At 46.4% G+C, this 144,179-nt stretch overlaps 1 protein-coding gene across 1 annotated transcript; it reads right to left on the reverse strand.

Moving 5' to 3' along the window:
• Window positions 1-1,942: 1,942 nt before the first annotated feature.
• Window positions 1,943-120,806, reverse strand: zbtb20 (zinc finger and BTB domain containing 20). The gene is made up of 5 exons (XM_018091373.2): window positions 120,693-120,806; window positions 31,172-31,270; window positions 27,353-27,534; window positions 17,683-19,269; window positions 1,943-12,033 (listed from the first exon to the last, which is right to left on the reverse strand). The coding sequence occupies exons 4-5, from the start codon at window positions 19,247-19,249 to the stop codon at window positions 11,345-11,347; spliced, it is 2,256 nt and encodes a 751-aa protein (XP_017946862.1). The 5' UTR covers window positions 19,250-19,269; window positions 27,353-27,534; window positions 31,172-31,270; window positions 120,693-120,806; the 3' UTR covers window positions 1,943-11,344.
• Between the last annotated feature and the right edge of the window lie 23,373 nt (window positions 120,807-144,179).

Raw genomic sequence — 144,179 nt, forward strand, 5'->3', positions numbered from 1 at the left:
AATTAACATTTTTTAAAATTTCTTTTTAGAATTATTACCAATATTTGAAAACAAAAAAAAAAATCTTGAATTCAGGTTTTATCTAACATTTTTTTTTATAACTGAATAAAAAACCCAAATAAACAAAACAATTACAAACTTACCCGGGTCACCAAAAATTATTTTTTTTAAAGATAAAATATCAAAAGTTATTTTTAAAAATGAAATTCCAATTTAAACTTTTTTTTCTTTCTAATTAACATTTTTTAAATTTCTTTTTTAGAATTATTACCAAGATTTAAAAAAAATCTTGAATTCAGGTTTTATCTAACATTTTTTTTTATAACTGAATAAAAAACCCAAATAAACAAAACAATTACAAACTTACCCGGGTCACCAAAAATTATTTTTTTTTAAAGATAAAATATCAAAAGTTATTTTTAAAAATGAAATTCCAATTTAAACTTTTTTTCTTTCTAATTAACATTTTTTAAATTTCTTTTTAGAATTATTACCAAGATTTAAAAAAAATCTTGAATTCAGGTTTTATCTAACATTTTTTTTTATAACTGAATAAAAAACCCAAATAAACAAAACAATTACAAACTTACCCGGGTCACCAAAAATTATTTTTTTTTAAAGATAAAATATCAAAAGTTATTTTTAAAAATGAAATTCCAATTTAAACTTCTTTTTCTTTCTAATTAACATTTTTTTAAATTTCTTTTTAGAATTATTACCAATATTTGAAAACAAAAAAAAAAAATATTGAATTCAGGTTTTATCTAACATTTTTTATATAACTGAATAAAAAACCCAAATAAGCAAAACAATTACAAACTTACCCGGGTCACCAAAAATTATTATTTTTTTAAAGATAAAATATAAAAAGTTATTTTTAAAAAATGAAATTCCAATTTAAACTTTTTTTTCTTTCTAATTAACATTTAAATGTTTTTATTCCTTTCTTGAATTCAGGTTTTCTTTTTTTTTTTTAATAAAAAACCCAAATAAAAAAACAATTACAAACTTACCCGGGTCACCAAAAATTTATTTTTTTAAACATAAAATATCAAAAGTTATTTTTAAAAAATGAAATTTCAATTTAAAAACTTTTTTTCTTTCTAATTACCATTTAAAAAATATATATTTTTTAGAATTATTACCAATATTTGAAGACAAAAAAAAATCCCAATTCAATTTTTATTAATTTCAGGTTTTATCGGACAGCTTTTTTAAAAAATTGAATAAAAAACCCAAATAAACAAAAAACAATTTGAACGTTTTTATTTTTAACAACAACGTAAATTTTTGATACTGATATTTTTCAAATGTATTTATGGAAAATGCAGAATTTAAGTTTGGCTTCCATCGACCTCTTCAATTAAATGTGAAATGATTTAGAAAATATTTTCATTTCCTGGGGGGGAGGAGCAAGATTGAGAACAATTTGGAAGATTCTTATGAATTCAGTATAAATGGAGCTAAAGGGAGAATAAGGGGACACCATCACTTCAATAGTAAATCTAAGAATGGGAAACTGTTTAACCTTTGAGCCCAGTGTTTCTGACATTTTATATAAATAATATTCTTCTTTAAAAAAAAACCCCAAAAACAACGTGAAAACACAACGATCCCTTTTCTACTTCCTTCGCAACACAAAATTAACAGCAGTGGATACAAATATTATCGTAACGAATACAAAAACTCTTCTGCCATCTTGAACACTCATCGACAAATCAGCTTTAGTATCTCGGAAGTGCAGCATATCCATAAGGGCAAACATAGATTGTTTCTTTTTTTTTTTTTTTTGATTTTCATTTTATTCTCATTTTTTACATTTTTTTTTTAATTAATGCCTTCACCAAAGAAAAAAAAACAAAACAAAACAAAAACAGTCTCATACCCATAAAATGCATTCAAAAATAGAAAATTTTACACAACAAAAATATGTTTCCTTCCATTTTTTTTTCTTAAAGATTCTTCACAAACAGAAAAGGTAGAAAAAAATCTGACATTTCTGATCAACATAATTAAAACCAAGGGCACAATTTTTTTTCTCCCTAAATACCCCCCCTCTCTCTGTAAATGAACCCTTTGATGCATGGCAAGCTGGCAAAGAATTGTTGCATAAATCAGGGGATGCCAAGCTCACACCCCGACAGATGTTGGACACTAAAGGTGAAGTATTGGGGGGTTACATTGGGGGGTAACATTATGGAAGCTGCTGAGCCGGGTCAAAGACAACACAATTCCAACAAAAACAAATATATTTTTGCCAATAGGGTCAGATTTAAGGCTGGGAAGAGATTTCGGCCCAAGTGGAGATATTTTTGTTCTGCAGCTCGTACGGAACCGCAACGGGGCAGAATCTGTTGGGAACAGTAGACCATTTACCGAAAGTAGATCCGTCTCGTTACTTATAGATCTTTCATTTTGTGGACGTAATTGCAGCGCTAATTCTGTGCATTGCTCTACGTTAAGGCCCCGATCAATATTGTACTTTGCACGAAGGACTAAGCTAATAGGCTCTCGTAAGAACATGAATACGATGTTGAATTCATTACAACCAAATCTACATTGTTTTCAATTTGCATATCGGTTAAAACCACATTTTAGCTCCTATGAATGTAAACTTTTTGACCCTGCGTATTCACAAAAAGAAAAAACAAAAACGCTGGTTGAGATTTGGTCCACGAAATTTTACCAAAATTCTTTTAATGTCTTAAACGAACCCTGGATTTTGTGCGGTAATAGGCCACTACTGCGCAGGTACAATATAGCCGGCTGCTACCCTAGTGGCACAAAGGGGTAACTACATATCGGAGGCGGACCTTTCATAGCCAAGACCTGTTTCCCTTTTATATTTTTACCATTGGTTGAAACATATGGGGACTTTCAAAGACTGTCTCCTCCCAGCAAAGGGCAACTATTGGCTCCTCGACCCTCGTGAAATTGCATTTTTTTTTTCATAATAAATAACGTGAACATTAGTGATGAGCAAATTTTTTCGGCAGGTATGGATTTGCAGCGAATTTCCGCATTCCACCATTGGTGAATTGTTTTGCGAAACTTCTGTGAAAATTCACAGCGGAAAAATTTGTCGCACAGATTTTTTTTGTCGCACCAAATTGGGCGCGGTCACATAGAAAGGGCGTGGCCGCGTCAAACCGGGCAAGGTCACGGCTAATCGGGTGCAGTCGCGGCAAAAAAGGCGCAGTTGCGGCAAAAACGGGTGTGGTCGCGACAAAACAATATATGTGGGCAACAAAAAAAAATCACGCGACAAATTTGTTTCGCGAATTTTTCACCGTTTCATGAATTTTCTTGCTGTTTTGTGAATTTTCTTGCGAAGCAAAATGGGACAGATTCGCTCATCACTAGTGAACATCGTTTACCTTCCCGCCATAAACTATTCCCAATGGAGATTACATGGCAATACACATTGCACAGCAGGATATAAATCTGTTGCAGATACAAACTACACGTTTTCTTGCTCCAAAAACAAATACAAAAATGTAACTGAAAAGCGTAATTAATATCGAGTAGTACTGAAACCCCCCCCCTAAGAAATGGCGGTTTAACCAAATATTCAGATAGATTCGCTCTTTTTTATTCTTTCTTTTTGGTCTACAGAAGAATTAAGAAATACACATGAATTTAACATTGAATAATAATAGAAAAAAGTTGGATACTGCGTGTAATGGATAAATATGAAGTTGGTGTTAGTTAGGGGCACAGATAGAAATCTGTAGACAGGTAGGGAAGGGCTGACTGCCAGCAGCACCGCTATAGCGCACAAAGGGCGTCGAGTCGACATTCAGTAGAGCGGCGGTGGTGGACACGTTGACAACTCGTCTTCTATATTCATTGTTATTTTTACATTTAAGTGCTCGGAACATGAAAAATCATCGGGGGTAATATTTTTAGATTTTTATTTTGAATCAAAACTGGTTTATTGCCACTAATAAACTTTCTGAAGTCCAAGAATCGAGTGTATAAAACCTCCCAGATTCTTTCCTTCCCACCAGTGGTCCAGCACCAGACAGCAATTGCAGAAAACATTACCAAGTTGGCCAAGCCACGCCCCCGCCCAACCCACAAACAAACCTAAATACAAAACAACGATTTCCCCGTTTTTACACGGGAAACAAAAAAAGTGCAATGCTTCATGGTTAGTACACGAACGAACTTCTCACAGCAGATGCCAACAACATTGAACTCACCCCCATTACGGGTCTGTAGAGTTATAAGGCTTCCCCATCTACCAACGTTGGGAAGAGGAAGATTGTAAACCAAAGCAAGCAGTGGACTGGAGCAAAACGGGTTCCGTTAGTGTGATTATCCGATCTTTTTATTCTGATACTGGCCAGTCCATAATGGACACAACGGTGCAAGTTGACGTAGGTTGGACATGACCTACATACAAGGTGAAGGGAGGACCTTGCGCATTGAATACACATGAAAGCTCTCGACTATAGACATGGCCTCCATGTCCCCCCAAGTCTAGAGCCTCCTGTAGCGTCCTTTCTTTAATTTGGCTGCTCCAGTTGATAGAACTTGTTTAAAGTCTAGTGCAAAATATCTAATCACAGCATTGCAGGCGTGACGTCCCATCTTTTTTACCTTGGCAATTGCAACTTTTGCCAAGTTTTGGTGGGACCTTGCAGCAAGCAGGCGTCAGCTTATGTGTTGTCAAGAGAAGCAGAAGACTCAAAACTCTATTGAGCGATTATTACTAATTCAAATATATACACAGATGTAGAAGCCACATAAAATAAGAAATAATTTACAACTAAAACCCTAAGCCTAGCAACGTATTAGTCTAGTTCTTCTTCAGTCTGAACTGGACGTCTACACGGACGGCCGTACGTTCCTACGGCTTCCTACAAACTCATCTTTATGAATGATTTATGGTGCCACGGCCGCGCCATTTCTCAAATGGAATCTACAACGGCCTCTGACACAATTTGTATATGTACTTGGAAGCCAAAGTTCTGACATCTTAAGAGCCCAAATTAAGCAATAATTAAGCAACTATTCAAGCAGTTTCCTCCTTGTAGTCTAATGTGGAGACATGTTACGGTATCCCCTATGGACAGAAGACATTGACCATGGATAACACTTTAATAATCTGATTTGGTCTGGGAAAACCCCCCAAAATCAACGCCAATTCTACATCACTGGCTCTAGATTTCATGTTTTTGTGATGGATATGCCAAAGCCTTTCAAGATGGGTTCCCAACAACCTCATGAGAAATGTTTCCAAAGAATTTCTTAGGGCAGATATTTGGAAGGTTGGGTATCTAGGGGGGGGGGCGTCTAGTACAAAATAACTTGAAATAACACAAATCATCAGAGTCGGAGCCATAGGTAAGTGCTCATCACTAGTCTCCACATGATAGGAAGCACCATCGTACAACTGCAAATTCCCAACTGGAAATCCCAAACGTGCAGAAGAAAGGCCGATATGGTTCTGAACGTTAGTCCCTTAGTTCTATTGCTTCTCTAAGGCTAAGATGGCGGAACACACATGAACGTTCCTCTCACTCAACAACCTTTTTTGGCCTTCTACAAAGGTACAGATCTATAGGCTTCAGCATGGAAGGAGTCCCGTCTTTACATGGACATATATAGTATAAGCTTAGTAAAGATGGGATAATATGAAGGAAGGCAACAATTTAATAATGGGATGATGGGAAGGAAGGCAATTGGTTAACGATGGGAAGGAAGGCAACAATTTAATGATGGGATGATGGGAAGGAAGGCAATTGGTTAACGATGGGAAGGAAGGCAATTGGTTGATGATGGGAAGGAAGGCAATTGGTTAACGATGGGAAGGAAGGCAACAATTTAATGATGGGATGATGGGAAGGAAGGAAACTGGTTAACGATGGGAAGGAAGGCAACAATTTAATGATGGGATGATGGGAAGGAAGGAAACTGGTTAACGATGGGAAGGAAGGCAACAATTTAATGATGGGATGATGGGAAGGAAGGCAATTGGTTAACGATGGGATGGAAGGCAATTGGTTAAAGATGGGAAGGAAGGCAACAATTTAATGATAGGATGATGGGAAGGAAGGCAATTGGCTAACGATGGAAAGGAAGGCAATTGGTTAACGATGGGAAGGAAGGCAAAAATTTAATGATAGGATGATGGGAAGGAAGGCAATTGGCTAACGATGGGAAGGAAGGCAATTGGTTAACGATGGGAAGGAAGGCAATTGGTTAACGATGGGAAGGAAGGCAACAATTTAATGATAGGTTGATGGGAAGGAAGGCAATTGGTTAACGATGGGAAGGAAGGCAACAATTTAATGATAGGATGATGGGAAGGAAGGCAATTGGTTAACGATGGGGAGGAAGGCAATTGGCTAATGATGGGAAGGAAGGCAATTATAAGAAGATAGATGGCTAGGAAGGCAGTCATTTGTGGTTCACCTAGGAAGATTTTTCTGCAAATGGGTTAATAAGATCCCAGATATTCTGTTATTTCCAACCCCCCCCCCTTCCCTCCAATCTCCGACTTGTTGTGCTCTTTCCTGGTTTCCGCTGTCTCTCGGCCTGTGCAATCACGTGTCAGTAGTGCAGTGCAGTGCAGTCAAATGTAGTGCAATATTGAACTCAACAAGAAACAACTAAAGCCTCAGAGCAAACACACAAACGCCAGGGAGCACTCGCGGAAGGAGACGGGACGACTGGGAGGAACGTGGCGCATCCCCTGCGGAACTCAATGGGAGATTCCGAGCAGCATTTCCGCCCAAACCCTACAAACAGTTGCGTCGCCTTTGCCTTGGGATGTTGAATTTTTATGCTCCATTTCATTTTAGAGCTTAAGTGCTTTTTACAGGTAAATTACCCAAATTTGTATTTCATTCCAGGCATTGACCAACACAACTTCATTAGACTGCAGGGGGATTTGGCAATCAGTATAAGCAATGAATGTGGGACCTCTCATCTGACAAACCACAGAACTCTCTATAGGCCAAGGGGCCGGCCAATAAGATGGGTCTGATTAAAGCATCAGCATCACTCTGTGTAGTAGTGCAAACTCAAGTCTCCTCCCATTGGCAGGAAAAAACCCACAATGCATCACCAAGGGCATTCAGGGAAACCATAATACCCCGCCAAGATTTATTCCTCCTTTGTAGACACGGGGCTGCCATTGCATTGTTGCAATCCAATATGGAAACAAACGGGATGGAGATAATTAAGGTTTCCCTATCAGAAAGTTGGGTCACACTCAACAGAACCAGAACCCTAATCTGGATCTCGACTACTAAAAGTGCCTTGCTGTGTAGAGGTTCAACACCGTCCCCCCAGGAGCAGCCGTATGTCACAATGCTTTGTATGCACCCAAGTTGGCACTCAAGGGCCCCACTGGCACCTCAGCACCTGTGGTTTAATGGGGTCAATGGTCCCTATGGGCCTGTGGTCTCACTCAGGAGCCACTCTAACATCTATGCACCTGATTGGTTACTGTCAGAACCTGCACTGGGGCAACTGGATAGTCGCAATTACTAGATGATGGTTGAACCCCAAAGACAAAGCCAAGGGACTGGCACTAGTATAACGTCACCTTAGAACTATTTTGTGTTCTATGTGGGCAATTTTATTCTAAGAACATTTGTATTTGGCCTTTGTTGTGATTTTTGAGTTAACAATTTGTCTTTCAGCCTATTAGACAGCTATCAGGTTACTATGGAAGGAGGGGAGCCTGGGGTGGCCTAGCTTTGCTTAGTGTAATACAGAGTGAATCCCATCATGTGAGCTAGAAATGCCCCGCTAACATTCATACAAGGGACTCCAGGCTGACTATTTGCCCCAAGCTTACACGGGGCACAAGAATAATTATGGCATGGGAGTTGCATGTAACTGGACTCACTAGTATTCTTGGGTGGCTATCAATCTCTGACCTGGCCACATGCAGTTCTAGATCTCCCCATGGGGTACTGGGTGTAAATGTGGGGCATGGAAGAAGTAACACAATTTAATTGGTTATGGACCTCCACAAACTGGTAACATTGGAATATAACCATTAACAGTTTCTCAAGCCAACCTTTGGGGCCAACAGAATCCAAGCTCCAACCAATATCTAATACAATAATGAGAGAACGGCTCTAGAACCTGCTCTGATGCTTCCCAATTACTTCGGCCTTTCACAATACTCTACTGTTTTTATCTGACGACAACCATGTCTCCTCCCCTCTTATAGTGTTATAATACCCGTGCAAGAACCCAAACGGAAGTGAAGGGAGGCCAGGGCCCAAGAGAACTTGCCAACTGAAAACGGATATTAATGGAAACCTCAAGTAACTCCACACATACCATCAGGAGGAACAAACCCATAACATGCACAGAGTGATCCCATAAAAGTGCACGGAACCGGAAAGCTTCTGTTCATACACTGGATTGCTTTTGGATTAGCTTTAATCTACCCCCATCTCTTCCCAATGAACACCTGGGGGGTACAGATTACCAGTTCCCCCAAAATCTCTCCCAAACTGAGGTCTGCAGGGTCGGACACCTCTCAATACATAACGAGCACAAAACCAGCCCAATGGAGCAGTTACCCCACATGCAACTTGGTTTTGAGTTTGTACGTCATGAACACCCAGGGCAACAAACAGAAGTCCAGTTTGGCTGTAGGGCAGGGCGCCCTACAGGGGCAATTGCCTTACAAGACGCACAGAACATATCCATCAGTGTGATAACTCTCATTAATACCCATGTATCCAAGCTGATCTTGAACAGAGCGTTCTGATTCTGTGGGATTATTTACTCAAGCAGCAGAAGAGCTCCCCCCATTATATATAGAATAAGAATATGCTGGTTCCCATTTACCACCAATCATTCATGGGGCAAGATTTTGACCCCTATAGTAGTACAAAGGGCAACAAAAATACAAATGCAGCAGTATGAGTGGCAAAGTGCAGCGTCAATGCAAGCGCCCAGCCAAGTCGCCCTCGGGAACACAAGCCGAGAAGCTCCTCGGGGGCAAGGAATTCAGAAGCAGGCGTAGAACCGGCAGGGTGGAGTACGGAACCGAGCAAGCAGAGCTCTGAATCCGACTCCAAACCATTTATATCCATATAATCCATCTACCCCTTCATGGCCACATTCAGCGTTGGTTTCATATAATCTGCCCCAACTTTCATAAACATTATTGGAACCCGACGTCACTGATAACTGATGCCCCCCCGTCACAAAGAGACGTCCTAACCAAAACGTACAATTAATTTGCCTTAATCCTAAATCCTCAATTTAATGATCTTTGTAGCAAGGGGTAACGAGTAAATGACTCCTACAGACGAGACATAAAAAGTGCTGGATACTGAGACTTGTCTCCTTTATACCTAGATCTAGAACATCTAGAACAATAAGATGGGACTTGATGAGAACAACTGCCTCTTTTTGCCAAACTAGGAACGTCTATGGCTGCCAGAACAGAATTTTTCCTGAAGATTTCAACTTTCACCCCTGTAATACACCTTTAAATAAACATCTCCCCATTGGTCAGGAGAAAGCCCTTATGACAGGGTATCTCCATAAACACATTCGGACACTCTTCTTTTGCCACCAGGCTGGGTTGGAAAGTAAAAAGACTTCCCCCTAATGGACAAGAATTGCCAAATCCCAATTCTGGTGGCCAAGGGCTTCCAAGACAAGTTGTAAATAATGAAAAAAAACAGAATTGTGTTTCATTCAAGGCCAAGCTCACAAGCTGGACTCCATCTGGAGTAAATGTGACAGACTGGCTCCTCCGTCCCATGTCTCCATAGTTATGGCTGATCCCTACATACCCAGGTGACTAGAGGAGGATCCTATTTGGGAAGCCCTGTAAAGATATAGAACCCCAAGTTCTTCTCAGTGTACGACCTTGGTGGACACACAACGACAACAAAATGCTCTTTTTTTTATACAAATTGAGTGCCCTGTGGCCCCTCTCTGAAATACACGCGACGCCGTAATGACGAGTTCATCAACACGCCACATTCTTAAAGCTGATTTCCTCGGAGTTTGAAGATTGGACAGAATGTTGAATTTCGTTGCACACGTATGAACGTGTGCAGGGCGGGCCCTTATATACACATATAACAATGCACCCCCTAATGGCAGTAAAGTCTCCTCTAAACTCTCCAAGGTTGTGTTTTTTTGGTAAATTTGGGATATTGGAAAACTCAGCATTACGGTGCGTCTGCGATTTCAGAAGGTTCACAGTTGTACAAACCGTCGGCTTTGGCCGCCATTTCCCACTCACCCTTTGGAAGCCTCCCAATATAATGACGTTGAAGACCTAAAGTGAAGTTTCTCCAGTTCAGCCCTATAGAAGAAGGTACCAAACTATAAAAGGTTAGGTTGGATCTACCCACGTGTGATCGTCTCTGACATATTGGTTGCGTGTAGACAGTATTTATGGTTAGCGTGTCCTTGTCCCACCACCAAGCGGGAGTCACCGACATGAATACAATATGAGTTGCTCGAACATGTTTTCTTCATTTTGCCCTTTAGTGTCTTTATGTCGCTCTTGGTTCCTTTACAGCAAGTGACAGACGGCTGCAGATGGTTTCCAAGGGAACAGGAGAGGAGGGTTATGGGTAACTGGGCACAATGGACCACAGCAAGAAAAAGAAAAATGGCGGGCAGGTTCTCCGACGCCCATTCCAGTCATAACTGCGGTTGCCGGTGTGTGTGCGCTCATCCCATCCTCTCGGAATTGCCCCCTCGTCTCCAAAACCACCCCCCTCGTAATAAAAAAAAAAGCTCAAAAAAAAAAAAAAAATACACATAATGCCGCAAAAATAGGGAAAAAAAGGTGGCGCAGTTTGTATTTTCCTGTGATCCGGGTGCTATGGAGTCTCGGTGCGTGACACAAAGGGTGACAAGCGCGGGGAGAAATGAACCAGAAAGAGAACACTGTCGGGTTAAGAGACAGTCGGCCTTGTTTAATATCCGTTATATTATTGGTTGTATTGTAGTGCTCTACACAAGTGGAAAACGGGTCTTTTTTTTTTTTTTGTGGATTTTGTTATTTTTTTTTTGTTGTTTTTTTTTTAAAGAAGGGTTGTATTTAGAGGCCAGTAGCTTGAATTCCAACCAGTAGAATTCGGGTAAATCTACCAAGCCTTAAGGCCACCATCTGAGGGAGACTGGATCGTCATATATATACGCAGGTTATATACCTTGATATATAGAGATATATATATTAACCCCACTCTCCGGAAATGTAATGTACCAGCAGGCAATACAGTTCTTCATGTAGTAGAAAATGCCAAAAAAAAATAAAAATAAAATAAAAACAAAAAACCTTAAATTTCTAGTGCCATAGCTTTTTTTGTTTGTTCGTAAGAATGGACGATATTTATCCATCAGAAACGTGCATTCTCATGTGGTCGTTAAACTGCTCGATTTGGTCAAACTTAGTTGGACAGACTGAGCAAACGTACGTTGTGCCCTCGGCACCGGTCGCGACACCGCCATTGGGAGGCCGCGGGGCTAGAACGGGGCCGGGGGTCGGGGAAGGCGTGGGGGGGTGAACCAGGTTTGGGGTTGGTGCTAAGGCAGAGACCAAGACTGGAGCTTGTACCAAGGCGGAAGCCGGTGCTAAGACTGGAGCCGCAGGCAAGACTTGAGCGTTGGCCAAGACAGGGGTTGGAGCCATGTTGGGGGTCGGTGGCAATCCCTGGCCGGGAGTGGTACCAGAGATTGGAGCCGAGCCCAGAGGCTGAGCTGAACCTGGGGCTGGAACTGAGCCTGGGGGTGCAGCGGTGATTGGGAGGCTGGCAGTGCCGTTGGTAGCGCTGTGGAGGGCCACGTGCCTTTCTAGCAGGGTTTTGTGGGAGAACTTCTTCTTGCAGATGTAACACTCGTAGGACTTCTCCCCCCGGTGAAGGCGCATGTGGACGTTGAGGGAGCTCTTCTGCGTGAAGCGCTTGTTGCAGATGCTGCACTGGTAGGCCCTCACACCGGTGTGCGTTACCATGTGTTTGATTAAGTAATCCTTCAAGGAGAAGGAGCGCCAACAGATGCTGCACTGGTGCGGCTTCTCCCCTGTTGGGTGTTGAGAAGAAGAGAAGGAACACGTTAGAACCGGGCAAACGTAATAAGGAACATAATAAGGAACATCGTAGCATAAGTTGCACCTTGAGAAAACTGTTAGGCTGGGGGAGTCCCAGTCTCTTATAGATGTCCCTCGTCTAACAAACCAACTCCGGCACAAGTCAGTGATGGAGAAGACACAACTGGCCAATAGTAGGGCTGAGGGAGCCCCAGTCTGCTAGTGATATCCCTCGTCTAACAAACCAACTCCGGCACAAGTCAGTGATGAAGAAGGCACAACTGGCAACCAGTAGGGCTGAGTTGTTTGCAACAGGAAAAAATGTTGAATTGAGGGAAAGAAGTCTATCAGAGGTGTCTTGGAAAAACGTTCTATGTGTATTCTACTGTTGCTTAGACAAGTCCAGTTTCCCTGCCCATGGAACAAGCCAACAGCCTTTGCTCCTTTCAGAATCTAATACCCCGACTGGGGGTAACCAACAGTTAAGCCATGGTTCTTAGGGGAGACTCAATCTAATAAACATAGGGAAGCATTTTGGGCCCCCAGCCATAGGAACCTCTGAGTTAGACCCAGGGTCGGACTGGGGGGTGTGAAGTCCACGGGGGGGGGGGGGGCTCCTTGGGGCCCCTGACCCTCAGAATAAGTAAACAGAAAACTGGTAGGGATGGTATCCACGTTCCCAGCCCTTTCCCCCACGGGGACTTCTAAATGAAAGAGCTTTAGGTTTATTCTGATTAATAAATTAATATTCCGCAACCTCAATTGTTTCCCGGCTGCAAGCAACTCAATCCTGCTGTTTGGTACTTGGGTAGGGTAGTCTGGGAGCTCAATAATGTATACACAGTATCCTCTAGGTCTTGTAACCCATAGCAACCAATCAATCGCTTGGTTTCAAACAGTATATGTTATACACTCATTGATTGCTAAGGATTACTGGTCCTGAAGCAACTGCTATTTTAAGAAGCAGAAGCAGGAGGCTTTAGTTTCCCTTTAAAAACCACAATATAAATCACAGTGACGGTACCAGAGCCCTATGTGTGAGTTACAGGCAGTGAATATTCACATTAATGTACAGAAATCTGTGATATTCACCGCGGCGGCTGTTTCCCTCTCTGCATCGGCCAATAGAATGCTGGCAAGCGTCCCTCTCCCTATATTATAGCGGCCTTGGCACGGCGTCCCACCATCCGGCTCCATGTAGAGCCCACCTGTTCCCTACATCTCCCACCCAAGCCCCCCATGCTGGGGAGGGTACAGGGAGTAGTGCAACTAATCACTCACATTCTATAGATTGGGGCTCCATGTAGCCTACTGGCCCCCCTGTTCCCTACATCTCCCACCCAAGCCCCCCATGCTGGGGAGGGTACAGGGAGTAGTGCAACTAATCACTCACATTCTATAGATTGGGGCTCCATGTAGCCTACTGGCCCCCCTGTTCCCTACATCTCCCACCCAAGCCCCCCATGCTGGGGAGGGTACAGGGAGTAGTGCAACTAATCACTCACATTCTATAGATTGGGGCTCTATGTAGCCTACTGGCCCCCCTGTTCCCTACATCTCCCACCCAAGCCCCCCATGCTGGGGAGGGTACAACTAATCACTCACATTCTATAGATTGGGGCTCCATGTAGCCTACTGGCCCCCCTGTTCCCTACATCTCCCACCCAAGCCCCCCATGCTGGGGAGGGTACAGGGAGTAGTACAACTAATCACTCACATTCTATAGATTGGGGCTCCATGAAAAATAGGAAACTCTGATGGTTGTAGGGGAAATGTGATGCTGAATGGGGTCAGACTGGGGGGGGGGTCAGACTGGGGGGTCTCTAGTTAAGGTGCCCACATAGGGCAAAACACCAGGTGACCCTCGGACTGTTGGGATTGAATTCTGATTTCTTCACAACATGAAGGTGAACCAAGCTCCATTGACCGTACAAGTTGACCCCTGACCATCCAGCTTTGGGGAAGGAACATTGTTCTACCCGGCCAGATTCCATCCCATAGTTACTGCCCCTAAACTCTTCTGGTATCAGTACAGAATCTCTAAGTAAAACCTTTACACCAGGGTGAGGTTGGTTCCTAGGGGACCTCTCAGCAATGGTTGGGCGCCCAGTCTGAGGGCCATATTTAACTGGAGGAACATTAAAGGGGGAACCAAACCCAAAATATCTCTGAACATCTTCTCTAAACTTCTCCTTCTCTGATTATATCAAACTCCCGTGAATTACTGCCCCAAGAATCCATTCCTCAACCCACAGACTATTCAGTCCTCAAAGTCCCCACACCCCAAGAACCCATTCCTCAACCCACAGACTATTCAGTCCTCAAAGTCCCCACACCCCAAGAACTCATTCCTCAACCCACGGACTATTCAGTCCTCAAAGTCCCCACACCCCAAGAACCCATTCCTCAACCCACAGACTATTCAGTCCTCAAAGCCCCCACACCCCAAGAACCCATTCCTCAACCCACGGACTATTCAGTCCTCAAAGTCCCCACACCCCAAGAACCCATTCCCTCAACCCACAGACTATTCAGTCCTCAAAGTCCCCACACCCCAAGAACCCATTCCTCAACCCACAGACTATTCAGTCCTCAAAGTCCCCACACCCCAAGAACCCATTCCTCAACCCACAGACTATTCAGTCCTCAAAGTCCCCACACCCCAACAACCCATTCCTCAACCCACGGACTATTCAGTCCTCAATGTCCCCACACCCCAAGAACCCATTCCCTCAACCCACAGACTATTCAGTCCTCAAAGTCCCCACACCCCAAGAACCCATTCCTCAACCCACAGACTATTCAGTCCTCAAAGTCCCCACACCCCAAGAACCCATTCCTCAACCCAGAGACTATTCAGTCCTCAAAGTCCCCACACCCCAAGAACCCATTCCTCAACCCACAGACTATTCAGTCCTCAAAGTCCCCACACCCCAACAACCCATTCCTCAACCCACGGACTATTCAGTCCTCAATGTCCCCACACCCCAAGAACCCATTCCTCAACCCACGGACTATTCAGTCCTCAATGTCCCCATACCCCAAGAACCCATTCCTCAACCCACGGACTATTCAGTCCTCAATGTCCCCACACCCCAAGAACCCATTCCTCAACCCACAGACTATTCAGTCCTCAAAGTCCCCACACCCCAAGAACCCATTCCTCAACCCACAGACTATTCAGTCCTCAAAGTCCCCATACCCCAAGAACCCATTCCTCAACCCACGGACTATTCAGTCCTCAATGTCCCCACACCCCAAGAACCCATTCCTCAACCCACGGACTATTCAGTCCTCAAAGTCCCCACACCCCAAGAACCCATTCCTCAACCCACGGACTATTCAGTCCTCAAAGTCCCCATACCCCAAGAACCCATTCCCTCAACCCACAGACTATTCAGTCCTCAAAGTCCCCACACCCCAAGAACCCATTCCTCAACCCACGGACTATTCAGTCCTCAATGTCCCCACACCCCAAGAACCCATTCCCTCAACCCGTGGCCTATTAAGTCCTCCATGTCCCCACACCCCAAGAACCCATTCCCTCAACCCGTGGCCTATTAAGTCCTCAATGTCCCCACACCCCAAGAACCCATTCCCTCAACCCATGGCCTATTAAGTCCTCAAAGTCCCCACACCCCAAGAACCCATTCCCTCAACCCACAGACTATTAAGTCCTCAAAGTCCCCACACCCCAAGAACCCATTCCCTCAACCCGTGGCCTATTAAGTCCTCAATGTCCCCACACCCCAAGAACCCATTCCCTCAACCCATGGCCTATTAAGTCCTCAAAGTCCCCACACCCCAAGAACCCATTCCTCAACCCACAGACTATTCAGTCCTCAATGTCCCCACACCCCAAGAACCCATTCCTCAACCCACAGACTATTCAGTCCTCAATGTCCCCACACCCCAAGAACCCATTCCTCAACCCACAGACTATTCAGTCCTCAAAGTCCCCATACCCCAAGAACCCATTCCTCAACCCACAGACTATTCAGTCCTCAAAGTCCCCATACCCCAAGAACCCATTCCTCAACCCACAGACTATTCAGTCCTCAAAGTCCCCACACCCCAAGAACCCATTCCTCAACCCACGGACTATTCAGTCCTCAATGTCCCCACACCCCAAGAACCCATTCCTCAACCCACAGACTATTCAGTCCTCAATGTCCCCATACCCCAAGAACCCATTCCCTCAACCCACAGACTATTCAGTCCTCAATGTCCCCATACCCCAAGAACCCATTCCCTCAACCCACAGACTATTCAGTCCTCAATGTCCCCACACCCCAAGAACCCATTCCCTCAACCCACAGACTATTCAGTCCTCAATGTCCCCATACCCCAAGAACCCATTCCTCAACCCACAGACTATTCAGTCCTCAATGTCCCCATACCCCAAGAACCCATTCCCTCAACCCACAGACTATTCAGTCCTCAATGTCCCCACACCCCAAGAACCCATTCCCTCAACCCACAGACTATTCAGTCCTCAATGTCCCCATACCCCAAGAACCCATTCCCTCAACCCACAGACTATTCAGTCCTCAATGTCCCCACACCCCAAGAACCCATTCCTCAACCCACAGACTATTCAGTCCTCAAAGTCCCCATACCCCAAGAACCCATTCCTCAACCCACAGACTATTCAGTCCTCAAAGTCCCCATACCCCAAGAACCCATTCCTCAACCCACAGACTATTCAGTCCTCAAAGTCCCCATACCCCAAGAACCCATTCCTCAACCCACAGACTATTCAGTCCTCAAAGTCCCCATACCCCAAGAACCCATTCCTCAACCCACAGACTATTCAGTCCTCAAAGTCCCCATACCCCAAGAACCCATTCCTCAACCCACAGACTATTCAGTCCTCAAAGTCCCCATACCCCAAGAACCCATTCCTCAACCCACGGACTATTCAGTCCTCAATGTCCCCACACCCCAAGAACCCATTCCTCAACCCACAGACTATTCAGTCCTCAATGTCCCCATACCCCAAGAACCCATTCCCTCAACCCACAGACTATTCAGTCCTTAAAGTCCCCACACCCCAAGAACCCATTCCCTCAACCCACAGACTATTAAGTCCTCAATGTCCCCACACCCCAAGAACCCATTCCCTCAACCCGTGGCCTATTAAGTCCCCACACCCCAAACCTCTCAAACTAAAGTGCCCCAATTCTGACAAGTTAATGATCATTTCTGGTAATAACCCTATGTACTTACTGTGTTTCAGTTGTTTTCTTCTCACACTACTTAAAACCTGGGGGTCTTTTAGCAACACTGTGCAAACTTGCCCATGGGCAGTAACCTATGGCAACCAATCAAATCGTTGCATTGACTGTTCTACCTGCAGCTGGCTGAAAAAAGCCAATCACTGATTGGTTGCTATAGATTACTGCCCATGGGCAAATCTGCCAATCACTTATTGGTTGCTGTGGGTTACACCCTAAGGGCAAATTTGCCCAGTTTTGATAAACGAGCCCCAATGAGTTATTAACGCCTTCAAACATCCCCAAACCTACCACCCAATCCCCTTCTCCCAAACCATGAGCACAACATTGATAGAAACGCTCGTCCCCTCTGAGTGGCCTACTGAGGCTCTACTTACATCCGAGTGCACTCCAATGCTCACTCACCTGTATGTACAAACATGTGCTTCACGTAATTCTGTTTGGCGGTAAAAGTTTTGTTACACAGGGTGCACTCGTAAGGCTTTTTTTCTCCTTGTGCACTTGATGTGCTGTGACTGGTTTGGGAAGTGTTCTGATACTGGCCAGCGAATGGAGAGATGCCAGACTGGGGGACCGTCACAAACTGGGTTTGCTGACCAGGTATAGACTGGGGCAGACTGAAAAGGAAAGGCTTGGGGCCACTCCCGGCTGCTTGGGTGGTAAAAAGGGTAGGAAGGTAGGTGTTGCCAGCGGTGCCAATGACCTGGGTATTACTAGTCAGGGTGAGCGGCATCCTCAGGTTGCTGGTGAGAGTTTCTGTCTGACGTAAGTAGAGTTGGGTATTTGGCATTGTCTGCGCTATGGACTGGGTAACCGAAGTCTGTACGACCCCCTTGTCGGTGCTATTGCTAACTCGGAGCACTGTGCTGTCCGTATCAAGGTTCCTCTCGGGGGAGGAAGAGCTGGTTTCTAAGTGCGGTTGGTCCTGGTTTTCACTGCCCTCGGTGGGCAGGTTGTTGGACTCTGCTTGGGAAGGCTCCTGCGGACCCTCTCGGCTGAGGATGGGCATGTACTGCTGCTCTCCGGAGTCGGGCTCTGTGCCGATGGATGAGCTGACTCCGGAGTCAAAGCTTTCGCCTTTGGGTTCACTTTCAGTGCCTTCTGCTTGATCGGTGTCTTCAGTGCACTCTTCCGACTCGTTCCTTTCCAGCGCCTGCGAGCTCTGCTGCCCGTAGTAGTCATAGTCGTCCTCCACCTCCTGCTTAATGTGAATGTTGCCCATTAGTGTTTGGATACGGACCGGGCGTGGCTGCTTCCGGCAGTGGGTGGTCTCGGGAGTGGCGGAGAGGTACCGCTCCATTCTCTGGGATCGTTGGTGTATGCGGGTGATCCAGCTGGGTTCCTCCATGTGGTGTTGCCGAGGCAGCCCTAAGGCAGTCTTGTGGTGGCTAACCAGGGCTCCACTGTAGAAGGACCGCTCCCCGCTGCCGTTGTGCATGGAACACGTATACAGAGCGGAGTAGATCCGGTCAACGCTGTGCTGACGATGGCTCTGAAGGTAGTTTGATTCGGTGTCGCTACTCTGCCCAGAGGTGCCCGACTCGGGGGTCCCCCTGGGCGTCTCTTGAGCAGAGTCCGGTAAAAGGGGGTACACTCCTCCGACATTTTGCGAGACGATTCGCGTGCACTCGTCGATGACCGTCTTTATCTGCAGAATACTAGCGGCCGTCAGGATCTGCAGCGCCTCCGACTGGGAAACCCTCAGCACCCCGCTGTACATGAAGTCGATCAGCTTCTGCACCGCGTGAACCGACACCACCGAGGGAATCTCGATGTCGCTGTATCCCAGCAGCAGCTTGTCCTGGAAAAATGGGCTGCCAGCGGCCAGCACGCAGCGGTGGGCCCGCAACATGCTTCCGTGGATTCGCACCGTCACGTCACAGAAGTGGCCACGGTTGCGCTGCTCGTTGAGGGTCTCGAGCACGGAATTGCTGAAGTTGTGGAGGTTGATGCTGTGAATGCGCTCTGTCATCCCCTTGCAACTGATGTCACCTGCGAGACAGAACAACAAGAGAGAAGTGTTAGAGACCTGGAGTTGGAGAGATATCCCCCCCGCCTCACCCCCAGCAGCCGATCAGCAGAACAATGGGAAGGGAGCAAGATAGCAGCTCCCAGTAGGTATCAGAATAGCACTCAATAGTAAGAAATCCAAGTCCGGCTTGGGACTCCTCCAGTTACATGGGAGTAGGAGAAACAATAGGTTAGCTGAAAGCAGTTCTAATGTGTAGCACTGGCTGAAAGCTCAGACTCAGGCACACTTTACTGCTGCGCTGCAAGTTGGAGTGATATCCCCCCCCCTCACCCCCAGCAGCCGATCAGCAGAACAATGGGAAGGGAGCAAGATAGCAGCTCCCAGTAGGTATCAGAATAGCACTCAATAGTAAGAAATCCAAGTCCGGCTTGGGACTCCTCCAGTTACATGGGAGTAGGAGAAACAATAGGTTAGCTGAAAGCAGTTCTAATGTGTAGCACTGGCTGAAAGCTCAGACTCAGGCACACTTTACTGCTGCGCTGCAAGTTGGAGTGATATCCCCCCCCCTCACCCCCAGCAGCCGATCAGCAGAACAATGGGAAGGGAGCAAGATAGCAGCTCCCAGTAGGTATCAGAATAGCACTCAATAGTAAGAAATCCAAGTCCGGCTTGGGACTCCTCCAGTTACATGGGAGTAGGAGAAACAATAGGTTAGCTGAAAGCAGTTCTAATGTGTAGCGCTGGCTGAAAGCTCAGACTCAGGCACAAGGCACTGAGATGGCGCCTACACACCAATATTACAGCTACAAATACATTTGTTGGTTGAAGAATAAAAGGTTAAATGGCAGAGGGAATTATTTGCTGTGTAACAGGGTCATTTAGAGATAAACAGCCCCCCATAAATATCAGGGCAGGGTCCCTTTAAGGTTGTTGCTACAGAAACAGTACCGGCCCATTGCTGCTCTCGCTGGTTTTGACTTTTGTATATTTTTTGTATTGGGAATAACAGAGCCGGGAAGAAGCAGACAAAGCTCTTTTACTGTTTTAAGACCCAGCAGAAAGGGAGAGAAAAATACAGCTTTCAGCAGCAATTTCACTTGAACTGGAAAACATTAAATAAACACAATGAATGTGAATCGGAGGCTTCTTAGAATTTCAGTTTCTCTCCTTCTGCAAAATTGTAATTTTTGGGTTTACAGCCCTATAGGAATAGTGTAAAGTGGCAATTCTTTAAATTTACCCTGTTTAGAAAAACAAACAGATGTGAAAATAATGAACAACAATAATATAAATGTACAAGTACGGGACCTGCTATCCAGAATGCTCGGCACCTGGGGTTTTCCGGATAAGGGATCTTTTTGTAAGTCTGCTAAAATTCATTTAAATATTGAATAAACCCAATAGGGCTGTTCTGCCCCAATAAGGGGTAATTATATCTTAGTTGGGATCAAGTACAGGTACTGTTTTATTATTACAGAGAAAAGGGAATCATTTAACCATGAAATAAACCCAATAGGGCTGTTCTGCCCCAATAAGGGGTAATTATATCTTAGTTGGGATCAAGTACAGGTACTGTTTTATTATTACAGAGAAAAGGGAATCATTTAACCATGAAATAAACCCAATAGGGCTGTTCTGCCCCCAATAAGGGGTAATTATATCTTAGTTGGGATCAAGTACAGGTACTGTTTTATTATTACAGAGAAAAGGGAATCATTTAACCATGAAATAAACCCAATAGGGCTGTTCTGCCCCCAATAAGGGGTAATTATATCTTAGTTGGGATCAAGTACAGGTACTGTTTTATTATTACAGAGAAAAGGGAATCATTTAACCATTAAATAACCCCAATAGGGCTGTTCTGCCCCAATAAGGGGTAATTATATCTTAGTTGGGATCAAGTACAGGTACTGTTTTATTATTACAGAGAAAAGGGAATCATTTAACCATTAAATAACCCCAATAGGGCTGTTCTGCCCCAATAAGGGGTAATTATATCTTAGTTGGGATCAAGTACAGGTACTGTTTTATTATTACAGAGAAAAGGGAATCATTTAACCATGAAATAAACCCAATAGGGCTGTTCTGCCCCAATAAGGGGTAATTATATCTTAGTTGGGATCAAGTACAGGTACTGTTTTATTATTACAGAGAAAAGGGAATCATTTAACCATTAAATAACCCCAATAGGGCTGTTCTGCCCCAATAAGGGGTAATTATATCTTAGTTGGGATCAAGTACAGGTACTGTTTTATTATTACACAGAAAAGGGAATCATTTTTAAAAATTTGAATTATTTGCTTATAATGGAGTCTATGGGAGATGGCCTTTCCATAATTCGTAACTTTCGGGTTTGTGGATAAGGGATCCCACACCTGTATATACATATATTATGATTATATATTACCATTATTAAAATATAATTATTGATTGATATATTATCAATTATATATAATAACAACAACAACAACAATAATAATAATAATAATATATAAATGCATTGTGATGCTATATTTATATATATATATATATTTAACTTTCACTACCGGTCCGCTTCTGGTTGCGGAGGACAGTGACTGAATTGGAGATTGGGTACATTCTCTTTCACTATCTCTGCTTCAGTTACGATCTTTTTTGTTTCTTCTTGTCAGCATCTACACTATCTTTTCCTATTTACCTTTGGCACTATGGCTCTTTATTTATTTCGTTTTTACTTTTGTTGACATTGTATTTTTGTAGACCCTATGCGGGGTGGGCAATGGCCAACAACTGAGTGACGTCATTAGTGTAATTTTGGTGCCACATTGTGTTTATCACGCAACTTTTCGCGTTTTTTCGCGCAAATCGTATTGGTAACGAAAAAGTCGCGATAATTTCCGAAAAGTTGTAAAGGCGCCGAAAAAATCGCAAAAAATACGAAAAAGTCGCAAAATGTTCGTTTTCCAATCGGAATTTTTCCAATTCGGATTCGAATTCGTGGGTTAGTAAATCAGCCCCTAAGTCCTGTGAGTGCGGCATTCTCTTTTTGCTTTATATATATATATATATATAGTAATACTATATAATGCATATTCATAATAATAATATAAATAGTAATAAAAGAAAATATATATATTATTATTTCTTGTATTATTATTGCTTTTATTATTATTATTATTGTTATGCTTATTATTATTATTATGACCAGGGAAGAGAAGAGTGGATTCCCATTTGCCCCACTAGGGGGCAGCACACTATCACTAGATCCCCAGTCACATTCAGTAACACACCCTACTAGAGATTCTCATGGACTCTTTGGTTATCAAAGTAAATAGTGAGGCTTTAAAACAAAATATTAATAAACAGAAAATAAAGAAAAAGAATAAAAACAAGGAGTTGCGTGAATAAGCGCAGTTTCTCTGGGAAGGCTCGGGCTGTCAGTCTGTCATTAGGTATGTAGATGTGGCGCATATTAATTCTGATTTGCATAATTATGAGGCATGACATTAGCACCCCATTAGCACCCAATCTACACCAGGGGAGCAGTGGGAGATAAGTGTTAATAGTTAACAGGATGAGGCTTAATGTGCACTGATCCCCCCCCCCATATGAAACAATGGGCCCATCCCGCATACTGGCACAGTGCTGATTGGCTGAAGGCCCCCCTGGGCTCTGAGCTGCAAGCTGGGCCCCATGTATAACAGATAAACTGAGAGCTGGATAATGGGGTGAAATGGAAGGTTTGAGAAACAGATGCTCTATAGTCAGGCAGAACCAGCTCTAATGGGGCAAAATAGGGATCTATGGGCCCCCATGATCCATATAAATCAGGGTTTGGGGTTCTTCAGCGGATCCACTCTGTACAACAAATGGGTGTGTGCATTGAACATATTACATACAAAAATAGAACTGATAAGCGATAGAAGAGGTAAAGAGGGCCTTGCACAAAAGAGCTTACAATCTAAACTGAGAGAAGGGTATGGGACGCAATGTGTGTAGTTCAGTCCATAGAGTGGGTTCTAATAGGAACCCTGTAGGAACTTCGGCCTGGTCAGACGACTGCCAGATCCATTCCCAGGTACTGACTGTGCCGCTGGCTGCTCTCCTCCCCATGTCCCCATGCCAAGTACAAAGGGTTCTGCCATTGGGTAGAGAAGCAGCACAAAGCGGATCGATGGAGCATTGGCCAATAGAAACAAAAATACTGTCTCCATTACACTGCTTTACACTGTCTCCCCTCAAGCACAGAGATTATGTGACCCCCCCAACTGGTTATGGGAAAGAGAACAGCCCAAGGGAGGGGAAATCTCTCCCAGGGGGGATCCATTAATTCAGGGGGGGGTTTCATAATGACCCACATGTCACCCCAATCGGATCTATCTTTAAACCCCCCACCTCCTTGTATAACTGTCTGACTCTTTCAATTAATTTCGCATCCCCTTTTTACCCCCATGAAGTCACAGTAAGGATTCTGCGGCGCAGCAATAAGGCAAAATCCCAACAAAAAATATGTAAACATAATGGAAAGAATGAAAATGCCATTTCCAGATGACTAATGAGCGTTTCCCATCACGTTTGGGCTAACGAGGGGCCGGGGATTCTCCGTTCATAAACGCCAGGTGGGGGCCGAGCTCGCGAGGAACAAAACAGCTTTAAAATAAATAGAAAACATCCAAACTGCAATGATTCTGCTTGAGCATAAACCAGATTCCCTCGGAGACCTCATCAACATAACGATAATCTCGTTAACTCTCCGAGCGCCACAAAGCCGCCACGGGGCCCGGGGCACCGACTTTCTCCTGGCTGTCAGGGGATGCTGGGAGTTTTCAATAATGAAGTTTCAAGTAAAGGGGACATTAACCTGAAATATATTTCATATTTCAGTCTGTCATCCTGTTACTAGGGCAGTGATCCTGGCAACTATATAACGGTTATAATTCCACACTGGTCACCTTTGAGTTAACTGTTAGTATGATGTAGAGAGTAATAGTCTGAGACAATTTGCAATTGGTCTTCATTTTTTATTGTTTGTAGTTTTATAGTTATTTCATTTTCAGTTCAGCAGCTCTCCAGTCTGGAGTTTCATCAGCTATTTGGTTGCTAGGGTCCAAGTTGCCTTAGTAACCAGGGAGCGGTTTGAATGAGTGACAGGTATATGAATAGGGGAGGGGCTGAATAAAAAGATAAGGAATAAAAAGTAACAATAACAATAAAACTGGAGCCTCACAGAGCAATAGGGTTTGGCTGCCGGGGTCAGTGACCCCCATTTGAAAGCTGCAAAGAATCAGAAGAAGAAGGGAAATAATTCAACACTATAACAAACAAATAATGAAGACCAATTGGAAAGTTGCTTAGAATTGGCCATTCTATAACATACTAACAGTTAAGTTACAGGTTTATCTTGTTTCCTCCTACCGAGGGATCAATAAATCTCAGTGGGGGGATCCGACAGGCAAGTTCTACTGATTATTGACCCCCAATCAATGGAACCCATTTGGCTGAGTGTAAGGAAACGGCTCAGAGCTCTGTGCGTATATTGGCCGCGCTCTGCCCTGGGCGTTTGTGCCCCGACCCATTGCTCAGGGGCTATAAACATAACTGGGTCGGCACATTTAATCCCATTGCCCCATACTGGGCAGGATGAGACCTGGGGGCCGTTCTACACAAGTGTAAGTTCCCCTTTAAGTTAACTTCTAGTATGTTATAGAATGGTCAGGTCTTAGCAACTTTCCAATTGGTCTTTATTATTTATTCCTTATAGTTTTTGAATTATTTCCCTTCTTCTTCTGACTCTTTCCAGCTTTCAAATGGGGGTCACTGACCCCGGCAGCCAAACCCTATTGCTCTGTGAGGCTCCAGTTTTATTGTTATTGTTACTTTTTATTCCTTATCTTTCTATTCAGCCCCTCCCCTATTCATATTCCAGCCTCTCATTCAACCCACTCCCTGGTTGCTAAGGTAACTTGGACCCTAGCAACCAGTCACCTGCTAAAACTCATTAAAAAAAACAAATACTGAAATAATTAAAAAAAACTTACAAACAATAAAAAATGAAGACCAATTGCAAATTGTCTCAAAATATTACTCCCTTCATCCTACTAAAAGTTAACTTTCCCTTTAGCAGTTGTTCTGCATGTTCACTGTATGGCCAGGAGTATGTGGGTGATAGTGATGTGCGCTCCCAGCCCGAACCCTAACTGATCCAGCTAGTCCCCCATATTTATAGGCTCACGCCCACCGATGATGTTGCAAAAGGGGCGGGCAAGGGCGTGCGTGTCTTTTTTAAAAATAAATCAGCCATACCTGTTATAAATGCATTTAAAAATCTGAGCTGTCAATCATATATTGCCTGCCCCGCCTCTATGCCGCAGGCATAGAGGCGGGGCAGGCAATATGTGATTGATAGCTCAGATTTTTAATTACAAATACTTTTACTTTCCATTTAGCACTTCCTAAATATCACCCAGATGGCAAATGCATAAGATTTTGGGGGGATACAAAGCTTTGCCTTAATAACAGTGTTTACAAAATGGCACCGGCCTGCTGGCTGTGACTGTATATTCCAGGGCTAAAGGGAAAAAAATGAAATTATTTATATTGTGTAAGTAAAGTTTATTTTGCTCTACTAACCTGATAGCAAAGGATTTGGAATTATTGCTTATGGTGACAGTTCCCCTTTAATCATTTTGCCCCATAGTGCGCTTGAGATGTAAACATGTAAGAGAAATAATTGGCCACTAGGTGTAAGTGTATTAAATCCCAATTAGTATTTTATATAAATATCCATGGGCGCCATTGTAAGGTGCAAAACCTAAGTCTTTACATTCAAACGGGCCTGCCCGTCTACAGGAAGCAGGAAGTGACCCCGAAAAGTTCAGAGATAATGGCTGCCCCCACAGAAGGCACTAAATGCCCATGGTTTGGGGTGTAGGTGTATTAAATCCCAATTAGTATTTTATATAAATATCCATGGGCGCCATTGTAAGGTGCAAAACCTCAGCCTTTACGTTCAAACAGGCCTGCCCGTCTACAGGAAGCAGGAAGTGACCCCGAGAAGGTCAGAGATAATGGCTGCCCCCACACTAAATGCCCGTGGTTTGGGGTGTAGGTGTATTAAATCCCAATTATTATTTTATATAAATATCCATGGGTGCCATTGTAAGGTGCAAAACCTCAGCCTTTACGTTCAAACAGGCCTGCCCGTCTACAGGAAGCAGGAAGTGACCCCGAGAAGGTCAGAGATAATGGCTGCCCCCACACTAAATGCCCGTGGTTTGGGGTGTAGGCGTATTAAATCCCAATTATTATTTTATGTAAATATCCATGGGCGCCATTGTAAGGTGCAAACCCTGAGCCTTTACATTCATAAGGGCCGTAGACGGGCAGTCTACAAGAAGCAGGAAGTGACCCCGAGAAAGTCAGAGTTAATGGCTGCCCCCACAGACGGCACTAAATGCCCGCGGTTTGGGGTGTAGGTGTATTAAATCCCAATTGGTATTTTATATAAATATCCACGGGCGCCATTGTAAGGTGCAAACCCTGAGCCTCTACATTTAAACGGGCCTGCCCGTCTACAGGAAGCAGGAAGTGAACTCGAGAAGGTCAGAGATAATGGCTGCCCCCACACTAAATGCCCGTGGTTTGGGGTGTAGGTGTATTAAATCCCAATTAGTATTTTTAATTTCGGGGACCAGTATAAATATCCAAGGGCGCCATTGTAAGGTGCAAAACCTGAGTCTTTATATTTGAAAGGGCCTTCCCCTCTACAGGAAGCAGGAAGTGAACCTGAGAAAGTCAGAGATAATGGCTGCCCCCACACTAAATGCCCGTGGTTTGGGGTGTAGGTGTATTAAATCCCAATTAGTATTTTTAATTTCGGGGACCAGTATAAATATCCAAGGGCGCCATTGTAAGGTGCAAAACCTGAGTCTTTATATTTGAAAGGGCCTTCCCCTCTACAGGAAGCAGGAAGTGAACCTGAGAAAGTCAGAGATAATGGCTGCCCCCACACTAAATGCCCACGGTTTGGGGCAATTAGCCGGCTCAGCCTTTACAGTTCAACAACAACAAAGTGGGGGCTCAGTATCAAAGTTTTTTGGGCTTTTGCTGTGTGAATGTACTCACTATCAGGCGACGCGTGCTGATTGGTTGCTTGATGTCTGTATGAGTTGGATAAGGCTGGGCAGCGGAATAGAACAGCTAGAAAGTTCTGGCAGGGACGGCCTGGCTTGGCACTGCCTCCTCTCCACTGACTAATCTCATTCTCCACAGACGCCTTCTGCTTTTCAGCTGTCCTGCGTTTCTTCCTGCGAACAGACAAAGGAACCTTTGAGGGGAGCTGACTGCTTGTTTGGGAAAGGGAATTTTTAGAATATGTTAAAGATAACTTCCATTTCTTCTATCCCCCCCCCCCCCCCCCCCCCGAGAAATGGACCATCGCACACAGAACTGTCTATTTTATCCATCAGCCTCCGAGGGGAGAGAGGGACAAACACAGAATAAATCCAACCTGTGCGTCGGAGCGGCTCATTGTGCCGAAGGGCAGGGGGGGGGGGGCAAGTCTATAAAAAGCTCTGCCTATTGTTTCAATAATAATTCCGTAAAGGAATAATTAGTGTTATTAGCGGGGCCTTCGTTATTCAGCCGGGGGGGGCTGAGAAAGTTGGGGAAACCAAATATGGGGAAATTCGGCCAAATTAGAGAGAAAGATTCTCTTCAATTATCAAGACAAATTTAGATTTTATTTTTCAAAGCAAATACAGGTATGGGATCCCTTATCCAGAAAGCTCCGAATTATGAAAAGCCTGTCTCCCATAGACTCCATTTTAATCAAATAATTCAGCTTATTAAAATTGATATCCATTTTCTCTGTAATAATAAAACAGTACCTGTACTTGATCCCAACTAAGATATAATTACCCCTTATTGGGGCAGAACAGCCCTATTGGGTTTATTTCATGGTTAAATGATTCCCTTTTCTCTGTAATAATAAAACAGTACCTGTACTTGATCCCAACTAAGATATAATTACCCCTTATTGGGGCAGAACAGTCCTATTGGGTTTATTTAATGGTTAAATGATTCCCTTTTCTCTGTAATAATAAAACAGTACCTGTACTTGATCCCAACTAAGATATAATTACCCCTTATTGGGGCAGAACAGCCCTATTGGGTTTATTTAATGGTTAAATGATTCCCTTTTCTCTGTAATAATAAAACAGTACCTGTACTTGATCCCAACTAAGATATAATTACCCCTTATTGGGGCAGAACAGCCCTATTGGGTTTATTTCATGGTTAAATGATTCCCTTTTCTCTGTAATAATAAAACAGTACCTGTACTTGATCCCAACTAAGATATAATTACCCCTTATTGGGGGCAGAACAGTCCTATCCGGAATACCCTTGCACCCAAGCATTCTGGATAATGGATCCTATACCTGTATCTGAAAATATTTTGGAAATTTGGACATTTTTCTAAAATCAATTTCTAGCTGTATTTGCTGTACAACAAAGGTGATGATTTGTATCAGGATAAAAAAAAAATGTCAGGAGAAAGGAATGGTTTGTGAGCCCCGCCTACCAGGGCTGAGGCCCCTCCCACTTCCATTCACTCATCGATAAGCATACGGGTAGAGTAGTAGATACTGAGGGGCCCATTTATTACAATTCAATTATGGTGAAAAAACTCAAAAATCCCACAGGAATGAACAGAGTTTTTATGTATCAGGCTCTAAACTCACAAAAATAATAAATAAATAAAGACAAAAAGTTACATAATTCAAAAACGGCAAATGATAAAAAATGAAGACCAATTGCAAATTCTATCACAACTGCACTCTCTGCATCATACTAACACTTATTGTAAAGCTGACCTGCCTGAGGGTGCAGTTCTACTGAGTCCCAATCTGGCTAATAATGGGGTCAGGCCCACCGGCGCCGGTACTACCCGGTACCACGGGTTTTCTTGTTTATACTCAGTCACTGGGAACACCAGTTTGGGGGTCACTGGGCTGGTTTAATTGCCTATTTGAGCATCGGGGACCCCCTGTACCCTGCTAAAGTCTCACTTAAATAATAAATTCCTCATGCCCACCTGAAATAAATGCATTAAAGGGGAAGTATACCCATCCAAATAACTAAACGTGCAATTGCTCAATTCTCTCATTTTGATTAATTGACATTGGTATAATTATTATTATATTTTCAATAATAATTAGTCAGAAGACCGCCCTCTGCTGTTAGGTTGCCATCCCGCCGGCGAATAGAAACATAACTTACTGACGCAGGGGGCACCTCCCGACGCTTATCTGCTCAATTACATTCCGGCTCCCATCGTTGTATCATACAATACAGGTGCTGCCGCTCCTTTAAGAATTCCCCCCCCCCGGGGGTATAAATAGAATAAAATAATGATAATGTATAATGGAACCAGGACACAGATAAAGGAGGAGGAACCCATTTAGATCCAGTTGGGAGAGGCGACTACGTAGAGATAAGGTTGTACTAAAAAAAAATCTAATTAGTCCCAAACATTCTCATTGTTCTGAATCTAATTGGTGTTTATTGTGCGGCAGCTCCGGGGGGGGGGGGGGGGGGTGTCCTCTTTATTCAAGGACTTTTAGGAGAGAAAAGTGTCTGCGTGACTGCGCCGGCCCCGGGGGGGTTGTAGTTCCTCTGTGCCTGGCAGACGCCATGTTACTGACATACAGGGGCTCATTTACTAAAACTCCATCATTTTTTTCTAATTGTTTGCGCGAAAGTCCTGACTTTATCGAATTGTCGCTGCGACAGTTTGAAAAAGTCAAGTTTTTGTACAAAACCCAGTGAAATCGATAAAGTTTTCAGATGAAAGAAAGAATTTGAAGGAAAGGGGCGGGGCCTCTGCCATTGGCTTCTACACAGACTCGGCAGGTTCAATCCGGGGAATTGGGGAATAGAGTAAATCTGGGGAAAGTCGCAGCATTTTTTCTTGGCGACTTTTTAATATTCTCCTGATGTGACTGCGCCCGATGCATTAATATTAACCCTATCCCATTCCCATCAGCCCCTGCCCCAGTGAGCTTACAATCTAAGGTCCCTATCACATTCCCATCAGTCCCTGCCCCAGTGAGCTTACAATCTAAGGTCCCTATCCCATTCCCATCAGCCCCTGCCCCAGTGAGCTTACAATCTAAGGTCCCTATCACATTCCCATCAGTCCCTGCCCCAGTGAGCTTACAATCTAAGGTCCCTATCACATTCCCATCAGCCCCTGCCCCAGTGAGCTTACAATCTAAGGTCCCTATCCCATTCCCATCAGTCCCTGCCCCAGTGAGCTTACAATCTAAGGTCCCTATCCCATTCCCATCAGCCCCTGCCCCAGTGAGCTTACAATCTAAGGTCCCTATCACATTCCCATCAGCCCCTGCCCCAGTGAGCTTACAATCTAAGGTCCCTATCCCATTCCCATCAGTCCCTGCCCCAGTGAGCTTACAATCTAAGGCCCCTATCACATTCCCATCAGCCCCTGCCCCAGTGAGCTTACAATCTAAGGTCCCTATCCCATTCCCATCAGCCCCTGCCCCAGTGAGCTTACAATCTAAGGTCCCTATCAGATTCCCATCAGCCCCTGCCCCAGTGAGCTTACAATCTAAGGTCCCTATCCCATTCCCATCAGTCCCTGCCCCAGTGAGCTTACAATCTAAGGTCCCTATCCCATTCCCATCAGTCCCTGCCCCAGTGAGCTTACAATCTAAGGTCCCTATCCCATTCCCATCAGTCCCTGCCCCAGTGAGCTTACAATCTAAGGTCCCTATCACATTCCCATCAGTCCCTGCCCCAGTGAGCTTACAATCTAAGGTCCCTATCACATTCCCATCAAGCTTCAGAACTGCACAGACCCAGTACCCCCCCCCCCCCCACCGCCCCAGTAGCTACATCCCATTGGACCCAGACACTTACAGTAGTTCAGTGGCGTCACTCCTCGGGCAGGTCACTCCAAGTGTCAGGGTTAGTGCAGACAATCATTTGGGAAGGGAGAGAACAGAAGCAGCATCGAAGCTGGGGAGAAAGGGAGAAATATCCTTTAGTTACACAGGGTTCTGATTGGTCCGTTTGTACCATAGAGAGTCCAATGGTACCGCATTCAGCATCACTGTCTCACTTAATCTGAACCAGAAAATAATGGGATATTTTATATCAACTGCCCATTAAATAAACCCAATAGGGCTGTTCTGCCCCAATAAGGGGTAATTATATCTTAGTTGGGATCAAGTACAGGTACTGTTTTATTATTACAGAGAAAAGGGAATCATTTAACCATTAAATAAACCCAATAGGGCTGTTCTGCCCCCAATAAGGGGTAATTATATCTTAGTTGGGATCAAGTACAGGTACTGTTTTATTATTACAGAGAAAAGGGAATCATTTAACCATTAAATAAACCCAATAGGACTGTTCTGCCCCAATAAGGGGTAATTATATCTTAGTTGGGATCAAGTACAGGTACTGTTTTATTATTACAGAGAAAAGGGAATCATTTAACCATTAAATAAACCCAATAGGACTGTTCTGCCCCAATAAGGGGTAATTATATCTTAGTTGGGATCAAGTACAGGTACTGTTTTATTATTACAGAGAAAAGGGAATCATTTAACCATTAAATAAACCCAATAGGGCTGTTCTGCCCCAATAAGGGGTAATTATATCTTAGTTGGGATCAAGTACAGGTACTGTTTTATTATTACAGAGAAAAGGGAATCATTTTTCATTATTTGTAGTACTTTTTAGTTATTTCAGCAGTTATTGTTCAGCAGCTCTCCATTTTAGGGTTTCAGCAGCTATCTGGTTGCTAGGGTACAAATTACCTTAGCAACCAGGCAATGTTTTGAATGAGAGACTGGTATATGAATAGGGGGGGGGGGCTGAATAGAAAGATAAGGAATAAAAAGTAACAATAACAAACCACTCCTGTTGGAGAAATGATTTCGGCTACATTATTTTAGGAGTCGGAATCAGAGAACAGAAAGGGATAAACGACTGCAGAAACATATAAATGTAAATCTATAAATGTTATTTTAAACCCAGGGAACATGTGGAATAAATACACACTGGGACGTTGCTTAGAATGATATTCTCTTGCATTAGGCAAAAAATAATGTATTATGTGGGGTCCCCCCCCCAAGGGGCTATGGGAAGAATGAAACCTGGTTTATATTAATCAGAAGGGAAGGGTTAGTGGGACCTGACTGGGACAGAGGCCTCTTTATAAGGAGCAGCCGGGAGAGAGCGACTGCAGCTAGAGTTGGGCGCCCAAAGGTACAGGGAGTCCGGCTCGGCCTGTTACTCGCCAATGCCTTATACAAGAGAGTGCGCCCAATGTCCCAGCCTGTCTCATACACGAGAGAGACCGCGGCCAATGTCACAGCCCGTCTCACACACGAGAGAGACTGCGGCCAATGTCACAGCCTGTCTCACACAAGACAGAGACCGCGGCCAATGTCACAGCCCGTCTCACACAAGAGAGAGACTGCGGCCAATGTCACAGCCTGTCTCATACAAGAGAGAGACTGCGGCCAATGTCACAGCCTGTCTCACACAAGAGAGAGACCGCGGCCAATGTCACAGCCTGTCTCACACAAGAGAGAGACCGCGGCCAATGTCACAGCCTGTCTCACACAAGAGAGAGACCGCGGCCAATGTCACAGCCCGTCTCACACAAGAGAGAGACCGCGGCCAATGTCACAGCCCGTCTCACACAAGAGAGAGACCGCGGCCAATGTCCCAGCCTGTCTCACACAAGAGAGAGACCGCGGCCAATGTCACAGCCTGTCTCACACAAGAGAGAGACCGCGGCCAATGTCCCAGCCTGTCTCACACACGAGAGAGACCGCGGCCAATGTCACAGCCCGTCTCACACAAGAGAGAGACTGCGGCCAATGTCACAGCCCGTCTCACACAAGAGAGAGACCGCGGCCAATGTCCCAGCCTGTCTCACACACGAGAGAGACCGCGGCCAATGTCACAGCCCGTCTCACACAAGAGAGAGACTGCGGCCAATGTCACAGCCCGTCTCACACACGAGAGAGACCGCGGCCAATGTCACAGCCCGTCTCACACAAGAGAGAGACTGCGGCCAATGTCGCAGCCCGTCTCACACAAGAGAGAGACCGCGGCCAATGTCACAGCCTGTCTCACACAAGAGAGAGACCGCGGCCAATGTCACAGCCCGTCTCATACAAGAGAGAGACCGCGGCCAATGTCACAGCCTGTCTTATACAAGAGAGAGACCGCGGCCAATGTCACAGCCTGTCTCATACAAGAGAGAGACCGCGGCCAATGTCACAGCCTGTCTCATACAAGAGAGAGACCGCGGCCAATGTCACAGCCTGTCTCATACAAGAGAGAGACCGCGGCCAATGTCACAGCCTGTCTCATACAAGAGAGAGACCGCGGCCAATGTCACAGCCCGTCTCACACAAGAGAGAGACCGCGGCCAATGTCACAGCCCGTCTCACACAAGAGAGAGACCGCGGCCAATGTCACAGCCCGTCTCACACAAGAGAGAGACCGCGGCCAATGTCACAGCCCGACTCACACAAGAGAGAGACCGCGGCCAATGTCACAGCCTGTCTCATACAAGAGAGAGACCGCGGCCAATGTCACAGCCCGTCTCACACAAGAGAGAGACCCCGGCCAATGTCACAGCCCGTCTCATACAGAGAGAGACCGCGGCCAATGTCACAGCCCGTCTCACACAAGAGAGAGACCCCGGCCAATGTCACAGCCCGTCTCACACAAGAGAGAGACCGCGGCCAATGTCACAGCCTGTCTCATACAAGAGAGAGACCGCGGCCAATGTCACAGCCCGTCTCACACAAGAGAGAGACCCCGGCCAATGTCACAGCCCGTCTCATACAAGAGAGAGACCCCGGCCAATGTCACAGCCCGTCTCATACAAGAGAGAGACCGCGGCCAATGTCACAGCCCGTCTCACACAAGAGAGAGACCCCGGCCAATGTCACAGCCCGTCTCATACAAGAGAGAGACCGCGGCCAATGTCACAGCCTGTCTCATACAAGAGAGAGACCGCGGCCAATGTCACAGCCCGTCTCACACAAGAGAGAGACCGCGGCCAATGTCACAGCCCGTCTCACACAAGAGAGAGACCCCGGCCAATGTCACAGCCCGTCTCATACAAGAGAGAGACCCCGGCCAATGTCACAGCCCGTCTCACACAAGAGAGAGACCGCGGCCAATGTCACAGCCTGTCTCATACAAGAGAGAGACCGCGGCCAATGTCACAGCCCGTCTCACACAAGAGAGAGACCGCGGCCAATGTCACAGCCCGTCTCACACAAGAGAGAGACCCCGGCCAATGTCACAGCCCGTCTCATACAAGAGAGAGACCGCGGCCAATGTCACAGCCTGTCTCATACAAGACAGAGACCGCGGCCAATGTCACAGCCCGTCTCACACAAGAGAGAGACTGCGGCCAATGTCACAGCCTGTCTCATACAAGAGAGAGACCGCGGCCAATGTCACAGCCTGTCTCATACAAGAGAGAGACCGCGGCCAATGTCACAGCCTGTCTCATACAAGAGAGAGACCGCGGCCAATGTCACAGCCTGTCTCATAAAAGAGAGAGACCGCGGCCAATGTCACAGCCCGTCTCATACAAGAGAGAGACCGCGGCCAATGTCACAGCCTGTCTCATACAAGAGAGAGACCGCGGCCAATGTCACAGCCCGTCTCACACAAGAGAGAGACCGCGGCCAATGTCACAGCCTGTCTCATACAAGAGAGAGACCGCGGCCAATGTCACAGCCTGTCTCATACAAGAGAGAGACCGCGGCCAATGTCACAGCCTGTCTCATACAAGAGAGAGACCGCGGCCAATGTCACAGCCTGTCTCATACAAGAGAGAGACCGCGGCCAATGTCACAGCCCGTCTCACACAAGAGAGAGACTGCGGCCAATGTCACAGCCCGTCTCATACAAGAGAGAGACCGCGGCCAATGTCACAGCCCGTCTCACACAAGAGAGAGACCGCGGCCAATGTCACAGCCCGTCTCACACAAGAGAGAGACCGCGGCCAATGTCACAGCCCGTCTCACACAAGAGAGAGACCGCGGCCAATGTCACAGCCTGTCTCACACAAGAGAGAGACCGCGGCCAATGTCACAGCCCGTCTCACACAAGAGAGAGACCGCGGCCAATGTCACAGCCTGTCTCACACAAGAGAGGGATCTATGGCAGAGGAATTAGCCTAAACTTCTATGCCAAGAATCCCTAATAACTGCCCCCCCCCCCCAGCTGATAAGGGCAGTACTGGTGTCTGTCTGTCTCAGGCTGATTTCTGTCTGCCCCCCGCGGGGTTACTGTTACCGTAGGGAGAATGAATCCCACTCTGTTCCCAATACAGAGATTCAATTGTCCTACTGCCCCCTCTGCAACTGAGGGGTTAATGATAGCCGGGCTGGGCAGGTAGGGGGGCAGGTAGGGGGGCATTCGGCTCTTAGGCTCAGATTTACTCTCACAGATATTCATAATCCCCAAGATACTAAACTATTATGTAAACTAGGGATGAACTGCAACTCACTAACTGGGGAACCCCCCTGCCCCCCCTATACTCCTGCACCCCCAAACTTGTGGGGATAATGATCTGTATCTCACACATATATTGATATTGTACATCAGTCAGGGACCCCACTGGCCCCCCTATACTCCTGCACCCCCAAACCTTGGGGATAATGATCTGTATCTCACACATATATTGATATTGTACATCAGTCAGGGACCCCACTGGCCCCCCCTATACTCCTGCACCCCCAAACCTTGGGGATAATGATCTGTATCTCACACATATATTGTACATCAGTCAGGGACCCCACTGGCCCCCTATACTCCTGCACCCCCAAACCTTGGGGATAATGATCTGTATCTCACACATATATTGTACATCAGTCAGGGACCCCACTGGCCCCCCTATACTCCTGCACCCCCAAACCTTGGGGATAATGATCTGTATCTCACACATATATTGTACATCAGTCAGGGACCCCACTGGCCCCCCTATACTCCTGCACCCCCAAACCTTGGGGATAATGATCTGTATCTCACACATATATTGTACATCAGTCAGGGACCCCACTGGCCCCCTATACTCCTGCACCCCCAAACCTTGGGGATAATGATCTGTATCTCACACATATATTGTACATCAGTCAGGGACCCCACTGGCCCCCCTATACTCCTGCACCCCCAAACCTTGGGGATAATGATCTGTATCTCACACATATATTGGTACTGGCCGCACTATACCCCGGGTGCTGCCTGATTGGGTAACCCCGGCGCTATGATGGCGGGAGCTGTAGTTAGATTGGAGCCGGTAAGGAAGGCGCTGGACAAGCCAAACAAGGGCCGTTCCGCCGGAGACGCAGCGCTAGGCAACAGCCCCAAATATGTGTTTGTTATAAAGAAAATAAACTGAATTTTGATCTCCGAAATCCATTAAAACAGACTTGTATCCAGACTTTCTTGGCAGGAAACGGCCTTAATGTTCTAATTACATTATTGTACCAACTGTCCCTAATTTATAGGCACTGTCCCTGTTTGTTCGGAACAAATTATTTTTTTCCATTTGTGAAACTCATAAAACAATTATATGACTAGACACAAGGTGGAACAAGAAGGGAGCGCGGGGAATGAGACGGAACATTGCGGCTGTCAGACCCACTTTGCAGCCTTGCGGTTGGGCGAGGGGGTCACGCAGATCCGGCACATTGGGCCCCAGTCGGGGGCAGGGGGAAGGTGGGGCTCCTGGCAGTCTGGGGCCCCCATTCCAGGCGCAGGAGAGGGTCATGTACATCTAGGGTGCCCCAACATTCAGCACCTCAAGTGCTTTCTATGAAACCAAGGGGAATGTATCATGCTGGTCGCCATATTGACCATATGCCCCGCCCTAAAGCTGGTCCTAAAATGGCCGCGTATTAGAGCCTGATCATAACTGGTGCCATACGCAGAGAGATCCGCTTGTGGGGTGAGGCCCCCAAATCAATGAATCTTTGCCCGATTTAACATTTAGGGGCACATTTACTAATGCACGAACGTCCGAAAAGCGTCCGAATGCGGTTTTTTCGTAATGATCGGTATTTTGCGACTTTCTCGAGCGCTCAATACGAAAATCGCGACAATTCGCGAAAGTCGTACTGGCTATGAAAAAGTCGCGACAATTCACGAAAGTCGTACTGGCTATGAAAAAGTCGCGACAATTCGCGAAAGTCATAATGGCTATGAAAAAGTCGCGACAATTTGCGAAAGTCGTAACGGCTACAAAAAAGTCGCAAAAAATACGGAAAAGTCGCAAAATGTTCGTTTTCCAATCCGAATTTTTCCCATTAGTAAATCAGCCCCTTAGTGTGACCCCCAACTCAACCGGATCCTGGGCAGTTCTCTCAGGGAAGTGGCCGCATCAGAAAATCCAAAGATTGCCAATAGATATCTTGCCAACCCCCAACCAGATAGCAGTAAGGCAGGCCAATAAGGCGCTGGATTGGCCTAGAGTGGGCCAGTGGCAGCCAATGAAATCAAGGGTCTCAAGGGGGGCTCAAGTGGGTCCATTTGGGCTCTATGCTTGTCCCTATTGCCCCCTATGGGAGCTCAGAGCTTCTTTTTAATTAGACACCCCAATTATACTAATCTCGGGGGGTCATGTTTATACACTTACACAGAAGGCACACGCGTGTAACATGTATAAGAACCCAATGAAACCCGATGAATGAAACGGTGTAAAAAGCAGCTCAGTTTGTAACACCGAAGCCCAGGGCCAATGAAATGCCACCGACATCTCCCCTTAGCCCCTCCCCCTCCCCGGATTAACGAGGCTCTTCAGGTGTTTATTTACTGAACATCCAGCCACGTATGGGCACTTCAATTAACCGCTCACTGGGAAAGGCGGCACTTACGGCTGAATCAATAAAGCAAAGAGGGTGATTATATAAACACACATTATAATATATACAAATCCAATCAGGACTCTACGGGTGCCCGGCAGGGACAAGCCCCCGCCCCATACCTTCCTATACCGTGCAGCTTTATATTCTTTATGAACCTCTTTGTCCTACAAATGAATATATATATAATATACAGTTTGATCATTTCCCTATGGGACCAAACTATAAATTAGATCCTTATAAACGGTGCTTAGTGATGTCGTCGGTTATAATCGGAGCTTAGTGATGTCATTTCTGTCACATGACTCACTGAAACTTGTATATTATATTAAATAATGATGTAAAATATGAGGATATTAGAAGTCACCTCGGAGTTCCATGACTTGTATATATCTAAATGCTCTTTTAGGGCCTGAATACTCCAGTTGTAGGTTCTGTGTGGGATTCCCATGGGTTTGCATGGGATTATGGGTAAAGACTTGGGCCATCCCAGAACTGAATGTACAATAGAACATGGCTCTGTATGTGGATATTTCCGTGGGGTTTGCATGGGATTATGGGTAAAGACTTGGGCCGTCCCAGAACTGAATGTACAATAGAACATGGCTCTGTATGTGGATATTTCCGTGGGGTTTGCATGGGATTATGGGTAAAGACTTGGGCCATCCCAGAACTGAATGTACAATAGAACATGGCTGCGCCTCTGTGTGTGGATATTTCCGTGGGGTTTGTTGTGGTCACGATATAAAAGAAAATGTATTTCAGAAAACGTAATTCTTTACAGATTTTTGGCTTTTTAAAAAAAAAAAAATAGTAATATTTCAGCTCGGAGATATTTTCCTTCCTGTGAACTGAAGGCCGTTGAGTAAGAAAGAAACCAATGGGATGGACTTGCCCCGGCGCTACAGCTGGAATAATACCAGCGGCGACTGACCCCCCCCCGCCATCTGGAGAAATGAAATACAAAGATCCCGACTCACGACTGGGACTGGGGCTTTTATTGTGTCTGCTCATTTGCAAATGGAAAGTAATAAATATATATAATATACATTCCCCTATAGGACCAAACTGTAAACGGGGATTAGTGATGTCATCAGTTATAATCAGAGCTTAGTGATGTCATTTCTGTCACACGACTCACTGAAACTTGTATATTATAATAAATACAGTGCCCCCTGTTGTAAAATATGAGGATATTAGAATATTAAGATATTAGGCCAAAGGCCGTGTACCTGTATATGGTCATGAAACTCCTCGGGGGCTTATAATATCCCTATATGTTACAATAGGGGGCACTTTATTCACTATATATTATAAGGAACTCCTCGGGGGCTTATAATATCCCTATATGTTACAATAGGGGGCACTTTATTCACTATATATTATAAGGAACTCCTCGGGGGCTTATAATATCCCTATATGTTACAATAGGGGGCACTTTATTCACTATATATTATAAGGAACTCCTCGGAGACTTATAATATCCCTATATGTTACAATAGGGGGTACTTTATTCACTATATATTATAAGGAACCCCTCGGGGACTTATAATATCCCTATATGTTACAATAGGGGGCACTTTATTCACTATATATTATAAGGAACTCCTCGGGGGCTTATAATATCCCTATATGTTACAATAGGGGGTACTTTATTCACTATATATTATAAGGAACTGCTCGGGGACTTATAATATCCCTATATGTTACAATAGGGGGTACTTTATTCACTATATATTATAAGGAACCCCTCGGGGGCTTATAATATCCCTATATGTTACAATAGGGGGCACTTTATTCACTATATATTATAAGGAACTCCTCGGGGGCTTATAATATCCCTATATGTTACAATAGGGGGTACTTTATTCACTATATATTATAAGGAACTCCTCGGGGGCTTATAATATCCCTATATGTTACAATAGGGGGCGCTTTATTCACTATATATTATAAGGAACTCCTCGGGGGCTTATAATATCCCTATATGTTACAATAGGGGGCACTTTATTCACTATATATTATAAGGACCCCCTCGGGGGCTTATAATATCCCTATATGTTACAATAGGGGGCACTTTATTCACTATATATTATAAGGACCCCCTCGGGGGCTTATAATATCCCTATATGTTACAATAGGGGGCACTTTATTCACTATATATTATAAGGAATAAGTTATACCCTTATTGTTTTCTATTTCACACACTTTCAAGGGGGAAGTAAATCCTATCATCGTTTCCCAAGATGCAAGTGAGGAGAATGAGCACCAATGTTAATAAAATGGCCGCTGGACCACTTCCTGTTTGGGAAAAATAAACGTCCGCTGAAATTTCACAATTTTTTTGAGAAATGTCAATATAATCTCGAAAATTTGTAAAACTTTCACAAAAACTCTCAACATTTTCGAGAAAAAAGTCAAACATTTCGCAGGAAAAGACGCTCGGCAGCCGCATTTCATAATTTTTCATCGTTTCGCAAATTTCCCGGTGAAGCCAAACAGGACAGATTCGCTCATCGCTACTCAGGAGTTTATGTGAATTTCTAAAAACAAAAAAAATCTAATTTTTATTAAATCTGCCCCTAAATGACCGGAAGGCCCCCAGACAAGTGGAACGCTGTGGGGTTACATTAGGTGCGTTGTAAGTAGGGATCCCCCGAATCCCCGATTCGGTTTGGGATTCGGGGCGATTTCAGCCTTTTTTTGATGGATTCGGGGCGATTTCAGCCTTTTTTTGATGGATTCGGGGCGATTTCAGCCTTTTTTTGATGGATTCGGTTTGGGATTCGGCAGAATCCGTCGGGGTGGGTTTGGGGGTCCAGCAGAGCCCAAAAAAGTGGGTTTGTTGCATCCCTAGTTATAGGCCCCAATACAGTTGCGCTGCCGGGCAGATTTTGTACGAAAGGGTAAAACAAGGGGCTGCAGTGGGGCAAATGGATTGGGGGTCAGTTGAGGGGCAATTAGCGTTCAGTTAAAGCCCCGGCACCCATTACTGCCCTGCTGGGAGCTAATATCTATCGGCTTTATTCTGGGTGACTGTACAGCGTTTGAGCCCCCGGTTAATGGCGGGAGTAGCCAGCGCTCTCGCTGAGACCCATCTGTTCTCTCGGTGGGACTGAAGGGGAAGCGCTGGTTCCAATCAGGCCCAATGCCCCGCGGTGCGGTCCCGTTCCCAGTCGTTGACCTTTGGCGGTCTCGGCGCTGCAGACAGAGCGTGTTCTCCCCAGTGAGAGCTCGGCCATTGATTTCCCCTCTCACATCTCTGCGTGCGCTCTCGCAGACTGCTCCCATCGATTAGCATCTCATCAGCAGACGAAGCCTTTGTTGCTCCCTGATCGATGCTATGGAGCGAGTCTGCCTTGTGCTCCGAGGAGAGAGGCTCTAATGATCCCCCTTTCATCCGTCTGATCCTCGCTCCTTCCTCTCGCTGCAATTAAAGCTTCACAGGCGGCAGCGCTGCCCGGCACGTATCTAAGCGAGAGCCTTGTAGGCAACGAGGTTCCTTTTGATCGGGTTTTACCCGCTGCTTGTTTGTTTCTCACCCTGATCCGATGCATTAAACGCTTTGTCAAGAACAATGGTTTAACCCTTTAGTCCCCCCCCCCCCGTTCCTTCCCACGGAGACACCGAGCGCTAACGCTCACGTACCGGCAGCTCATCCATCCCCCGAGATACTGTCTGGGCTGAAGCCGAAGTCTATAAATTCACTCTGAGAAATCTTAAAGGGGCGGTTTACCTTTGGGGTTAACTTTTGTGGGCTTATTTATCAATTTTCGAGCTTGTTTTTGTAAATCGATTAAATGAACGGTCGCTTATTTATTCATTAGGAAAACTTTTCGGAATAAAAAGCTTGAATATCTCACATTTTCGGAGTTTAAGAACTCGAAAAATTCACGTTTGAGAATGCGGCCTGACTTTGCCCATAGCAACTCCCATTGGCTTCTATAGCAACTCCCATTGGCTTCTATAGCAACTCCCATTGGCTTCTATAGCAACTCCCATTGGCTTCTATAGCAACTCCCATTGGCTTCTATAGCAACTCCCATTGGCTTCTATAGCAACTCCCATTGGCTTCTATGGCAACACCCATTGGCTTCTATAGCAACTCCCATTGGCTTCTATAGCAACTCCCATTGGCTTCTATGGCAACTCCCATTGGCTTCTATAGCAACTCCCATTGGCTTCTATGGCAACTCCCATTGGCTTCTATGGCAACTCCCATTGGCTTCTATGGCAACTCCCATTGGCTTCTATGGCAACTCCCATTGGCTTCTATGGCAACTCCCATTGGCTTCTATAGCAACTCCCATTGGCTTCTATGGCAACTCCCATTGGCTTCTATAGAAACTCCCATTGGCTTCTATAGAACTCCCATTGGCTTCTATAGACACTCCCATTGGCTTCTATAGACACTCCCATTGGCTTCTATAGACACTCCCATTGGCTTCTACAGACACTCCCATTGGCTTGTACAGACACTCCCATTGGCTTCTATAGAAACTCCCATTGGCTTCTATAGAAACTCCCATTGGCTTCTATAGACACTCCCATTGGCTTCTATAGACACTCCCATTGGCTTCTATAGACACTCCCATTGGCTTCTATAGACACTCCCATTGGCTTCTATAGACACTCCCATTGGCTTCTACAGACACTCCCATTGGCTTGTACAGACACTCCCATTGGCTTCTATAGAAACTCCCATTGGCTTCTATAGAAACTCCCATTGGCTTCTATAGACACTCCCATTGGCTTCTATAGACACTCCCATTGGCTTCTATAGACACTCCCATTGGCTTCTATAGACACTCCCATTGGCTTCTATAGACACTCCCATTGGCTTCTACAGACACTCCCATTGGCTTCTACAGACACTCCCATTGGCTTCTATAGACACTCCCATTGCCTTCTATAGACACTCTCATTGGCTTCTATAGACACTCCCATTGGCTTCTATAGAAACTCCCATTGGCTTCTATAGAAACTCCCATTGGCTTCTACAGACACTCCCATTGGCTTCTACAGACACTCCCATTGGCTTGTATAGACACTCCCATTGGCTTGTATAGAAACTACCATTGGCTTCTACAGACACTCCCATTGGCTTCTACAGACACTCCCATTGGCTTGTATAGACACTCCCATTGGCTTGTATAGAAACTCCCATTGGCTTCTATAGAAACTCCCATTGGCTTCTATAGACACTCCCATTGGCTTCTATAGACACTCCCATTGGCTTCTATAGACACTCCCATTGGCTTCTATAGAAACTCCCATTGGCTTCTATAGAAACTCCCATTGGCTTCTATAGACACTCCCATTGGCTTCTATAGACACTCCCATTGGCTTCTATAGACACTCCCATTGGCTTCTATAGACACTCCCATTGGCTTCTATAGACACTCCCATTGGCTTCTATAGGCACTCCCATTGGCTTGTATAGACACTCCCATTGGCTTCTATAGACACTCCCATTGGCTTCTATAGATACTCCCATTGGCTTCTATAGACACTCCCATTGGCTTCTATAGACACTCCCATTGGCTTCAATAGGCACTCCCATTGGCTTCTATAGACACTCCCATTGGCTTCTATAGGCAAAGCTTTGTATCCCCCCAAAATCTTATGTATTTGCCATCAGGGGGATATCTAGGAAGTAACTGTTATTACTATACCTCCGGCATAGGGGCGGGGCAAGCAATATATGATTGACAGCTCAGATTTCTAACTACATGTATAACAGATAGGGGTGATTTAATTAAAAAAAGAATTTGGATTTCATGTTTATTTTATATCAAATACACAGAGCACCCCCACATGCAGAGAGCACCCACACATACAGACAGCACCCCCACATGCAGAGAGCACCCACACATACAGACAGCACCCACACATACAGACAGCACCCACACATACAGACAGCACCCACACATACAGACAGCACCCACACATACAGACAGCACCCACACATACAGACAGCACCCACACATACAGACAGCACCCACACATACAGACAGCACCCACACATACAGACAGCACCCTCACATACAGACAGCACCCACACATACAGACAGCACCCTCACATACAGACAGCACCCTCACATACAGACAGCACCCTCACATACAGACAGCACCCACACATACAGACAGCACCCTCACATACAGACAGCACCCTCACATACAGACAGCACCCAAACATACAGACAGCACCCACACATACAGACAGCACCCTCACATACAGACAGCACCCTCACATACAGACAGCACCCACACATACAGACAGCACCCTCACATACAGACAGCACCCTCACATACAGACAGCACCCACACATACAGACAGCACCCTCACATACAGACAGCACCCACACATACAGACAACACCCACATATACAGACAGCACCCACCCATACAGGCAGAGCACCCACCCGTATAGGGCATGCACCACCCATACAGGCAGAGCACCCACACATACAGACTGAGCACCCACACATACAGACTGAGCACCCACACATACAGACTGAGCACCCACACATACAGGCAGAGCACCCACACATACAGGCAGAGCACCCACGCGTACAGACTGAGCACCCACACATACAGACAGAGCACCCACCCATACAGACAGCACCCACACAAACAAACTGAGCACCCACCCACACATCGAGAGCACCCACCCATACAGACAGAGCACCCACGCATACAGACAGAGCACCCATACAGACAGAGCACCCACACATACAGACAGCACCCACACATACAGGCAGAGCACCCACATATACAGACAGAGCACCTACACATACAGAGCACCCACACATACAGACAGAGCACCCACACATACAGACAGCACCCACACATACAGACAGAGCACCCACACATACAGACAGAGCACCCACACATACAGACTGAGCACCCACACATACAGACAGAGCACCCACCCATACAGACAGAGCACCCACCCATACAGACAGAGCACCCACGCGTACAGACAGCACCCACGCCTACAGACAGCACCCACGGGTACAGACAAAGCACCCATCAGTATTTTTGGAAGATAAAAAAGCAATAATTCCAGGATCAAGTTATTTGTGCGGCGCAATTCTCCTTTGTGCTGCCAAGGCCGGCGCGGGGGGGGGGGGGGGGGGGATATACAAACAATTCTGTATATAGTATAATGGGAGATGCTGCCGGGGCTCCTAACTGCCAGCCACAAACCTTCACCAATCGCAATAACTGCCGCACAAAGCAAAGTGCCAGGAGCAGCGACAATTGTGCGACAGGAACACAATTACTCTCATTTGTATTATTCATCTGCATTATCTGGGGCAACTGTCGCTCCAACGGGGAGAAACATCTAGTGACTGTCACCCCGAGGGCGAGTGGTAACCCCCAGAACAAGAAGGGAACCTCAGCTTCTAGCCAATAAGCCACAATGGCAGCCAAGGGCTCCCTTCCACTGTCAGAGCCAATTGTGCAGCCGCTGAACTAACCCCAAGATTGTGCCCCAGTGTGCTTACAATCTAAGATCCCTATCCCATTCCCATCAGTCCCTGCCCCAGTGAGCTTACAATCTAAGGTCCCTATCCCATTCCCATCAGTCCCTGCCCCAGTGAGCTTACAATCTAAGGTCCCTATCCCATTCCCATCAGCCCCTGCCCCAGTGAGCTTACAATCTAAGGTCCCTATACCATTCCCATCAGTCCCTGCCCCAGTGAGCTTACAATCTAAGGTCCCTATCCCATTCCCATCAGCCCCTGCTCCAGTGAGCTTACAATCTAAGGTCCCTATCACGTTCCCATCAGTCCCTGCCCCAGTGAGCTTACAATCTAAGGCCCCTATCCCATTCCCATCAGTCCCTGCCCCAGTGAGCTTACAATCTAAGGTCCCCATCTCATTCCCATCAGTCCCTGCCCCAGTGAGCTTACAATCTAAGGTCCCTATCCCATTCCCATCAGTCCCTGCCCCAGTGAGCTTACAATCTAAGGTCCCTATCCCATTCCCATCAGCCCCTGCCCCAGTGAGCTTACAATCTAAGGTCCCTATCACATTCCCATCAGTCCCTGCCCCAGTGAGCTTACAATCTAAGGTCCCCATCTCATTCCCATCAGTCCCTGCCCCAGTGAGCTTACAATCTAAGGTCCCTATCCCATTCCCATCAGTCCCTGCCCCAGTGAGCTTACAATCTAAGGTCCCTATCACATTCCCATCAGTCCCTGTCCCAGTGAGCTTACAATCTAAGGTCCCTATCACATTCCCATCAGTCCCTGCCCCAGTGAGCTTACAATCTAAGGTCCCTATCCCATTCCCATCAGCCCCTGCCCCAGTGAGCTTACAATCTAAGGTCCCTATCCCATTCCCATCAGTCCCTGCCCCAGTGAGCTTACAATCTAAGGTCCCTATCCCTTTCCCATCAGTCCCTGCCCCAGTGAGCTTACAATCTAAGGTCCCTATCACATTCCCATCAGTCCCTGCCCCAGTGAGCTTACAATCTAAGGCCAACTTGCTCCGGAATGTATTATTCTGGATTATTCACCGGGTTCCCTATGAGACATTTGGCAGATGCCTCTCTTCTAAGAAACAAACATTGCTGCAATCACTTGCAGAGGTTTAATTAATGAGTTAATGGTCATTAGAGAATCGACCTCTGAAAAACAACCCCCTCAGGAGCCAAGTTACGTCAACAGTTTACTGCAAAAAAACTGGCACAAAGCAGCCACACTGAAGGGTAGTCTTTCTATTCCTAATTGCATCATAGACATAAAAAGCATGAAGTTTATGAAGGACAAGCTGGGATCAAGAGCTTCTGGGCAATGGGATTGCTTAGGACAGTTGCAGAATTACATCAGAGATCCACTGTACAAGGGTGGATATGGAGATTTTTTAATTATAAATTCTTACATAGGGATGGCTCTCAGGTACTCAATACACTGGAAGAAGAAGCCCATATTGAGAAGAATCTCTCATTGGTTTCTCGTGTAGGATGGCCTGCATGCTACAAGAGAAGAAGAAGCTCTTCGGTAGAGTCACTGGCTTCTCACTTAGGGTGGCCTGCATGCTACAAGAGAAGAAGAAGCTCTTTGGTAGAGTCACTGGCTTCTCACTTAGGATGGCCTGCATGCTACAAGAGAAGAAGAAGTTCTTTGTTAAGTCACTGGTTTCTCATATAGGGTGGCCTGAATGCTACAAGAGAAGAAGAAGCTCTTTGGTAGAGTCACTGGCTTCTCACTTAGAATGGCCTGCATGCTACAAGAGAAGAAGAAGCTCTTTGGTAGAGTCACTGGCTTCTCACTTAGGGTGGCCTGCATGCTACAAGAGAAGAAGAAGCTCTTTGGTAGAGTCACTGGCTTCTCATTTAGGGTGGCCTGCATGCTACAAGAGAAGAAGCTCTTTGATAGAGTCACTGGTTTCTCACTTAGGGTGGCCTGCATGCTACAAGAGAAGAAGAAGTTCTTTGTTAAGTCACTGGTTTCTCATATAGGGTGGCCTGAATGCTACAAGAGAAGAAGAAGCTCTTTGGTAGAGTCACTGGCCTCTCACTTAGAATGGCCTGCATGCTACAAGAGAAGAAGAAGCTCTTTGGTAGAGTCACTGGCCTCTCACTTAGAATGGCCTGCATGCTACAAGAGAAGAAGAAGCTCTTTGGTAGAGTCACTGGCTTCTCACTTAGGGTGGCCTGCATGCTACAAGAGAAGAAGAAGCTCTTTGGTAGAGTCACTGGTTTCTCACTTAGGGTGGCCTGCATGCTACAAGAGAAGAAGAAGTTCTTTGTTAAGTCACTGGTTTCTCATATAGGGTGGCCTGAATGCTACAAGAGAAGAAGAAGCTCTTTGGTAGGATCACTGGTTTCTCACTTAGGGTGGTCTGCATGCTACAAGAGAAGAAGAAGCTCTTTGGTAGAGTCACTGGTTTCTCACTTAGGGTGGCCTGCATGCTACAAGAGAAGAAGAAGCTCTTTGGTAGAGTCACTGGTTTCTCACGTAGGGTGGCCTGCATGCTACAAGAGAAGGAGAAGCTCTTTGGTAGAGTCACTGGTTTCTCACTTAGGGTGGCCTGCATGTTACAAGAGAAGGAGAAGCTCTTTGGTAGAGTCACTGGCTTCTCACTTAGGGTGCCCTGCATGCTACAAGAGAAGAAGAAGTTCTTTGTTAAGTCATTGGTTTCTCACATAGGGTGGCCTGCATGCTACAAGAGAAGAAGCAGCTCTTTGGTAGAGTCACTGGTTTCTCACTTAGGGTGGCCTGCATGTTACAAGAGAAGGAGAAGCTCTTTGGTAGAGTCACTGGCTTCTCACTTAGGGTGCCCTGCATGCTACAAGAGAAGAAGAAGTTCTTTGTTAAGTCATTGGTTTCTCACATAGGGTGGCCTGAATGCTACAAGAGAAGAAGAAGCTCTTTGGTAGAGCCACTGGTTTCTCATATAGGGTGGCCTGCATGCTACAAGAGAAGAAGAAGCTCTTTGGTAGAGCCACTGGTTTCTCATATAGGGTGGCCTGCATGCTACAAGAGAAGAAGAAGCTCTTTGGTAGAGTCACTGGTTTCTCACATAGGGTGGCCTGCATGCTACAAGAGAAGAAGAAGCTCTTTGGTAGAGTCACTGGCTTCGCACTTAGGGTGGCCTGCATGCTACAAGAGAAGAAGAAGCTCTTTGGTAGAGTCATTGGTTTCTCACTTAGGGTGGCCTGAATGCAACAAGAGAAGAAGAAGTTCTTTGTTAAGTCATTGGTTTCTCACATAGGGTGGCCTGCATGCTACAAGAGAAGAAGCAGCTCTTTGGTAGAGTCACTGGTTTCTCACTTAGGGTGGCCTGCATGTTACAAGAGAAGGAGAAGCTCTTTGGTAGAGTCACTGGCTTCTCACTTAGGGTGCCCTGCATGCTACAAGAGAAGAAGAAGTTCTTTGTTAAGTCATTGGTTTCTCACATAGGGTGGCCTGAATGCTACAAGAGAAGAAGAAGCTCTTTGGTAGAGCCACTGGTTTCTCATATAGGGTGGCCTGCATGCTACAAGAGAAGAAGAAGCTCTTTGGTAGAGCCACTGGTTTCTCATATAGGGTGGCCTGCATGCTACAAGAGAAGAAGAAGCTCTTTGGTAGAGTCACTGGTTTCTCACATAGGGTGGCCTGCATGCTACAAGAGAAGAAGAAGCTCTTTGGTAGAGTCACTGGCTTCGCACTTAGGGTGGCCTGCATGCTACAAGAGAAGAAGAAGCTCTTTGGTAGAGTCATTGGTTTCTCACTTAGGGTGGCCTGAATGCAACAAGAGAAGAAGCAGCTCTCTAGTAGAAGTCTTTACACTATGAGAAGGGGCTAAGGGATTCGGGGAAGCCCAGATACATATAGGTAAGAGTGTATCTCTCAAGTCATTAGGCAAGTGGGTCTTCGATATTTTACCAAACTTGGGAGCCCTGGACACATACAGACCAGGGAGTGGTTCTTACATAAAATGATATTTTTGAATTATGCATTCTATGTAGTATTCTATGAAAATGATTTATTTGTTGTTATTTTTTTGTAATCTAATTAAACACCAGCCCTAGAGAATCCAGAATAAGAGATAGGAGGGCCGGAAGCTCCCATACAGGGGGTATAGGGACACAAACTTTATCTATAAAGACACTCCTGGATAAACAGTTCTGTCCAATCACAGGCCGTTGGTAAGTTCTGAGGCAGATTTGGAGGTTTACTGATCTCAGGGTCACATTAACATGGTTGGATACAAACACCCGGAGACTGTGCTGGATTTTTAGACAATTTGACCTCAATAAACCCCAGCGGGCTCCTATCATCACCCCCCTAAGCTCCTGAGTCTCAGGCATGAAATTCACGGCCAATACAAAATCCGACGAGCACTCAGTTAATTAGCTCCTCGTCGCTGTGCATCTGTGATCGACAAAATTTCATGCTCTACAGGTTTTTGGATCAAGGCTAACCCCCAGCCCCCCCGGTCCAACGCAATATGCCTCGGCTTAATTAGACAAATACTTAACTTCAAATACATTTTCTAGAAATCAGATGATGTTTCTGGACCAGGACGTATATATACTATAAGTAAACCTTTTGCTCTTTCCTTCATCTCCATCCATCCCCCCCCCCCCAGTGTTAAACAAACGTCAGCGAGTGAACAAAAGGAGCCCAGTCCAGATATAAATCAGATGCTCCCTCTGTTCGGGCTGCTCGGTGGCACTAAAAGCCAGAGGAGATGCTAACTGTCAGGAATTACATTTCTGCAGAGGACATGGAGATACATTTGCAGGGCTCCTTGGGGATATTTCATCAGTTATATACCCTACTCTAATGGACAATAATTGATTTGAACTTTCTGCTTAATACAAAGCTGCAAACAGCTTCAGTGCTGCAATAAAGAAGTGTTTAGTAAAAAAAAAAAAAGTGCATTCTTCTGTCATGTGCTGTTTTAACCCCCTCTGCGCTTTTCTGTGGTAACTAATGCTGAGTAGGGTGCAGGAAGGGGCTATTGGGCAGGTAGTCCTACTGGGGCCTGCAAAGCATGTTTCTTCTGCGCTTATTCTTAAGCCTAGTGTGTTTAGTGTAAATATGGCGGACACAGATCTTGGAACTGGGGTTGAGTTTGATAACTTTAGGCATGCTAGTTTGTCTCACAATTACCTCTGTCTCTTGGTTTGTCTTCAAGCCTGGTGGTCATCTCTGGTGGTCTCTTCTGCAAAATGGTTTGTTGTAACCTCCACTGTTCATTGAATTGTCTTGTAGCCTCTTTTGCTCATTGGTTTGTCTTGTAGCCTTTTCTGCTCATTGGTTTGTCTTGAAGCCTCTTCTGCTCATTGGTTTGTCTTGAAGCCTCTTCTGCTCATTGAATTGTCTTGTAGCCTTTTCTGCTCATGAATTGTCTTGTAGCCTCTTCTGCTCATTGGTTTGTCTTGAAGCCTCTTCTGTTCATTGGTTTGTCTTGTAGCCTCTTCTGTTCATTGGTTTGTCTTGTAGCCTCTTCTGCTCATTGAATTGTCTTGTAGCCTCTTCTGCTCATCGGTTTGTCTTGTAGCCTCTTCAGCTCATTGGTTTGTCTTGAAGCCTCTTCTGCTCATCGGTTTGTCTTGTAGCCTCTTCTGCTCATCGGTTTGTCTTGTAGCCTCTTCTGCTCATCGGTTTGTCTTGAAGCCTCTTCTGCTCATCAGTTTGTCTTGTAGCCTCTTCTGCTCATCGGTTTGTCTTGTAGCCTCTTCTGCTCATTGGTTTGTCTTGTAGCCTTTTCTGCTCATTAGTTTGTCTTGTAGCCTCTTCTGCTCATTGGTTTGTCTTGTAGCCTCTTCTGTTCATTGGTTTGTATTGTAGCCTCTTCTACTCATCGGTTTGTCTTGTAGCCTCTTCTGCTCATTGGTTTGTATTGTAGACTCTTCTGCTCATTGATTTGTCTCAAACCTTCTTCTAATCTTCTTAGTTTGTTTTGTAGCCTCTTCTGCTCATTGGTTAGTTTCTATCCTAATCTTCTTTTGCAGCCATATGTGCTCCTTGGTTTGACTCTTGGCCTCCTCTGCTCCTATTGTCTTCTTCTGCTGTATTTGCCTTGTAGCCCCTTCTGCCTCTTGCTTTGTGCCCTCGCTTACCCTGCTCCTTGGTTTCTCTCATTGCCTTCTGCTCCCTGATGTGGTCTCTGCTGCTCCCCGCTCTGACTTGCAGCCAACTTTGCTTTTATTCCTGCATTCCCTCTTTTTAGCGGCTTGAGAAAAGCCAGGCAATAAGTACAACTTGTCCCATGTGAACTGTGTGTAACATTTCCGTGCTGTGTTTTACACATTTTTAAATAAATATAATGAAATAATCATTGCCTTTGTTAAATATTAAAAATATGTTTAAATATGCTAAATATATATTATATTAAATATTTACACCAATGTAATTGCGTATGGAAATGCAATAAGCTGAGCACGGAGCGAATCGTAGCTTGGGGACTTGATATGGAGGGAGGAGGCTTCAGCGCTATTCTACAAGCTGCACGCAATGGATGTTCCACTGCATCGGAGTCGGTGGGGCCCTAGTCAATTCCCAACGTTAACAGCCACTCACAAGCCGCAGAACAACAGAAATCAACCAACCATTGGCCACGATGAGAAATCCTTTTCTCTTATATCCCAACCCTTTTCCAAGGGACCCAAAGGACATGAGATTGGGAAGGTGTCCCTAATAATCCTGGAAACCAACAGAACAAGCCAACGGCACCAGCTGACAGACTTGGATTAGGTTCTTCAGCTTCAAATGGTCATAATTAGTGATGAGCGAATCTGTCCCATTTCACTTCGCCAATAAATTCGTGAATCTTTCAAAAGATTTGTGAAACAGCGAAAAATTTGCGAAAAGGTGAAAATGTTGCGCGGTAAAAAAATTGCCGCCCGCGACTATTCTTTTGACACCTGCGACTATTCTTGCGACAATTTTGGATGTGCGACTATTCTTTTGGCGCCCGCGACTATTCCTGCGACTATTTTGGAGGTGCGACTATTCTTTTGATGCCCGCGGCTATTCCTGCGACAATTTTTGAATGCGGGACTATTCTTGCAACAATTTCGGGCGTGCGACTATTCTTTTGATGCCAGCGACTATTCTTGCAACAATTTTGGACGTGCGACTATTCTTTTGATGCCCGCGGCTATTCTTGCAACAATTTTTGGATGCGGGACTATTCTTGCAACAATTTCGGGCGTGCGACTATTCTTTTGATGCCTGCGGCTATTCTTGCAACAATTTTTGGATGCGGGACTATTCTTGCAACAATTTCGGGCGTGCGACTATTCTTTTGATGCCCGCGGCTATTCTTGCAACAAGTTTTGGATGCGGGACTATTCTTGCAACAATTTCGGGCGTGCGACTATTCTTTTGATGCCCGCGGCTATTCCTGCGACAATTTTTGGATGCGCGACTCTTCTTGCAACAATTTTGGACGTGCGACTATTCTTTTGACGCCTGTGACTATTCCTGCGACAATTTTGACGCCCGCAACTATTCTTGCAACAATTTCGGGCGTGCGACTATTCTTTTGACGCCCGCGACAATTTTTGGACGCCCGGCAATTTTTTCTGCGGCGAATCCATGCCTGGCGAAACATTTCGCCCATCGCTAGTCATAATCATTGTGTATAAATCTGTGATCAGATCTTCTACTTCCCAACAAGAGATCACAATGGCTACCAGGCCACTCAGGGTCAAACCCGCCCCACTTTGCTGATGCACCAATCACCATGCTTCTGTCACTAGCCAACCCAGAAGCTTGCAATTTATAGAACAAATTGGCCTAATTGTATCACGGGAATGTGCATCTCTATCAGTCTCTGATGACAAGGGAAAGTAATCACTCTCTCCTACCTACTATCTTTTTATGAGGCGGCCGGTATGATTAATGCTGTCTGGCGTCACTAGATACCAAGAGCCATTAATAATGATCCCCCCCCCCCCGTGAGTTTTCCTTCGTGTCTCACGATTAATATTATCTATTTGTAAGAGAGAAAGAAAGACACTGGGAACTTTATGTCATAGGAAGATGTTGGCTGCATCTCTGGGGATTTGATGGAATGTTCCTGCCCATTATAACAGGATTGGAGACTTGGAAATGTTTAAAATCTGCCCCAGGGGGTGCAAATAAAGTGATAGGTAAAAACTATAGTAGTGACTAATTCATATAATAAAAATATAATTTTTGGCAGTATGTGCCATTGGGTAATCCTAAATAGGAAACTGCCCTTTTAAGTACTAAGGGCCACCCCCTGGGATCATAGGAGTCACAGTGCACACAAACAAGCCAAGGCACACATACATGCTAGGCCCCATCAGCCAATGAATGGGCAGAGTTCTGCCTTTTGCTCCCACACTACTTCCTCTTACAGTTAGAGCTGCATCACTTCCTGTCAGCTGATCTCTGAGGGAGCACACAGCCCATCACTAAATGGCGGCTCAAGGGAAAGGATGTAAAAGGGCAATATTTACTGATATATATATTCCAGTTTGGGGAGATTCTTTAATAGGTCACTTAACATAATATAAACTGTCTGTTGGTTACGTATTCATTCTGGGGGTTTAGTTTCCCTTTAACACTCACTAAATGTTACTTATTTACATTGAAACGCTCTGAAGACTGCAGCCCAAACAGCGTATTCAGCTGTCTGTGACTGCACGGGACGGGACACAAGACGGGCGCGGCTGCTCACAAGTCCAAGTACAAAAGAGCAGAACCGGATCGCGTAGAATATTCCTAATGCGAGACTGGAGCCCGTGAATTGCAGCAAAACAGCGACTAAAATGATTAGAGGGAAAGCGAATAATGGGATAAGCGCAGAAAGTGCAACCGTAAGAGACGACTCATGAAATTGACTTGTGATCCTGCCAGGAACAGGTTATAACTATGCGGCATGAGGTTCCCGAGTACACGTGGGCTGAGCTGGCAGATGGGAGAAGTCACTGGGAGCCGAACTGGCAACTGGTAACTGGCAGCAGCGTGCCCTGCGCATGGGATACTAATGGAGTGAGTTTTAAAGGGGAAGGAAAGGTAAAAACTCAGTAAGCATTATCCAAAAGGTAAATACAGCCATAAGCACTCACAGAAACGCTGCACTGAGTCCTCTATCAAAAGAGACACAGGATATCTTGTCTCATTTTTTGTAAACATGTTCTTCTGTGTCAGACTTCCTGCTCTCAGAAATATCCTCCAGGGCACTGGAACGAGTCTGCTCAATTTGCTCCCCTCTCCCCCTCCCTTCTTCTGCTGCCACCCCTCAGAATTCCCTCCCCCTCCCAACTGTGTAATCTGAGCTACCAGCAGCCAGAGCTGCAGCACAGAAGCTACTGAGACCAAGCGAAAATGGCAGCTGCTATCTTAAACAAACAGAGGGAGCTTCTAGGGCTGTTACTCAGGCAGGTAAAGCTTTATGCAGAATAAATATAGGGTTCTAGGTGGCACTATTGTGGCTAATTTATTGGTATTGGCTATTTCATGCTGCTATTGGCTAAGGAAGGTGTAACATGGCACACTCCCCATTGCTACACACACGTATACATACAGATGGAGCCACTGAAATTACAGGTAATTGTGCTTCAGTCCCTCCTTCTTCATCTGTGTAACTAGGGATCCACCAAATTCATCATTTTCTGCTTTGGCCAAATACTGAGGGGAACAGCCATCCACTGGACAAGAGGGGAACAGCCATACGGTGGGCAAGAGGGGAACAGCCATACAGTGGGCAAGAGGGGAACAGCCATCCATTGGGCAAGAGGGGAACAGCCATCCACTGGGCAAGAGGGGAACAGCCATACAGTGGGCAAGAGAGAAACACCCATCCATTGGGCAAGAGAGAAACACCCATCCATTGGGCAAAGAAAAAACCATCCATTGGGCAAAAGGGGAACAGCCATCTATTGGGCAAGAGTAAAACAGCCATCCATTGGGCAAGAAAGAAACACCCATCCATGGGGCAAGAAAGAAACACCCATCCATGGGGCAAGAGAGAAACAGCCATCCATTGGGCAAGAGAGAAACAGCCATCCATTGGGCAAGAGAGAAACAGCCATCCATTGGGCAAGAAAGAAACACCCATCCATGGGGCAAGAGAGAAACAGCCATCCATTGGGCAAGAGAGAAACAGCCATCCATTGGGCAAGAGAGGAACAGCCATCCATTGGGCAAGAGAGAAACACCCATCCATTGGGCAAGAGAGGAACAGCCATCCATTGGGCAAGAGAGGAACAGCCATCCATTGGGCAAGCGTAGAACAACCATACAGTGGGCAAGACTGGAACAACTGGGCACTGGGAAAGGGTGGAACAACTGGGCACTGAGCAAGAGTGGGCAGGCATGAACTGGGCAAGACTGATCCAGCCAAGCACTGAGGAAGGGTGGGGTTAGCCAAACACTGGGCAAGAGTGTGAGGCCGGGCACTGCTCTCAGGAGAACAAGATGGAGCCTCTGTGCACTGGGAAATAATGCCCCATATCTGCATGAAGTGTGCGGCAGCTGAAATCTAGGCAAGAATTAATGACTTTCTTAATGACGGGCTTTCCAAAACTACTAGTAACCGACTTACGATTCCCTTCCAGCTGCCCCAGAACATACAGTAAGTGGCCTCTAACAGACAAGGTGGAGAATGAATAACAACTTAATATGCAGCCGGATGCTTGGCCTAAATACTAACTGTCATTCCATGAATGTACTGGATCCAAACCCAATTCCCCGACCCCCTTTCCATAAGAAACGGATATTTGCAGGGGGGGGGGGAATAGCCCCGTTCCGAGGGGGGGAGGCAGTTGGTACGTTCCAAGGAATAGAGAGAGTTAACATCTCCCTGGGATTATCTGCTCTATGGAGATGGGGAGTTTGCAGATGCTCCTGCCCCCCCGGAGACACACAGACTTGCATTTTAATATTACGAGCAGCTGGTCCCCTGAATGCCATTGGGATGATTCAGCCCCCCACCCACCAGAACCATCGGCTGAATGTGCCCAGATCCCCCTGCCCCGGACCCTGCCGGCCCTCGGAAAGTCCCCGCGGGGGGAGATGTTCCGGATAAACCGACAGCCTTTCCACCTGCATTCTGTATCTGGGGGGGGGGGGGGTATAATCAGTTGGTACCCAATTATCTACACACACCTGAGCCCCCAGCACAATGTCACAAGAACTTTCTGGGTACAAGAGTTCCCCCCCAATGGAATTAGGTCTCCTCCAACCAGTCATGGCCGTCCCCTACAGTTCAATGGCCACTAAACCTCTCATTCTCTAATTATAACACTAAGGGGCACATTTACTAAAACACGAATCTCAACCGAATTGGAAAAATTCCGATTTGAAAACGAACATTTTGCAACTTTTTCGTATTTTTTGCGATTTTTTCGGCGTCTTTACGACTTTTTCATTACCAATACGATTTGTGCGAAAAAACGCGAGTTTTTCGTAGCCATTCCGAAAGTTGCGCAAAATCTGCCTATTTTTTCGTAGCGTTAAAACTTGCGCGAAAAGTTGCGCCTTTTTTGTAGCGTTAAAACTTAAAAGGTGCGACGTTTCGCGCAAGTTTTAACGCTACGAAAAAAATTGCAAAATTTTGCGCAAGTTTTAACGCTACGAAAAATCGCCAGATTTTGCGCAACTTTCGGAATGGCTACGAAAAAATCGCGTTTTTTCGTACAAATCGTATTAGTAACGAAAAAGTCGCGTCAATTTTCCGAAAAAATCGCAAAATACCGATCATTACGAAAAAAACGCAATCGGACGCATTCGGCCCGTTCGTGGGTTAGTAAATGTGCCCCTAAGTGTTCCCATCATGGGCAGTTAAATGGGCCCCTATCGCTTACAGATTGGCCACAACGTGATATTTAATTCAGTAATTACTGATTACTAATAGGGAGGCACCAACCCCGATTTTTTGGGTTTAGCCGAACCCCCGAACCCACCCAGATGGATTCCGCTGAATATCCAACCGAATCGTAATTAGAAACGTGGATTTAGCCGAAAACGAACCCTGCCTGAAAAGGCCGAATACCGAACTGAATCCTGGATACGGTGCATCCCTAATTACTAACGGCCCAATCACCCACCCCCTGGTCTGTGCCACGTAAAATAAAATTCTCTCAGAATATCACTCTCTACATCAAAATAAAAGTCAACTCAAAGGTGAACTTCCCCTTTAATCAAATCATTCCTAATAGGAACCTACTCCCCAAATCTACTGTCTTTCTTCTACAGGGGAGTAACCAGAAGGCGCCAGGCCACACAGCCAAACCATTTCATTGCCCAAATCCCCTAAGGGAGAAGACACACGGAGCTACTTACTAGCAGCTACTTGTCACTGCTACTAAACCCCAGAAAATCCCCTGCCATAGACAATAGTGAGAATTGCCTCTGCTAAACACACACAGAGACAGTTATCAGTAAATGATCTACATTGTCTGTTTTAGTAGCCGTGACAAGTAGCTGCTACTTCCCCCCTGGGGTGAAGACACACAGGCTACTTAGTAGCAGCTACTTGTCATGGCTACTAAATGCCAGAAAATCCCCTGCCATAGACAATACTGAGAATTCCCTCTGCTAAACACACATGAGAGAGTTATCAGTAAATGATCAACATTGTCTGTTTTAGTAGCCGTGACAAGTAGTTGCTACTTCCCCCCTAGGGTGAAGACACACAGGCTACTTAGTAGCAGCTACTTGTCATGGCTACTAAATGCCAGAAAATCCCCTGCCATATACAACACTGAGAGTTGCCTCTGCTAAACACACAGAGACAGTTATCAGTAAATGATCAGCATTGTCTGTTTTAGTAGCTGCTACTAGTAGCTCCATGTGTCTTCACCCTAAATCCCCAGCTGCGCCGCCAATGCCATAAAGCAGTAGTGTTGCTGAAATGCCGCTATCTGAACCAAACTGAATTGTCTCCCATTATTCTCTCATTTTGCCAAAAAGTTAATTTTAGGGACAAAGGACATTTCCGGTTTTAGGAGGAAGTGGAACGAAAGAGCTTGAAATATTCAGAGAAATCGGCAAACGGATTGGGCTTGAAATCTGCCCCATTCGGACTGCGGTGGCCATGTTGGAATTGGGAATTTTTGCAGCAGCCACGGATTCGCTACGAAATTCCCCAATTCGTCATTTATAGAGTGAGGGAAAAGTCTCAGTTGCATCAAAAAAGTCACAGTCGCATCTAATACACTGCGGTTGCGTCAAAAAAGTTACGGACGCATCAAAAAAAGTCGCACAGCAGCTGCATTTAACATTAATAATTTTATAAAATAATCAACATAATCTTTCACCCATTTTGTGTTTTTTCCGCAGATTTGTGAATTTTTCAGTGAAACAAAACGGGGCAGATTTGCGCATCGCTAACAGTGACCCCATGAATTCTGGGGGACGGGGAAACGTATTTTCCAGGCAAAACACCCCAGTCGGAAGCCTTTCTCCCCCCCCGGGGTTATTATGGGATGTGATCCCTTGTTACCAGATAACGTAATGTGCTCCCAGCCTCGTGCAGTAAATCAGTAACGTAGCGTCTCCGGCGGGGATTTATGGACGCACTTTCGCCCAAACCCGCCGTCCATGCATTCTAATCATGTGACGTCTCGCGCTGAGCATGGAAATGTGTAACTGGGGGTCACTAACACAATAAAAACACAATAAAATAAGACCAACTGAATAGTTTGCCAGAACAGACCCATATATAAAATACTACAAGGAAAAGGTCAACTTTCCCTTTATTTGTGCACTGAGCAAGAAGAATTCCGTTCAATACCATGGTCACGGGCAGTAACCCATAGCAACCAATCAATGATTGGCTTTTCTCAGCCAGCTGCAGGTAGAACAACGAATGCAGCAATTGGATTGGTTGCCATAGGTTACTGCCCGTGTTGATAAATGACCCCCAATGTGGCCCAAGCAGGCCCAGTGCTGCAGGGGTCACACAGGTATCAGGCACCAGGGCATATCAGAACAGGTGGGTCCAGACACTGCCCAAAGGCCTGCTGGGAGTTTGTCTGGAACACATTACCCTACTGGGATCACTGATGGAATCGGATAACCAGCTTTAGTGGCACTTCAGTCCCCTTGAGGAAACCCTATAGCAAGTAATTGATGGAAATGTATTAGTAATTTCATTTCATGGTTAATGTGTTGGATAGTAAAGTGCTGGCCAATCACGTCAGGTGCCGGTCAGAACCTCCATTACACATTGGCTGGGAAGGGAAACATCACTGTAGGGGTAATTATGGGGCCCCCAGAACATTCCTTCTCTGTATATTTGTATTTATACATATGGGTAGGGGGTGCCATAGTGTTTCCCTTAGACAGTACTGTATGGGGGTACAGCTTATTGTGTGCCCAGAACATTCCCTCTCTGTATATTTGTATTTATACATATGGGTAGGGGGTGCCATAGTGTTTCCCTTAGACAGTACTGTATGGGGGTACAGCTTATTGTGTGCCCAGAACATTCCTTCTCTGTATATTTGTATTTATACATATGGGTAGGAGGTGCCATAGTGTTTCCCTTAGACAGTACAGTATGGGGGTACAGCTTATTGTGTGCCCAGAACATTCCTTCTCTGTATATTTGTATTTATACATATGGGTAGGGGGTGCCATAGTGTTTCCCTTAGACAGTACAGTATGGGGGTACAGCTTATTGTGTGCCCAGAACATTCCCTCTCTGTATATTTGTATTTATACATATGGGTAGGGGGTGCCATAGTGTTTCCCTTAGACAGTACAGTATGGGGGTACAGCTTATTGTGTGCCCAGAACATTCCTTCTCTGTATATTTGTATTTATACATATGGGTAGGGGGTGCCATAGTGTTTCCCTTAGACAGTACAGTATGGGGGTACAGCTTATTGTGTGCCCAGAACATTCCTTCTCTGTATATTTGTATTTATACATATGGGTAGGGGGTGCCATAGTGTTTCCCTTAGACAGTACAGTATGGGAGTACAGCTTATTGTGTGCCCAGAACATTCCTTCTCTGTATATTTGTATTTATACATATGGGGGGGGGGTGCCATAGTGTTTCCCTTAGACAGTACAGTATGGGGGTACAGCTTATTGTGTGCCCAGAGCATCCCTTCTCTGTATATTTGTATTTATACATATTGGTAGGGGGTGCCATAGTGTTTCCCTTAGACAGTACAGTATGGGGGTACAGCTTATTGTGTGCCCAGAACATTCCCTCTCTGTATATTTGTATTTATACATATGGGTAGGAGGTGCCATAGTGTTTCCCTTAGACAGTACTGTATGGGGGTACATTTATCCTACTGTCATTGGCAGTGGAAAGGTTAATGCAGTAGTGCTTGGGCTGTGTTGCTGTGCTGGCTGTGCTCTCGTGCTGCCGTGGGGCTACATTGCCTCCTCACTTGATACTTCACACACCCACACTCTCCCTCCTACCAGTAACCAAACAGCATATGTCCTGCCTGCTGGCACCCAGGGCCCCGGGGCCCACAGAACCAAACACTGCAGGAAACATGGCTGAAATCTACTGATGGGGAGGGGAACATATTATATTGTGTAACAATTAAAGGGGAGGCTCACCTTCAGGTTAGTATGTATAGAATGGCCTATTCTTTGTAGCTTTTCAATTGGTCTCTTCATTTTTTATTTTGTATAGTTTTTAAATTATTTCCCTTTTCTTCTCTTTGCAGCTTTCAAATGGGGGTCACTGACCCCGGCAGCCAAACCCTATTGCTCTGTGAGGCTCCAGTTTTATTGTTATTGTTACTTTTTATTCCTTATCTTTCTATTCAGCCCCTCCCCTATTCATATTCCTGTCTTTCTTTAAAATCACTGCCTGGTTGCTAGGTTAAAAATTGGACCCTAGCAACCAGCTTGCTGTTGAATTTCCGAACTGGAGAGCTGCTAAGTAATTCAAAAACCGCAAATAACATCAAAATAAAGACCAACTGCAAATTGGTGATGTTGCCCATAGCAACCACTAAGCAATTCGATTTGAACTGTCACATACAAGCACAGATCTGATTGGTTGCTATGGGCAACATCAATGGTGACTGGCTTACACACTGTAATAAACATGCCCCCTAGTGTCAAGAACAAGTATTTGCCATAGCATTATGCACCCCTTACAAGCCAACAGCCTGGAGGACCTGACAGGGAACTACGGCCAACCTTTCCATATGTAACTGCAGAGATATGATTGGTTACTCACATCCAACCTGGGGAAGGGCTGTTAGACCCACCGGGTCCCACCAAGTCTCCATATATTTATTATCATGTCCGACATGATAAAGGTTTTATATCCCCTTTAAAGAGTCTAAAAGTCATTAGCGAAATTCCTTTTAGCATAACAAGGAATTATGGGTAATTTATGGGAATAAAGCTGAATTTGGGGGCACAAATCATCAGGGTGGGCCTTCCCCATAATGAGCATTACCCTGTACTAGGCTGAATGGTGGGTGGTGCCATAAATGAGAAATCCAGCCCACTGATTGGCCAGAGCCTAGCGACCGGGTCTAGTTGGGCCCTCACCATAGGACAATGCTCATGTTGGGTCATTTTTATTGGGCATCTGAGTGAGTTTGGGGGGATTAGTATTGGTCCAGTTTTAAAATGAACAGGTTCTTTGGTTCTGGGAAGGTTGGTTTGGGTTTCAAGGGTCTGAAAAAATACATAGGTGATCATATCATAAAAAGCTAATTAAATCAGCCATACCTGTTATAAATGTAGTTAAATCTGAGCTGTCAATCATATATTGCCTGCCCCGCAGGTATAGAGGCGGGGCAGGCAATATATGACTGACAGCTCAGATTTTTAATTACAATTACTTTCACTTTCCATTTAGCACTTCCTATATATCACCTAGATAGCAATTGTAGACTTTGGGGGTCCACACTCTATTACACCCCACACTAGCAATACACAGGGGGCCCTTGGGATTTACTAAAGGAGCAATACATCGGCCGGCCTCTGTCTCAGTTGAACTACAACTACCAGAATCCTTAGCGGCCCATAGCTTTCCCAGCGGCTGACAGATTGTAATGCAGAAATGCACAGGGACAGGTGGGGGGAAACATTGGGGGTGAGAGGGGGATTTATGAAGCGGCACTAACACAAACAAGTTGGGCATATGGCCTTTGTGTCGTATAGACAACTATGGAATTTGCCCTCTTACCCTTTGGGCTGGGAACGACCCTGTTGCTATGGCCGTGTCTACCCTGGTTACAGAGCAAGAGTTGGAAAGGGAGCAGCTATTGGTTACTATATAATTCCGCTATGGGCCCCACCGAGGGAGCCGCAAACACAAAAACAAACACGGGAAGTGCCGGTTCCGCCGGAACAAATTAGCACATTTTTAAAAAATTCCCCAAATTCTTCTAAAATGTCTGTTCTCGTGGCTTCTGGTCTAATTACACGGCACATTACTCACAGCCTTCTGCGTGTATCTGTCACACAACAAATACTTCTATAGATCCCCAACGCCTGGCGCAGCTCAATGCGGCAAAAGAAGGGGTGCGACCCAAAACTGCAGAGCAAAGTGATCCCTATTGGCCACCTTTCCGTAAGCCTTTAGTAGGATGTAGAGAGTGATATTCTGAGACAATTTGCAATTGGTCTTCATTTTTTATTATTTGTAGTTTTTAGCTATTTTAATTTTTGTTCAGCAGCTCTCTAGTTTGGAGTTATAACAGTTATCTGGTTGCTAGGGTCTAAATTACCTAAGCAACCAAGGAGTGGTTTGAATGAGAGACGTATATATGAATAGGGGAGGGGCTGAATAGAAAGATAAGGAATAAAAAGTAACAATAACAATAAAACTGGAGCCTCACAGAGCAATAGGGTTTGGCTGCCGGGGTCACTGACCCTCATTTGAAAGCTGCAAAGAGTCAGAAGAAGAAGGGAAATAATGAAGAAAACTATAAATAAGAAATAATGAAGACCAATTGAAAAGTTGCTTAGAATTGTCCCCCATACTGACATACTGACGGCTGGGGGGTCTGATTTCTCTATAATGAAATCTCTCCCCCCTTCCCAGCCGCTCTCCTACCTGCAGCCTGGGAGCAGGGACTGGGTGAATGCAGAATTTCGGGTTCAGGTACAGGACCTGTTATCCAGAATGCTCGGGACCTGGGGTTTTCCGAATAAGGGGTTTTCTCTGTAATTTGGATCTCCATACTTTAAGTCTAATAAAAAATAATTTAACCATTAAATAAACCCAATAGGGCTGTTCTGCCCCCAATAAGGGGTAATTATATCTTAGTTGGGATCAAGTACAGGTACTGTTTTATTATTACAGAGAAAAGGGAATCATTTAACCATTAAATAAACCCAATAGGGCTGTTCTGCCCCAATAAGGGGTAATTATATCTTAGTTGGGATCAAGTACAGGTACTGTTTTATTATTACAGAGAAAAGGGAATCATTTAACCATTAAATAAACCCAATAGGGCTGTTCTGCCCCAATAAGGGGTAATTATATCTTAGTTGGGATCAAGTACAGGTACTGTTTTATTATTACAGAGAAAAGGGAATCATTTAACCATGAAATAAACCCAATAGGGCTGTTCTGCCCCAATAAGGGGTAATTATATCTTAGTTGGGATCAAGTACAGGTACTGTTTTATTATTACAGAGAAAAGGGAATCATTTAACCATGAAATAAACCCAATAGGGCTGTTCTGCCCCCAATAAGGGGTAATTATATCTTAGTTGGGATCAAGTACAGGTACTGTTTTATTATTACAGAGAAAAGGGAATCATTTAACCATTAAATAAACCCAATAGGGCTGTTCTGCCCCAATAAGGGGTAATTATATCTTAGTTGGGATCAAGTACAGGTACTGTTTTATTATTACAGAGAAAAGGGAATCATTTAACCATTAAATAAACCCAATAGGGCTGTTCTGCCCCAATAAGGGGTAATTATATCTTAGTTGGGATCAAGTACAGGTACTGTTTTATTATTACAGAGAAAAGGGAATCATTTAACCATGAAATAAACCCAATAGGGCTGTTCTGCCCCAATAAGGGGTAATTATATCTTAGTTGGGATCAAGTACAGGTACTGTTTTATTATTACAGAGAAAAGGGAATCAATCATTTTTAAAAATTATAATTATTTGATTATAACGGAGTCTATGGGAAACAGTTTTCCTTAATTCAGAACTTTCTGGATACCGGGTTTCTGGATAACGGATCTCATACCGGTACTGGGCCCCTCCGAAGATTTTTCTCACGTGGGGAAGGGGGGGCGGCAATGTCAAGTTGCACCATTGGCCCCTCAGGTTTGGGGGTCCCTAAAATAACACTTCTGGGACGCAGTAAGTTCTACTCAAGTCTCCGTAGGCGCCAACAGAACCTCCCCAGTTTCCCCTCTCCCCCCAGCACTCGCGCAGTTAAACGACTATCCTCTCTCGGTTTTTGGCTAACGCCGTGTTTTGTCTACATTATTTTTTCATAAAAACGCAGCTTGGAAATGAAAAGCGGTGTCACGGCGCGAGGAAGACAAAGGTGAAGAGACAGGAATGAGATGCGAGGGAAAGCGGCCGGGCAGATAAAGAGCCATCTGATATCCGATAGCCCCAGTCAGGCAGCCAAGAGGCAGGGCACGTTGCCGGGAGCAAGAAAGGGCCAGTGTCTGGCTGCTCAATGGGCTTTTCTTCTGCCCCGGGCCCCTCTGCCCCTCTGTGAATATGCCGCTCCCGGGTCAGTTCCACAAGAAATTCCACAGAGACAGCGATCGGCTTTCAGGGAACACTGGCAGCGGCCTCGGTGGGGAATAGAGGGAAGGGCACCCCGTGATTATGGGGGGGCCAAGAACTGGCCAGAAGGGGTTGTCGTTAAAGAGCGGGCCCCCTAGCGCGGGGCCATTTATACAGCAACTCATCTATGGGCACATCGGTCAATCCCCTCTGCAAATAATATTGAACCATCAATGGGGTCTAACCTGGCCCCTCTCCCCTGACCCCTCTCCTGGCCCCTCTCCCCTGGCCCCTCTCCCCTGGCCCCTCACCCCTGCCCCCTGTCCCCTGGCCCCTCTCCCCTGACCCCTCTCCCCTGGCCCCTCTCCCCTGGCCCCTCTCCCCTGACCCCTCTCCTGGCCCCTCTCCCCTGGCCCCTCTCCCTGGCCCCTCTCCTGGCCCCTCTCCCCTGGCCCCTCTCCCCTGACCCCTCTCCTGGCCCCTCTCCCCTGGCCCCTCTCCCCTGGCCCCTCTCCTGGCCCCTCTCCCCTGGCCCTCTCCCCTGGCCCCTCTCCTGGCCCCTCTCCCCTGGCCCCTCTCCCCTGACCCCTCTCCTGGCCCCTCTCCCCTGGCCCCTCTCCCCTGGCCCCTCACCCCTGCCCCCTGTCCCCTGGCCCCTCTCCCCTGACCCCTCTCCTGGCCCCTCTCCCTGGCCCCTCTCCCCTCTCCCCTGGCCCCTCTCCCCTGGCCCCTCTCCCCTGACCCCTCTCCCCTGACCCCTCTCCTGGCCCCTCTCCCCTGGCCCCTCTCCCCTGACCCCTCTCCCCTGCCCCTGGCCCCTCTCCCCTGACCCCTCTCCCCTGGCCCCTCTCCCCTGGCCCCTCTCCCCTGGCCCCTCTCCTGGCCCCTCTCCCCTGGCCCCTCTCCCCTGGCCCCTCTCCTGGCCCCTCTCCCCTGGCCCTCTCCCTGGCCCCTCTCCTGGCCCCTCTCCCCTGACCCCTCTCCCCTGACCCTCTCCTGGCCCCTCTCCCCTGGTCCCTCTCCCCTGACCCCTCTCCCCTGGCCCCTCTCCTGGCCCCTCTCCCCTGGCCCCTCTCCCCTGACCCCTCTCCTGGCCCCTCTCCCCTGGCCCCCCTCACCTGCCCCCTGTCCCCTCTCCCCTGATACCTCTCCCATGGCCCCTCTCACCTGATACCTCTCCCCTGACCCCTCTCCCCTGGCCCTCTCCCCGGACCCCTCTCCCCTGACCCCTCTCCCCTGGCCCCTGACCCCTTTCCCCTGAACACTTTCCCCTGGCCCCTGTCCCCTGACCCCTGGCCCCTTTCCCCTGACCCCTCTCCCCTGGCCCCTCTCCCCGGCCCCTCTCTACTGACCCCTCTCCCCTGGCCCCTGACCCCTTCCCCTGAACACTTTCCCCTGGCCCCTCTCCCCTGGCCCCTCTCCCCTGGCCCCTCTCCTGGCCCCTCTCCCCTGGCCCCCTCTCCTGGCCCCTCTCCCCTGACCCCTCTCCCCTGACCCCTCTCCTGGCCCCTCTCCCCTGGTCCCTCTCCCCTGACCCCTCTCCCTGGCCCCTCTCCTGGCCCCTCTCCCCTGGCCCCTCTCCCCTGACCCCTCTCCTGGCCCCTCTCCCCTGGCCCCCCCTCACCTGCCCCCTGTCCCCTCTCCCCTGACCCCCTCTCCCCTGGCCCCTCTCCCCGGCCCCTCTCCCTGACCCCTCTCCCCTGACCCCTCTCCCCTGGCCCCTGACCCCTTTCCCCTGAACACTTTCCCCTGGCCCCTGTCCCCTGACCCCTGGCCCCTTTCCCCTGACCCCTCTCCCCTGGCCCCCTCTCCCCTGGCCCCCTTTCCCCTGGCCCCTCTCCCCTGACCCCTCTCCCCTGGCCCCTTCTCCCTTGGCCCCCCCTCACCTGCCCCCTGTCCCCTCGCCCCTGATACCTCTCCCCTGGCCCCTCTCCCCTGACCCCTCTCCCCTGACCCCTCTCCCCTGGCCCCTGACCCCTTTCCCCTGAACACTTTCCCCTGGCCCCTGTCCCCTGACCCCTGGCCCCTCTCCCCTGACCCCTCTCCCCTGGCCCCTCTCCCCTGACCCCTGGCCCCTCTCCCCTGACCCCTCTCCCCTGACCCCTCTCCTCTGGCCCCTCTCCCCTGACCCCTCTCCCCTGACCCCTCTCCCCTGGCCCCTCTCCCCTGACCCCTCTCCCCTGGCCCTTTTCCCCTGGCCCCTCTCCCCTGACCCCTCTCCCCTGACCCCTTTCCCCTGGCCCCTCTCCCCTGACCCCTCTCCCCTGAACCCTTTCCCCTGGCCCCTCTCCCCTGACCCCTCTCCCCTGGCCCCTTTCCCCTGGCCCCTTTCCCCTGGCCCCTCTCCCCTGACACCTTTCCCCTGACCCCTTTCCCCTGACCCCTCTCCCCTGACCCCTGTCCCCTGGCCCCTCTCCCCTGACCCCTCTCCCCTGGCCCTTTTCCCCTGGCCCCTCTCCCCTGACCCCTCTCCCCTGACCCCTTTCCCCTGGCCCTCTCCCCTGACCCCTCTCCCCTGAACCCTTTCCCCTGGCCCCTCTCCCCTGACCCCTCTCCCCTGACCCCTTTCCCCTGGCCCCTTTCCCCTGGCCCCTCTCCCCTGACACCTTTCCCCTGACCCCTTTCCCCTGGGCCCCTTTCCCCTGGCCCCTTTCCCCTGGCCCCTCTCCCCTGGCACCTTTCCCCTGACCCCTTTCCCCTGGCCCCTTTCCCCTGGCCCCTTTCCCCTGGCCCCTTTCCCCTGGCCCCTCTCCCCTGGGCCCCTCTCCCCTGGCACCTTTCCCCTGACCCCTTTCCCCTGGCCCCTTTCCCCTGACCCCTCTCCCCTGGCCCCTTTCCCCTGGCCCCTCTCCCCTGACACCTTTCCCCTGGCCCCTTTCCCCTGGCCCCTCTCCCCTGACACCTTTCCCCTGACCCCTTTCCCCTGGCCCCTTTCCCCTGACCCCTCTCCACTCTATTATGTGCTCCACTTGGGGCAGGTCAGGACTGGGAGGCAAATAGGTCCCGGCAGAGGCCCAAACAGCCCCCCACCTAGGGTTTCCACCTGTCCAGTTTTGACCCAGACTGATTCCCCGCCCCCCCCATGAGTACATGGCCTTATTTTTTATAGTTTTTGAATTATTTGCCCTCCCCTTCTGACTCTTTGAAGCTTTCAAATGGGGGTCACTGACCCCGGCAGCCAAACCCTATTGCTCTGTGAGGCTCCAGTTTTATTGTTATTGTTACTTTTTATTCCTTATCTTTCTATTCAGCCCCTCCCCTATTCATATACCCGTCTCTCATTCAAACCACTCCCTGGTTGCTAAGGTAATTTGGACCCTAGCAACCAGATAGCTGCTCAAACTATACACTGCAGAGCTGCTGAACAAAAAGTTAAATAACTAACAAACTATGAATAATAAAAAATGAAGACCAATAGCAAATTGTCTCAGAATATTACTCTCTACATCATACTAAAAAGTTAACTCAAAGGTGAACTTCCCCTTTAACCCCCAAGGATACTTTATACACAGATGTCATTTAGATTATTCCAAAGCATTCAGGATATGCCAGATAGTTATCACTCCAACTTGCAGCGCAGCAGTAAAGTGTGCCTGAGTCTGAGCTTTCAGCCAGCGCTACACATTAGAACTGCTTTCAGCTAACCTATTGTTTCTCCTACTCCCATGTAACTGGAGGAGTCCCAAGCCGGACTTGGATTTCTTACTATTGAGTGCTATTCTGATACCTACTGGGAGCTGCTATCTTGCTCCCTTCCCATTGTTCTGCTGATCGGCTGCTGGGGGTGAGGGGGGGGGGGATATCACTCCAACTTGCAGCGCAGCAGTAAAGTGTGAGTGAAGTTTATCAGAGCACAGGTCACATGGCTGTGGCACCCTGGGAAATGAAGAATATGGCTAGCCCCATGGGAAAACAGATTACAATGCAGGATTCTGCTGGAGAAGCTCTATTAACTGATGGGTTTGTAACAAACATGTTTCCCTATGACAGTTTTGCTTTAATACATACGGACTAAGTGCCGCCAGCAGTCTATATACTGAAGCACAAAGGCCTATGGGATTATGGGAATGAATGAGTGCTGCTGCCTCTCGCTGTTCCCCTCGTTGCGCTATGAGAGCACTTGATAGAAGAAGCGGAACAATGAGTGACACTTGTGTATGACACGCGCCTTTGTGCCGCTGAATAACTATATTACGTTCTTGGGGGGGGGGGGGCAAGTCGGGTTTTACGGCCTGAGTTTCCTTACACACGAGTAGGAGCCTCACGTCGCTCTGCGTATGGCCATACAGGCCAATAAATATTATATATATATACACATCAATTCCAAACTAAGCAGACAGAAGGCCACGACTCCTGGGCCATAATTAGGATTTGTAAAGCCAAAGATTAAGGGCACATAAGGGCAGGTAGGGGCACATAAGGGCAGGTAGGGGCACATAAGGGCACATAGGGGCAGGTAGGGGCACATAAGGGCAGGTAGGGGCACATAAGGGCACATAGGGGCAGGTAGGGGCACATAAGGGCACTTAGGGGCACATAAGGGCACATAGGGGCAGGTAGGGGCACATAAGGGCACTTAGGGGCACATAAGGGCACATAGGGGCACATAAGGGCACTTAGGGGCACATAAGGGCACATAGGGGCACATAAGGGCACTTAGGGGCACATAGGGGCAGATAAGGGCACATAAGGGCAGGTAGGGGCACATAAGGGCACTTAGGGGCACATAAGGGCACTTAGGGGCACATAGGGGCAGATAAGGGCACATAAGGGCAGGTAGGGGCACATAAGGGCAAATAGGGGCACATAAGGGCACTTAGGGGCACATAGGGGCACATAAGGGCAGATAAGGGCACATAGGGGCACATAAGGGCACATAGGGGCACATAAGGGCACATAAGGGCACATAGGGGCACATAAGGGCACATAGGGGCACATAAGGGCACATAGGGGCACATAAGGGCAGGTAGGGGCACATAGGGCCACATAAGGGCAGGTAGGGGCACATAAGGGCACATAGGGGCACATAAGGGCACACAGGGGCACATAAGGGCACATAGGGGCACATAAGAGCACATAGGGGCACATAAGGGCACTTAGGGGCACATAAGGGCACATAGGGGCACATAAGGGCACATAGGGGCACATAGGGGCACATAAGGGCACATAGGGGCAGATAAGGGCACATAGAGGCAGATAAGGGCACATAAGGGCACTTAGGGGCACACAAGGGCACATAGAGGCAGATAAGGGCACATAAGGGCACTTAGGGGCACATAAGGGCACATAGGGGCAGATAAGGGCACATAGGGGCACATCAGGGTGCCTACCTCAGGATGCCAAGTCTATAGACACGCAGAGGGAAAATAGTTGCGGTGCAGGATTTCATATCATGGTAAAGGCAAACATACTGTAACCAATCAAATGGCTTGCAGGTATTAATGCCCAATAACTGGTCAAGTCCAGCCATTCCAAACAATCCCTGAAGCCATTGTCTCTGCTAAAGACTATTCCCTGTATAACCAAACTGTTCCCTGGGGAGCCAATTCTGCACTAGATGGCGACCCACAATTCCCTGTCTATCCCACTCGACCCTACAGAGCAGGGATCCCCAGCCCTTTTGACTTGTGAGTCACACTCAGATGTAAAAAGTGTTGTTGAGTCAAACAACACTTGAAAAAGGATTATGATTGGCTGTTTGGTAGCCCCATGTGACCAGTCAGCCTGCAGGGGGCTCTGCTTGGGGTAAAACTGTGTCTCAGTTCTTACAAAACCCTTCTCTTCTTAAGAATCAACTCTTCCCTCTTTATCTAGTTCTCTTCTCTAGAACCAACTGTTCCCTCTTTACCTAGTTCTTTTCTCTAGAACTAACTCTTCCCTTTTTATCTAGTTCTCTTCTCTAGAACCAACTCTTCCTTCTTTACCTAGTTTTCTTCTCTAGAACCAACTCTTCCCTTTTTACCTAGTTCTCTTCTCAAGAACTAACTTTTCCCTCTTTACCTAGTTCTCTTCTCTAAAACCAACTCTGCCCTCTTTACCTAGCTCTCTTCTCTAGAACCAACTCTTCCCTCTTAACCTAGCTCTCTTCTCTAGAAACAACTCTTCCCTCTTTACCTAGCTCTCTTCTCTAGAACCAACTCTGCCCTCTTTACCTAGTTCTCTTCTCTAGAACCAACTCTTCCCTCTTTACCTAGTTCTCTTCTCTAGAACCAACTCTGCCCTCTTTACCTAGCTCTCTTCTCTAGAACCAACTCTTCCCTCTTTACCTAGCTCTCTTCTCTAGAAACAACTCTTCCCTCTTTACCTAGCTCTCTTCTCTAGAACCAACTCTGCCCTCTTTACCTAGCTCTCTTCTCTAGAAACAACTCTTCCCTCTTTACCTAGCTCTCTTCTCTAGAACCAACTCTGCCCTCTTTACCAAGGTCTCTTCTCTAGAACCAACTCTGCCCTCTTTACCTAGTTCTCTTCTCTAGAACCAACTCTGCCCTCTTTGCCTAGCTCTCTTCTCTAGAACCAACTCTGCCCTCTTTACCTAGCTCTCTTCTCTAGAACCAACTCTGCCCTCTTTACCTAGTTCTCTTCTCTAGAACCAACTCTTCCCTCTTTACCTAGTTCTCTTCTCTAGAACCAACTCTGCCCTCTTTACCTAGCTCTCTTCTCTAGAACCAACTCTTCCCTCTTTACCTAGTTCTCTTCTCTAGAACCAACTCTTCCCTCTTTACCAAGCTCTCTTCTCTAGAACCAACTCTGCCCTCTTTACCTAGCTCTCTTCACTAGAAACAACTCTTCCCTCTTTACCTAGTTCTCTTCTCTAGAACCAACTCTGCCCTCTTTACCTAGTTCTCTTCTCTAGAACCAACTCTGCCCTCTTTACCTAGCTCTCTTCTCTAGAAACAACTCTTCCCTCTTTATCTAGCTCTCTTCTCTAGAACCAACTTTGCCCTCTTTACCTAGCTCTCATCTCTAGAAACAACTCTTCCCTCTTTACCTAGCTCTCTTCTCTAGAACCAACTCTGCCCTCTTTACCTAGCTCTCATCTCTAGAAACAACTCTTCCCTCTTTACCTAGCTCTCTTCTCTAGAACCAACTCTTCCCTCTTTACCTAGCTCTCTTCTCTAGAACCAACTCTTCCCTCTTTACCTAGCTCTCTTCTCTAGAAACAACTGTTCCCTCTTTACCTAGCTCTCTTCTCTAGAACCAACTCTGCCCTCTTTACCTAGCTCTCTTCTCTAGAAACAACTCTTCCCTCTTTACCTAGTTCTCTTCTCTAGAAACAACTCTTCCCTCTTTACCTAGCTCTCTTCTCTAGAAACAACTCTTCCCTTTTTACCTAGCTCTCTTCTCTAGAACCAACTCTGCCCTCTTTACCTAGTTCTCTTCTCTAGAACCAACTCTTCCCTCTTTACCTAGTTCTGTTCTCTAGAACCAACTCTTCCCTCTTTACCTAGCTCTCTTCTCTAGAAACAACTGTTCCCTCTTTACCTAGCTCTCTTCTCTAGAACCAACTCTGCCCTCTTTACCTAGCTCTCTTCTCTAGAAACAACTCTTCCCTCTTTACCTAGTTCTCTTCTCTAGAAACAACTCTTCCCTCTTTACCTAGCTCTCTTCTCTAGAAACAACTCTGCCCTCCTTACCTAGTTCTCTTCTCTAGAACCAACTCTTCCCTCTTTACCTAGTTCTCTTCTCTAGAACCAACTCTGCCCTCTTTACCTAGTTCTCTTCTCTAGAACCAACTCTGCCCTCTTTGCCTAGCTCTCTTCTCTAGAACCAACTCTGCCCTCTTTACCTAGCTCTCTTCTCTAGAACCAACTCTGCCCTCTTTGCCTAGTTCTCTTCTCTAGAACCAACTCTTCCCTCTTTACCTAGTTCTCTTCTCTAGAACCAACTCTGCCCTCTTTACCTAGCTCTCTTCTCTAGAACCAACTCTTCCCTCTTTACCTAGTTCTCTTCTCTAGAACCAACTCTTCCCTCTTTACCAAGCTCTCTTCTCTAGACCCAACTCTGCCCTCTTTACCTAGCTCTCTTCTCTAGAAACAACTCTTCCCTCTTTACCTAATTCTCTTCTCTAGAACCAACTCTGCCCTCTTTACCTAGCTCTCTTCTCTAGAACCAACTCTGCCCTCTTTACCTAGCTCTCTTCTCTAGAAACAACTCTTCCCTCTTTACCTAGCTCTCTTCTCTAGAACCAACTTTGCCCTCTTTACCTAGTTCTCTTCTCTAGAACCAACTCTTCCCTCTTTACCTAGTTCTCTTCTCTAGAACCAACTCTGCCCTCTTTACCTAGTTCTCTTCTCTAGAACCAACTCTGCCCTCTTTGCCTAGCTCTCTTCTCTAGAACCAACTCTGCCCTCTTTACCTAGCTCTCTTCTCTAGAACCAACTCTGCCCTCTTTGCCTAGTTCTCTTCTCTAGAACCAACTCTTCCCTCTTTACCTAGTTCTCTTCTCTAGAACCAACTCTGCCCTCTTTACCTAGCTCTCTTCTCTAGAACCAACTCTTCCCTCTTTACCTAGTTCTCTTCTCTAGAACCAACTCTTCCCTCTTTACCAAGCTCTCTTCTCTAGACCCAACTCTGCCCTCTTTACCTAGCTCTCTTCTCTAGAAACAACTCTTCCCTCTTTACCTAGTTCTCTTCTCTAGAACCAACTCTGCCCTCTTTACCTAGCTCTCTTCTCTAGAACCAACTCTGCCCTCTTTACCTAGCTCTCTTCTCTAGAAACAACTCTTCCCTCTTTACCTAGCTCTCTTCTCTAGAACCAACTTTGCCCTCTTTACCTAGCTCTCATCTCTAGAAACAACTCTTCCCTCTTTACCTAGCTCTCTTCTCTAGAACCAACTCTGCCCTCTTTACCTAGCTCTCATCTCTAGAAACAACTCTTCCCTCTTTACCTAGCTCTCTTCTCTAGAACCAACTCTTCCCTCTTTCCCTAGCTCTCATCTCTAGAAACAACTCTGCCCTCTTTACCTAGCTCTCTTCTCTAGAAACAACTGTTCCCTCTTTACCTAGCTCTCTTCTCTAGAACCAACTCTGCCCTCTTTACCTAGCTCTCTTCTCTAGAAACAACTCTTCCCTCTTTACCTAGTTCTCTTCTCTAGAAACAACTCTTCCCTCTTTACCTTGCTCTCTTCTCTAGAAACAACTCTTCCCTCTTTACCTAGCTCTCTTCTCTAGAACCAACTCTGCCATCTTTACCTAGTTCTCTTCTCTAGAACCAACTCTTCCCTCTTTACCTAGTTCTGTTCTTTAGAAACAACTCTTCCCTCTTTACCTAGCTCTCTTCTCTAGAAACAACTGTTCCCTCTTTACATAGCTCTCTTCTCTAGAACCAACTCTTCCCTCTTTACCTAGCTCTCTTCTCTAGAACCAACTCTTCCCTCTTTACCTAGCTCTCTTCTCTAGAACCAACTCTGCCCTCTTTACCTAGCTCTCTTCTCTAGAAACAACTCTTCCCTCTTTACCTAGTTCTCTTCTCTAGAAACAACTCTTCCCTCTTTACCTAGCTCTCTTCTCTAGAAACAACTCTGCCCTCCTTACCTAGTTCTCTTCTCTAGAACCAACTCTTCCCTCTTTACCTAGTTCTCTTCTCTAGAACCAACTCTGCCCTCTTTACCTAGTTCTCTTCTCTAGAACCAACTCTGCCCTCTTTGCCTAGCTCTCTTCTCTAGAACCAACTCTGCCCTCTTTACCTAGCTCTCTTCTCTAGAACCAACTCTGCCCTCTTTGCCTAGTTCTCTTCTCTAGAACCAACTCTTCCCTCTTTACCTAGTTCTCTTCTCTAGAACCAACTCTGCCCTCTTTACCTAGCTCTCTTCTCTAGAACCAACTCTTCCCTCTTTACCTAGTTCTCTTCTCTAGAACCAACTCTTCCCTCTTTACCAAGCTCTCTTCTCTAGACCCAACTCTGCCCTCTTTACCTAGCTCTCTTCTCTAGAAACAACTCTTCCCTCTTTACCTAATTCTCTTCTCTAGAACCAACTCTGCCCTCTTTACCTAGCTCTCTTCTCTAGAACCAACTCTGCCCTCTTTACCTAGCTCTCTTCTCTAGAAACAACTCTTCCCTCTTTACCTAGCTCTCTTCTCTAGAACCAACTTTGCCCTCTTTACCTAGTTCTCTTCTCTAGAACCAACTCTTCCCTCTTTACCTAGTTCTCTTCTCTAGAACCAACTCTGCCCTCTTTACCTAGTTCTCTTCTCTAGAACCAACTCTGCCCTCTTTGCCTAGCTCTCTTCTCTAGAACCAACTCTGCCCTCTTTACCTAGCTCTCTTCTCTAGAACCAACTCTGCCCTCTTTGCCTAGTTCTCTTCTCTAGAACCAACTCTTCCCTCTTTACCTAGTTCTCTTCTCTAGAACCAACTCTGCCCTCTTTACCTAGCTCTCTTCTCTAGAACCAACTCTTCCCTCTTTACCTAGTTCTCTTCTCTAGAACCAAGAGAAGACCCTCTTTACCAAGCTCTCTTCTCTAGACCCAACTCTGCCCTCTTTACCTAGCTCTCTTCTCTAGAAACAACTCTTCCCTCTTTACCTAGTTCTCTTCTCTAGAACCAACTCTGCCCTCTTTACCTAGCTCTCTTCTCTAGAACCAACTCTGCCCTCTTTACCTAGCTCTCTTCTCTAGAAACAACTCTTCCCTCTTTACCTAGCTCTCTTCTCTAGAACCAACTTTGCCCTCTTTACCTAGCTCTCATCTCTAGAAACAACTCTTCCCTCTTTACCTAGCTCTCTTCTCTAGAACCAACTCTGCCCTCTTTACCTAGCTCTCATCTCTAGAAACAACTCTTCCCTCTTTACCTAGCTCTCTTCTCTAGAACCAACTCTTCCCTCTTTCCCTAGCTCTCATCTCTAGAAACAACTCTGCCCTCTTTACCTAGCTCTCTTCTCTAGAAACAACTGTTCCCTCTTTACCTAGCTCTCTTCTCTAGAACCAACTCTGCCCTCTTTACCTAGCTCTCTTCTCTAGAAACAACTCTTCCCTCTTTACCTAGTTCTCTTCTCTAGAAACAACTCTTCCCTCTTTACCTTGCTCTCTTCTCTAGAAACAACTCTTCCCTCTTTACCTAGCTCTCTTCTCTAGAACCAACTCTGCCATCTTTACCTAGTTCTCTTCTCTAGAACCAACTCTTCCCTCTTTACCTAGTTCTGTTCTTTAGAAACAACTCTTCCCTCTTTACCTAGCTCTCTTCTCTAGAAACAACTGTTCCCTCTTTACATAGCTCTCTTCTCTAGAACCAACTCTGCCCTCTTTACCTAGTTCTCTTCTCTAGAACCAACTCTGCCCTCTTTACCTAGCTCTCTTCTCTAGAAACAACTCTTCCCTCTTTACCTAGCTCTCTTCTCTAGAAACAACTGTTCCCTCTTTACTTAGCTCTCTTCTCTAGAACCAACTCTGCCCTCTTTACCTAGTTCTCTTCTCTAGAACCAACTCGTCCCTCTTTACCTAGTTCTCTTCTCTAGAAACAACTCTTCCCTCTTTACCTAGTTCTCTTCTCAAGAACCAACTCTTCCCTAAATGTTCCTGGAAGAGCCAACTATCTCCTGTAGACCCAAGCAACCCCTAGCAACCAACCAGACAACCAGCATATAACTTTCTCTACACTGTTACATTGCAATTAGCTGATTGGATGTATTTGGGTTTGATATTTGCCCCATCGTCATAAATGTACCCATGTGCCGATCTTATATTTCTGTTATTTAGGTTTCCCACAGGTAGAAACTGCTTCTCCAACAGAAGATTTGTGTGATATTTTGTTTCCCTGCGTCAGACCCACTTCTCTAAACTTCCCTCGCTCTATTGGTGCTTTTGGGCTGATGTCACCTATGATGCGGCTTATTCTCATTGGTGGAGACTGATTAAAATTTTGCCTTCACCGTTTCTTCTGGAATTGTGCAGAAAAGCTTTATTATAAATAAATTCTTTCTTTTTTTAGTACATTCTGTGAGTGTAACTATAGATAAAACCTATGTATATTTATATATATTTATGGGATTTGTACCAGCGAGGGGTTTGGCCCCCAAGTCTGAGGGAGAGGAACATTAGGAGGCGCAGCCGCTCGGAGGGCAGAATGTGCTTTGTAGCAGAAGGCTCCGGAGGTGCCAATAATGACCTGGACGTAATTGTATTTAGCAGACATATGATGCCCCTGTCTCTGGCTGATATTAGCCGCCGGGGCCGGGACACTGATGAATGACACAATTATGTGAGAGAAGAAACACGGGGCTGTAATTCCCCGTCAGGAGAAGGTGATCCGGGAATATTACGGCTACAGAGCCCTTACCAGGGGCCCCCCATTATTTGTAACTACAACTCCCCAGGATGCCTTACTATACACACTGTGCCACAGTTACACCCCCTAACTATATACATTATCCCATTGCTACGGCTCACTAAACACAGACAGATATGATACAATACAGAAAGAGAATTCCATATAATAATAATAATAATAATAAATTGAGGTGCTGGGTGAGGCAGAATGCATCTACATTTATAATAATAAACCCCAGACAATGGCGCACAAACAATTGTTTTCTCTCTCTGGGCGCCGGTGGGGGCCGCGGATCTGAGGGGACGGTGCCCACGAGATCAGAAATCAAACCCTTCTGCATTCAGCTTGGATTGTGCAAAGCGGCCGGGAATGTGTGATCCGACAGCCTGTCAGACAGCTCCCAATGCACTTATACATAATAAATCTGCCCTGTCATCTCTCCAGCAGAAACTTTCCCTGTGAAACCCGGCTGCCCCCCCTCTCGCCCCCAATCTCTAACCTTCCTGGGAACCCAGAGGTGCAGAATAAAATCCATTTTCTTTTGTAAAATCTGCCCATTTCTATAACTGTCACCCCCCAGGGGTAACTACAGGGGCAATAGAATAAGGTTCTCTCTCTCCAAATACAATCCTTCTGTTTATTTCATGTCTCAGATTCTCTGCAAACTGAATTTCCAGCCACCACTCCCGTTTGCTTAATATAAAAATACACATATATATATATATATACATGTACCAATGAATTGTTTTATGTTTTGTTTGTGATGGAAGTAAATTTTTGTAATAAAATGACATAATACATATACACAGTATGTCAAATATACGTTCTACATGCATTATAGTGCTGCTAGTTTATTAGTATTCAAGTATTAAAAAACTTTGAGTTTTTCCAGACTTTTTGGGTTTAGATACCCCCATTGAGATTCTGTTTTTTACAGGTCATAACAACAATACATAAGCACTAAAACATGATGGCACTATTATAATATGCTATAGTTCCAGGGGTACCCAGGGCACAAATAAGCACTCACCCCAAATCCCCCCCTAACTGGCCTTCAGGCTGGGCCCCCTTAGCCCATAACAAGGTTACAGATATATAGAAACATTGGGGTAACAGTCACCCTGCTATAGTTCCAGGGGTACCCAGGGCACAAATAAGCACTCACCCCAAATCCCCCCCTAACTGGCCTTCAGGCTGGGCCCCCTTAGCTCATAACAAGGTTACAGATATATAGAAACATTGGGGTAACAGTCACCCCGCTATAGTTCCAGGGGTACCCAGGGCACAAATAAGCACTCACCCCAAATCCCCCCCTAACTGGCCTTCAGGCTGGGCCCCCTTAGCCCATAACAAGGTTACAGATATATAGAAACATTGGGGTAACAGTCACCCCACTATAGTTCCAGGGGTACCCAGGGCAGAAATAAGCACTCACCCCAAATCCCCCCCCGTAACTGGCCTTCAGGCTGGGCCCCCTTAGCCCATAACAAGGTTACAGATATATAGAAACATTGGGGTAACAGTCACCCCGCTATAGTTCCAGGGGTACCCAGGGCACAAATAAGCACTCACCCCAAATCCCCCCGTAACTGGCCTTCAGGCTGGGCCCCCTTAGCCCATAACAAGGTTACAGATATATAGAAACATTGGGGTAACAGTCACCCTGCTATAGTTCCAGGGGTACCCAGGGCACAAATAAGCACTCACCCCAAATCCCCCCGTAACTGGCCTTCAGGCTGGGCCCCCTTAGCCCATAACAAGGTTACAGATATATAGAAACATTGGGGTAACAGTCACCCCGCTATAGTTCCAGGGGTTACAGATATATCAGTATGTAACAGAGACATAAGAATAATATCAGACAGTTATAAAACACATTTCAGGACAGTGAATATAATATATAATATAATATCTTTCCCTCAGGAAAGGTTGAATATAAAATAGTGAGGGACAGGAGGAAAGTGACAGTACAGGGGGGGCTGCGGGTTGCCCCTCGGCACCTACAAACCCCAAGTCCCGTCAGGCAGAAGCAGAGCAATCAGCAGTCCCACCGTGCACCCCCCAACCCTGCACCCCCCTTTACCAAACAACCATTCCGCTGAATCACTAAAGTAACACGTCGGAACCACATTCACAGTCTAACAATGAAAAAAAAAGTTGTTTTGGGGTTTTTTTTCCCATCTTCGCTGAATTTCATTATCACAAATGATGATTTTTTACTGCACATTAAACGAGAAGAAATTAAATCAGAAACCCTGGCACATTTATTCCAGTCCCCCTACGTCCCCCCCCCCCATAACACTTTCTTTTTGACTTTCTTCTCCAAGGACTTTCTCTCTCCGTTAAACATAAAGAGCGAAGAAGAAGAAGAAATAAAAAGATAAAAGTCTTTGGAATGCCCAATAGCCCCCCGTAATCCCCCCCCCCCCGTGGGCATCTCCCTGAAGCAGTCGGATTGCATTTTGGGCTGGAAGCCAGGGTCCCTCCTGCCGGAGCGAGGGGAGAAGAGGGGGAATAAAGAGTCTTCCTTTCGGCTTCGTCCCCCCCCCCCCCCCCACGACTTCTTTTAAAACTGGCGGCCAAGCGTTAAGAAAGTCCAGTGCAAATCCACCTGCTTTAGGGTCCCCCCCCTCCGAGTGCCGTGGCTCCCCCAACCCCCTGCGGGGCGCACAAAGGCTGGAATAACACAGGGAATGGGGCTAACGTTGGGGATCCTGCTCGCTACGCAAAGGGTTTTAGGGGGCACAAATAACGTCCACGGTGCATAGAACCCCCCAAAGTAAGAGTGAAAGCCCCCAAGCACTCACTCACACTCACACACAGACGGCACCAACTCCCCCCTTACACACACGCTCGCTGTTTGGGTACCACCGCCGACACGGAGATGGGCTACACAATGTCTCGTACCTGCTGTGAATTCTAATCAGCCAGGAGTTCTCCTCTCTCTCTTTTTTTTTTTTTTTTTTTTCCTCCAAGACAGGCAACTGTTTCCTTCCAAATTTATTAGAACCTCCTCCGCCGGCTCTTTGTTAATAGCCCCAAAAGAGAAAAAAAAAAAAAAAAAGAAAAAAAAATGCCAAAAAGGAAAAAAAAAAAAAAATTTCCTTCTTTGTCACCCAAGTCCCGAGACTTGTTTTTGAAAAAAAAAAAAAAAATTTAAAAAAATATGGCTTCGGTGCTGCTTGTACAGTGGATATTGATTGTGTGTCTGTGTATTCCCCCCCCACCCACCCACCCCCTCCTCCTCGCTCCTGTCTCTGTCTCTTCTGAGTGGTCTATTGATAAGTCCCTAGAGGCGCTGGGTCAGCCTGCCCGTAGGAAACCAGACACAATGCACAAATCTCCCAGTGCCATTCTGCTATCAGCAAGCAGACCACGTTTAGGGAGAGAGAGAAGGGGGAAAAAACAGAGCAAGAGACAGAGAGAGAGTGAGAGAGAGTGAGAAAAAGACTGATTGAAACAGGAGGGAGGGAGAGAGAGAGAGAGAGAGAGAGGGGAGCCGGCACTGCCAGTCAGGTTAATCATCTCTACTTTAATTAGCTGTTCAGCTTAGACATAAAACAATTGAATTTGAATGATCTGTCAGCAGCCGCCGCTCTTCCAGAGGGGAGAAGCCAATATTGCAAAAAGGCTGCTGGTGTCTGAGGAAAAGCTCCGGCGCTCTCGGAGGGTTCATCTCCGGCAATAAGAACTTGTAACTCCACCAGCGCAAACTATAAGGGGGGGATTGGGGGGGAGAACTGGGGGCAAAATGGGGTGAGAAATGTAGGGAGATGTGGGGAGCAGAAGGGAGACGGGAGACAAAGTTATTGACTGAGAGATGGTAATAGAGAGAGAGAGAGAGGGATTAGCAAACAGACAGTCTCTAAGGGATAAAGGCGACTCAGGTTAGTGGGACAGAAGGGAAAGTTACTGACAGTCAGAGAGTAATATATATATATAGAGAGAGAGAGATCCCACAGGTACAGAGTGAGTCTATATGTGACACAGGGATAAGGGGTTAGTGGGACAGAAGGGAAAGTTACTGACAGACAGAGAGTAATATATATATATATAGAGAGAGAGAGAGAGAGAGAGAGAGAGAGAGAGACCCAGCAGGTACAGAGAGATTCTATATGTGACAAGGGGATAAGGGAGATGTGGGACAGAAGGGAAAGTTACTGACAGACAGAGAGTAATATATATATATATATATAGAGAGAGAGAGAGAGAGATCCCGCAGGTACAGAGAGATTCTATATGTGACACAGGGATAAGGGGTTAGTGGGACAGAAGGGAAAGTTACTGACAGACAGAGAGTAATATATATATATATATAGAGAGAGAGAGAGAGAGAGAGAGAGAGAGAGAGACCCAGCAGGTACAGAGAGATTCTATATGTGACAAGGGGATAAGGGAGATGTGGGACAGAAGGGAAAGTTACTGACAGACAGAGAGTAATATATATATATATATATAGAGAGAGAGAGAGAGAGATCCCGCAGGTACAGAGAGATTCTATATGTGACACAGGGATAAGGGGTTAGTGGGACAGAAGGGAAAGTTACTGACAGACAGAGAGTAATATATATATATATAGAGAGAGAGAGAGAGAGAGAGAGACCCAGCAGGTACAGAGAGATTTTATATGTGACAAGGGGATAAGGGAGATGTGGGACAGAAGGGAAAGTTACTGACAGACAGAGAGTAATATATATATATATATAGAGAGAGAGAGAGAGATCCCGCAGGTACAGAGAGATTCTATATGTGACACAGGGATAAGGGGTTAGTGGGACAGAAGGGAAAGTTACTGACAGACAGAGAGTAATATATATATATATATATATATAGAGAGAGAGAGAGAGAGAGATCCCGCAGGTACAGAGAGATTCTATATGTGACACAGGGATAAGGGGTTAGTGGGACAGAAGGGAAAGTTACTGACAGACAGAGAGTAATATATATATATATATATATATATATATATATATATATATATAGAGAGAGAGAGAGAGAGAGAGAGAGAGAGAGAGAGAGAGAGAGACCCAGCAGGTACAGAGAGATTCTATATGTGACACAGGGATAAGGGGTTAGTGGGACAGAAGGGAAAGTTACTGACAGACAGAGAGTAATATATATATATATAGAGAGAGAGAGAGAGAGAGAGACCCAGCAGGTACAGAGAGATTCTATATGTGACAAGGGGATAAGGGAGATGTGGGACAGAAGGGAAAGTTACTGACAGACAGAGAGTAATATATATATATATATATATAGAGAGAGAGAGATCCCGCAGGTACAGAGAGATTCTATATGTGACACAGGGATAAGGGGTTAGTGGGACAGAAGGGAAAGTTACTGACAGAGAGTACTATATATATATATATATATATATATATATAGAGAGAGAGAGAGAGAGAGAGAGAGAGAGAGAGAGAGAGACCCCGCGGGTACAGAGAGATTCTATATGTGACAAGGGGATAAGGGGTTAGTGGGACAGAAGGGAAAGTTACTGACAGACACATGGAGGAGGAGAGATACATTTATACATTTATAGGAGATAAAGCCATGACTCTGGGTTTGGACCCAAAACTGGTCCCGGTGCTGTTAGTTGGGTCTGTATGTTCCCCTCTAGTTAAAGGAAATAATATTAAAAGGTGAAGGTGCAAAACTGGCACAGTATATTATACACTAACTGTGCGCTGAGATATACAGTAGGATTTATAGTAGGATTTATAGTAGGATATACAGTATGTGCAGTGAGATATACAGTAAGTAAAGTAGGATATACAGTAAGAGCGCAGTGAGATATACAGTAGGATATACAGTAAGAGCGCAGTGATATATATATATAGTAGGATATACAGTAAGAGCGCAGTGAGATATACAGTAGGATATACAGTAAGAGCGCAGTGAGATATACAGTAGGATATACAGTAAGAGCGCAGTGAGATATACAGTAGGATATACAGTAAGAGCACAGTGAGTTATACAGTAGGATATATAGTAAGAGAACAGGGAGATATACCGTAAGAGCGCAGTGAGATATACAGTAGGATATACAGTAAGAGCACAGTGAGATATACAGTAAAAGCACAGTAGGAGATACAGTAGGAGCAGGGCGATATACAGTAGGATATACCATAGGAGATACAATAGAATATACAGTAGGAGATACAGTAAGTGCACAGTAGGAGATACAGTATGATATACAGTAGGATATACAGTGAGAGCACAGTAGGAGATACAGTAGAATATACAGTAGGAGATATAGCAGGATAAACAGTAGGATATACAGTAGGAGATACAGTAGGATATACAGTAGGAGATATAGTAGAAGATACAGTAGGATATACAGTAGGAGGTACAGTAGGATATACAGTAGGAGGTACAGTAGAATATACAGTAGGATATACAGTAGGAGATACAGTAGGATATACAGTAAGTACAGCAGGAGATACAGTAAGTACAGTAGGATATACAGTAGGAGGTACAGTAGGAGGTACAGTAAGTACAGTAGGAGGTACAGTGGAAGATACAGAAGAAGATACAGTAAGTACAGTAGGAGATACAGTAAGTACCGTAGGAGACACAGTAGGAGATACAGTAGGAGATACAGTAGGAGGTACAGTAGGAGATACAGTAGGAGATACAGTAGGAGGTACAGTAGGAGATACAGTAGGAGTTACAGTAGGAGATACAGTAGGAGATACAGTAGGAGGTACAGTAGGAGATACAGTAGGAGGTACAGTAGGAGATACAGTAGGAGATACAGTAGGAGTTACAGTAGGAGATACAGTAGGAGATACAGTAAGAGCACAGTAGGATATACAGTAGGATATACAGTAAGAGCACAGTGAGATATACAGTAGGATATACAGTAAGAGCACAGAGATATACAGTAGGATATACAGTAAGAGCACAGTAGGATATACAGTAGGATATACAGTAAGAGCACAGTGAGATATACAGTAGAATATACAGTAGGAGATACAGTGAGATATACAGTAGGATATACAGTAAGAGCACAGTGAGATATACAGTAGGATATACAGTAAGAGCACAGTGAGATATACAGTAGGATATACAGTAAGAGCACAGTGAGATATACAGTAGGATATACAGTAAGAGCACAGTGAGATATACAGTAAGAGCACAGTAGGATATACAGTAGGATATACAGTAAGAGTACAGTAGGAGATACAGTAGGAGATACAGTAGGAGATACAGTAAGAGTACAGTAGGAGATACAGTAAGAGTACAGTAGGAGATACAGTAAGAGTACAGTAGGAGATACAGTAGGATATACAGTAGGATATACAGTAAGAGTACAGTAGGAGATACAGTAAGAGTACAGTAGGAGATACAGTAGGAGATACAGTAGGAGATACAGTGAGTGCATTTAGTACAGAGCACAGTGAGAGTGAATTCTTCCCATTTACACTGAGCCCACATTTTCACGTTTCTATATTCCGACATCTGTTACTGTTATAGAGCTGGGGATTATATTTCTGTTACACGTCGCCCCTAATGTTGTGTTTCCTGTGTGTATCTGTTTATCCCCCCGTCCCGCTGCTCCCAGACACACGGAATATATATATAAACCCACAGATAAGATCAGAAACAAGAACCTAAGAAAGTTCTATGCTTGGAATAAGAGGCCTCTGCGGATATAAACAGCGAGAGGGGAAAAGGCAAACTGGTCCCAGTCCCACAGATACCTGCGGGGGTTAAACCCACCATGTACTCGGCACTTACTCACTGAGTATAGAGACGGGCAGGAATGGCACTTACTCGCTGAGTATAGAGACGGGCAGGAATGGCACTTACTCACTGAGTATAGAGACGGGCAGGAATGGCACTTACTCGCTGAGTATAGAGACGGGCAGGAATGGCACTTACTCACTGAGTATAGAGACGGGCAGGAATGGCACTTACTCGCTGAGTATAGAGACGGGCAGGAATGGCACTTACTCGCTGAGTATAGAGACGGGCAGGAATGGCACTTACTCGCTGAGTATAGAGACGGGCAGGAATGGCACTTACTCACTGAGTATAGAGACGGGCAGGAATGGCACTTACTCGCTGAGTATAGAGACAGGCAGGAATGGCACTTACTCACTGAGTATAGAGACGGGCAGGAATGGCACTTACTCACTGAGTATAGAGACGGGCAGGAATGGCACTTACTCGCTGAGTATAGAGACGGGCAGGAATGGCACTTACTCACTGAGTATAGAGACGGGCAGGAATGGCACTTACTCACTGAGTATAGAGACGGGCAGGAATGTCACTTACTCACTGAGTATAGAGACGGGCAGGAATGGCACTTACTCGCTGAGTATAGAGACGGGGAGGAATGGCACTTACTCGCTGAGTATAGAGACGGGCAGGAATGGCACTTACTCGCTGAGTATAGAGACGGGCAGGAATGGCACTTACTCACTGAGTATAGAGACGGGCAGGAATGGCACTTACTCGCTGAGTATAGAGTTACTGTACATGGAATTAGTAACAGTACATAGAGTTACTGCACATGGAGTTAGTAACAGTACATGGAGTTACTGCACATGGAGTTACTGAACATGGAGTTACTGTACATGGAGTTACTGTACATGGAGTTACTGTACATGGAGTTACTGTACATGGAGTTAGTTACTACAGACGATACTGTAGCCTGTATGTATTAGTAGTTTCACCACTTATTGTACTAACTATTTGCAATTACTCTCTGACATTGGCCAAGTTGCATTTTAGGTTCAGTTACCCTTCAAAAAGATTCCTTAACCCCTTAATACAGAAATATCTCCCTTGCAGAAATGAAGCCGTCCCCTGATATCAAGGGTTCCATTTAGCAAAAATAACAGGGATTTGGCTGGAACCTCAACAGAATCCTCAGGGGTGTTAAAGGGCTCCGCCCATGAGTATTTAGCAGATGACACACCCCTGAGGTTCCAGCATTGCAAAAAAGCCAATAGCTGGACAAAACATATTAGACTTACTGTAATCAAAGTCCAAACAGAATCTCAGCCAGACTGAGTGAACATCCATTTTTTTTTGACACACATTATTTTACAAGCTAGAGCTGGATCAGAACCGGTTCTACACAGTACCAAGGTCCACAAACTGTAAGCAGAGGAATGCTACTATTTTCCATTTCTTGCTAATAAACTATAAGGAAAAGGAAATACATTTTGTTGCCAATGTTTAGACGTTCCCCAAGGCACGGGGGGGGGGGATTTGGCTACGTTTATGAAGGTGTGCGATTTGGTGGAGAATGCGGGCTGTGGATGAAATCTGCCATATCCTAAAGAGGTATATTAAATAAAATTCATATTAATTCAATTAAAATAAATGTTACAGTACCGGCGCCTCTCTGGATGAATGGCCTATCCCTATTGATATCCATTACCCCTCACCCTTAAAGCTGGAAGAGGCAGGGGCCACCAAGCTGGGGTCAGAAGGCTACACATGCCCCCCAAAACGCCTGGCATATGCCTACCCTATGGTAACCCCCCTACTGAAGCATGTACTAGAGTCACGGGGCTGTTGTAAGATCCGACACTTACAGCAGCACTTACTCTAACACCTTTCCTGTGCCTATTGGCTCACCGTACTACTCACCTGTACTAACCCCTTCCTACCCAGGAGAACAACAAGTGCCGCCCAAATTGTGCAAAAAAAAAACGTGTTCTGGGTGAAGTTCTTCTTTGCTAGTGTCATCTACCCACTACGCCCAGGGACTGAAAGCCTAGCCTATGCAGGCCTTGCTCTATTCCCTTTATTCCTGGCATTCAAAGGCATGCCTGATGCTAAGGCCAACTTGCCTAGCAACCAGACCGAGGTTTAAAAGCAAAACCGGAGGGTCAGTAGAATAATAAACACAAAGTTACATTAAAGAGACAAAGGGGCAGATTTATGTGAGTTTAGAGCTTGATACATAATAACCCCCCCCCCACGTTCTATTCATTCCTATGTGGGTTTGTGAGAGTATTTATCAATGGGAGCATATTCATAAATCCGCTCCTAAAAACCCCATAGGAATGAATAGAACATGGGTGAGTTTTTATGTATTACACTCGGAACTCACAAGAGGAAGGGGGTCCCTGTCCCATAGAGCTTACAATCTAACGGAAGCTGCAGGCTATATGAATGCCCCACCCGTCTGCACGCATGGAGGGCTGTAGTCTTACTGCTCCTGCTGGAAGGCTGTTCCCTGTATCCACCCCTCTCTCAGTCCTGTAACACCGCCTCTCCTTTTCCTCTCCAGATTTTTATTTAAGACCCAAATCGGCTTAGTTGCCCTTGTCTGGACAGTTTCAGACCCTCCATGGAGACTGAAGGTTGGGGGGGACAGTGTAAAGCCCCCCCCCCAATTCCATCCCTGCTTGATACAAAGGAGCTGACTCCTAATCCGAGGGGCACCCCCGTGGGAAAGCAGCTTGTGCCTTTGGCTGGAATGAAGCCACCGGATCAGCCCCCCCATTTGCCCAAGAGCAGCCAATCAGCGTTGGCGCTGTGGCAGGCCGAGGGGTAACGCGAGGTTGTGCCTTTGAGTCGGTGCAATGTAGCAGATAAGACAGATCTCTGTAGCCCTGGGGATTCCCTGAGGCTGCGACACACCAGCCCTGCCGCTCACTTACACTCTAGACTGCTTCTAACACTCGCCTGGGGTCTCCCCCAGCACTCAATGGCACTTCACAGGGGCTGACATAATGGACCTCGGGGGTCTGTCTTGCTATGGGCCCCCCCTCGCCTGTAAGGACATCTGGCAGCTGGGATTTGTCATTTCCAAGGGCTGCCCGATCCATCTCGCTGGAGAGGAATATGTTATTCTCCCTCTCGCTCCCCATTCGGCGCTCTCTGTGCAGAACGTCTTATTAGGGACCAGGCACAGCAAGCACAACGGGGAGGGCAGCCGGCTGTCTCGACTGTCTCTTGGGCTCACACACACAGTAAGGAATGGGTTAAAGAGCCCACATTGGCCTGAACATGGCAGCACCAATATCATAGGGATTGTCTTTTTATAGAGGGAACCTCTACTCTGTCTGACTTTCCCTGCTGTAAACCTCTCAGTCCTGCTGCTCGGCCACTGGGCTTCCCATTCATTAGACCTGGGAAACCCCTAACAATTTAACTTGGTAAAGGTATAGTACTCGTTATCCAGAATGCTCAGGACCAAGGGTATTCCCGATAAGGGGTCTTTCCATAATTTGGATCTCCATAACTTAAGTCTACTAAAAAATAAAGTCTGCTAAGGGTCTAGTAACCAATAGCAACACTCATACCTGTAAATTCCTGGTTCAGTGTCGAACTGGCCCACCAGGATAACAGGAAAAGTCCCAGGGGGCCCAGGTGTCGGTGGGCCCTCCTACTCCTCACCATTTGGCCTGCTTCATTCCCTATTTCTAAAGGGGAAATAGATGGAAGGATAGATGCTAGTGTGTAATTAAAAATAATGGGAGAATAAAGATGTTGGGCGAGGAAAGGAGTAAAAATATTTTGTAGATTAGGCGCATGGTCTATGGGCTTCGGGTGGGGCCCTGGGGTTCCAGTCCGACACTGGTCTTGATGGAGACTGTATAGGCAGAGAATAGATAATTGGTTCATAACCTGAACATTTAATTATAAGGCTGTAATTAGTCCTGCAGGGGCTGCAATCCCAAGAGGACCCCAGTACTTGTGCTCACTGGGATAAAGATGGAGACCTCCCAGTACAGTACAATGGGGCTAATTGGAAATAGTAGTGTCCCTAATAAATGGCTGATCCCACATGGTGGATCCATTGTAAAAATATTGCAATGTAAGGATATTGTAAGGATATTGCTGTTTGGGTACTAGGTCCCGAGGGACCCTGGCTAGTAGTTGCTTTCCGGGCCTAAACAATTCCAGGCCCCTTCCATCTGTCACCCCCAGAGGTGGCCCTGACCCCCAATCCCACACCCGTAGGATGGAGAAGGCAGGGTGGTTGACCCCCAAGAAGCCCAAATGTTGGCCAAGTGCTCAGAGACCTCTGGTTATGTCGGCGCTCAATGCTACCAGACTTGATCTTCGGCCTCATGGTGATTGGCCATCTGTGCCCGGTCGCTGGCTCACAAAGCCACTATCAGTTCATCCTCAATGGCTACAGACAATGGCCCTCGTGCAGTCTCCCAGATGCTGCCTATTAGGAGCCACAGAGGAGGAACGGGGGGGACGGTGCTGATGGGGAGGACTGGCCCGTGGCTACAAAGGACTCAACATGCTCTGTTGACCCCCGGCCCCTCTCTCTTACTGTAAAGGGATTATCCGCTCCATTCATAAAACTCCCAGGCAAAGCTGTAAATAATGGGGAGGAGAGGCCGGAGCGAGTATCTGGGAGTTATTGGGAAGGCGGGAGGGAGAGGCCGGAGCGAGTATTTGGGAGTTATTGGGAAGGTGGGGGGGTGGAGAGGCTGGAGCGAGTATTTGGGAGTTATTGGGAAGGCGGGGGGGGGGGGGAGAGGCCGGAGCGAGTATCTGGGAGTTATTGGGAAGGCGGGGGGGGCGGGGGGAGAGGCTGGAGCGAGTATCTGGGAGTTATTGGGAAGGCGGGGGGGGGGGGGAGAGGCCGGAGCGAGTATCTGGGAGTTATTGGGAAGGTGGGGGGGGGGGGAGAGGCCGGAGAGAGTATCTGGGAGTTATTGGGAAGGCGGGGGGGAGAGGCTGGAGCAAGTATCTGGGAGTTATTGGGAAGGCGGGGGGGGGGAGAGGCCGGAGCGAGTATCTGGGAGTTATTGGGAAGGCGGGGGGAGAGGCCGGAGTGAGTATCTGGGAGTTATTGGGAATGCGGGGGGGGGAGGCCGGAGCGAGTATCTGGGAGTAATTGGGAAGGCGGGGGGAGAGGCCGGAGCGAGTATCTGGGAGTTATTGGGAAGGCGGGGGAGAGGCCGGAGCGAGTATCTGGGAGTTATTGGGAAGGCGGGGGGGGGGGGGGGGGGGAGAGGCCGGAGCAAGTATCTGGGAGTTATTGGGAAGGCGGGGGGAGAGGCCGGAGCGAGTATCTGGGAGTTATTGGGAAGGCGGGGGGGGGGGGGAGAGGCCGGAGCGAGTATCTGGGAGTTATTGGGAAGGCGGGAGGGAGAGGCCGGAGCGAATATCTGGGAGTTATTGGGAAGGCGGGGAGGGGGGGCCGGAGCGAGTATCTGGGAGTTATTGGGAAGGCGGGGGGAGAGGCCGGAGCGAGTATATGGGAGTTATTCAGAAGGCGGGGGGAGAGGCCGGAGCGAGTATCTGGGAGTTATTGGGAAGGCAGGGGGAGAGGCCGGAGCGAGTATATGGGAGTTATTCAGAAGGCGGGGGGAGAGGCCGGAGCGAGTATCTGGGAGTTATTGGGAAGGCGGGGGGAGAGGCCGGAGCGAGTATCTGGGAGTTATTGGGAAGGCGGGGGGGAGAGGCCGGAGCGAGTATCTGGGAGTTATTGGGAAGGCGGGGGGGGAGAGGCCGGAGAGAGTATATGGGAGTTATTGGGAAGGCGGGGGGGAGAGGCCGGAGCGAGTATCTGGGAGTTATTGGGAAGGCGGGGGGGAGAGGCCGGAGCGAGTATCTGGGAGTTATTGGGAAGGCGGGGGGAGAGGCCGGAGCGAGTATATGGGAGTTATTGGGAAGGCGGGGGGAGAGGCCGGAGCGAGTATATGGGAGTTATTGGGAAGGCGGGGGGGAGAGGCCGGAGCGAGTATATGGGAGTTATTGGGAAGGCGGGGGGGAGAGGCCGGAGCGAGTATATGGGAGTTATTGGGAAGGCGGGGGGAGAGGCCGGAGCGAGTATCTCGGAAGGGAAATGCTTTAAACAGTTCAGGAGGTAAAAACTATTTCCTTTGGAATCTGGGACTGAATTGTAAATTAATTCTGAGATTAAGTGGTACAGCCGCGGCCGGATGAAGAGCGGGGCTCCGTCTCGCCATTGTACAGCTCAGCTGCTAAAATTTTTAATATTTTAATATCCTCTTAAATAATTAATAGTTTTAAATTATCAGCTGGCAGAGACTGTGGTCTCCATGGATCGTGATTCTCAGCATTCGCACTGCCGCTCTCACACACTGACAGTGTTCAGCCATCTTGTATCTGGGTCACTGACCTGGCCCCCCTCACAGTCAGCCATCTTGTATCTGGGTCACTGACCTGGCCCCCCTCACAGTCAGCCATCTTGTATCTGGGTCACTGACCGGGCCCCCCTCACAGTCAGCCATCTTGTATCTGGGTCACTGACCTGGCCCCCCTCACAGTCAGCCATCTTGTATGTGGGTCACTGACCTGGCCCCCCTCACAGTCAGCCATCTTGTATCTGGGTCACTGACCTGGCCCCCTTCACAGTCAGCCATCTTTATACTTGTCAGTGACCTGGCCCCTCTCACAGTCACAAGCTCATCTCACCATCAGCCATGTTTATATATAGGCCAATGACCAGCCATCTTTATAAATAAATGAATCAAGAAACTGACTCCTCTCTCTGTCGGCAATATCTCTGTCTGGGTCACTAACTTAGCCCCTAATCAATGCCAGAACCCCCTCATTCCCATCATTCATCTTGATACAAAACTGGCCTTAACCCCTTCTCGCCCAGGTGCTTTCCCAGATTCCCCTGTTGCACATCCACTTTTATTGCAGACCATCACCCTGTCTGTACCCCCAGTCCCAGTCCCAGACCCAGTCCCAGCTCTCAGTATTATAGGGCCCTGCAGAACAGTTGGCTAGTGGGGAGTCTCTCGGGTAGGGAGAAGAACAGGGATCTCAGTTATGGGGAGACTTACAGTTATAGAGACTTATATCAAGGGTGGCTGTTGCCTGCCCAACTACAACTCTACTTGCCCATTTGCCTACACACTCCACTGGGTGTCACTGTTCTCTGATTGGACCATGCACGCCTCATTTCTATAGGCTGACAAGAGGGACACCTAGTGGTTACAGGGGGCTTCAGAGTTTGCCCATCAGGGTGGCTAAGCAAGGACTTATATAGTGTTTCTGTATCCCTAGGACCCCCGCATCATTTAATTTTCAGTAAATATGTCAGTAATGTCCAACCTGAAGCCCCCAGTGGTTGTTGAACTGCACCTCCCTATGCTTGGTGTTGTATATCCGCAGTCTCAAAACATTATTTGGGATTACATCCCTGATTTGTGCAATTCCTCCCCCAACATATGGGGGGCAGTAGCCTCCCTGCATTGCCGGGGCCCCCACTTCTGACTCTAGCCCCCCGGGAAGGCGAAACCTTTGCAGCCATTTCCATATCCCAGGCTGCAGCTTCTCTTTTATACTTTATTATCAGCAGCCTGGGACCTGGGAACGGAGCCTGGGGGCCGATCTGGTCTCCGATTAACTGGGTAATGTCCCCGGCAGAGAGGCAGAATTGGAGCCATTAATATTCAGCCAGTCGGTGTGGGGGCACGCGAGAGCCGCGGGGGCTACGAGCCAACTGGGGGATCTGTATGGGGAGCAGAAAGCCACTTGCGCTGTAATCTATTCAAATATATGGAAATCAATTCAGAAGATCTGTTAGATAATACTGTATGTGAGCGATAAAAAGGCCACAGAAACTCAGCAGCGCCGCCCCCCCGGGGGGAGAACCAATACAAATACTCGCCAATTGCTCCGGCCGAGAGAACGCAAAGAGCTCGCGCTCAATCACCGCACAAGGCAAAGTGACACAGCACTGGATTTGGCTGGATTTGGCAAATTAGGACAAGGAAGGGTTAAAGGGAACCCAGCACAAAAAGGCTCATGATTTTATGGATTCAGATTCGATTCGGCTCAAATCAAATCCTAATGAAAAGGCAGGATCTTGGCCGAATCCCGGATTGGGTGGTCGGACATGTCTGTGCAACGGCCCACCCATCCCTGCCATTGTTAGTAAACTATAGGCCTAATGTGTGGAACATGGCCTGGGCATCATGGGAAAATACCCCCCCCCCGGTTTTCAGAAGGGCTGTCTGGGCCAAAACTGCCAGCACCGATTGCCACGCCATAGCCCCACCCTGTGATGTCACTGCCCTGCCCCTTCCCAGTGACATCACTGACCACATCTTCCCACCCCCTGTGATGTCCCTGCCCACCCCCTGCTTGGGGCTAGAAGCCAGCAGAGGTGGCAACCCTAGTCAGTGGGTTTTTATTTTTACCCAAGGGCCACTAAAGCTGCCCCCCTAGGCCCAGGCCCTTGGGTGCCTATATATAGATTTCCTGAAGGCCTCGTGCTTTTATACAGGTCATGGAACCCCAAGGTGACTACTAATATCCTCATATTTTATAACAGGGGGTACTGTATTTATTATAATATATACATTTCAGTGAGTCATGTGACAGAAATGACATCACTAAGCTCCGATTATAACTGATGACATCACTAAGCATCGTTTATATGGATATAATTTACAGTTTGGTCCCATAGGCAAATGACCAAACTGTATATATATATATATATATATATATTATTATTATTATTATTATACACCTCTTTATAAAGCATTAACATATCCAACAACATATATGTAGACATTAAACACAAATACTGACCAATAGAGAGGGCCCTGCTAACAACCTAAGAGGGAAAGGGGTAGGAAAGACAAGGCCAAGAGCCAGGGATGTGCCTGGTATAATGGGCCTGGATATACAACATAGACATTTAATTAAGTTTTAAACCTTCCAATAGCTCTAGCCGATAGGGGAAGGGATCTTCTTTGCAGTTGGTCAGTTTAAACTTGCTGGGACAGAGGGCAAAGGGGCAGCTGGGTAAGTGGAACAGCAGGCTGCCAGGCAAATTGGCTCAGCAGTTTCTGCCACTAGAGGGCAGCAGAGGCAGCTGTCGGATTTTGGAAGGATCACAGGAGCGTTCCATTCCCACTGTTTGGTTCTGTTCCTGTCTGACTGGGGGGGATCCAGTTCCCCCATACAGTGACGTCAGTAATTGTCCTTTGTGATGGGCGAAATGGCACAAAATAAATATTAATTCCAATCAAAATCCTCCATTTCATTTGGCCAGTAATCTGCAAGTTGCGGGGCATGGAGCTGTATATAATCTGCCACAATTACAATTTGTTCCCTCTCCCCTGTCACGGGGCTTTAAATGGAAGATTCATTAGTGAGAAAGCTGCAATTACACTGACATTAATTAACTCCTGCACAGCTGGAAAGGCAGGGAGAGTGGGGGGGAAAGGATTAATCCTGTCACACAAAGGAGGAGAAGCCGGGGGGGTGGGGGTGGACATCACTCTGGGCACCTTAGTGCCAATCAGACCCCTGGCACCGGGGAGTTTCAGGCTATTCGACAGAATGATAGGCTGCCAGATCTTTGGGGGGTGGCTCAGACCTCTGTACCCATCGGAGTAAGATTTCAAGCAGTCAGTCGTCTGCATTCATCTAGCACCGTGATTTCTCCATAGCAACCTGCCATTTGGCAGCCGATAAGCACCCACTGACCTCTCTGCCCGTCCTATGTCTTATTAATTAAAGGGGAAACACTCACTGTTATGGTAGGTAGTTAGATTGTAAGCTCTTGCAACGGAGCACTTTGCCCTAATGTTTCCACAAACTCACTTATATTTAGGTTATGTCTCTATATGTCTGATCCACATTCAACATGGCTGCAAAGGGGTATTAACTGATGTGGGATAAAAGGAGATCTCACCAGCAGCATAGGAAGGGGCTCCTTACTGTAAGGGCAGTCAGGTTATGGGGTTCCCTACCAAGAGAGGGGGAATGAGTGATACATTGGGGGTGGGGAGGAAAGGGGATCTCACCATCAGCATAGGAAGGGATTCCTTACTGTAAGGGCAGTCAGGTTATGGGATTCCCTACCCAGAGAGGGGGAATGAGTGATACATTGGGGGTGGGGAGGAAAGGGGATCTCACCATCAGCATAGGAAGGGGTTCCTTACTGTAAGGGCAGTCAGGTTATGGGATTCCCTACCAAGAGAGGGGCAATGAGTGATACATTGGGGGTGGGGAGGAAAGGGGATCTCACCATCAGCATAGGAAGGGATTCCTTACTGTAAGGGCAGTCAGGTTATGGGGTTCCCTACCCAGAGAGGGGGAATGAGTGATACATTGGGGGTGGGGAGGAAAGGAGATCTCACCATCAGCATAGGAAGGGGTTCCTTACTGTAAGGGCAGTCAGGTTATGGGGTTCCCTACCAAGAGAGGGGGAATGAGTGATACATTGAGGGCGGGGAGGAAAGGGGATCTCACCATCAGCATAGGAAGGGGTTCCTTACTGTAAGGGCAGTCAGGTTATGGGGTTCCCTACCCAGAGAGGGGGAATGAGTGATTCATTGGGGGTGGGGAGGAAAGGGGATCTCACCATCAGCATAGGAAGGGGTTCCTTACTGTAAGGGCAGTCAGGTTATGGGATTCCCTACCCAGAGAGGGGGAATGAGTGATACATTGGGGGTGGGGAGGAAAGGGGATCTCACCATCAGCATAGGAAGGGGTTCCTTACTGTAAGGGCAGTCAGGTTATGGGATTCCCTACCAAGAGAGGGGGAATGAGTGGTTCATTGGGGGTGGGGAGGAAAGGGATCTCACCATCAGCATAGGAAGGGGTTCCTTTACTGTAAGGGCAGTCAGGTTATGGGGTTCCCTACCAAGAGAGGGGGAATGAGTGGTTCATTGGGGGTGGGGAGGAAAGGGGATCTCACCATCAGCATAGGAAGGGGTTCCTTACTGTAAGGGCAGTCAGGTTATGGGATTCCCTACCAAGAGAGGGGGAATGAGTGGTTCATTGGGGGTGGGGAGGAAAGGGGATCTCACCATCAGCATAGGAAGGGGTTCCTTACTGTAAGGGCAGTCAGGTTATGGGATTCCCTACCAAGAGAGGGGGAATGAGTGGTTCATTGGGGGTGGGGAGGAAAGGGGATCTCACCAGCAGCATAGGAAGGGGTTCCTTACTGTAAGGGCAGTCAGGTTATGGGATTCCCTACCAAGAGAGGGGGAATGAGTGATACATTGGGGGTGGGAGGAAAGGGGATCTCACCATCAGCATAGGAAGGGGTTCCTTACTGTAAGGGCAGTCAGGTTATGGGATTCCCTACCAAGAGAGGGGCAATGAGTGATACATTGGGGGTGGGGAGGAAAGGGGATCTCACCATCAGCATAGGAAGGGATTCCTTACTGTAAGGGCAGTCAGGTTATGGGATTCCCTACCCAGAGAGGGGGAATGAGTGATACATTGGGGGTGGGGAGGAAAGGGGATCTCACCATCAGCATAGGAAGGGGTTCCTTACTGTAAGGGCAGTCAGGTTATGGGGTTCCCTACCAAGAGAGGGGGAATGAGTGATACATTGGGGGTGGGGAGGAAAGGGGATCTCACCATCAGCATAGGAAGGGGTTCCTTACTGTAAGGGCAGTCAGGTTATGGGATTCCCTACCAAGAGAGGGGGAATGAGTGATACATTGGGGGCGGGGAGGAAAGGGGATCTCACCATCAGCATAGGAAGGGGTTCCTTACTGTAAGGGCAGTCAGGTTATGGGGTTCCCTACCCAGAGAGGGGGAATGAGTGATTCATTGGGGGTGGGGAGGAAAGGGGATCTCACCATCAGCATAGGAAGGGGTTCCTTACTGTAAGGGCAGTCAGGTTATGGGATTCCCTACCCAGAGAGGGGGAATGAGTGATACATTGGGGGTGGGGAGGAAAGGGGATCTCACCATCAGCATAGGAAGGGGTTCCTTTACTGTAAGGGCAGTCAGGTTATGGGGTTCCCTACCAAGAGAGGGGGAATGAGTGGTTCATTGGGGGTGGGGAGGAAAGGGGATCTCACCATCAGCATAGGAAGGGGTTCCTTACTGTAAGGGCAGTCAGGTTATGGGATTCCCTACCAAGAGAGGGGGAATGAGTGGTTCATTGGGGGTGGGGAGGAAAGGGGATCTCACCATCAGCATAGGAAGGGGTTCCTTACTGTAAGGGCAGTCAGGTTATGGGATTCCCTGTCAACAGAGGGGGAACAAGTCATTCATTGGGGGTGGGGAGGAAAGGAGATCTCACCATCAGCATAGGAAAGGGCTCTATGCTGAACCCCTCTTCCTATGCTGATAGGAATTGGCATTGCGGCTGGCAGGGCACGGGACCCTCCCCTATGTCCTAATTTCACTATAAAGGTAGAAAATGTCACTGTCTCACTTGATACAAAGTATCGACAAACTTTAGCACAGACTGCCATCTTGTGTCCCACTCTGTTACTACAGGCTGCGTGTCAGTCTGGGCAACGCCCCATGGAGCCATGTGATTCTAAGATGAGGTTGCCCAGTGTTAGAATCATTCAGTGCTTTAAGGCCTGACCATTGGCTGTCGGGGGCATTTATTTCTGGACGGCAAATGTTCAGGTATCAGCTCCGAGGTGGGGCAACTGGAATTCATGTATGAAGAGTCCCTGGAAGTCAGATTCACCCACAGGGGCATCTAAATGTTTGGTATAATAACAACCAATGGGGTGCAGGTTGGGTGTCGGCAATGCTTATACTGCATAATGTACCCCCTACTGGAAACTGTAAGGATATTAGCAGTCACTGAGGGGTTCTGTGCCCATATAAAGGCACAAGGCTGCAGGCTGAGTTATACAGGGAACTCTGAGTATCACTCATGTATTATAAGGGATAATGTACCCCCTACTGTAAATGATAAGGATATTAGCAGTCACTGAGGGGTTCTGTGCCCCCCATATAAAGGCACAAGGCTGCAGGCTGAGTTATACAGGGAACTCTGAGTATCACTCATGTATTATAAGGGATAATGTACCCCCTACTGTAAATGATAAGGATATTAGCAGTCACTGAGGGGTTCTGTGCCCCCCATATAAAGGCACAAGGCTGCAGGCTGAGTTATACAGGGAACTCTGAGTATCACTCATGTATTATAAGGGATAATGTACCCCCTACTGTAAATGATAAGGATATTAGCAGTCACTGAGGGGTCTGTGCCCCCCATATAAAGGCACAAGGCTGCAGGCTGAGTTATACAGGGAACTCTGAGTATCACTCATGTATTATAAGGGATAATGTACCCCCTACTGTAAATGATAAGGATATTAGCAGTCACTGAGGGGTTCTGTGCCCCCCATATAAAGGCACAAGGCTGCAGGCTGAGTTATACAGGGAACTCTGAGTATCACTCATGTATTATAAGGGATAATGTACCCCCTACTGTAAATGATAAGGATATTAGAAGTCTCTGTGACCATATTAAGACTGATTATTTACAGGTAGATGCAATAGAAATGGCTTATTAATGAAAACAATATAAACATGTATCTGTGACATTAGAGATACATTTACAGATTTACACATGAGGCAGACTTCCCCTTTAATATTACACATTAGTATTTTCTACTTGCCGCTGTATCATGGGATCTGCACACACGCCAGCCCTCTACATATGATGGGGAAAGGGAATTGACGGTTACATTGTTGGACAACAAGGGGTTAATCTGGGAATAGTTTATGCTTTTCTAATAGTGATTTATGAGTGTTTGTGAGTAATTCACCCCCTGCTAAAATTTATAGGGATATTAGAATGCGCCACCGAGTTCTATGACCTATATAACCAGGAATTCTTGCTGATTTCTAATATCCCTATGAATGACAGTGGGGGGTACATTATCCCATATATTATGTACATAAGTTTTCCGTAATAATAGGGAGATATTTGTTGTCCCAGTGCAACGCCAGACAGACTTTAACATTTCATTTTTTGCTCATAATTACAAATTATGTGACATGTAACAACGCTGATACACTGTGCGTATGATAAACTGACCCCCCCCCCTCCTCTTATAAATATGCACCAACCGTACTGAGCCCCACAATGTCTCTCATCAGAAATATTTCTGTTTTTTGTTTGCACTGCCTATTAGAATTAGAATGCTCTGTTATACAGATAGCTAGAATCTCAGCCATAAAGCAGGGCAGGACTGCTGCTTACAATGGGGGGATCAGATAGGATCTGTGCCACTGTGACAGAATGCTCTGTTATACAGATAGCTAGAATCTCAGCCATAAAGCAGGGCAGGACTGCTGCTTACAATGGGGGGATCAGATAGGATCTGTGCCACTGTGACAGAATGCTCTGTTATACAGATAGCTAGAATCTCAGCCATAAAGCAGGGCAGGACTGCTGCTTACAATGGGGGGGGGGATAGGATCTGTGCCACTGTGACAGAATGCTCTGTTATACAGATAGCTAGAATCTCAGCCATAAAGCAGGGCAGGACTGCTGCTTACAATGGGGGGATCAGATAGGATCTGTGCCACTGTGACAGAATGCTCTGTTATACAGATAGCTAGAATCTCAGCCATAAAGCAGGGCAGGACTGCTGCTTACAATGGGGGGGGGGGGGATCAGATAGGATCTGTGCCACTGTGACAGAATGCTCTGTTATACAGATAGCTAGAATCTCAGCCATAAAGCAGGGCAGGACTGCTGCTTACAATGGGGGGGATCAGATAGGATCTGTGCCACTGTGACAGAATGCTCTGTTATACAGATAGCTAGAATCTCAGCCATAAAGCAGGGCAGGACTGCTGCTTACAATGGGGGGGGGGATCAGATAGGATCTGTGCCACTGTGACAGAATGCTCTGTTATACAGATAGCTAGAATCTCAGCCATAAAGCAGGGCAGGACTGCTGCTTACAATGGGGGGATCAGATAGGATCTGTGCCACTGTGACAGAATGCTCTGTTATACAGATAGCTAGAATCTCAGCCATAAAGCAGGGCAGAATTGTCAGTGCAAACCTTACATATGTACAAATACAATACTTTATGGCAGGGGGATAATAATCACAGAATTATACTTATTTGCTGAGCACATTTTAGGCTTAAGCACCCCCCTATGAGCCTGGGGCCCAGGTCAGCTCTTCCCTCCATAGTCCCACACTGCTAATCACATTATCCCTATATGAAATCTGTTCCCCGTCTCACCCCGGCGGCAGAGCGCACAGACACTACTCCCTGCAGCGCTGGGAGTGCTTAAGTGGCTGGATAATGAGCGCCGCAGATGCACAGTCTGACAGTCGCCCCAAAGCTCATCGCTTTCTCACCCTCCCCCCCCCCGGGTAGGAAGAAATCCATGTACAACGTGAGGGGTACGGCGGCCCCCCTGCCAGTGTTTTCATTGCCCCTCTCTCTGTACAGAAGGGGGACGTTTCATTCTGCTCCAGGAATGGAGAGAGCCGGAGAGGTGTCAGCGCGTTCCCACCCGGATTGATGCAGATTGGTCTCGTCATTTGTTAATTCGCCGCAGATGGCGGAGAGGAGATGCTTTCTGGCAGGCAGGTAATCAGTCTTGTTGGGGGATAATGGTGATGGAGTGACGGGGGGCTGGCAGGCAAGCGGCGGGGGAACGTGACATAGCTGTGATGGCCGGCGTGACATTGCCCACCGGGAAACAGCATCAGCCCCCCTATATATAAATATAAATGTATTTACATACAGGCTGGATGCACTACAGCCATGGGCAGGGGGCCCCCAGCACTCTATAAAGGGAAAGTGTGCCCAAAATAACTTTACCAGAAGGATAGAACCTGCAGGCATGACCTCAGTATCTCACCGGAGGGGGCAGGAGTGAATATTTAGGGACATACCGAATCCACTATTTTTGAATTTGGCTGAACCCCAAATTCTTCATGAAAGATTTGGCCGAATAACGAGCCTATTCCTAATTTGTAGGGATGCACTATATCCAGGATTTGGTTGGGGAAACTGGGTAAAACAGAAAACAATGATGGGATTAACTTCTCCTTGAAACTGGGTGAAACAAAAAACAATGATGGGATTAATTTCCCCTTGAAACTGGGTGAAACAAAAAACAATGATGGGATTAACTTCTCCTTGAAACTGGGTGAAACAAAAAACAATGATGGGATTAACTTCCCCTTGAAACTGGGTGAAATAGAAAACAATGATGGGATTAACTTCTCCTTGAAACTGGGTGAAACAAAAAACAATGATGGGATTAAGTTCCCCTTGAAACTGGGTGAAACAGAAAACAATGATGGGATTAAGTTCCCCTTGAAACTGGGTGAAACAGAAAACAATGATGGGATTAAGTTCCCCTTGAAACTGGGTGAAACAGAAAACAATGATGGGATTAAGTTCCCCTTGAAACTGGGTGAAACAGAAAACAATGATGGGATTAACTTCCCCTTGAAACTGGGTGAAACAAAAAACAATGATGGGATTAAGTTCCCCTTGAAACTGGGTGAAACAAAAAACAATGATGGGATTAAGTTCCCCTTGATACTGGGTGAAACAAACAGAAAACAATGATGGGATTAAGTTCCCCTTGAAACTGGGTGAAACAGAAAACAATGATGGGATTAACTTCTCCTTGAAACTGGGTGAAATAGAAAACAATGATGGGATTAACTTCTCCTTGAAAGTGTGTGAAATAGAAAACAATGAGGGGATTAACTTCTCCTTGAAACTGGGTGAAATAGAAAACAATGAGGGGATTAACTTCTCCTTGAAACTGGGTGAAATAGAAAACAATGATGGGATTAACGTTTCCTTGAAACTGGGTGAAATAGAAAACAATGAGGGGATTAACTTCTCCTTGAAACTGGGTGAAATAGAAAACAATGAGGGGATTAACTTCTCCTTGAAACTGGGTGAAATAGAAAACAATGATGGGATTAACTTCTCCTTGAAACTGGGTGAAATAGAAAACAATGATGGGATTAACGTTTCCTTGAAACTGGGTGAAATAGAAAACAATGAGGGGATTAACTTCTCCTTGAAACTGGGTGAAATAGAAAACAATGAGGGGATTAACTTCTCCTTGAAACTGGGTGAAATAGAAAACAATGATGGGATTAACTTCTCCTTGAAACTGGGTGAAATAGAAAACAATGATGGGATTAACTTCCCCTTGAAACTGGGTGAAACAGAAAACAATGATGGGATTAACTTCTCCTTGAAACTGGGTGAAATAGAAAACAATGATGGGATTAACTTCCCCTTGAAACTGTGTGAAATAGAAAACAATGATGGGATTAACTTCCCCTTGAAACTGGGTGAAATAGAAAACAATGATGGGATTAACTTCTCCTTGAAAGCAAGGTACCCCCCAGATATACCCCCGGCACCGTAGAGTCCATAAGGGGCATATTTGGTTCTACAGCTAGTACAGAATGTGTAAGAGGAGCAACATTTGGGATCGTTGGTTGGGTGCTACTCAGCCGTAGAACCCAGACTTCCTCTTATTTATGTATTTCTGTTGCCCCTCGACCAGAACGGGAACAAATGCCACTTCAGAGGGAGGAAGCCTGGATGATGCGGCTGAATAGCTACTAAAGAATGATCCACAAGGGCCTAATGTTTGTATCAGTGACTGTAATGTGGTTCCTTGGGCTGCATGGGTCTAACCGAATGGAACGTACCGGCCCTTAGGGAGTTGTTGGTCAGGGCAGTAATAAGCGGCCAGTGCTGCAATGGGGGAGATGGTGCCCAATATGATGTGTCCCATTGGGTTGGATTGTAACGGATATTTTTGTAATAATATATAATAAGGCTCACAGTCAGCATGGGGCGGGTTTAATACATGGCCAAAAGGGCTACCTGGGACTGGGATATGGGGCCCATCATCACAACTTCATCCAATAGGAAGCTTTCCCAAAAAATGGCAGGTCCCTCACTTTAAACATCTGGAGCAACTGTACAATATAACTGCCCACTTCTTTTTTTTTATACTTGCATTTCTATTGAAACTGGTGCCAAGGCCTCCGGACACCCTTGCTTGACTACAAATAGACCCAGTACCAGAACATCATACCGAGAAGACATGATCCAAATGAAGGTTTTGCATCCCATTGGGCGCTTCTTTCCTTTTGACAGGAATCAGGGGTTGATTTACTAATACTCGACATTTGAATTAAACTCGATCGTTGTTGTATTTATAAAATATCACAATAATGCTTGAATTGTTCATACGTTTACATTCGTAGATCAAGCCAAAATTATAGCTAAAACTCGAAAAATATGAGTTTAAATAGACGTTCGTTTCAATTAATCCTCTTTTTTTCCCAAACAGGAATTGTTCCTGCAGCCATTTTAGTATTTATTCTTGGAGAACAATAATGTGTTTAAGTTTCATTGGAAACTGGGTGAAATAGAAAACAATGATGGGATTAACTTCTCCTTGAAACTGGGTGAAATAGAAAACAATGAGGGGATTAACTTCCCCTTGAAACTGGGTGAAATAGAAAACAATGATGGGATTAACTTCTCCTTGAAACTGGGTGAAATAGAAAACAATGAGGGGATTAACTTCTCCTTGAAAGTGGGTGAAATAGAAAACAATGATGGGATTAACTTCTCCTTGAAACTGGGTGAAATAGAAAACAATGAGGGGATTAACTTCTCCTTGAAACTGGGTGAAATAGAAAACAATGATGGGATTAACTTCTCCTTGAAACTGGGTGAAATAGAAAACAATGATGGGATTAACTTCTCCTTGAAACTGGGTGAAATAGAAAACAATGATGGGATTAACTTCTCCTTGAAACTGGGTGAAATAGAAAACAATGATGGGATTAACTTCTCCTTGAAACTGGGTGAAATAGAAAACAATGATGGGATTAACTTCCCCTTGAAACTGGGTGAAATAGAAAACAATGATGGGATTAACTTCTCCTTGAAACTGGGTGAAATAGAAAACAATGATGGGATTAACTTCTCCTTGAAACTGGGTGAAATAGAAAACAATGATGGGATTAATTTTTCCTTGAAACTGGGTGAAATAGAAAACAATGATGGGATTAACTTCTCCTTGAAACTGGGTGAAATAGAAAACAATGATGGGATTAACTTTTCCTTGAAACTGGGTGAAATAGAAAACAATGATGGGATTAACTTCTCCTTGAAACTGGGTGAAATAGAAAACAATGATGGGATTAACTTCCCCTTGAAAATGTGTCAATGACAGGCTGTCACTGACTAGACTATTCCTCTACTACGTTAATAAATCACAAATTGTCAGAGTTATTTTTGAAAAACTAGAATTTTTCGAGAAACAATATCAGAAAAATCGAGCACTGGCAAGAACCCATTCGTAACTCTCGACTATATCTAGAAGTAAAAAAAGAAATGGACTTTTTCTCAAAATTGCTTAGTAAATGTGGCCCTTGGCCGTTTGCACGTTTCCTCGATAACGACCCAATTAGTTTCTGGTCCCCTGAGAAGGCGAAGTTGAGCCGTTGCCACAAACAGGCGAGAGTGCGTTCCTGGCTGGAAGAGACGGGCGCAGATTGCTGGGATGTGAGCGCTCGCAGGAGCAGATGACCGCTTTGCTAAATTATCCATAAAAGCCATAATCATCTTCATAATTAGACATTTTAGGATTACAAATTGCATAGGTGTGTCATTTACACTCAATATGGCTGCCTATTACTGCCTTAATGAGCGAGAAGCACAAGCTCCGCTGCACATGAAATAATAATAATAAATCCCACAGGATGGCGCATCCCCTCTCCTATAGTATCTGTACCTGCCCTGCGTATATTCATACTGTACATGGAGCAGTAGGGATGGAGCAAACCTCACTGGAACGTTTGTATTCTGCTTTCCCCAACTGATATTGGCCCCATTGGCTAGTGGGGCTCCTAACTCCTACGTTCTGGCTCATTAACTGAAACGTGCCAAGTTGTACTGGAAGGCAACAGCCTGGGGAGTGGGCTTGGGAAAACTGCTGGTTTAGAGATTATGTGCTGTAGGCTATGTATGTTGGGCAAATAGATGGAGTTTAGCAAGATACAGATGGAGCAAACATAATCTAAATGTTTGGTTCCAAAGGCTCCCCTTGTCTTTACCAATGTGTACAATATCCCACCAACATAGGAACCGTGATTCCTTCTCTTGAACTTTCTACCAACCTTCCCAACTACCCCACCAACATAGGAACCATGATTCCTTCTCTTGTACTTTCTACCAATCTTCCCTACTGTCCCACCAATATAGGTACCTTGATTCCTTCTCTTGAACTTTCTACCAACCTTCCCAACTACCCCACCAACATAGGAAGCTTGATTCCTTCTCTTGTACCTTCTACCAACTTTCCCCACTGTCCCACCAACATAGGAACCTTGATTCCTTCTCTTGTACCTTCTACCATTCTAGCCTACTGTTCCACCAATATAGGAACCTTGATTCCTGCTCTTGTACCTTCTACCACTCTTCCTCACTGTACCACCAACATAGGAACCTTGATTCCTTCTCTTGTACCTTCTACCATTCTAGCCTACTGTCCCACCAACATAGGAACCTTGATTCCTGCTCTTGTACCTTCTACCATTCTAGCCTACTGTCCCACCAATATAGGAACCTTGATTCCTGCTCTTGTACCTTCTACCACTCTTCCCCACTGTCCCACCAACATAGGAACCTTGATTCCTTCTCTTGTACCTTCTACCATTCTAGCCTACTGTCCCACCAACATAGGAACCTCAATCCATTCTCTTCTACCTTCTACCATTCTTCCCCAACACAGGAACCTTGATAACTTCTCTTGTGCTTTCTCCCATTCTTCCCTACTGTCCCACCAACATAGGAACCTTGATTCCTTCTCTTGTACCTTCTACCATTCTAGCCTACTGTCCCACCAATATAGGAACCTTGATTCCTGCTCTTGTACCTTCTACCACTCTTCCCCACTGTCCCACCAACATAGGAACCTTGATTCCTTCTCTTGTACCTTCTACCATTCTAGCCTACTGTCCCACCAACATAGGAACCTCAATCCATTCTCTTCTACCTTCTACCATTCTTCCCCAACACAGGAACCTTGATAACTTCTCTTGTGCTTTCTCCCATTCTTCCCTACTGTCCCACCAACACAGGAAGCTTGATTGCTTCACTTGTAACTTCTACCATTCTTCCCTACTGTCCTACCAAGACAGGAATCTCATTTACTTTCTCCTGTGCCCTCTCTTGTCTTTGCCATATTATTCAACTTTATTATTATAATTTTTATTTATGAATTCATTTTTTTCTTCTTTACCCTTTTTGTAATGCTGCTCAGATATACCATCATTATTGTCCCCGTACCTTTTCCTGCTCTTCTCTAATGGCCAAGTAACAGGGTGCCCATTACACGCTTTGTTGTGCTCTATCTCCTAGCCTTCCCTAAAGTTCAAGGCCATTCTTGTATGGCCGCCACTCAGTTGCAGGTGTCCTATTAGCCCTAACGTTTTGAGCTGATAAATCAACTAGACTCCACCTACATCTTTATTCAGCTTGCCGTTGTTTCTGCTTCTGTCTGCCCCCATAAATCCTCACACATATAAATGTCCCATGATATTTCTAAAATGTTAAAATAAAATATTGTCCATTACCCAAAAACAATAACCCGGCCGGAGTCAAGAGGAATCTCCGTAATTCCGCTCTGCAAAGTGAAAACACCGTTTCCCATTGGGGAGAGAATGGAAGAGCCATAAGCGAAACACATGCTTCAGTGCAGATAAAGGGAATTTGTGCTACATCTTAAGCCGGAGCTTTTGCAGAAATTTAGGGCAGTGTCGACTTGGCAGTGACAAGGCTACATACTTTTATAAAAATAGCAGAGGAAACATTTACAAGCTTCCTTTAACTGGTGGGAGGCTATTTTTCCTGAGGCTCAAACTGGAGTGTTGGGAATTCCATCAAAAGGACTGGTCCTGGGTGGGTTACACTGGCCAAACAGCTACGTGGCCACAATACTGTGTAAGACTTGGGGCCTACAAAGCACAGGGCAAATGTATGCAATAGGTTTGATCAGGGGCAGTAACCCATAGCAACCAATCAGTAGGTACCATTTACTGGTCACCTGTTGAAAAGCAAACTTCTAATTGGTTGGAATGGGCTACTGCACTGTAGGGCCTTTTAGTCATGAGTAAGGGTACAAAGTGAGAAGGGTGAAGTGCTTATAATGGGCAGGGCAGAAGGTGCAGAGGGGTAATGCACAGCGGGGGATGTGTTATGTACCGGGTGTGGTATAGAAGGCAACACAAAGGGAAACTGTGTGTATTTTGAAGGGTGTAGCTGGAATGTGTGCAGAAGGGAAGTACAGTAATACACATGAATACACAGTAACACACAGTAACACACAGCAATGCACAGTAATACACAGTAACACACAGTAACACACAGTAACACACAGTAATACACAGTAACACACAGTAATATACAGTAATACACAGTAATACACATGAATACACAGTAACACACAGTAATATACAGCAATGCACAGTAATACACAGTAACACACAGTAATACACAGTAACACACAGTAATACACAGTAACACACAGTAATATACAGTAATACACAGTAATACACATGAATACACAGTAACACACAGTAACACACAGCAATGCACAGTAATACACAGTAACACACAGTAACACACAGTAATATACAGTAATACACAGTAACACACAGTAACACACAGTAATACACAGTAGGAAGTTACTATTACAAACTACATATAAAGAGGCCCCTAATGGGAAACAGAAGGTACAAATGCTGCCCATCAAAGTGCCATACACGTGTCTGCACCTACATGGGTGGCAGTCATACCTACATAGTAGGTCATGTACACGGCACATGTTGTGCAACTGTATGTTCGTGCCTCACCGCTCTGATGCCCCTTCCCTGCCAGCTGTGCCCATCTGTGTACAACCTACTAACAGATGCCCAAGTACCATTCCCAGCCTAGACTTTCCCCTCAGCCTTGATGTCACATTTCGGGTTCCCTTAGTATTCCTATACACGTAGCCAACTCCCAGCAACCCCAAGAGGAGAGGGTACAGTGTGCCCTAGATAGCCGTGGCGCTGCATACGTGCCCGCCATGCCACTTTCCTTTAACTCAGACTTCGGCTATTGCTGTAGGAACATTAGGCAAACTCCATGGAGGCCGCCGAACTGTCATTTGGCTTGTTGTCTACATTTCTCCGAGGAAGAACGTAATCTGTTAGAGCTTGGAAACATTCCCCTTTGCAGGTAGCGCCATTCATCAGCGGTGTCACCGGCACGTTCCGACAAACCATTGCCCCCGGGACCCTCACTGAATTCAACTCAGTTCCAATAATGCCACGGACTTGATCAGGGCAGGAATGACATTAGCCGGACTGGGACACATTTAGCCCAGTACTGACCTATCCTCGGGCATTGCAAACAAGTCTAAATGCTTTTTAACGTCCCTTATATTGGCTGGAACTTTCCTGCCGGGCCCCGCGGCCCCGGATAACTCTATTTCCCTGACATGTGGAGGCTCTTGCTGAAGATTTATCCCTCCCAACACCTCTACACAAGGACAAATAAGAGCCGCCGCGGCTACTGGGCCACATTTACTGGCCCCCACCAGGCAACTTCTTGAGTTTATTTGAACGGGACGTGATTTTTTGAAGACGAGGGGACGAGTCCTTTAGTTGTGGAGACAAAAGGAACCTTAATGTGGGGCGGGGGGGGGGGGGCTCCTCACATCAAACTGAGGCTTCGGCACAATATTTTGGGAAGAAACAAATCCTGATTTTTAATGTGTTTATTCCTCCGGGGAAGCGACTTCTGAAGAGAATCTCAGCCCTCACATTCGGGTCTCTGGCCTTCTCTCCTTGTGCAACAAAAAGGAAAAGCTTTTAACTCTTTAGCAGGAGTTTTGACCTATTTTAGTGAATAGATTTTTTTTTTTAATTCGTTAGATGAATTGGGGACGTGTTTTTTTTTTAGCTTTTAATCTTGTTTAATTAGGATTAAAGACTTTTTAAAGAAAATTTCGATCTTAATATTTGTTTTCCCACTTCTGATCGAGTGAAAACGCTCATTTGCTTTGGGAAGAGTTTACTTCTTGCAAAATAATTGAACAGAAAATTTTATGCAAATAACTATAGGCGGAGGGCAGTTCTTTGGTTTGGTCAAGATTATTAAACACATTTAAACCCACAGCGGGGTAAATACAGTGCCAATTCCATGTATAATACCCCAGAACCCACAGCGGGGTAAATACAGTGCCAATTCCATGTATAATACCCCAGAACCCACAGCGGGATAAATACAGTGCCAATTCCATGTATAATACCCCAGAACCCACAGCAGGATAAATACAGTGCCAATTCCATGTATAATACCCCAGAACCCACAGCAGGATAAATACAGTGCAAATTCCATGTATAATACCCCAGAACCCACAGCGGGATAAATACAGTGCCAATTCCATGTATAATACCCCAGAACCCACAGCAGGATAAATACAGTGCAAATTCCATGTATAATACCCCAGAACCCACAGCAGATAAATACAGTGCCAATTCCATGTATAATACCCCAGAACCCACAGCAGGATAAATACAGTGCCAATTCCATGTATAATACCCCAGAACCCACAGCAGGATAAATACAGTGCCAATTCCATGTATAATACCCCAGAACCCACAGCAGGATAAATACAGTGCAAATTCCATGTATAATACCCCAGAACCCACAGCGGGATAAATACAGTGCCAATTCCATGTATAATACCCCAGAACCCACAGCAGATAAATACAGTGCCAATTCCATGTATAATACCCCTGAACCCACAGCGGGATAAATACAGTGCCAATTCCATGTATAATACCCCAGAACCCACAGCAGATAAATACAGTGCCAATTCCATGTATAATACCCCAGAACCCACAGCAGATAAATACAGTGCCAATTCCATGTATAATACCCCAGAACCCACAGCAGGATAAATACAGTGCCAATTCCATGTATAATACCCCAGAACCCACAGCGGGATAAATACAGTGCCAATTCCATGTATAATACCCCAGAACCCACAGCAGATAAATACAGTGCCAATTCCATGTATAATACCCCAGAACCCACAGCAGATAAATACAGTGCCAATTCCATGTATAATACCCCAGAACCCACAGCAGATAAATACAGTGCCAATTCCATGTATAATACCCCAGAACCCACAGCAGGATAAATACAGTGCCAATTCCATGTATAATACCCCAGAACCCACAGCGGGATAAATACAGTGCCAATTCCATGTATAATACCCCAGAACCCACAGCAGATAAATACAGTGCCAATTCCATGTATAATACCCCAGAACCCACAGCAGATAAATACAGTGCCAATTCCATGTATAATACCCCAGAACCCACAGTGGGATAAATACAGTGCCAATTCCATGTATAATACCCCAGAACCCAGAGCAGGATAAATACAGTGCCAATTCCATGTATAATACCCCAGAACCCACAGCGGGGTAAATACAGTGCCAATTCCATGTATAATACCCCAGAACCCACAGCAGGATAAATACAGTGCAAATTCCATGTATAATACCCCAGAACCCACAGCAGGATAAATACAGTGCAAATTCCATGTATAATACCCCAGAACCCACAGCAGGATAAATACAGTGCCAATTCCATGTATAATACCCCAGAACCCACAGCAGGATAAACACAGTGCCAATTCCATGTATAATACCCCAGAACCCACAGCAGATAAATACAGTGCCAATTCCATGTATAATACCCCAGAACCCACAGCGGGATAAATACAGTGCCAATTCCATGTATAATACCCCAGAACCCACAGCAGATAAATACAGTGCCAATTCCATGTATAATACCCCAGAACCCACAGCAGGATAAATACAGTGCCAATTCCATGTATAATACCCCAGAACCCACAGCGGGATAAATACAGTGCCAATTCCATGTATAATACCCCAGAACCCACAGCAGATAAATACAGTGCCAATTCCATGTATAATACCCCAGAACCCACAGCAGGATAAATACAGTGCCAATTCCATGTATAATACCCCAGAACCCACAGCAGATAAATACAGTGCCAATTCCATGTATAATACCCCAGAACCCACAGCAGGATAAATACAGTGCCAATTCCATGTATAATACCCCAGAACCCACAGCGGGATAAATACAGTGCCAATTCCATGTATAATACCCCAGAACCCACAGCAGATAAATACAGTGCCAATTCCATGTATAATACCCCAGAACCCACAGCAGATAAATACAGTGCCAATTCCATGTATAATACCCCAGAACCCACAGCAGATAAATACAGTGCCAATTCCATGTATAATACCCCAGAACCCACAGCGGGATAAATACAGTGCCAATTCCATGTATAATACCCCAGAACCCACAGCAGGATAAATACAGTGCCAATTCCATGTATAATACCCCAGAACCCACAGCGGGATAAATACAGTGCCAATTCCATGTATAATACCCCAGAACCCACAGCAGATAAATACAGTGCCAATTCCATGTATAATACCCCAGAACCCACAGCAGATAAATACAGTGCCAATTCCATGTATAATACCCCAGAACCCACAGTGGGATAAATACAGTGCCAATTCCATGTATAATACCCCAGAACCCAGAGCAGGATAAATACAGTGCCAATTCCATGTATAATACCCCAGAACCCACAGCGGGGTAAATACAGTGCCAATTCCATGTATAATACCCCAGAACCCACAGCAGGATAAATACAGTGCAAATTCCATGTATAATACCCCAGAACCCACAGCAGGATAAATACAGTGCAAATTCCATGTATAATACCCCAGAACACATGGCAGATAAATACCGTAGGACACATAGCAAGAAAAATACAATTCCATATAGTATGACCCCCCTTGGTAGCATAAATATAGGGGTTATTTCATGTACTATACCCCCAGGAGACATGCAAAATAAATGCAGTGTATAATACCTCCATCCTGTTGGTTGTAGAAGATCATTGGTGGGGATTTTGGGAGGCTTAGCCTTGGAAAATCATTAAATAGGATTTCAGTCAATATTACAATTTTTAAGTTGTTCCATTTTAAAGTTTCATTTGACTTCTCTGCCAAGTCCAAATGAAATTTATGATTTTTGATCGATTTAATAACTCCACAGAGATCTGCAAAACTTTGTCTCCTCCCACCTTGAAAAGTCACAAGTAAGTAAATAAGTATAACTAAAATGTTGTGTATTATGGGATGTAAATGGACTTAGTAAGTCTTGCACCTACAATGTACAGAGGGCGGCACCCTAATGATAAGTACAAAGGGGACGCTAACCTAAATAGAACTTTTTGCATAACTAAACCAAATTATTAATAAACTTTAATTACACATTATTTACAACGGGAATTGCTCCTGAAAGTATCTGTCTACCTGTTTCTTTTCTGCACTGCTGGTCCTGACTACATGCACCATTACAACAAAAGAGTAGAAATTAATTCTTCTCTAGCCAATAGGGTTGCCACCTTTATAAAGTAAGTATATCGGCCTGGCTGGGGTCTGTGTTTGCAAGGGGGCGGCGGTGATGTCAAGTAGGCGGAGTAATGATGTAGAGCGGGAGGAGCTTTGACACTGAGGCGGTGGATTATCACATTGAGGGGCCGAAGCAGTAAGTATGAAGCTAATTGAGGAGAAAGGGGTAGATCAGAGGCGGGTCAGGGGTGGATCAGAGGCGGGTCAGGGGCAGATTAACTAGTTATCACAAACTTACTGCCAAGTATATTGCTGGTAAATTTGTAATACTGGCCCCCGGCCTTGGCTTGGCTTTTACTGGCTACGCCCTACTGGTGACAACCCTATTGGCCAAGACTTTGATAGTCAGAGCTGTAAAAAAGAAGAACCGCAGAAGTGAGTAAGGCATTGTGGGAAATTAGCCAAACAGCCTTAATCGGCCGGATTGGCCAGAACTTCCATGGCTGAGAATCCTGAGAATGCCATGGGGGGCCGGAAGACCGGGGGAGAGAGGTGCCAAAATAGGGTAACTCTCAAAAATATGACAGCTCTGCCATTATCTGCTGCAAAGTGTTAGTTGGAATTCTGGGTAAAAAAAATGCATGCTGGGTAGGAAACATGGCTGACCACCAATTTGTTCAACTTAGCACTTGGCAGAACTCGAGCGCTGCTAGATACCAAGAGGCAGCCAAGTGGTGCGGCCCGGGGGAACCAGTAACATATGAACTGGACCCTGGATGGAGTTAGCAGATGCCCCAGCCTGTGTAGTTAATGAATAGCATAGAGGGCAGGGGCATTAGTGGCCGGTTATTTCTATGTATCATCTGCATTCTCACATTCCCATTGGCTTTATCATTATATCCTGTGTGTGTGTGCATCCTGGAAAGGAACATGACTAAGCTCCCTATGGGGGGGGGGCAATATAAATATATAATTATATATATAGCATAATGTCTTCCCTATCCAGCTTCCCACCCCGCAGGATTCACAGCTGCCCCCGCCCCAGACAGTATTTATCCCCCCAGCGCTGGGGCTGTTGTTACTCGGCACCTTCCTGTTACTCATCGTATTTACGGCCACATCTGAACAAAAAGGTGCTTTAGTCATAAAATATTTTGGCTGCGGAATAATTTAGCCGGCCGCCCGCATACTCTCCCGTGTCAGTTGCCTGCAGGGTAGGGAGAGGGGGGAAATTGGTACAATTGCCCTGTACTAATGAGCCAGGGGGGCAAGTAGTCCCTCAGTTGGTCCAGGGGCTTCTAAAGAAAAGGTTTCAGGGTTGGTACCCAGGACCTTGCCCCCTGGGGTTTGTGTAGGTCTCTATAGACTGCAAGCCTTTGGGGCAGGGAGCTACAGGCACTAAGTACAGGGCTCAATTATGTTATTAAAGGGTAACTAAACCCCCATTGATGTGCTGGTTTTGTAAGGATTACAGGACAGGGCTGCTCTACGGGTTTCTAGAAACAGCAACATCGTGCAGATTAAAGGGGCAATTCCCCTTCAGGTTAACTTTTACTATGTTAATAGATGGCCTAGTCATAGATGTTTTATTTTTTATAGCTTTCGAATTATTTGTCCTGGGGGGTCACTGACCCCGGCAACCAAAAAAACTATTGCTCTGTGAGGCTACAACTTTATTGTTATTGTTGCTTATTATTACTTATCTTTCTATTTAGGCCCTCCTCTATTTATATACCCATCTCTCAATTCAAACTGCTGCCTGGTTGCTAGGTTAAATTGGACCCTAGCAACCAGATAGATAAGACGGGAGAGCTGATGAACAAGTAGCTAAATAATTCAAAAGCTGTAAATAAAAAAGCAAGACCAATTTGCAATTGGTCTGTATTTTTTATCATTTGCGTTTGTTTAATTATTTTGCTTTTTGTTCAGCAGCTCTCCCGTTTGGAATATCAGCAGCTATCTGGTTGCTAGGGTCCAATTTAACCTAGCAACCAGGCAGTGGTTTGAAAGAAAGGCAGAAATATGAAAGGGAGAGGGGCAGAATAGAAAGATAAATAATAAAAAGTAACAATAACACTGTAGCCTCACAGAGCAATCATTTATTGGCTGCTGGCAGGGTCGGACTGGGCTGACAGGATACCGGGAAATAACCCGGTAGGCTCCAGCCCCCCCCTGAACTGATACCAGCTGGTCTCCCTCCCCTGATTGGTTCTACTTATGCTTGTTGGAGGGACGGGGCCCCTGCGGTGGAGGCCCCTGGGGTTTCAGCCAGTGCAACCCTGGCTGCCGGGGTCAGTGACCCCCATATGAAAGCTGGAGAGGGTCAGAAGAAGGCGGCAAATAATTCAAAAAGTATACAAAATAAAAAATGCAGACCAATTGAAAAGCTGCTAAGAATAGGCCGTTCTATAACATACTAAAAGGTAACGACATCTGATTGATCCCCCCGCCCGTGCCAGTAGCCACCTTACACACAAATGGCTGCAACACAGACAATAATACCCGCAGCTGCTGCTATGAAATGGCTTTTAAAGAAAAAACTCAATGTGGGGGGGTTAGAAAATTTCTGCTGCCTTGTTGCGACTACTGACACGACTGCGCCTAGTCTCTAATTATTCTGATCAAGGCAGAGAAACACAACACAAACTTTAATTGTGTTTAACTGATATTTAATCAGGACTCAGTGAACTGCAGATTAAAGCTGAAATTCATAAACCATAATTAGCCGCTCGTCACAGCCCTGTGGCCCATGTTCCCCCCCAGCCTGGGTGCCTGGCATCCTGCCCCGGCTTTTTGGCAGAGGTACCCAGGCAGCCACTCAGCTCGAGGTACAAGCGACGGAACGGCTCTGCCACTTTAAAGGGGAAATTCTCCTGATACAGAGTTCAGGTAACTACGGCGGATGATTGGCTACTATGGGTCAAGTGATTGATACATCATCTTAATATTTATTAAAGCAAATAATGAATGTGAATGAGTTACATAGTAAGTTAGTTTGAAAAAAGACATACGTTCATCAGGTTCAACCATAATGCCTATATATAACCTGCCTAACTGCCAGTTGCCCCAGAGGAAGGCAAAAAACCCCATCTGAAGCCTCTCTAATTTGCCGCAGAGGGGAAAAAATTCCTTCCTGACTCCAAGATGGCAATCGGACCAGTCCCTGGGGCAACTTGAGTTGAACTGATCGATTGTTCTCAATCCCATTCTGGCCAAAAGTCTGGGGAAACGGTATTTAATCAATTGGCCAATCACAGTGTTTCTTACTGCTGAGGCTGCAGACCCCCCCTTGACCAGGCCGGGCACTCCCCCCTATACGATGAAGGTAAGTTTATCAGGGGAGGGGGTGGGACGGGTGGTGGGGGCCCCTGAGGGATGGGGGGAGTTTGAAGGCCACGGCAGGGGCCCCTGAAGCAGCAGCCCTGGTGCTCCCCCCCAGCACATGAGCTCAACCCACCCCCCCAGCACATGAGCCAAACCTCCCCCATACATAAGCCAAACCCCCCCACATAAGCCAAACCACCCCAGTACATGAACAAACCCCTTTCCCAGTACATGAGCCAACCACGCCCCCATACATAAGCCAAAATCCCCCCCCAGCACATGAGCTCAACCCACCCCCCCAGCACATGAGCCAACCACCCCCCCACATAAGCCAAAATCCCCCCCCAGCACATGATCCAAACCTCCCCCAGTACATGAGCCAACCCCCCTGTACATAAGCCAAAACCCCCAGTACATGAGCCAACCCCCCCTGGTACATGAGCCAACCCCCCGTACATAAGCCAAAACCCCCAGTACATGAGCCAACCCCCCCTGGTACATGAGCCAACCCCCCGTACATAAGCCAAAACCCCCAGTACATGAGTCAAACCCCCCTGGTACATGAGCCAAGCCAACCCCCCCAATACACGAGCCAAACCCCCCCAATACACGAGCCAAACCCCCCCAGTACATGAGCCAACCCAACCTCCCCCATACATGAGCCTACCTCCCCCATACATGAGCCAAACCCCCCTGGTACATGAACCAACCCAAACCCCCCCATACATGAGCCAATCCAACCTCCCCCCCATACATGAGCCAAAGCCCCCTGGTACCTCAGCCAAACCCCCCCCCCCGGGTTCCCATACTCGATACTCTTATCTTTCAGCGAATGAGACTGACTCTAATAAGCGCTGAAACCCTTTGTGGTGCAAAAGTGACAATCCGAAGCTGATCCCCGGGGGAACCTGATAGGCCGCAGGCCGCACTGCGTGGGGGGGGGGGGGTACAAAGGTGCAATGAGGACACAGAATGCAAAGAGACAGTTGATCCCAGGGAAATAAATGTAAACACCTATAAATTGTGCAGAAATCTGAGATACTGAAGCACCGGGAGGAATGGAAATTCCAGCAGGTTGGGTTTCATGTATCTGTGGGGCCCCAACTCAATGCCCCCCCCCCCCCGGGGTCAGTGCAGGAAAGCAAGAGATACTTATTAACCCTCTGGGGCAATTGCTACAGCATTTACTAAATGAAAGCAACCAGTGAACTATCAGCTTTCACCCGAGTCCCGGAAATGAAAGGCCACGTGTGATTGGCTGCGACAGATAACAGCCCCACATGTTGGACATCCTCTCCCCTTCCTATTCTTTAAGGGGGGGTGGTTCACCTTTAGGGTAACTTTTAGTATGTTATCGAATTGCTCATTCTTAGCAACTTTTCAATTGGTCTTCATTTTTTATACTTTTTGAGTTATTTGCCTTCTTCTGATTCTTTCCAACTTTCAAAGGGGGGTCACTGACCCCGGCAGCCAAACACTTTTGCTCTGCGAGGCTACAACTATATTGTTATTAGCACATATTATTACCTATCATTTACTCAGGCCCTCTCCTATTCATATTCCAGTCTCTTAGTTGAACTACTGATCGGTTGCTAGGGCAAACTGGAACCTAGCAACCAGAAAGCTGCAGAAATTACAAAATGGAAACACAACGCTAAATCATTCACAAACAACACTAAAAAAAATAAAGACCAATTGAAAATTGTCTGGGAATAGCATGGCGAGGCACAAATAGCAACACAAATACGTCCCTTTCCTGCCCCCTCTTGCCTTACTATACACACTATGTCCCAGTTACAGCCCCGTCTATCCTTATTATACCCAATACACAATTACAGCCCAGTCATGTGACCCCCAGTACATACAGTAGACACCTACCTCCCGAGCCCAGACCGGTAGGAAGCTGCCGCTGCCGGGGCAGTTGCACAGAATCCCGCCGTAAGTTTGGCTGTTTCCCGAGCGCGGCACAAATGCGCGTTTGCCTGCACCGTCCTGCGCTTGTTTATTTTATTGGCTCCATGTCCCAATGTACTAAGCAGTGAATAGATTGCCGAGTGGCACAGTGGGGAGGAGAAGAGTATTATTATAATTATTAGCCTTAATTTATAAAGCACCATCATAATTGGCTGCGCCGTACACTGGGGAACGAACATACAGAGACTTATGACAATGTCGGTGCAATATATCAATGCAAGAGCCGAGATGGGCCCCGCTGTCAAGCGCCTTCAGGCTAATAATGAGAGATATTAAACACATTCCTATACCAAAGAGCTAGGGAGTCGCCTCGTTTCCCTCCATGGTTGGAATTTTGCCCTGTATTAATGGCACCTCGTCTTTTGACTTAAATAATCAGCATTAAATGACAGCAAACTGCCGAAAGACCGAAGGAAGTGGTCGTTATACGGCTGTGATGTCATAGAGGCAGCGCCATAAATATTGTAACTACCGGCATAAAGGAAGTGGTCATTATACAGTTGTGATGTCATAGAGATATTCTAACTACCGGCACAAAGGAAGTGGTCATTATACAGCTGTGATATCATAGAGACAGTGCCACAAACATTGTAATTACTGGCACAAAGGAAGTGGTCATTATACAATTGTGATGTCAAAAATACAGTACCATAAACATTGTAACAGAAAGGAAGTGGTCATTATACAGCTGTGATGTCATAGAGGCAGCGCCATAAATATTGTAACTACCGGCATAAAGGAAGTGATCATTATACAGCTGTGATGTCATAGAGATATTCTAACTACCGGCACAAAGGAAGTGGTCATTATACAGTTGTGATGTCATAGAGATATTCTAACTACCGGCACAAAGGAAGTGGTCATTATACAGTTGTGATGTCATAGAGATATTCTAACTACCGGCACAAAGGAAGTGGTCATTATACAGTTGTGATGTCATAGAGATATTCTAACTACCGGCACAAAGGAAGTGGTCATTATACAGTTGTGATGTCATAGAGATATTCTAACTACCGGCACAAAGGAAGTGGTCATTATACAGTTGTGATGTCATAGAGATATTCTAACTACCGGCACAAAGGAAGTGGTCATTATACAGCTGTGATATCATAGAGACAGTACCATAAACATTGTAATTACTGGCACAAAGGAAGTGGTCATTATACAGCTGTGATATCATAGAGACAGTACCATAAACATTGTAATTACTGGCACAAAGGAAGTGGTCATTATACAGCTGTGATATCATAGAGACAGTACCATAAACATTGTAATTACTGGCACAAAGGAAGTGGTCATTATACAGCTGTGATGTCATAGAGACAGTACCATAAACGTTGTAACTACCGGCACAAAGGAAGTGGTCATTATACAATTGTGATGTCAAAAATACAGTACCATAAACATTGTAACAGAAAGGAAGTGGTCATTATACAGTTGTGATGTCATAGCGACAGCGCCATAAATATACTAACTACCGGCACAAAGGAAGTGGTCATTATACAGTTGTGATGTCATAGAGAATAGCACCATAAATATACTAACTACCGGCACAAAGGAAGTGGTCATAATACAGTTGTGATATCATAGAGACAGCGCCATAAACATTGTAACTATGGGCACAAAGGAAGTGGTCATTATACAGTTATGATGTCATAGAGACAGTACCATAAACATTGTAACTATGGGCACAAAGGAAGTGGTCATTATACAGTTATGATGTCATAGAGACAGTACCATAAACATTGTAACTATGGGCACAAAGGAAGTGGTCATTATACAGTTATGATGTCATAGAGACAGTACCATAAACATTGTAACTATGGGCACAAAGGAAGTGGTCATTATACAGTTATGATGTCATAGAGACAGTACCATAAACATTGTAACTATGGGCACAAAGGAAGTGGTCATTATACAGTTGTGATATCATAGAGACAGTACCATAAACATTGTAACTACCGGCACAAAGGAAGTGGTCATTATACAGTTATGATGTCATAGAGACAGTACCATAAACATTGTAATTACTGGCACAAAGGAAGTGGTCATTATACAATTGTGATGTCAAAGATACAGTACCATAAACATTGTAACACAAAGGAAGTGGTCATTATATGGTTGTGATGTCATAGACACAGCATCATAAACATACTAACTACCGGCACAAAGGAAGTGGTCATTATACAACGGTGATGTCAAAGGGCACCTCCATATATACAATCTTACCAGACACCCCAGGCCGGGACTCATTAAACTGAGTCTTATTTAAAAGGACTATAGGATTGATGCCAGGGAGGTCCAACCAGTGGTGCCCCATCTGCTGTGGAACTACAAGGTCCTTAACAAACACTTTCCTCCAACCCAAGGGCCCCCTCTACAGGCCCTGACCCAGCTGCACCCAATCTCTGGTTCCATCAGCAACCCGGCCCCATGGCCCTGACCCCTACCTGAAGGGAACCCACTCTCCATTGCCGATATTAATACAATTCCCTGCTCTCTGCTGTTCGTATCCCAATTAGAGCCATTTCGGAGGCGACTGCCAAATTGCGCAACGTAACAAGTGTGTTTGGCAGCGGCTGCATGTTTGCTTGGGGCCTACACATCTCTAGTCATTAGGAGAGAATGAGTTGGTACCTCTTTAATGCAGCAGGTCTGGGTGCTGGGGAGCACGGCGGGGGTTCCTCGCTCCGCCCGGTATCATCCACATAGGGCACGCTGGGGGTCCCTGCTACGGCAGCCGGCACTCACCTGAGGGACAGACAGCAGGATGTGAGACAGACATCTGTATATTCTTTGTTTAAAGGAGACATATTGGATAAATGGGTTTCACTTTGTGCTAAAAATTAACCCTATCTGTAACAATGGCCCCTTTATTGGAGCTCCCTATAGATCCTCTCAGGTCCCTGTCTGGGTTTCAAATGAGGGGTGGGCGTGTCCTAACGGTCCCTGCCAGAAGCACAGTAGGAGGAGGAGAGCCAATCACAGCTCTGCAGTCACACAAGCACAGACAGGCTTCAGTTCCCTATCAGGTCTGCCTGACTGCTGATTGGTTCCTATCCTACAGTGCAGGGTACGGAGGGCCGCCGGCTCCCCAGCTCATCCAGAGAATTCAGCCAGCAGGAAGTGGAACAGATGGGCGGGGCTAGTGGGGTTTTGGGTGGAATTTCTCAATAAATCAGTCAGAAACACAACTTTAAGCACAATCCTTCTATATCTAGAGGAGTATAATTCCCTGGTACATTCGTAATTTTTATAGGATATGTCTCCTTTAAAGCAAAGGGAAAGTGTCAGTGGCATCTCCTCTCCAGTAAATCTGCCCCATTGTAATTGGGGTCTTCAACCCGACCCCCCCATAAACACACAAATCTTACAGACCCCTCTAACCTGTCTTTTCCTCTATTGCCTTTCCATCTTTTCTCTTCTCTCCCCCCCGCTATAATGCAATTTCATCTACTCCCTTACCCCCCAGTTCTGCCTCTCATTTCCTCTCCTTCTCCCCCTTTTGTATTCCCCTCAAGTCTTCCCATTACTCTACTCCTCCACATTATTTTGTCCTATTCCTCTTATCTTCTCTCCATTCTCTCTTTACTCCATCGCCCTTATGTCCTGCATTTCTCTTTATATAACCCAAACTCTTCTACTCCCCGAACCCCCTTTCCCTTCTCCTCTTTCTTTCTGTACCTCATCCCCTCTCATTTTGTTTCCTCAACTATTTGGCCTTAATATTTTCTCTCTCTGCTCCCTAACCCCCTTTTTACTCTTCTCCCTCATCTCTTTATTCCTCCCTAACCATTTGCCCTACACCCCCTCATCCTACATTTTCTCTCCCCTTTTTGATCCCATCTCTATTTGTGTTGCCCCCAACTCTCCCATTCTCTTCTTTCTCTCATCATCTCATCCCCTTAGCTTCCCCTTCCCACCCCATGTTCTCCCCTGTAATCTCCTTATCTTCCCCTTCCCACCCCATGTTCTCCCCTGTAATCTCCTTATCTTCCCCTTCCCACCCCATGTTCTCCCCTGTAATCTCCTTATCTTCCCCTTCCCACCCCATGTTCTCCCCTGTAATCTCCTTAGCTTCACCTTCCCACCCCATGTTCTCCCCTGTAATCTCCTTAGCTTCCCCTTCCCACCCCATGTTCTCCCCTGTAATCTCCTTAGCTTCCCCTTCCCACCCCATGTTCTCCCCTGTAATCTCCTTAGCTTCCCCTTCCCACCCCATGTTCTCCCCTGTAATCTCCTTAGCTTCCCCTTCCCACCCCATGTTCTCCCCTGTAATCTCCTTAGCTTCCCCTTCCCATCCCATGTTCTCCCCTGTAATCTCCTTAGCTTCCCCTTCCCACCCCATGTTCTCCCCTGTATTCTCCTTAGCTTCCCCTTCCCACCCCATGTTCTCCCCTGTATTCTCCTTAGCTGCCCCTTCCCACCCCATGTTCTCCCCTGTATTCTCCTTAGCTGCCCCTTCCCACCCCATGTTCTCCCCTGTATTCTCCTTAGCTTCCCCTTCCCACCCCATGTTCTCCCCTGTATTCTCCTTAGCTTCCCCTTCCCACCCCATGTTCTCCCCTGTATTCTCCTTAGCTTCCCCTTCCCACCCCATGTTCTCCCCTGTATTCTCCTTTGTTTCTCACTGCCCCACTTGGATAATTCCCTGAGGAGCTGAGCACCCATACGGGGGCGCTATGATACATGCCCATACACAGTGCAATGATACAGTAAATGAGGTACTGCCTTGAGTACTTAACTCTTACCTATCTGCCTCAGTGACAGTATTAGGGTACTAACAGCCCCTGCCCCCCCATACCTAGTCATTATGCCAGGGATCTGTAGGCTGTGGCTTTCTGACTGTAGTTAAACTGCAACTCCCAGTAGCCAAAGGCCAGAGTGAAGACGAATCATGGCTCCCACTGATTTCACAGGAAAGTTCTGACTTTTATTCTCTATTTATTTTCAAAGCTAAATAAGCTGTGAGTCTGAGGCAGGGAAGGCTGATGCTGAGAGGAGGCTACTGAGCACGGATGGCATCATTTAACCCCCTTAACTCACAGCACTAAAACTGGATTTTCCTTCTAAAATATTAAGTGATCTCTCTCTCCAACTCCTGCCGCTATGAACACAGAGAGAGTGAATGTCCTATTAAATATTTATAACTCGGCTGCTTGTAACTGTGTGTGCGAGGGGAAGGTTAGCTGCGAGCCCCCGAGCCCCCCGAGCCCCCCGAGCCCCCCGGCACTACTTACACTGACTCACAGCCATTAAACAAGCTCTCAATCACGTTACTGCCTAGCTCTTATAAAGTAAAAATTATATTTTATACACTGGAAATGCAAAGCAATATGGGAACTAAAATTGAAGCCGGGGGAAGGCCGACTACTGCTAAATGTTTTCAGTGGTTCATACAGTCAGAACCCACAGTGCAGAGAAGAGACTCTGCTTTCAGTAGCAATTGCAGTACAAATAACTTTAATAATCCTTGAGATTCTTTTCTTAATTAGGAAATATACTACATTCCAGCTTACTCCTAACAAAACAATCTTATTTAGCAGCATTTATTGGTCAATACCACTTACTGCTGTCAGGCACATTTTCACACAGGAAGTCCAGTTAAACTTGGCCACACCCCAATCCGCCCCTAATCCCACCCACCTCCTGGTAATCTCCACCCCTTTCAAGGCCACCATTTATGAAAGTCTGTGGATAAAGGTATTTTGGAGCGCTCTATTTTCTGCTCTAGTAACAGAAATTAATATTTCTCTCTTACCATAATAATGTAGGGACCCATAGGGTTAACATGCCCCTGTGGCTTTAAACCCTACAACTTCCTTAGTTTCTGCTGTTACTGGGCAAAGACCCGTGTATTTGTTTAAAGTTTGCCTTATACCTATTGGTTATTTGGGTTGATCACACCCCTTGCACTCCAATATAGTGTTTAGCAAGGGGGGTGGCTGCCTCTGTATCTCAGGTGAAGGTCCACAGAGCCTGGGATCAACAGGGCCCCAGTAAAGCCTTATTGCCCCAGAGATTAACATTCACTCTGGTGAAGTCGGGGACAGGGACCCGGTGAACGAGGACCAGTTAGATAGTTACTCTTTTATAGCACTTTCTAGGAGAGTGAGATAGAGAGGGAAGGAAGCAGGAGCAGTTTCGGCTCCACCAAGGAAAGTTGCTGGAAGTACCTTCCATACAGGCACTGTTGCCTCAGCATAGGGCCATGGTTAAGACATAGGAGACATAGGAGGTGGGATAAACCGGTAGCATCCTCTCTTGTTGTCCTCAGAGTACTACTATCATATAACATCTGTATTTGAGTATATGCAATAACCCTGCACATTGATTGTCTTTGACAATAAACCCAGTTCTATTGTTCAACTTCAGGCATCCATCTTTGCTAATTTGCACTGCACACAGCTACAGTGAGTTGTAGTTGCACTACACCCTAGCTCCACTGGTTCCATTTAGCGAAGGCTCATCCTGAAGGATTGAGTCGCATGTACCCCATGCTCTAAACCTATACTAGATGTGGTTTGACTGTTTTACAGACAAATAGGGGTTACAATAACTATATAAAATACCACAACAAGTGGCTGCTACAGAACCATAAGAACCCGAGAAGCAAAGTGATTGCTGCATGATGTGCTTGTTGTATCCCTGTGCCGGGAATGCTGTCTCCCTTCCCTCAGCGAGTACATATACACTGTATTTATATACACATATCATGGCCCATTAGCATGGAAACAACAGTGACGGATGATGAGATGAGTTTGCCAATGAGCCGTCTGGCTATAGATACCTATTTACCCCCCACTGGAAGGTAATGAACATAATGCGCATCAGATTTAGCCGCGCTCGGCGCAGGATATTCCCTGATTATCCAACTGTTGTTTGTGTTGCTCGGAGCTCATATTCAGCAGGACGGGGACGCTCTGCAACCTGTACACATTATATCATTCCTAATTAGCCCTGCGCCCAAGTAACAACTGCCCCCTGGAACATTCTCTGCCAGCAGCAGTCTGAATCCTCCACAATAACCACTGCAAAGGGGGCCCTTTAGGACCGGAGGAAAATGGAGGGACGGGGCCATGACAGGGCAAGGAAGAGGAGCCAGGAAGTGTTAGGTGCAAGGGCTCATGGGGCTTGTAGTCCGGGCAGTGATTGGGTAGAGGGTAGGGGAGGTAATAATAGGAGTGAGTGGAGGGGGGTTTGGGGCCAATTTTCCTGAACAGCTAGTGGTTGAGTAATAAGTGGCAGGAGTTAGGCCAGAGGCTAGGGGTGGTGATTAGCCAATGTTAAAAGGGGAGGGACAAAAGATAAGGGGAGGAGTCTCTGGGATTTGTTATGCTGGTTAACAAGGGATCTCCATAGGAGCAGCCTTCAGCGGCTAGGGGTGGGGATCCCGCAGGATATCGTTATATATTAACGTGTTGGCATTGTAACGTTATATGATTGTTAATTATATGCAATAAACTTGGCTGCGGCCTTGTCAACCCACAAGACTTGACGCTGCCCATGTCATGTAATTGGTGATGTCTCTTGTATTATATAGGGAATTCCCGGATACACACTGACTTCTCAACTGCCCTTCTGCACTCGTCTCCTTCCTACCAACTTCCTTTATTTACCAACACTTCCGCCATACTTCCCTACTTCCTCCATACACCTCTGCTTCCTTTATTTACCACCACTTCCGCCATACTTCCCTACTTCCTCCATACACCTCTGCTTCCTTTATTTACCACCACTTCCTCCATACTTCCCTACTTCCTCCATAATTCCCTACTTCCTCCATACACCTCTGCTTCCTTTATTTACCACCACTTCCTCCATACTTCCCAACTTCCTTCGTACACCTCAATTTCCTTTATTTACCACTACTTCCTCCATACACCTCTGCTTCCTCCATACTTCCCTACTTCCTTCGTACACATCTACTTCCTTTATTTACCCCTACTTCCTCCATACACCTCTGATTCCTCCATACTTCCCTACTTCCTTCGTACACCTCTACTTCCTTTATTTACCACTACTTCCTCCATACTTCCCTACTTCCTCGGTACACCTCTACTTCCTTTATATACCACTACTTCCTCCATACTTCCCTACTTCCTTTATTTACCACTGCTTCCTCCATACTTCCCTACTTTTTTCGTACACATCAACTTCCTTTATTTACCACTGCTTCCTCCATACACCTCTGCTTCCTCCATACTTCCCTACTTCCTCCATACACCTCTACTTCCTTTATTTACCTCTACTTCCTTTATTTACCACTACTTCCTCCATACTTCCCTACTTCCTTCATACACCTCTACTTTCTTTACTTACCACTACTTCCTCCATACTTCCCTACTTCCTTCGTACACCTCTACTTTCTTTATTTACCACTGCTTCCTCCATCCTTCCCTATTTCCTTCATACACCTGAAATTCCTTTATTTACCACTACTTCCTCCATACTTCCCTACTTCCTCCATACACCTCTACTTTCTTTACTTACCACTACTTCCTCCATACACCTCTGCTTCCTCCATACTTTCCTTCTTCCTTCGTACACTTCCTTTCCATACCTCACTTCCTTTAATGCCTCCTTAAAGGGAAACTATACCCCCAGAATGAATACGTAACCAACAGATTGTGTGCACTGTGACTCCTATGATCCCAGGGGGCGGCCCTTAGTACTTAAAATGGCAGTTTCCTATTTAGGATTACCCAATGGCACATACTGCTAAATAAGTATATTTATATGAAAATGGTTTATTTAGATGACGCCGGGTTTTACATATGAGCTGTTTATGCTATTTATTTTTATAGAGACCTACATTGTTTGGGGTATAGTTTCCCTTTGAGACCTGATTCCTTCATAAACCTTAAAATGCCTATACCTCTTTTTATATTACTCTACCTCCTTTCTATACTTCTATTTACATTTATATATCTCTATTTCCTTTATATATCTCTCGTTCCCATATATACCTGTGCTCCCCATATATACCTCTAGAAAGTCTCTGTTTATAAGAGAATATATCCTGTGTATAAATGTGCTGATGGGATTTCTGGCCGACACAGTAGGTATAAAGCCAATAGCAGAGAGACAGGCCAGTATGTACTGAGTGCAGTTTTCCCGTCTGTCCGTATGGCCGCGGCACAGGCTGAGTGGCAGAAGTGGAGCAGGGCAATCACACTGATATGTTATGTATTTGGGGGCGAGACGTGAGAGCAGATTCAGCACGATGCCCTGAGCCCGGGGTTTGATAGAGGCGTCTCTGTTACATTAGCCCCATCCATATTTATGTGTGTGAGTGACATGAGATAAACAAGGGCTGAGAGAGCGCCGGGGGGGGGGGGATGAGCCCTTTGCAAGGATCTGACTGGCCACTATCCGCCGGCTCATTAAGGGGCTGGTGAGTGCGTGACGCCTGAGCAATGTGCCCCATCCCTTGTGCCCAGGGCCCCCCCGGGTATATTGGCAAGGTGCCAGAATGTGAGCAACGTATCGGTGCGGCCCCGGCCCCCGGCCCCACACACCTCGCTGACACACTGCTTAAATGTCACACATTAATGAATTTTCATGAAACAGTGAGACAAAAAGAAATGATCAAAAAGATTGTTTCCACAGCAGCCGACAGCCGAGCGTGCCATGTCCTCCCAGCATAAAGGGGCGGCTGAGCCAGAGCCTACGTGTGCCAGCGGCCTGGGGAGGGGCTCTTAGCCACGGCGGGCAAGGGCTCGTAGCCGCAGGGGCAAGGGCTGGTAGCCGCAGGGGCAAGGGCTGGTAGCCGCAGGGGCAAGGGCTGGTAGCCAGAGGGGCAAGAGCCATTAGCCAAAGGGGCGAGAGCCATTAGCCAGAGGGGGGAGAACCATTAGCCCAAGGGGCAAGAGCCATTAGCCAGAGGGTCGAGAGCCATTAGCCAGAGGGGGGAGAACCATTAGCCCAAGGGGCAAGAGCCATTAGCCAGAGGGTCGAGAGCCATTAGCCAGAGGGGGGAGAACCATTAGCCCAAGGGGCAAGAGCCATTAGCCAGAGGGTCGAGAGCCATTAGCCAGAGGGAGAAGAACCATTAGCCAGAGGGGCAAGAGCCATTAGCCAGAGGGGCAAGATCCATTAGCCAGAGGGGCGAGAGCCATTAGCCCAAGTGGCAAGAGCCATTAGCCAGAGGGGCGAGAGCAATTAGCCAGAGGGGCGAGAGCCATTAGCCAGGGGTGAGCAAGAGCCATTAGCCAGAGGGACAAAAGCCATTAGCCAGAGGGGCGAGAGCCATTAGCCAGAGGGGCAAGAGCCATAGCCAGAGGGGGGAGAACAAAAACAGTACATGCAGATAGAGCATCCCAAGATATAAAGATCAAGATAAGCACATACAGATGGAGAACCAACGCATAGAAATGATGATGGCCATTTCTGCAGTGATCTTAATGACATGTCTGGGGTTAATAGTGTGCTCATTGGCCATTTCTGCAGTGATCATAATGGCATGTCTAAGCTTTGTATATTTATGGGTATTTTTTATGGTTATTATATTTGGGGGTGCGGCTAAAAGGTTGGAGTGGTCAAAATGTTACTATGGGTGGCAGGTAACTATGTCACACTTTGTGATTCCCATATGTCGGGAGGTGTGGTTACTTAGACTTGGGGGGGGGGTCACTCATTCCAAGTAACTCAGTGGGCAAATCAAGTGCAACTGCACAAATGCACAATAGGAACCCAATTGAGGAACGAGCCCAATAAACAGACAATATTGTAATTGTTTTGTTACGGATGGGAGGGGCAGGTATTGGCAGGGTGGTTTGGCGCAATCCCCTTTGATGGTTTGTCTGAGTGTGAGAGCGAAGCCTCAGTTATTCCGTGTGTATAAACAGGGTTAGAGAGGCCCCGGCATGAATGAACCCTTTGTCCCTGGGTAGGGGCAGGGCCAGACAGTACCTACCCCTAATGCCCCTATATATATATATATATATACTGTACGACGTATCTCTGCATATAGTTAGCAGGGCAATACTGAGAGCGAGGGGCAGAGCCAGACAGTACCTACCCCTAATGCCCCTATATATATATATATATATATATATATATACTGTACGACGTATCTCTGCATATAGTTAGCAGGGTAATACTGAGTGCGAGGGGCAGGGCCAGAGTGTACCTACCCCTAATGCCCCTATATATATATATATATATACTGTACGACGTATCTCTGCATATAGTTAGCAGGGTAATACTGAGAGCGAGGGGCAGGGCCAGAGTGTACCTACCCCTAATGCCCCTATATATATATATATATATACTGTACGACGTATCTCTGCATATAGTTAGCAGGGTAATACTGAGAACGAGGGGCAGGGCCAGACAGTACCTACCCCTAATGCCCCTATATATATATATATACTGTACGACGTATCTCTGCATATAGTTAGCAGGGCAATACTGAGAGCGAGGGGCAGGGCCAGAGTGTACCTACCCCTAATGCCCCTATATATATATATATACTGTACGACGTATCTCTGCATATAGTTAGCAGGGTAATACTGAGAGCGAGGGGCAGGGCCAGACAGTACCTACCCCTAATGCCCCTATATATATATATATATATATACTGTACGACGTATCTCTGCATATAGTTAGCAGGGCAATACTGAGAGCGAGGGGCAGGGCCAGACAGTACCTACCCCTAATGCCCCTATATATATATATATATATACTGTACGACGTATCTCTGCATATAGTTAGCAGGGTAATACTGAGAGCGAGGGGCAGGGCCAGAGTGTACCTACCCCTAATGCCCCTATATATATATATATATATACTGTACGACGTATCTCTGCAGATAGTTAGCAGGGTAATACTGAGAACGAGGGGCAGGGCCAGACAGTACCTACCCCTAATGCCCCTATATATATATATATACTGTACGACGTATCTCTGCATATAGTTAGCAGGGCAATACTGAGAGCGAGGGGCAGGGCCAGAGTGTACCTACCCCTAATGCCCCTATATATATATATATACTGTACGACGTATCTCTGCATATAGTTAGCAGGGTAATACTGAGAGCGAGGGGCAGGGCCAGACAGTACCTACCCCTAATGCCCCTATATATATATATATACTGTACGACGTATCTCTGCATAAAGTTAGCAGGGCAATACTGAGAGCGAGGGGCAGGGCCAGAGTGTACCTACCCCTAATGCCCCTATATATATATATATACTGTACGACGTATCTCTGCATATAGTTAGCAGGGCAATACTGAGAGCGAGGGGCAGGGCCAGACAGTACCTACCCCTAATGCCCCTATATATATATATATATATATACTGTACGACGTATCTCTGCAGATAGTTAGCAGGGTAATACTGAGAGCGAGGGGCAGGGCCAGACAGTACCTACCCCTAATGCCCCTATATATATATATATACTGTACGACGTATCTCTGCAGATAGTTAGCAGGGTAATACTGAGAGCGAGGGGCAGAGCCAGACAGTAACTACCCCTAATGCCCCTATATATATATATATATATTATCTCTGCACATAGGTAGCAGGGTAATACAGAGAATGAGAGGTGGGAGGTTGTTTGGGAAATTATTTGTATTTTCTTGAATTGGCTTGTGATTAGCATTTCCCCAGGCGGGGGATTGGGCCGTGCCAAGGTGCTGGAGGGCTGCCAGGCTGCGCTTAGGCTTGTCAGGTCACCAGCAGTGCACTTGCGGTAAAGCAACCCAACCACACATTTTTCTTGTCAATTAAACTTCATTTTTAGACAGACACGCTTACTATTTCCTTTGTCACCGATCCATTGTGTCTTTGTGTGTGTTTCTCAGCTCCACACGAGCCGCCCCGGCTATGGGCTGTTTGGGGGGGCCAGCAGGGGGCGCTGTCACTCCACAGCCCCCGCAGGAGGCAGAGCAGGGACATCATAGAGAGGATCTGTCTGTCTACAGGAGGCACATAGGGCCAATTTGTGTCAGACACAAAAGCAATCACAGGAGGGTGAGGAAAGATAAATGTAAAAATTATATATTATATTAATAGATATTAATTAACATTTTATAACTCTAAGTAAGACATTCAACCAGTGAGTAGCTTACTCAGCCCTGAACTGTGAACCTAAAAAAAGGGGGTGTGCCTTAATTGAAAGTAGGTGTGGCTTGGACAGATTGGTGACATATTGGTGACATGGTCTCTATGAGATTCTTGGCGCCATATGGGTCTATCCCGAACCAAATCCTGGATTCATGTTTCCCTATGGGACCTAGGATGAAGGGTAGGGGCAGTTTTGGGCTGTTTTGCACTTGGGGTGCTGGGCATTGAAGAAGGGTAGGGGCAGTTTTGGGGTTTTGATCCAGAAGAAGAAGCCATGTTTCCCTATGGGACCTAGGAAGAAGGGTAGGGGCAGTTTGGGGTTTTTGATCCAGAAGAAGAAGCCATGTTTCCCTATGGGACCTATGAAGAAGGGTAGGGGCGGTTTTGGGTTTTTGATCCAGAAGAAGCCATGTTTCCCTATAGGACCTAAGAAGAAGGGTAGGGGCAGTTTTGGGTTTTTGATCCAGAAGAAGAAGCCATGTTTCCCTATGGGACCTAGGAACAAGGGTAGGGGAAATTTGGGGTTTTTGATCCAAAAGAAGAAGACATGTTTCCCTATGGGACCTAGGAACAAGGGTAGGGGAAATTTGGGGTTTTTGATCCAAAAGAAGAAGCCATGATTCCCTATGGGACCTAGGAAAAAGGGTAGGGGCAGTTTGGGGTTTTTGCTCCAGAAGAAGAAGCCATGTTTCCCTATGGGACCTAGGAACAAGGGTAGGGGCAGTTTTAGGTTTTTGATCCAGAAGAAGAAGCCATGTTTCCCTATAGAACCTAGGAACAAGGGTAGGGGCAGTTTTAGGTTTTTGATCCAGAAGAAGAAGCCATGTTTCCCTATAGAACCTAGGAAGAAGGGTAGGGGCAGTTTGGGGTTTTTTTATTCAGAAGACGAAGCCATGTTTCCCTATGGGACCTAGGAAGAAGGGTAGGGGCAGTTTTGAGGTTCTGATCCAGAAGAAGAAGTCATGTTTCCCTATGGGACCTAAGAAAAAGGGTATGGGCAGTTTTGGGTTTTTGATCCAGAAGAAGAAGCCATGTTTCCCTATGGGACCTAGGAACAAGGGTAGGGACAGTTTTGGGATTTTGATCCAGAAGAAGAAGCCATATTTCCCTACGGGACCTAGGAAGAAGGGTAGGTGCAGTTTTGGGGTTCTGATCCAGAAGAAGAAGCCATGTTTCTCTATGGGACCTAAGATGAAGGGTATGGGCAGTTTTGGGGTTTTGATCCAGAAGAAGAAGCCATGTTTCCCTGTGGGACCTAAGAAAAAGGGTAGGGGCAGTTTGGGGTTTTTGATCCAGAAGAAGAAGCCATGTTTCCCTATGGGACCTAAGAAGAAGGGTAGGGGCAGTTTTGGGTTTTTGATCCAGAAGAAGAAGCCATGTTTCCTTATGGGATCTAGGAACAAGGGTAGGGGCAGTTTTGGGTTTTTGATCCAGAAGAAGAAGCCATGTTTCCTTATGGGACCTAGGAACAAGGGTAGGGACAGTTTTGGGTTTTTGATCCAGAAGAAGAAGCCATGTTTCCCTATGGGACCTAAGAAGAAGGGTAGGGGCAGTTTGGGGTTTTTGATCCAGAAGAAGAAGCCATGTTTCCCTATGGGACCTAGGAAGTAGGGTAGGGGCAGTTTTGGGTTTTTGATCCAGAAGAAGAAGCCATGTTTCCCTATGGGACCTAGGAACAAGGGTAGGGGAAATTTGGGGTTTTTGATCCAAAAGAAGAAGCCAGGTTTCCCTATGGGACCTAGGAACAAGGGTAGGGGAAATTTGGGGTTTTTGATCCAAAAGAAGAAGCCATGTTTCCCTATGGGACCTAGGAACAAGGGTAGGGGAAATTTGGGGTTTTTGATCCAAAAGAAGAAACCATGATTCCCTATGGGACCTAGGAACAAGGGTAGGGGCAGTTTGGGGTTTTTGCTCCAGAAGAAGAAGCCATGTTTCCCTATGGGACCTAGGAACAAGGGTAGGGGCAGTTTTAGGTTTTTGATCCAGAAGAAGAAGCCATGTTTCCCTATGGGACCTAGGAAGAAGGGTAGGGGCAGTTTGGGGTTTTTTATTCAGAAGACGAAGCCATGTTTCCCTATGGGACCTAGGAAAAAGGGTAGGGGCAGTTTTGAGGTTCTGATCCAGAAGAAGAAGCCATGTTTCCCTATGGGACCTAGGAACAAGGGTATGAGCAGTTTTGGGTTTTTGATCCAGAAGAAGAAGCCATGTTTCCCTATAGGACCTAGGAACAAGGGTAGGGACAGTTTTGGGATTTTGATCCAGAAGAAGCAGCTATATTTCCCTACGGGACCTAGGAAGAAGGGTAGGGGCAGTTTTGGGGTTCTGATCCAGAAGAAGAAGCCATGTTTCTCTATGGGACCTAAGATGAAGGGTACGGGCAGTTTTGGGTTTTTGATCCAGAAAAAGAAGCCATGTTTCCCTGTGGGACCTAAGAAGAAGGGTAGGGGCAGTTTGGGGTTTTTGATCAAGAAGAAGAAGCCATGTTTCCCTATGGGACCTAAGAAGAAGGGTAGGGACAGTTTGGGGTTTTTGATCCAGAAGAAGAAGCCCTGTTTCCCTATGGGACCTAAGAAGAAGGGTAGGGGCAGTTTTGGGTTTTTGATCTAGAAGAAGAAGCCATGTTTCCCTATGGTACCTAGGAACAAGGGTAGGGGCAGTTTTGGGTTTTTGATCTAGAAGAAGAAGCCATGTTTCCCTATGGTACCTAGGAACAAGGGTAGGGGCAGTTTTGGGATTTTGATCCAGAAGAAGAAGCCATGTTTCCCTACGAGACCTAGGAAGAAGGGTAGGGGCAGTTTTGGGGTTCTGATCCAGAAGAAGAAGCCATGTTTCTCTATGGGACCTAAGATGAAGGGTAGGGACAGTTTTGGGTTTTTGATCCAGAAGAAGAAGCCATGTTTCCCTATGGGACCTAGGAAGTAGGGTAGGGGCAGTTTTGGGCTGTTTTGCACTTGGGGTGCTGGGCTTTGGATGGTGGACTTGGGGGTGCAACAGTAACGCGGGGACCATCTCTGCTGAGCGGATGAGCACGAGCAGCAGACAGATGCCTGCCTCCCAGCTGAGAACAAAATGCTCCAGTACAACCTAGAATTAATGTGATTATATGGTAGGAACCAGTCACAAATGGACCCGGGATAAAGGGAAGAGGTGCAGCCTGTGATTAATGTGCCAAGTGTGGGGAGGATCTAAACGGTGGGACACATCCGCATGTAATGCAGTTAACTGACGACATTCTGTCACTAATAACCGGACCAGCCATACCGCGTCCTGATAATTACGGCCAACGCGCCCATTACAGCGCCGTCGCCCTCTTCTCTCTGCTGTGCACGTGGCGTTACAGCGATGGGGAATACGCACAGGAATGTACAAAGCCAAGGCAGCGCCCCCCCCCCCAGCATTCCTGGGCCTCATTCACTACTCACACACATCTATAGGCACACAGTTACCCTTTAAATTAACTTTCAGTGTGATGGAGAGAGTGCTATTGGGAGAGGCTTTGCAATTGGTCTTTTTTTTGTGTGGTCTTTGAATTATTTAGCTTGGAATTTTAGCTACTATCTGGTTGCTAGGGCCCAAATTACCCTAGTAACCAAGTTGTGTGAGTGAGCTGTTAGAATATGAATAGGAGAGGCTTGAATAGAAAGAGAAGTAATAACATTCAGCAATAACAATAAAACTGGAGCCTCACAGAGCAATAGGGTTTGGCTGCCGGGGTCAGTGACCCCCATTTGAAAGCTGCAAAGAGTTGAAAGAATAAGGCAAATCATTCAAAAACTATAAAGAATAAAGAAGACCAATTGAAAAGTTGCTAGGAATTGCACATTCTATAACATACTATAGGTTAATTAGAAGGTGAACCACCCCTTTAAAGCACCCCGTTACTGCCCCAGGTTACAGGGCACTGCTTTCCTTTTTGAACTGCTGAATCTAATGGGCTGAACTGCTGAACATGATTAAGATGTTGAACCTGATGGATTGAACTGTTGAACCTGTCTGATTGAGCTGTTGAGCCTCATGGATTGAACTGCGGAACCTAAAGGACTGAACTGCTGAATCTAATGGACTGAACTTCTGAACATGATTGATTGAGCTGTTGAACCTGATAGATTGAACTGTTGAACCTGACCGATTGAGCTGTTGAACCTGATAGATTGAACTGTTGAACCTGACCGATTGAGCTGTTGAACCTGATAGATTGAACTGTTGAACCTGACCGATTGAGCTGTTGAACCTGATAGATTGAACTGTTGAACCTGATAGATTGAACTGTTGAACCTGACCAATTGAGCTGTTGAACCTGATAGATTGAACTGTTGAACCTGATAGATTGAACTGTTGAACCTGACCAATTGAGTTGTTGAACCTGATAGATTGAACTGTTGAACCTAACTGATTGAGCTGTTGAATCTCATGGACTGAATTGTTGAACCAGGTGAACTGAACTGTTGAACCTGACCGATTGAGCTGTTGAACCTGATAGATTGAACTGTTGAACGTGACCAATTGAGCTGTTGAACCTGATAGATTGAACTGTTGAACGTGACCAATTGAGCTGTTGAACCTGATAGATTGAACTGTTGAACATGACCAATTGAGCTGTTGAACCTGATAGATTGAACTGTTGAACGTGACCAATTGAGCTGTTGAACCTGATAGATTGAACTGTTGAACGTGACCAATTGAGCTGTTGAACCTGATAGATTGAACTGTTGAACATGACCAATTGAGCTGTTGAACCTGATAGATTGAACTGTTGAACCTGACCAATTGAGCTGTTGAACCTGATAGATTGAACTGTTGAACCTGATAGATTGAACTGTTGAACCTGACCAATTGAGTTGTTGAACCTGATAGATTGAACTGTTGAACCTGACTGATTGAGCTGTTGAACCTGATAGATTGAACTGTTGAACCTGATAGATTGAACTGTTGAACCTGACTGAGTGAGCTGTTGAACCTGATAGATTGAACTGTTGAACCTGACCAATTGAGTTGTTGAACCTGACCAATTGAGTTGTTGAACCTGACTGATTGAGCTGTTGAATCTGATGGACTGAATTGTTGAACCAGGTGAACTGAACTGTTGAACCTGATAAATGAGCATCAGTTTTTTCTTCCAGATTTTAATATTTTGTTATTAGGTATTATGACTATTTCCCAGCCAACCTGCTGCCCTTTCTGCTGCTACAGAACTATGTTTCCCAGAAGCCCCAGCAAGGGGTACAGGGAGTAATAGTCTAACAGCCACAAGGTAGTAATTGCACCGAGGTTTATCTAATGACCAGGAGAAATGAGGTTTTGTCTTTAAAAGCCGCTGCAGTTCAATGACATGTCAATAAAGAAACACAGCGAGTACAAACACATGGTTACACGCGTGTCCCTTCATACTCCCCACAGGTAGACGTGTAGCGCAGAATCCTATTTAATCCTATACACAGTTACACGCGTGTCCCTTCATACTCCCCGCAGGTAGACGTGTAGCGCAGAATCCTATTTAATCCAATACACAGTTACACGCGTGTCCCTTCATACTCCCCACAGGTAGACGTGTAGCGCAGAATGCTATTTAATCCAATACACGGTTACACGCGTGTCCCTTCATACTCCCCGCAGGTAGACGTGTAGCGCAGAATGCTATTTAATCCTATACACAGTTACACGCGTGTCCCTTCATACTCCCCACAGGTAGACGTGTAGCGCAGAATGCTATTTAATCCAATACACAGTTACACGCGTGTCCCTTCATACTCCCCACAGGTAGACGTGTAGTGCAGAATGCTATTTAATCCTATACACAGTTACACGCGTGTCCCTTCATACTCCCCGCAGGTAGACGTGTAGCGCAGAATCCTATTTCATCCAATACACAGTTACACGCGTGTCCCTTCATACTCCCCACAGGTAGACGTGTAGTGCAGAATGCTATTTAATCCTATACACAGTTACACGCGTGTCCCTTCATACTCCCCGCAGGTAGACGTGTAGCGCAGAATCCTATTTAATCCTATACACAGTTACACGCGTGTCCCTTCATACTCCCCGCAGGTAGACGTGTAGCGCAGAATCCTATTTAATCCTATACACGGTTACACACGTGTCCCTTCATACTCCCCGCAGGTAGACGTGTAGCGCAGAATCCTATTTAATCCTATACACAGTTACACGCGTGTCCCTTCATACTCCCCGCAGGTAGACGTGTAGCGCAGAATCCTATTTAATCCTATACACAGTTACACGTGTGTCCCTTCATACTCCCCACAGGTAGACGTGTAGTGCAGAATGCTATTTAATCCTATACACAGTTACACGCGTGTCCCTTCATACTCCCCGCAGGTAGACGTGTAGCGCAGAATCCTATTTAATCCTATACACGGTTACACACGTGTCCCTTCATACTCCCCGCAGGTAGACGTGTAGCGCAGAATCCTATTTAATCCTATACACAGTTACACGCGTGTCCCTTCATACTCCCCGCAGGTAGACGTGTAGCGCAGAATCCTATTTAATCCTATACACAGTTACACGCGTGTCCCTTCATACTCCCCGCAGGTAGACGTGTAGCGCAGAATGCTATTTAATCCTATACACGGTTACACGCGTGTCCCTTCATACTCCCCGCAGGTAGACGTGTAGTGCAGAATGCTATTTAATCCAATACACGGTTACACGCGTGTCCCTTCATACTCCCCGCAGGTAGACGTGTAGCGCAGAATCCTATTTAATCCAATACACGGTTACACGCGTGTCCCTTCATACTCCCCGCAGGTAGACGTGTAGCGCAGAATCCTATTTAATCCTATACACAGTTACACGCGTGTCCCTTCATACTCCCCGCAGGTAGACGTGTAGCGCAGAATGCTATTTAATCCAATACACGGTTACACGCGTGTCCCTTCATACTCCCCGCAGGTAGACGTGTAGCGCAGAATGCTATTTAATCCTATACACAGTTACACGCGTGTCCCTTCATACTCCCCGCAGGTAGACGTGTAGCGCAGAATGCTATTTAATCCTATACACAGTTACACGCGTGTCCCTTCATACTCCCCGCAGGTAGACGTGTAGCGCAGAATGCTATTTAATCCTATACACAGTTACACGCGTGTCCCTTCATACTCCCCGCAGGTAGACGTGTAGCGCAGAATCCTATTTAATCCAATACACAGTTACACGCGTGTCCCTTCATACTCCCCGCAGGTAGACGTGTAGCGCAGAATCCTATTTAATCCTATACACAGTTACACGCGTGTCCCTTCATACTCCCCGCAGGTAGACGTGTAGCGCAGAATGCTATTTAATCCAATACACAGTTACACGCGTGTCCCTTCATACTCCCCGCAGGTAGACGTGTAGCGCAGAATGCTATTTAATCCAATACACAGTTACACGCGTGTCCTTCATACTCCCCGCAGGTAGACGTGTAGCGCAGAATGCTATTTAATCCAATACACAGTTACACGCGTGTCCCTTCATACTCCCCGCAGGTAGACGTGTAGTGCAGAATGCTATTTAATCCAATACACAGTTACACGCGTGTCCCTTCATACTCCCCGCAGGTAGACGTGTAGCGCAGAATGCTATTTAATCCAATACACGGTTACACGCGTGTCCCTTCATACTCCCCGCAGGTAGACGTGTAGCGCAGAATCCTATTTAATCCTATACACGGTTACACGCGTGTCCCTTCATACTCCCCGCAGGTAGACGTGTAGTGCAGAATGCTATTTAATCCTATACACAGTTACACGCGTGTCCCTTCATACTCCCCGCAGGTAGACGTGTAGCGCAGAATGCTATTTAATCCTATACACAGTTACACGTGTGTCCCTTCATACTCCCCGCAGGTAGACGTGTAGCGCAGAATGCTATTTAATCCAATACACAGAAGCTAGTGTAGTATCAGTGGCCAAACTGCCGCCTAATAGGCTGACAGGGTCCCGGCACTTAGCGGCAGGGCCGGCTTTCTATCCATGGAAGTCCCAGGCAGAGGAAATTGCTTTATCACAGGTTATTGTGGGAGCGCTCCCGTTAGATATCATTATGCTGCCGATCTCGCTGTAACACATCTAAGCACTCAGTGAATTCTGCCTCAGGCACGGCTGGCAGTTCTGATAGGTCTGGCTGGCAGTTCTGATAGGTCTGGCTGGGCAGAGAATTTATTATGGGAAGGGAATGTGAGTTTCTCACGGTATAATGTACATGGAGAAGGTATCAGCTTGAGTCGTTCATGTTCCCAAAGACTACAGCCCCCCCCCTGCATTGCAGAACTACAACTAACAGCAGCCCCCAGTGCCTACTACCAGCCCCACATGGCTCATCAGCTCATCAACTGATAAATGCCCCCAAATCTCCAAATGGTAACTTAGTGTCCCCACATTCTCCCAATAACACAGATTTTTTCCACAGTATCTCTGTAAAACCCAGAACTTCTCCCCACAACCCCTGTACCCAATATAAACTGCTCCCCACAACCCCTGTACCCAATATAAACTGCTCCCCACAACCCCTGTACCCAATATAAACTGCTCCCCACAACCCCTGTACCCAATATAAACTGCTCCCCACAACCCCTGTACCCAATATAAACTGCTCCCCACAACCCCTGTACCCAATATAAACTGCTCCCCACACCCCCTGTACCCAATATAAACTGCTCCCCACAACCCCTGTACCCAATATAAACTGCTCCCCACACCCCCTGTACCCAATATAAACTGCTCCCCACAACCCCTGTACCCAATATAAACTCCTCCCCATAACCCCTGTACCCAATATAAACTCCTCCCCACAACCCCTGTACCCAATATAAACTGCTCCCCACAACCCCTGTACCCAATATAAACTGCTCCCCACAACCCCTGTACCCAATATAAACTGCTCCCCACAACCCCTGTACCCAATATAAACTCCTCCCCACAACCCCTGTACCCAATATAAACTCCTCCCCACAACCCCTGTACCCACCCAATATCAACCCCTCCCCATAACCCCTGTACCCAATATAAACTGCTCCCCACACCCCCTGTACCCAATATAAACTGCTCCCCACAACCCCTGTACCCAATATAAACTCCTCCCCATAACCCCTGTACCCAATATAAACTCCTCCCCACAACCCCTGTACCCAATATAAACTGCTCCCCACAACCCCTGTACCCAATATAAACTGCTCCCCACACCCCCTGTACCCAATATAAACTGCTCCCCACAACCCCTGTACCCAATATAAACTCCTCCCCATAACCCCTGTACCCAATATAAACTCCTCCCCACAACCCCTGTACCCAATATAAACTGCTCCCCACAACCCCTGTACCCAATATAAACTGCTCCCCACAACCCCTGTACCCAATATAAACTGCTCCCCACAACCCCTGTACCCAATATAAACTCCTCCCCATAACCCCTGTACCCAATATAAACTGCTCCCCACAACCCCTGTACCCAATATAAACTGCTCCCCATAACCCCTGTACCCAATATAAACTGCTCCCCACAACCCCTGTACCCAATATAAACTGCTCCCCACAACCCCTGTACCCAATATAAACTCCTCCCCATAACCCCTGTACCCAATATAAACTGCTCCCCACACCCCCTGTACCCACCCAATATAAACTCCTGCCCATAACCCCTGTACCCAATATAAACTCCTCCCCATAACCCCTGTACCCAATATAAACTGCTCCCCACACCCCCTGTACCCACCCAATATAAACTGCTCCCCACAACCCCTGTACCCAATATAAACTCCTCCCCATAACCCCTGTACCCAATATAAACTGCTCCCCACACCCCCTGTACCCACCCAATATAAACTCCTCCCCATAACCCCTGTACCCAATATAAACTCCTCCCCATAACCCCTGTACCCAATATAAACTGCTCCCCACACCCCCTGTACCCACCCAATATAAACTCCTGCCCATAACCCCTGTACCCAATATAAACTGCTCCCCACAACCCCTGTACCCACCCAATATAAACCCCTCCCCACAACCCCTGTACCCAATATAAACTGCTCCCCACAACCCCTGTACCCACCCAATATAAACTCCTGCCCATAACCCCTGTACCCAATATAAACTCCTCCCCACACCCCCTGTACCCAATATAAACTCCTCCCCATAACCCCTGTACCCAATATAAACTGCTCCCCACAACCCCTGTACCCACCCAATATAAACCCCTCCCCACAACCCCTGTACCCAATATAAACTCCTCCCCACACCCCCTGTACCCAATATAAACTCCTCCCCACCCCCCTGTACCCAATATAAACTCCTTCCTACACCCCCTGTACCCAATATAAACTCCTCCCCACACCCCCTGTACCCAATATAAACTCCTCCCCACACTCCCTGTACCCAATATAAACTCCTCCCCACAACCCCTGTACCCAATATAAACTCCTCCCCACACCCCCTGTACCCAATATAAACTCCTCCCCACACCCCCTGTACCCAATATAAACTCCTCCCCACACCCCCTGTACCCAATATAAACTCCTCCCCACACCCCCTGTACCCAATATAAACTCCTCCCCACACCCCCTGTACCCAATATAAACTCCTCCCCACACCCCCTGTACCCAATATAAACTCCTCCCCACACCCCCTGTACCCAATATAAACTCCTCCCCACAACCCCTGTACCCAATATAAACTCCTCCCCACACCCCCTGTACCCAATATAAACTGCTCCCCACACCCCCTGTACCCAATATAAACTCCTCCCCACACCCCCTGTACCCAATATAAACTCCTCCCCACAACCCCTGTACCCAATATAAACTCCTCCCCACACCCCCTGTACCCAATATCAGTTTCTCCCCACCACTTTCCTACAATAAATGCTCCAGATATAATTTTTCCTACACTGCTCTACTGAGTATCATCTCATATCCACCCCATCTCTACCATCACCCCATCTCTACCATCACCTGGTATCCATATCCCCTCTCCTTTATTCAACATCAACTCTTTGGTACAATGTGTCCACCGAGAATCTTCTTCCCCCACTCACCCTACTCAGTATCAATGGTTCCCCATATCAACTTTTTCCTATAAAAACCCCACTGTAACCCTTACAGCTTCTCTATGTAGCACCCATTCTTTCATACAGTTGCTTTACCATAGGTCCTTTATGTTCACCCTTGTCCATTTTACGTAGCAAATCGCCTTTCATGGTCCCCACTCAGTTCTTCTCTCTTGGAACCCAGTACACTGGCCAATGGGCAGCTTTGCGAGCTTTAGATAAAAAGGTACCAGTTCTGATCTGTATTTATAGTATATTTATATTGTTTACTGTTAAGAAACAAAACTTTGCATTGACCATTTTATACAGCTCAGGAGTGAACAGAGGCAATAACCTCTGGATAAACGAGGAACTCACAGCCCAATATCACAAAAAATGGCTGCGTTTGCCGTTTGAGGTGTAAACAACATTTGACAGAATCTCCATAATCACAAATCAGCGCTGCAGCTGCCAAACTTGCTAATACAATTTCTATTTCCCTTTCTTACAGCCGTCACCCAATGAGCAGGCATGTCAGCCAAGTACAAGGAGTGAGGCGGGTGAAGCAATAACGGGAAGGAACGTTTAACGATGTGAAACTTAGTGATCAGATCTTAGTTGCCATGGAAAGCTTCCCCAGATGTGCTCCTAGGCACAAAAACAAGCCGTCAATCAAGCAGGGGGCCGCACACCCACCTAAAGTCTACATTTGGGATCATAGCAATGCCCCGGATCCACTGTCACAGCAATGAGAAGCGCAGTCACTTTCACTAGGGGTTGGTAAGTGCGACGAGATACTCAGGGGCGGGGGAGTCCCACACACAGTATTACAGATCTACCAATCCCAGGAAAGTTCTATAGAAGCAAAGGCCACAGCATGATATCCGTAGATCAGTGGTTCCCAACCTTCCTAATGCCGGGACCCTTTAATACAGTTCCTCATGTTGTGGTGACCCCCAACCATAAAATTATTCCTAAGCCCATGGGAAATATGTGTTTTCCGATAGTCTTAGGTGACCCCTGTGAGAGGGCCGTTCGACCCCCAAAGGGGCCCCAACCCACAGGTTGAGAACCGCTGCCCTAGACCTACATTGGCACAAGGTTTGATTCATGAAGTTGAACATTTACAGAAGAACAAACTGAGACTAGTGATGGGCGAAATGTTTCACCAGGCATGGATTCGCGGCGAATTTCTGCATTTCGCAAAACGGATAAAAAAATTTGCCGCGGAAAAACTCGCCACGCATCCAAAAATTATTGCGGGCAACAATAGAATAGCCGCGTGACAAAACAATAGCTGGGCGACAAAAGAATAGCCGCGGACGACAAAACAATAGCCACGGGTGACACACGAATAGCTGGGCGACAAAACAATAGCCGCGGACGACAAAAGAATAGCTGAACGACAAAAGAATAGCCGCGGGCGACAAAAGAATAGCCGCGGGCGACAAAACAATAACCGCGGGCGACAAAACAATAGCCGTGGGAGACAAAACAATAGCCGCGGGTGACACAAGAATGGCTGGGCGACAAAACAATAGCCGCGGACGACAAAAGAATAGCTGAACGACAAAACAATAGCCGCGGGAGACACAAGAATAGCTGAACGACAAAACAATAGCCGCGGGTGACACAAGAATAGCTGGGCGACAAAACAATAGCCGCGGACGACAAAAGAATAGCTGAACGACAAAAGAATAGCCGCGGGCGACAAAAGAATAGCCGCGGACGACAAAACAATAACCGCGGGCGACAAAACAATAGCCGTGGGTGACAAAACAATAGCCGCGGGTGACAAAAGAATAGCTGGGCGACAAAAGAATAGCTGCGCAACAAAAAAAATAGCCGTGGACGACAAAAGAATAGCCGCGAGCGACAATTTTTTTGACGCACAACATTTTCACCGTTTTGCAAATTTTTCGCCGTTTCGCGAAGCTTCTGCGAAGCAAAACGGGACAGATTTGCTCATCCATTCAGAGACCATTCAACTGTGTTCATAGAGAGAATTCTAACAGATACTATGTAACTATGGACT

This window comes from Xenopus tropicalis, chromosome 2 (genome assembly GCF_000004195.4).
Source record: "Xenopus tropicalis strain Nigerian chromosome 2, UCB_Xtro_10.0, whole genome shotgun sequence".
NCBI lineage: Eukaryota > Metazoa > Chordata > Amphibia > Anura > Pipidae > Xenopus > Xenopus tropicalis.

What these genes read in the sequence shown, in the direction of transcription:
- zbtb20 (XM_018091373.2), bottom strand. Translation starts at nt 19,249, where the DNA reads ATGACAGAGCGCATTCACAGCATCAACCTCCACAACTTCAGCAATTCC. An exon ending in GCACATGTTTGTACATACAG is followed by an intron (nt 12,034 to 17,682) that starts GTGAGTGAGCAT and finishes AACACCCAACAG; the next exon opens with GGGAGAAGCCGCACCAGTGC.